This window comes from Pyrgilauda ruficollis, unplaced genomic scaffold (assembly GCF_017590135.1).
Source record: "Pyrgilauda ruficollis isolate IOZ18807 unplaced genomic scaffold, ASM1759013v1 scaffold17, whole genome shotgun sequence".
Lineage (NCBI taxonomy): Eukaryota > Metazoa > Chordata > Aves > Passeriformes > Passeridae > Pyrgilauda > Pyrgilauda ruficollis.
Window position 1 is genome coordinate 1,982,845 of NW_024515875.1, and position 121,896 is coordinate 2,104,740.

Here is a 121,896-nt window from a genome sequence, read left to right on the forward strand (position 1 = left end):
AAACACTATTCTCTACTATTCTTGCTAGAAATTGGCTTCCAAAGTGTTTTATGTACCTGTTGTAAAAGGGAAATGATGTTTCAGCTTAACAACTCTTTGTTATTATGCACAACCATTATTAATGGATTACACTTTCAATCCACTTTGTCACATAAATAGAAAATCTATGGTTTGATAGGATTAAACATTTAACAATGTATTATTATTGTTATTGCTATTCAAAACCAGTTATTTTCTACAGATTTTTTTGTACTAGTAAGTGTTTTAACTTCTTCAAAATAAATGTTTATTTTGGACTTTAAAGCCAGGCAGTTGCCGCTTTTCCAACAGATCAGTGCCTCACTCATGCTCCCATTAACTTCAATAGGAAGAGGAGTGTGGCCCAAGAAAATAATCTGTAGAAAAAAAAATCTAAGTTCTGTCAACCTAATAGACATTAAAAGAATTAATTATAAGTCTCAGAACTGAGGATAGCTGAAATGACATAGCATATAAAGATATCTTTAATAATTATCTTAACAATTTCTAATCACATTTAAAATCCTGTAAAGTTATCAAAACACTTAAGCAATCTGAGCTTGAGATGTTTTCTATTTACTCACAATTCAAAGAGCTCCTTTCATGTGAAAGGTAGAAACAGCTTTGAAGATAAATGACAAAGGAGTGACGGAAGCCCTAAACAAATCATACTTCTGATTAAAGTATTATGTCCTTAATGTAATCTCTCACATTTCTCATATTCCTTACAGACTTTAGGCAACCCATTCAGAGCAAAATAGTCCACAAATAATTTTTCACAATACTATCTTGAGCATAAATTGTAAAATTACCCTGTATGTTTTGCCTGCCTGAAATGTATAGTTCTATAGCTTTCCTTTTAGTCTCTGCACCATGCCATTGGAAATTATTTACAATATTCAGAAAGACTTCCTTATCCCTTCTCCCAGTGAGAGAGAACATATACTATTCATTATGTTGATGCAAATGAGGCAGCAGTTAATCATCTGCTTTGAAAACAAGGTACTTGGGCATTATTTAATTCTCTAAACCAGCAAACCATGTGTTTGCATTTATACAAATTGATCTCACTATTGCCATGTTGGAGGGAAAAAAAAAAAAGCAAACAGGTACTAAATGCAGCGTGAATTCTGACCTATAAGCCTTTTCTTATGTTTATTTGCACTCAGAGCATTTTTAGAGTTGGCCTTTTCTGCCTTTTTTTGCCAGCCACAATTTTACTCACTTCAACAAGCTTGCCCATATCAATGCAGGAGACAGGATTAGGCCCTTAATTTGTAACGGAGCCCAGGTTGTTGCAAAATCAGCACATACATACTATTAAAAGCTCCAGAAATTTTTAAAAAACCAAAGTAGGAATAAAAGTTTGAACTCTGTTAGATGGTCATCTCAGTGCAATTCTATTGAAAGTCTCTCTCAAGATTTTAAGGAGGTATCCAGGTTCAACAGCAAGAAAAATATTAAATTTCTCTACTAATGATTACCCTACAACTTCTAAACATGCAAGAAAAAAACAAAAAAAAAACAAAAAAAACACACAAACAAACCAACAAAACACCAAAACACTGAATGGGAAACACTAATTTGCTTCAACAGGAAAACAAAAAGATTATTGATCTTAAAATTAGCATTTTATAAAATCTGCTTAGTAATATGCCCATAAAAAGAAATCTGCTGAGAAAACAAAGGATGACAGAGCTCTACTGAGCAGTAAGCCTAGCAAGTAAAGTATTTTTAAAACTGATTGCATGGTGTGCCTTACACAACATGAAAGATAATAATAATAATGTGGAAGAACAGAAGGACTTTTTGAAGTGAAGACAATACTTTAGACTTAAAGTTCTAAAAGCCAAATGTTCCTTACCCCTCTTTACAAAAAGCAAGCATGATACACAAAAAAGTACACAGGCTGTGTTTTCCAAAATGTACTCTATCACTGTAATGTTTAAGTATTTTTAGTTGTTAGACATCAAGAACGTTGTTTTGAGAATAGCACAACAGACTGGTTAAGTTTGTCTTTCATTTTCCGGAGTTTTGGGGAAGTTCCCGTCCAAGAATTCAAATCATCACATGGTGAAGTGAGATAGAGCACTTGACACTTCGGATTCACGACTAGAAAGTCCCTCTGGAAAGACCAAACTATGTGCATTATTCATATTTCAGATTTTGGACATCAGGTTTACTTCACATGACTGCGTGGGCTACATGTTGATCATGCAGAACTGTTAGCTGAGAAACTTGCTATGCGGCTTCAGTGTGCTTATTCCCCTCCCAGTGAAACAGCACTGCTTACTCAGACCAAAACAGGAGGAGAATAGAGCACTGTGCATGAAAGCGCTGCTTCTGGATTACATTACTTTGATGAGGAATCTTTTTGACCTTTAGGGCAGCCGACTTCCACAAGTGACGAAAGATCCCTCTTCACCCTGCAGTGCATTTCTTCATGCAACCAGAGTGTTGTGAGCTCCCCTCCTTTTATCCAATCCTCTGCTATATCAATTAAATCAGATTAAGCTGATCGTTATTATCTTTGCTTTGTTCCCCCCCCACCCCCCTTTTTAAAAATTTTGGCTCAGAGGAGGCCATCACGTTTCTATACGCTCAACAGAACGGGCATTATCATTATTCTTTCATTATTTTTTTAGCTTTGGATTCGCAGTACACGTAACCAACACGCATCCTGAACACAGCGCCAGAAAACAGCCCATGCACCGAGCAGAGGTAAAGCAGGAGCAGGTGAAGGGGGGATCGGCTTGTCCCGCACGCCCGCCAGCCCCGGCCCCTTCGCCTTCACAGCGCCGGCCCGGAGGCAGCGGCACATCCCGGGGCTGGAGGGCCGGCACATCCCGGGCGGCGGGGGGGCTGCAGCGGGCGGGGCTGCCCGCGGGGCTCCCCCCGCCTGCGCGCCGCGCTCCGGAGGGGCGGGGGCTCGGGGGCCGGGCCAGCTCCGCCGCCGCCGCCCGGCTCCACCTCTCCCGCCGCAGCGCTCAGTCCTGGAGCGCCGCTCGGCTGCCAGAAGGGAGCCGCCACCTGCTCCGGTGCGGAGTCGTTCCTCTCTGCGCGCCGAGAGGGAGAGCAGCCGCCCCGCCGCCCGCGCCCGGGAAGTTACCGCTGCTCCCGCCGCCGGGGGAGAGCCGCTGCTGCTTCTTCCCGGCCTCGACGAGGGAGAAAGTCGCTGCCGCGCTCCGGTGCGAGAGGGAAGAGCCCCCGCGGGCGCGCCGCCCCGCTCCGCCGCCGCCTCCCGGTCCCGCCGCGGGCAGGCGGGATGATGGAGCCCCCCGCCGCCACCGCCTGCGCCTCCTGCCGCCGCCGCCCGCTGCCGCCCCTGCTCTGCCTCCTGCTCGCAGCTCTCTGCCTGCCCCCAGGTGAGCGCCCACCCGCGGGAAGCGGTGGCCGCGGCCGCGCCGTCCGGGCCGCGCGTAACTTGGCGGAGGGGAGGCCGGGGCGCAGGTGGCGGTGCCCGCCCGCCGCTCCCCGGAGCGCCCCAGCACCTACCGCGGGCTCCCTGCTCGCCGGGGGTCGCTCCCGACCGGTGGTGCCCGCCGCATCCCGCTGCGCTTCCGGAGGAGAGCGGTCCTCTCCTACCCTCCGAGGGTGCGCCGGATGATGCCGTCTCTCCTGCGGGAAAGGCAGGAGCTGCCCCAGCGGGATCGAGACGCGCTGGTCTCATCTTTCCCCGTGGGAAGCGGCGTTGGGGTGCCTCCAGGGCGTTGTCAGCGGCCGCCGAGCAGCGCTGCCCCCGCGGGAGCGACAGCTGAGTCCCGATGCGGTGCCGCTTTCACTTCCAGGCTGAGCGGCACGTCTGTGCAGCGAGCCGCCTGCAACTTCGGCGCTCCAGCCGCTTCTGCCCTCCGCGCTTCAGTCCCGCCCCTGGCCGTGCCGGCAGCCCGCGGGACCGCGGCCTCCCGCCGCTTTCTGCTGCCGGTGGGAGCCCGGGGAGCGCGGCGGGACAGCCCCGCTGTCGGTGCCCCCTGCTCGGGCAGCCCGCTGGGGCAGCGCTGCGTGCCCGAGGCTGCTCCGGCGGATCGGGATCGCGTGGGTGACTTCGCTTCTCCTCTCTGCCCCTAAGAGCACTCCTGAGAGAGGCTCTAGGGAAGTAGAAAGGCGCATAGAGTGCTAAATATCCTAATTGTTCTGGGAATATTTTGGCTATGAGGTGTTTGTAGGCTTTGTTTTGTAAATATTGAGCGTGAAAGTGAAGTCTGAGGGAAAAACTGTGAAGTGAGGAGTTCTGCATTCAGCGCGGGGACCGTCTCATTATTCTTGTAGAAAGAGCGTCAGCCTGTGGTAAAATTTTGTATTGCTTTAAGAAATGCCTTTGCCTCTATGTGCCTTTGCCTCTATGTGCCTTTGCAACAACGGAGGGTTTGCAGAAGTGTTGGAGCTGCTGGTGGTTTTTCATTCCTGGCCTCTGCCTGGTTGTTACGTGCTCTCCAGTTAACCATTTATGGCCAGTATGGCTTTGACGAAATGAAAGAGAAGAGCAGACCTTTTTCAAGAGGTGTATTTATACTTGTGTTTTACAAGCTACAAGTAGAAAACTGAAAACTAGCTACAACAGTAAAGCAAGCCTGCTGAATCTGTAATTTCAAATAGAATAGTAAAAAAGCTCCTGACAGAATCAACAGCAATATTGGAACCGTAAGCTGTGTGTCAGGCTGTGCTGCTTGGCTTTTGCTTTGGCAAATACAGGGTATAACCACTGTCGGACATTATAAAGACCAGTCCCGGTGGCAGAGCTTACAAAGAATACTGGTTGCTGTGATGCAGAGAAAGTCTTCAGGAAAGATTGTTCATTTTAGGAAATCTTGAAGGCATGTGGATTATCAGAGGGATAAGCACCTCAGCTTCTAAGAAGCAGGACTTTGCCTCTGTGGAGAGATTTAGCTGAGTAAATACAAAATGATCTTGGTGATTGTGTGTCTGTCTACATTTTCCATTTGAAGAAAATGTGAAACCATAAAATATTTTATCTCAAAGATTGTGTTGATGGAGCTCTATAAAAAAATGTCACTTGACTACCTATGATCTTAATAGGCTGTCAGCAAAACCATTTAACTTGTTCTTTCTGCTCTTCAGAATTCCTTCCTTGTCCCAACAAGGAGAAGTTCAGGCTAACTGTAAGGAAATTTGTGTGGGGAGAAACCAGCCCCATCTCAGTTTACAAACTTTCCTTGCAGTACTGAAAATGCCTGGAAAGCCCAGTAGTAGATTTAAGCCTCTAGTTCTATGTTTATTCTGAGGAATATAAAAGATACTTACATACAAAAATACCTATAAAAAGGTCTTGATATTGCTGTAGTTTTGCTGGTTCTTCCCCCTTGCTATCTCAGCTGTTTTAGATGATAGCTAGTTTGCTATCATCTAAACAAATTATTGATGTATTTACTCTATCATGGTGCTTGGCTTCTGGGAGTTCCATTTGAGCTTTGGGTATGGAAAGCAATAGATGAGATATTAAAAGTTTATGTGCCTCAATTGTAAATATGTCTGGCAATATTTAAGATGGCCTGAGATGATTGAGATCTTTATGAGAAAACTTGGTTTTGTTTCTTCTGAGAATAAACTGCCTAGGAGGATACCCATCTTAAAAAGAGAGAGGGGGTCCAAGTACACATTTGGCACTAAGAGACTGATTCTAGGTCAGACTAAGTGAGAAAATAGATTATAATTTCATACATTTCTGGAGGAATGGATGTATGTGAAAAGAAAGTAAACTCTTAATCAGGAGCTAATTATGACCTTTCCCCCTCCCCCTGCTTTCTGATGGATTGCAACATCAAAGCTCTTAGTCTCTCCTTTTATTACTAGCTTTGTTACATATTGCCTAAGCCTAGTGAGACTGAAACATGTAATCTTATTCACGACACTCACTGTGTTCTCACTTCTGATTGCGTTTTTTCCCTGGTATATCTGGTGTGACTTTGAGCAAGGGAAACTGGATTTCAATATTAAGATCTGGAGTTCACATGGGTTTTCTGAAACTGAAGTCAGAAAGTATCTGCACCGCGTGTATATTCTTCAGTGTGCCATGTATTTGTGGCCTAACATACAGGTAACTAGACTCATTCCTAAGTGAATTTTAATACTTAGGTGGATTGCTTTGGGAAGCATTGGGATATATTTAGGTGGGTTTTTTTTCTTTTTTGATGTGAAAGTCTTCCAGCATAAGCTATTTTTATTGTGCTTTTCCCTCTACTGTTGGGTTTGTAGCACTGAGAAAGCAGATGGCAACAACAGAAAACATCCAGGTCTGTAAATCCTTGAAATTTCAGCCAGGTGACTTTTATTGAAGAAAATATATGTTGTTATGTTCATGAAATAAATATATCTGTCACAAGTCATATTTAATTTCAGAATATTTTATTTTCACTCTCCAACTTGTGTAAGAGTACCCCCCTTTCTTGCAGTACCATCCATTCTGCTTCCTGAAAGTAACCTGGGTTGTTAAAATTATTTACCCTGGGTTCATATATTATCTTCTTTGTAGTAGAATTAATTTGTTTACTTACTTCCAGCAGAAATTTTTTGGGAGCAGAATCTCTAAATATTTACGCAAGACGATGTATAAAAGGGAAAATAAAAGAGGAGAAGTGTTTTACATATTGCAAATTACACCTGTATGACCAGGCTAAAACTGTGTTCTCTATTTTCTTGCAAGTATCTTACTTAAGCAGTGGTGTTTATAGTCTTAAGAGGTAAGAGTACTCACTGCAGATTTCCATGGTATAATACCTGATTCCATATGAGATCCCTCTAAGCCATATGAAAACAAGCATATCTGTAGCAGCAATAGCTTTAATATATTGGCTGCTCCTACGTAACACACCATCGTGGGCATTTTTAGGTTTCTACCAGAGGATTTTCGGGAGAGTATTTTTTGGCCAAATTGGTTTTGGACTTCTTGGGTGAAATGAGAGCAGGTTGCTAGTAGGAAACTGGTTACAGAGGAGCCCCACCTCTCTGTATGCACTTTGAGCCTAATAACACTAGGGAGAGTGAATGGGCTTATTTTATAGGAGCTCTAATTTGTAATTGGATCTCCTTACACTAGATTATCAATATTCAGTCTTACTAACACTAGATTGTCAATATTCAGTCTTCCCTTCTTGTAATCTGTACTCTATGACCATAGCATGATGATCACAGATAAGCTGGCTCGAGGTCTGATCTTCAGTGGTTATTCCATTGCTGTTTCACACACGGGAGTTTTGTGTCTTTTTAATACTACCATGCTGATTGTTGAAACTGTTTCTCCACATCTCTAATAGTATGGTGTCGTAGTATGGTCTTGGTTAGTTCTGGCAGCTGTGATAGGAGGCTAGACTTTATATATTGATTTTTACCACATCTAAAACCCTGTAATCTTCAGGCTTTCTCTTCAGTGCTACTCAAGGTTCTTCTGAGTTAGCTGGTGTGCAGCTTTTTCCTCTGATAATACAGTCATTTTTATTAAAAAATGTGTGTAAACTGCAAGGCACGTTTGTAAGAGAATTGAGGACCTGTTGCAATATTCTGATTTCTCTCAAGTTCCTCTGTCTTCAAGAAAAATAGTTATGCTTCCATTCACTGATGCTCAAATGAGAGACTCTTAAAGAACTGTAAATGCTGTAGGGTGATAATTAGAAATTGCTTAAGCAGAACGTGATTTTTCCAGGAAAACCTGAATATTAACAGCTCTCCTTGATACGAAATGGTTGAGTGTTATCTTCCCAGAAGACAAGGTTTTGACCTACATGTTCTTTATCTTGGTATATTTTCTTTAATGGGAACAGGATGAATATAAATGGAAGCTGTACATTTCTGCCTTTAATACACTAGAAAATGAATCTCATCCTTTAGAGGGGAGATTGCAATGCACCTTGAATTCTGACAATCCACTACTGGCAGAGATCAGATTAAGTTTCTTCCTTTTTTTTACTTCGGTTTTGTTTCCTTTGTCTTTCCCAGTGTGTTTTATTGAGGATGGCTTGAATCGCAATCATTGCTACACCAGTGGGTGTTAATCTACTGCTCCACACTGTTGGCTCTTTTGAGGAATTTCGGCATAGCTTAAGATCAAATTGCTTTTTTTATCATGAATATAGGTCTCCAGAAAGGCAAATAAATATTTGCTTATTAAAACAGTGCTGCTTCTTCTGAACTAGTATTTTTATTGTTGATAATGAATGTGCTTCTTTTGGGAGGTAAAAAATGGGAGAAAGTGACAAAAGAGTAGAGAGTATGACAGAGCACGTGCAGGGTATAATTTTTAGAGGTTATCAGGGTTAGAACAGTTCTGTAACGTTTGGGTAGAAAGCATTTGAAGTGCTTTCAACAGCAATGGAAATACTAAGCTGTTCCCTTGATAAGAAGTAAAAAGTGCAGTTGGTGATTTAATAAGTGTTTCAGCAGTCTGTATATTCATATATTTTGTTTAGGGTGTACTCTGTACAGTTAACCCCTGTTGTGAAGAAAAACTTCAAAAGCTCAAACTGCACTCATGTGTTGTGTTTTGTGCTGTGGTAGCACCATTTGTAGTATGCCCTGGCATTTTTAGTTGTGGGCATTGGGCACAGCAGTTTGGGAGCTGATGGAAAACTCTCAAACAGCAGCCAAGGATAGCAGAATTCCCCAGGGCTGGAACCCAGGCAGTAGTGACATTTTGGCATGTGTCATGGACTCTGTGTGGTGGCTGTCCCTTTCCCTTAGCTGTCTCTTGCATACAGTGTACATGATGGGTCCCAGCTGCTCAGGATGGAAGGTTTTAGGTTTTCATTAGAACATTGGTTCTGACCACGGTTGGCATCTTTAAAGCTTTGAAGAGATATTGGCAGCTAATTCAATAGAGGGAGCTCCACTACCTTACTGTTAGAAGCAGCGTGTCTCAGCTTTTCCCAGACCTCTGGCTTCAGCCAGAAAGTTATGTTAAAAGTCTTTGTTTCTTCACACTGTTTTGTCATGCTAGGCTTTGTTACTGAAAGCATATAACTTTCATTGTAGGCTTCCTGTTGCATGAAGGGGAAGGAAGGACAAATCCAAATCATGTACTAGGCAAACCCCAAAAGATGACTCAATTAGAGAGAGTTCTCTTTTGCTGCAAGGCATTGGGTGTTTCAGATGGATACACTACAGAATCAGGTTTTTAAGTGACACTTTCTTTGTCTAGGGAAGCAGCTGGTGAGACTCATGGAGAAGCCCAAAAGGAATTAGAATAAATAGAGGGTATTTCCAGGGTTCGAATGGGCCAAGAGTTGTGTGGCATGAAATAGGCTACAAACAGGATAAGAAAATGACTGTACCAGACTTACTGTTGGGGTGAGAGGAAGTTAGAACTTCCAGTAAAATGTTAGGTAGGGCATTTGTTTAAAAAAAAGTCTGCTTTTTCAGTAAGTTCTTCCAGGATTTTTTTTTTTTAAGGAAAAAAATATGTATGCCATTCTGTAAACGTGGTCATTGTGAAAGAAGCCAACTTAGGTGTATGCTTTTAACCTATTCCATGTCACTAACACAGAAAAGCATGCATACATAAAGCTGCTAACTGCTCTGTAAACTTAGGACTTTATATTTTTCTTGAATAATTTAATTTTTTAAATAGTGTTTTTGATCTGATGGTTTTGAAACTAATTATAGTTCCAATAAAGAACACGACTTCTAAAAAAATATTCTTTGAGTCACCTTCAAGTAAGCTTGTAATGAACTCAACGTTATTCTTCAATCAGATGAATCCCAGACAAATGCCCTTTATCATTTCACATGCTGCAGAAGTTGCATTTTTTAAATCCATTTTTCTCCAATTTAACTAAAGAAAATATCCATACATATTGGAGAACAAAATAGATGTAGTTTTTGTCCAGCTTCATTTAAGTGTGGCATTTTATATACAACTGACTTATTGGACGGTTTTGTTGGTTTGGCTTTTTAATGTGAATTTTTGATGGGGTAGATTCCAGGTTTGTTTGGGTTTTTTTTGTTTGCTTGTTATTTTTAGAAAATGTAACAACTTATTTTTTAAGAGCTAAGTTAATTTCTCATGCTGACCAGGGAGTATTCGTAAGGCTCCTGTTTTAGAGGGTTGGCACAGTTTATCTCTGGCATGGAACGGTAAGCGTTCACTTAATCGTCTGTAACTGGATACCTTACAGAGAATACATAGGTTGAAATACACTTAAAAATGGGCAATTGTAGGCAAATGTGAGATCTCAAAATTATTTGTGAGTTGCTGTTTCTTTTAATTGCAACTTCTGAATTATTTTTCAGTTGATGAGATAGCTAAAGTATTAATCTATGCATTTATCCCTTTTGGCATGTAATTTTATTTCATGAAACGTATAAAGTGGCATGTGTTCAGCAAAGTGGATTCTGTGACTCATCCAGATAAAATCATGGTTTGTTGGTTTATTCTAGCTGTTCTCGAAAGTAGAGATGAACTCAGTGGCCTTTACATACAACAGGGAAAGGACAAATGGAATATTCAGGCAGGATTTGGGAAACTGCAGTGTAGCCCTGTAACTTCAGAATAGAGAAGAATGCTGAATCAATTTCTTCATTCTTGATACAGCACATTAAATGCTTGCATATGAGGAGGATGATAGGGCATGTATTATTTTAAAATCCGCACAGGGACACCCCAGTATGTGATTTGCTTTCTAAAATGGGGGAAGGTGGAAATTTCTGACACTTGACAGCAAAGAAGTGCCCTGACAACTGGTGATGTAAATCCAGGAAACATTTGCATCTTACACTTGACAGCTTTAAAGGTTAGCGAGGGGATAATTTTTCCAAATAATTCATGACTGAGATTTTTGTCAAGTATTTTTAATATTACTCTTCAGTTTTCAAACTGCTGCACAACTTGCTGCTAATCTTGAACCGGCCTACACACAGAAGCAATAAGAAAATCAGTGTTATAAGTGTCCCAGCAGATTCCAGTTTGAGTTAATTATGTTTTTTACTGTTGTTATTCTGCAAGACCTTAGTAATGCAGAGCTTCACGGTTAGTAAAGTAAGTCTGGTAATTACGGTTAATAATGGAGTCCTGTGGTTTGAAACCGTCACCAATGTATGAGTAAATAATGACAGTGCTTTGTATTGCATGAATTTGTATTTTGCACTTTTTTTCTCCCTTATATTTTTTGTTTCGTTAAATATTTAAAACTTTCAGAAAATGGTCTGCTCCAGTAGTTTAGGTCTTGACATAGTTTCTGTAACAGGACTTTTGGAAGGACAACTGTTCCGTAGTTCTGTTTGACCTGGCACACCATGCTGCTGTTGAATGATGCAACATGTTCTGTTTCAGCTTTGAAGTTTAAGTCCTTTACCTTCAAGATTTAACCCCAGTTAATATGAGGTGCCCCACAGCAGCAAATTCCAAAGAGTCTATATGAATCTTGGAGTGCGCTTTCTGGAAGTTCACCTGCAGACTTGGTAAGGGTCAGGTTTCTGGTATTTTGTCCAGATTCTCTTGTGTCTGTGGGTCATTTTTTGTCACTTTAAGTACCCTGGGGTGTTAAATCCAAAACTTCTGCACAGCTTCTGGGGGCAGCAGGGGGAATAGTCTAAAACTTTTGAGATAGTAGGAAATAAATGGTATGTTGGAAAGGTGACTACTGTGGATATAGAGGCAGGTTAACCATTCCTTAGTAGATTCACAGAATATTTTGGCATCTTCTGTGCATCCTAACATAATGTATTGCCTGCTCTGTAAGAAAGTTCTTTTCTTATCTTGAAAGAGCTTTAAGCCCTGGGTTTCTGCAGCCAGAAGGAAAGCAAACTTTCTGGCCTGTGTGTAAAACTGTTGGTGTATCATGGGGCAAAAGAGATGCTTTGTGTCTGTCTGAGAGCCAAAGTGATAGGAGCAGGGAAATGAGAATTGTGGGTTTTTTGGAGGTCTTGTGGGAATGTAGCTGGGAATTGGGGCATGCTGGCAGTGTTAGGCTCTGCAGAGCCTGCTGGCTGTCATCATCCTGCAAAGGGGGCCTTGGACGGCTGCTGCAGCCACCAGGGCAGCACAGCTCAGCGTGGGGAGCTTGGGAATTCCTCTTGGACAGCATTCAGCTCGAGAGCCAGCTGGCAAGAACTCCCTGTAGTGGTGGTCACCTGTAGGTCCGGTCCATGGTGGCTGTTTCATTTCTGCTATGTAAGAGGAGAAAGATCTCTGTTCCTCCCGAGCATGAGAAATTCCCACCTTTTGCTGGGAATATGCTTACTCTCTGTCCTACTGCAGAGATGTGTCTGCTTACTTTAGAAACACTTTTCTGCTCTGAATGGTGCATGAAGCCCTCTGTGGGTCACTTTTTCATCATTATGTCTATCTGCAAGTACAGAAGTGATAAGGAAAGATGGGCTTCAGCACACCCAGTATGCTCACAATCTTTGGCTCTCTTTCCATTGCATCAGTGGCACAGGGCATAGAGGAATGAATGACACAGTGTGTTTCTGTAGTGAATGCTGAATGGCTGAGTGTGAGCTGCCAGCAGCTTTATCCAGAAAGAAGTGGGTGTTGGGAGGAGCGATGTTTGCATCCAGAGGAGGAGAGACAGGTGAAAAACTTCTAGCTGGAATGCTCAGTCCAGTTTTTTTAAATGTGGGAGTAGTTTTGAAGACTGATTGATGGCTCAGTCCAAGATGTTGTTAATTTTTCTGGGCCGAAGTAGTGCATTCAAACTGTTTCTCAAAATGATTTATTCTTATTGTTTTATTTATGGTTACTCCTGAAGGCCACATATGAGCTTCACACTGGAAGATTTCTGTGAGTATGTATAAAAACTTAGCCCTCTTGGTATAGTAGGATGCCTAGTTTTAGGTGTGGATTCTAATTCACAAAAGTAACATCCATAGCTTGCTTTTACTTGTGTTTCAACTGCTTTCTAGTCTTCCTGTGAGGCATCATCATCTGTAAACAGCAACAATTGTTCTGGAAGGCTTTTCATCTAAGTGTGAGAGAGCAGAGCACTGAGCATGTGGTGACCTTGACTCCTTTTGAGGAGCCTCTCTTCATGCAGTAGAGAATTCATGCATTTTTTTATACATACTGTACAGTACAGATTTTCATGTAAAAATTTCATGAAGATACAGAAATCTTCATGCAATTTTTTGGACGTACTGTACAGTACAGATTTTTTTTTTTTCATAAGCACAAATGATGTTGGTGGTTCACAGACTGCAAGTTCTGTGACAGTGTGATAAACTCTACATAAAACTTGAGGGACCTTGTTATTTAAAAATAGAAACTTAAAAGGGAATATTTCAATGAAAACTTTTATTTTTTTGCTAAAACTTTTCATGATGTTTGAAAGGGATTTTTTTAGCTGGCTTTTAAGTCACTTCTAGTTATGTTTTTTGCATTTTCTTTTCCTTCTTTAGAGCTGAACTGTTACTCTGTCTTTAGGAAGGGATAGCTACTACAAAGGCGAAAGTTTTATTGGGGCTTAATTCCAGGTATGAGGTGATGACCTAAATCTTCCGTCTGCTAATAAAATGCTAAGATCTGCAGTTTTCCATTATCTTCCTCAACAGCAACTTGAAAGTTAAAAAAAAAAAAAAAAAAAGAGTCCAGAGTTTCTTTAATTCACTGTGGTCAGGGAACACTGAGGACTGGATGTGGATTCAGGGTTGGATGGGGGTTTTTGGGGATTTTTTTTTTTTTTGGTGGGTTGTTTTGTTGTTTTGGTTGTTGGTTTTTTTTTTTTTTGTTTTTTTTTTTTTTGGTTGGTTGGTTGGTTGGTTTTTTTTTGTTTGGTTTTTTTATTAGTTTGTTTTTGTTTTTTAAATATAATTTAATGGAAGAGGAAATTGATGGGTGTTCTGTGAAAAAAGTGGCACCATGTCCCAGGCTTTTCAAACAGTGATAGCTATAGAAGCTGTTGTGAACTGGGACTGACAGTGGCTTAGGAGAACCACTTTCCCCTTGGATTTGTCAGCACTCTTGGATTGTTAAGTGAGGGTGGAAGTAGTACAGCATGCATTTCATCTGAAAGGATTTGAATGATCTCTGGTACTTTAGTGGTGAAAAAATTATTTATGTTTCTTATGGCATTTATTTGAGCTATACTTCAAACAAAATGGACACTTCACGGCCTTTGGCTGGTTGGTAATGCTTTAGTTGCAACTTCAAGGCTGGATAATTTTGTATGGTCCATTTCTGCAATGGATGCATTGGTAATTTCTATTGCCAACAAACTGTTGGTGAGTCTGGAATGCTTAATCTTGTGCAAATGATATTTGCAGATACAGAAGGTGAATTGCATGTTGAAGAGCTCTCCCAGTGTCAGGATGGCCGAACTCTGCCATGCAAGGCTTGGAACTGGGAGATTGTCTTGTGATCAGGTCTGGAATAGCACATGTCCAGGTCAGAAAGCTCAGGGAGGTCTCCATTTGCGTCAGGAGTAGCAATTCCTGTGAGACACTGTTTCTTCCCTCTGTTGCAGGAGGGGACTAGGCTGAGTGTTTTGTGACTCTGGAGGGAGCCTGACCGTGTCAGCCTGTACCACCACCTCCTGCTGCAGCTGAGGAGCATCTGTGTCTGTGAATTAGCCTTGGATTGAACCCTTGTGTGGCTTCAACTATGCCTTCTAGGTGCTGTATTTTGTATATTGACACATGTGATCTCTTCTACTGATGACACACAAGTGGAGGTTTAAAATTTTGTGTAGTGAGTTGGAAGCTAAAGATATTGTTTACTGCCATTTTATTTTCAAGGGAGTCTGAACCTGACTTCTCAAAATCATAGGAAAGGGAAAAAGATGCAAAGATTACTTAAATTCTTACCCACCAATTTTTATTCTTTTGGCAGCTGAAATTTAAGAGAAAAGGTCTGGATTTCTTGTTTAAAGAAAGCAAAAAAAAAAAAAAAAAAAAATGAGAGGTGTTTTGGATTTATAAATACCACTTGAACATCAAAAGATGTTTGAGAACATTTCATGCTGAGAAATAGAAAATACTTTTTTTGCTAACCTTTGTTTTCTTAACTTCGCTGTGTCATTGACATAGTATGCCTCTATGTTTTGTAGGCTTTGGAGAGTGAAGGCTTTAGAGGTGAGAACAATTAAAGCTGGAGTATCTAGGATTGCAACAGCAGCAACTTTGGATCTTTGACAGGATGTATTAATGTGCATACTTAAAAGTTCACTTTTCTGCTACTCTTCTGTAAGCAAATGTTTATGACTGGAGCCTTTACAGACTGGAGAGAGAAGTTTGCTGTCAGTGATAGGGCCAAAGACACAGATCAGCATTTCTGCAGTGTGGCAGACCCAAATTAAAGGCAAAGAACTTACTTCCAGCATGTTCAACCAGGTACATCCCTAAAGTCTGTGAAAAGAAATATTATGGCAAAATCACGGAAAGAGATCTGCAAGAGAGACTGGGCAGGATACAGTGTCATTTGGGAAGCTGGGAGAGAAGGGACAGACAGCGTGGGGACAGGAGGAGCTGTAGCTGGTGTGTGTGGGGCTAGCGTGTCGTGTGGGTGGGTTTTTGGAGGATAGTCATCTGAGTCTGAGGGGAGCCCAGCTTTTGGTTTTGGCTTGGCACATTCCCAGCTGCTGCAGAGACAGTGGGAAGGGGTGTTAGTGGTGGACAGCCTGGGGTGGGAGAGCAGGCCGGCCATGTCAGGAGGAAGGAAGCGGAGGGCCCTGGCACAGCCGGCGTGTGCTGCCTCCTGCCCTGGCGTGGGTGGGGGAGGAAGGCCTCTGCACAGAAAGGGCAGCTGGGTTTGGGCTTGCGAATGAAATGAGTTGTGATAGGAGAGCAGAAAGCATTCTGGAAAGTGGTGGGGCTGAGGAGAGCCCCTGAGCAGAGTGTTTTGAGGGAGAAGAGCAGGGGAGGAGCCAATTTCAACACAGGCAGTGTCTGGCCTCCCCTGTCTGTATCTCCATGTGCTCCCCTGGGTTTGACAGTCACACGCTTTCCTTTCACCTGTGGTAATTCAGCAGGATTCAGTCCCTCTTGGTAAAGACCCTGTTACTGCCATGTCACGCTGTTGTTCCTCTTTTGTCAGCCACACAGTTCAGTGTTATTTCCTGTCTCAGGAAGCCATCTCTGCTTCCCATGGGGGCTTGGCAAAGCTGCCGCATTCTTGCACTGGACATACATGGCCTGTGCTCACAGGGCAACCACCTGCACTAGCTCACCCTTTCTAGACAGCCTCCCTTCTCCATCTAGGGGTCAGGACAGATATACTGAAAACTCTTCATGCTGACAGTGTTTTTGAGCGGAGCAAAAAGCCCTGAATGTTTTCTTCTAGGCATTGTAAGAGACTTGGTGTATGAAGTAATGTGCCAGAGAAAGGGTGTCATGTGCTGAGCCTAACCGCTGGGAGACCTGTCTGTCTGTCTGTGTCTGTCCTATTGGGCCAACAGATTTTCTGTGGAGTGACTCTCACCTTACACTGTGGGCATTCTTGATGCTCAAGAAACTTTCACTCCTGGAAGGAAGCAGCCCATGTTCTTACACTGCATTGTCACCAGTTCTGAAGAAATGTAACATTAGTTGTTTAATAAGGGTATTGTAATAAATACTGCATATAATATTTTAATATATAATATTGTAATATATACAGTAATTGTAATATATATACAGTAATATAATTGTAATATATACAGTAATAAATACATACAGTATAAATACAGTGTGACCCACTGCTGATGAAACTGCAGCAGTCAGCCGTTTTTCTGGTCTAAGCCTGTTAATGCTGTATGTGGACTGAGGTGGGGAGAAGCAGCTTGTGGTGCCGTAAACCTATAACAGCAGTTTTGCTTGGTCACCAAATACAGAAATTAAGCTAAAACAAGTTTTGGGCCGTGATCCAGCACGCGTTTGAACACACATGTTTTTTATGGCAACATCCAGCTTTGAAATTGAGTATTTAAATAGATTCTCAAGGACCTAATTTTTAGAATAGAAATATCAGGGCCCATGCAGAGGGGGCATGGGAGGATACAGTAAACCAAAAGTGATGGTGTAGAGGCTGTTAAGATGCTGGATGCTGTCTGTGAGTCGCAGTATCTTTCTGCTCCTTGCAGAGCTTGTTGAGCTATCATGACTTGCAGAAAAATAGTTCAGGTAGGGGATTGATCTAGTTCAGTCTTCCCAAGTCTGATGTAAGTTCACCTCTTTGACTTTTTAAAGCCTCCATTTTTAAATTGCACACACATGGTTTTCCCATCTATAAAACAGAATATATAAGAATGGATAAATTTTTTTTTGTGCCTGTCAGCAGGGAATAGGCAGCTTACTAAGCTTTCTTGAGCGTAATTTTAAATGGAGAAAATGCTTCTATATAAACTGAGATTATCTCATCACAATATTTTTATGATAGTTAATTAAAATGTGAGAAAATCCTTTAGAGCAGATTTGCAGTTTTGTGACTTTTATGAGACTTAACATGAGACATCTATTTTTATAGTTATGCCTTCTTATTAGTTTCGGGATTAGGATATGTTTAAATGCATGGCTATCAAATCCTGTGATGATTACTTGTTTATTTTGCAGTGTAGACTAATTCAGTTATGGTCCCATTCATGTGTTGTTTTTGTCCCACTTTTCAATGAGATATTGTAGTGCTTTATTGTTATTGCTGTTTAAAATAAACTCCCAGAGTAGTTTTAATTTCAGCTTGTATTTTTTTAAATATTAAGTTTCAGTGAAGCATATTTTATTAGATTGTTGTGAATAATGATCATTTAGGTTGTTCCAGCTCCTGGACATGCATTTTCATTATGCTGGAAGATTGTAAAATGTGAGTGAAGGAAGGATCACTGTGACTAGCTTTAAGAGACTTAAAAAGTTGTCTAGACATAAATCCTGTAAAATCTTGGCTCTCAGTGTGTACAACTGTGATAGGAAGCAAGACCTATAGAAAATTTACTGAGATAATGTGGGAGTTATTGAAGACCAGCATGTGCTCTGTTCCCTTTGCAGTGGGCAGGCACATCGGTGGAAGATTGATCTCTGGGCATGGTGCTTTCTACTTGAACTTGTGCTCAGTCTAAAGAAAGAATGGGATTAAACAAATATTTTTTTTGTCTTTCTTTTACTATGCCTACGATAGCATGACACCGTGACTCTTAATCACAGGCTCATCTGTCATCTCAAATAACACCTAGGAGTTCTATGCAGAATTTCTCAGTCTAGGAACCATTCAATCAGAAGTGAATGTGATGAGGATTTCAAGTCCTTTGCTTTGATCTTTTTGTGTGAGTGACCATGGGGAGAGACTTGTGGTCTAGGCCAGCAGATGATTATGCAGAGGAGTAAAGAACGCTGCATTTTTCTCCCTGTGGGTCATTGAACACAAGCTTTAGGGGTTTGGGGACAATCTAGAGACGAAACACATCAGTTAAGTATTAGGTAGAGTTCTCAGGGCTAACTGTCCAACAGACTTTGCTCAAAGAATATAATGCATGTTTCCCCAGCGCTTCTACACCAGCCCAGGTGTGCGCTGTGTGTATGTACACCAGCACATAGATGTGCTTATGTGAGCAGGCTGCACAGTCAAAAGCAAAGCAAAGGAGAGGAGGAAGGGAGAATTGTTATGCTGCCAGGAATACACATGCTATGTTTGTATTAGCAAACTATTCTGATACAGCTAATTAATCAGAATTTGTCTACTAAACTATGCCTTGGAGATACAGAAACACAGGATTATGAGATTTTCCAGATTTCTGTGACAGATCTTGGGAGACTTGTGGAACAATAACTGATGATTGCTTCTGACTCCTAGATTTCCTCCCAGAAAAGTAGTGACTTAAGATAACATTGAATCTCATTTTGTCTCAGGCCATTTACCCAGTAATAACACTAAATACACTGAAGTAGTCCACACCATTTTTTTATGGCAATTTGAGTTCAGTCTTTATTCATAGAGGGGAAAGTAGGCAGTGAGACAAACTGTTAAATAAAATACCAGCATTTCACAAACAGGCTTTCATACCAGTGCAATTGATTGCATACTGAAAGGGAGAATCAATTATATAGCTGCTGCTTATCAGAAGTTAGCAAATAGTAAATGCAGTTTCATTTTTATAATCAATTACCTAGCCCTGAAACTTGTTAGCAAAGGTTAGGAGCTGTAATAATTTTCATTGAATGCCTACACATCATCTCAATGTGTTTCTATATGCTGCATTTTAGGGAGATGAGGGAGAAATGTTGCTTTCCTGAAGTCTTTTAAACTGGCTTCCAAAAGGTGTGGGTCAAGCCCTTCAATTTCTAAGCTCAATTTACATTCATCCCACAACAAAGGTGATGGTGTGCACTTTCTCATTAGTGAGAAACACCTTCTTTTTTCACTTGTAAGCATAGGTTGCTTTACTTTCAGCTTTGTGAGTTTGAAGAATGCATGCATCCCTGTGTGGTTAGTTCAGCCACATCATTGTTCAGAATTAACAGATAAGTGGAAGAGTAACAAAGGATAACTTTCCTTTTTTTCATAATTTTATTTTCCTCCAATATTCTCAACAAGGATCTGAAATTGTTTGTGTGCAGAAGTTATTTGTTGCTGGTGACAGGCTGTGAGTGCATTATGCCCTAAAACTGTCAGTCTTTCAGACCAGTGTTTGCTGTTTATATGCAACCTTTCATGTTCTTATTTTTGAGGTACCTCCTTTATTTTTGAGGTCCCTCCTTTATTTTTGTTCAAATGTTCTACAATTGTTTGATTATTGACTCTCCTATGGTGGCATTTCTGGAGGCTCATGCAGACTTTGATTCTGGTTTTTTTTTTTTTTTTGCTGGATGGCAGCAGAGCTTGTCAGAGTTGCATACCTCTACATAGCTTACTTCACTGAAATCTTTTAAAAAAATCTTTTGTCCAATATAATCCTTAGGGCTTTTTGCTTTTCTTTTTTTTTTCTTAAGTTCCTAGTATCTGAAACTGCATTTATCAAAAATGGTTGGATCAAGTTGCTCCCCTAGCCAGATTATGCCCAGTAAGATATTTGATTTATTTGTATTTTTTTGTTATTTTGCTCAAGATAAAATTAATTTTGGTGAAAGTGGGTGTCTTGTACCTTTTCTTTGTTTATTTCTCCATGACCGTGGTAAAATCTCCTGAAATTGCTAAGCATTACCAGTTGAGTTTTTGCTTATTTTTAATTTAAAAAAAAAAAAAAACAAAAATTCTTGGTCTGTGTTAATTTTATAGTTATTTAACACAACAATTTGTTATTTCTTGTTCAAGGCTAGCTTACGTAGACTGGTTAGTTTCTGAATCATAATGTATCACAGGCATCCTCTTTTTTCAAAGAGCATTTAATTGCCATTTGTCAGGCTCTCATTAAATGCATTTTCTGTTTCAGTATTATCTTTTTGTTAATTATTAACGTCCTGACTGCACCTCTGGTTTTAAAAGTGGTATACATTTGAATCTCTGGCAATGTCCAGTCATTTTAAGTTTGTAGAATTTTCTTGTCTTCTTCCCAGGATCTCACTGAGAAACTTAACTGCCAGCTGAAAATTGCAGCAGCAGTGAAAATGAAAGCATTTCCTAGGTACACTTGATATCTTTATTTAGCTCAGAAATCTTTATTTAACTGGAAGCAATGCTGAGAATAGCAACCTCCTCTGGCCTGATTGGCACGATTCTCTGTCAGGCCTTTATCTGTGTTTAGTGGGACTATTTTTCTGTTCTCCAAGATCATGCATCTTCTCAAATTGCTCCAAATTCTGCACAAATTAGGGAATCCAGATCACACAGATGATTTAACCAACTCTTTCATGAGCAGGGGGTAGATTGCAGGGCAGGTGTCTTCTGGCAGTGTTTTTCTGGGGTGCTAAGTGTGCCTGGGGCTGTTCAAGGATCCTGGAATGAGCACAGCACTCTGGTGTGGAAGGATGTAGCTGTGGTGATGTGCTAGGAGCTGATTTATGGTGGTGCTGCTCACCTGCATTGTCAGCAAGGCAGTTTTCCTTCTAGTTTTGTTGCTGCCTTGTGGGACATCAGCTCAGAGGTACCTGAGCCATACAAAAGGGGTTGGAGAACTGCCAGACTCTTTCTCAAAGTCCTGTGTGGAGAGGAGAGGGATGCAAGAGTGAGCTCTGCCCTTTGCAGAGATGAGAGGTGGGTGTTTGAGTGAAACTGGTTTGTTGCCGTCACCAGCTCGTCCTGGCCGGGTGAGGTTGTCCCTCTAGCAAATGCTGCTGCTGCACCCGAGGCAGCGCTGCTGCAGGGTGTCGGGGGAGCAGTGGCTGCCTGGCTTGCTTCTGGCCAGGAATGGTCAGTGGAACTCATTTGTGTCGTAATCTAAAAGCGCAGAACAATAGCATTTAAGTAGCCTGAGAAGGACTCTTTTAATGCATGAAAGGAGAAATGGGATGGAGATGGAAAAGCTAAGTGAAAGGTAAAAGGTGGGGGAATGAGGGCTGTTGTGGAATTTTTTTTTTTTTTTTTTTTAAATTAAAAAAAACAAACCCCTCAAACAAACAAAAAAACCAAGCAAAAAAAAAAATCAAAAAAAACCCCCTCTCACTGACATGAAATAATAACGCCCAGGAATGGTTTCTTTCCTTTTTATTTTATATTTTGCACAGCTTATAAAAATGATATAACTCTACTTCATTTATATCTATCAATATTTGAGTCTGTAATTCAGGCTTTTATTACCAATAAACCCTTGTGATTCTTTGTGTAGTGAATATTATTAAAACCTGTTTTTCATTGTAAATTTCTCCTGTTGATCAGTTATTAAAGTGGTATTTTTTTAATTTTAAAATAAGGACATAAAGCATTTCATTGGCAATTCTTTTCTTTTCTTTTCTTTTCAACACAGAGTGGAAGGGAGTGAAGACAGTGCAACAGAGATAATGATCCAAACACATCTCAATTTTTTTTGTCTCACTAAGAAAGCATAGAATTATTTTCTTTTTCAACCTTTAATATGGGCCTTGGGCAGGGCTGACTAAATGTGTCTTAAATTCTCTGTTACTACATTCCAGTTCTTTGTTTTGCTTAATTCCTCAAAAGCTGTTTGAGTTCAAATGCAAGGAAAATAAACTGTAGCAGAGATTTTCATAAATTGGTGCCTGCAGATTAACATGTACTTCCACAGATGCCTTTTTTCTTTGTGCTTTGTGTCCAGTTACTGCACTGTAAAAACACCCTACAGAAGGAATTGATAGTGGTGTGAGTGGATCACTGTATTTTCATATAATGTGACTGATTTCCTTAAAATAAGGAAATAAAGATACTACTTGATTATTTGCTAGTACTGCCAGCATTTTAATATTAGAAATAGAAGTAGTTAATGTTTTGAATTGAAACTTGCTGAAGGAGAGCATACTGTGCTGTACAGCAACAGTTTCTGCACCAGCATGGGCTGTTTGTTTCTTAACATCCTGAACATTTTTCCTCCTGCCAAGTGATGTGTTTCTGAAACTGAAGCTGCTGCTTTGAAAACTCTTGTCTTTACAGCAGATCTGTACTTCAGACTTTTTGCTCTTTTCCACCGTTTGAGGAAACTGGTGCCTGTTTTTTTCATTTTCCTCTTTTCTTCCTTTTCTCCTGTCCCAGTCCCTGACAGTCTTGACTGTTTTATTCCCACTTCAGTACAGCTCTCATATTCCCTTGCCTCATCAGCCAGGGTAATGAAGAGGCACAGCAGACTACTCTCAGGATGCAGTTTCCAGCTAATTGTGTGCTCTTGAATTGTCCTCTTAAGAGAATTACTTCCAAGATAGACTATATGTCCCTTTGTAGCCGGTTTCAAAAACACCTTTGGGTGTTGAAGCACTGGGGCAGCTGTCCAGTACCTTCTCTGGCTTTAATTCATTTACATGCTGTGAAAGTGGAGCATCCTGATTACACCTCATCACTTGGAAGGTCACTTTAGCAGCTCTTCCAATCAAGTTGTCTGTATGAGTAAAACAGATTTATTTTTTTTTCCCCTCAGATTTTTATTTGACTAATGCTGAAGTCTCTCATGTCCCTTGGGCAGTTGCTGTAAAATGTCAGGAAGTAAAGAAGAACAGTGATTTCAGCATGTAATGTACTATTCTTTCAAAACGCCTTTTATGTCAAATTGCAGGGCTTGTTTAGTGTAACAGTGGTGTCCTTAGTGGAAGCTAGCTGATGTGTAGCTTCTGTCAATTGAAATCAAATCACCTATCCTGCTGAGGTTTTGCTTGCTTTGTCTTAATTTCTTTTGCTCATCTTAGAAAGCATTTAATTTTTTTCAACAGTGTGAATTGTCAAGGTGGAATAACTGATACATACGGGTTGGTTAAGTTTCACCATTGCAAATAGCCAGATTTCTTTATTTTTACTATTATTAATTGTGCTAAATAAACAGGGAAGACACTGATTATTTCTAATGCTGACAAACTAATTCTGTGCTGTTACAAGGTGGCAGCTCTGCCACTGAGATCCCTGTGGCCCAGTATCCCCTCTGTGTGTATGTAACTTCTTTATTAAAACATTAAATGTGTGAAGTTGTGTCCTTGTGTTTTAAACACAAAATTACTTTAAATTATATATTTTTGCTGTCTTCTAGTCTGGCATGAAATCTCCCCTCTAGGATTTTTAGTGCTTAGAGCAGAAACAGAATAGCCTATATGCTCTAATACATGCAAGAACATGTCTTGGTGCCTGTGAAAGCTTGGTGTATTTGTGTAAGATTGATTGCTGTACTTCACTTTTGAATTCCTGTTTTAGTTTTGCCCTTCAGAAGTTTTACTAGGATAGTTTGTAAGTGCCAATATTGTGCCTTAAGTAGGTGTGTTAGATAGTCTTAGGTGCCATGTTCTTTATTGATGTTTGCAAGTTGCACTAAATATTGTTGGGGAAAAATATAAAGCTAAGCACAAGAGACCTTTATGAGTCATTGTGTGCTTTCAGAAGTGTTATGCTTAGCTTAATGCACACTTTAATTCTCCAGAAAGCACCCAAGCGAAAGACACTGCAACAAACTACATCTCTTTCTCCTCTCCTCTTCAAATTTCATCTGTCACAGCACTGCAATGATACTGCTGCTTTTTTTAATGCCAAAAACGTGTGACCAGATCATGGAGCTATGGCAAAATTGCAAATTACTTCACAAGAAATTTTGTGATAAAAGGACAGAAGTAAGGAGGAGGATGTTGATGCAAATAAATGAAGTATGGAGAGCAAGAGCAGATGACTAAAAAGAAAGTACATTCTTGAAACTGCTACTTACATAAATAAAAATGTACAGGATAAAGTTTATCTAACTGTTCAACAGGAAATCTGGACCATATAAAACTCTTCCACCACAGTACAATCTATTAAAACTTGTGTTTAGTATGGAGTTGAGTTTATTTGTATTCAGTTTGGAGTTAATGGTGATGGGCTAAGTGGAAGGCTGTGCTTACCTGTTTAATCTTTACCCAGGTCTATAGATAGATTTTTAGATGATGTATATATAAACTTAGGCTCATGGTAGATCATCAGATATGATCCATTTAAATTCTGTAGTGAACTCTGTCTTTGCTTTTCTGTTTTAGCTATAACCTTTCACCCTGAAATTCAGCCAAACTGTAATGTTAGGCTACAGGTTAGCTGAGACCACAAAATCCTTTAAATTCAAAGGAGTAAACAGGAGTAAGATGAGTATGTGTGTGTGATGGGAAGAGGTGTATCTATTTTGTTTTTGATCTGCGTGGCCTTTCTGACACAAAATTACTTGATACCTGTATGCTTCCAGCAAAAGAGCAAAGCATCTTTTTGGGGATCATGTGAAACATACTGACCTCTGAGCACACGGCACTGATCAAGATTCACAGATTTGTATGAGGGCAAGAATGGATTACTTAAGCTACTGCATTAGCGAGTCTTGTTACTGTCAAGGCGCACAATCCAGGCTCGGCTGTCAGTCACTGGGTTTACAAACAGATCGGATCTGCAGTGCTGAGGCACACATCTGTGAGATTGGTTTGAGGAGGATGAGAAGTATTCCCTGCAGAAGGCTGGCTTTCTCTGAACCAGTATGTTTGGTTTGCAGGGCTAGCTTTTGGTATTGGTGGAGCTAAAGGGATGGCTTCTGTGAGCAGATGCCAGAAGCCTCGCCCATGTCCCGTACAGCCATGGAGCACATCGGTGATGGTGGCAGCACCTCTGGAATAACGTATTTGAGGAGGGGGAAGAATCTGCACAGTGGAGATTCAGCAGGAGAGAGGAGTGAGAATATGTGACAGAAAAAGCTCTGCAGACCCCAAGAGCAGAGAAGGGGAGAGGCAGGAGGTGCTCTAGGCACTCCAGGAGCTGAGGTTCCCCTGCAGCCCATGGTGTGACAGCTCTGCCTCTGCAGCCCAAGAAAGTCCATGGTGAAGCAGAGATCCACCTGCAGTCTGTGCAGATCCCCATAGCAGAGCCCAAAGGAGGCTGGGACCCTGTGGGGAGCCCACACCTAGAGCAGCATTGCTGGCAGGACTTGTTACCCTGTGGGGGATTCACACTGGAGCAGCCTGTTCCTGAAGGACTGCACCCCATGGAAGGGACCCACCCTGGAGGTGTTCGTGAAGAACCTGTGTGAAGGTCTCACATACAGAAGTTCATGAAGAACTGTCTCCTGTGGGGTGGAGCAGGGGAAGAGAGTGCAGAGTCCTTCCCCTAAGGAGGAAGCAGCAGCAGGAACAACATGTGATGAACTGACCATTTCGCATCCCCCTGTGCCACTGTGGGGATAGGAAGAGAATTCACGAGTCAAATTAAGGCCAAAAGAGAAAGGAAGGGAAGGGTAGGGGCAAGGTGTTTTAAGATCTGTTCTTATTATTTTCTGATTATCCTACTCTGATTTGACTTGCAATACATTAGATTAATTTTCCTCAAATCAAGTCCATTTTGCCTGTGGAGGCAACTGGTGAGTGATTTCTCCCTGCCCTCATCTCAGCCCTTGACTTTTTCTCTCTCCAGCTGGGTTGGGAAGTGACCTGGTACCCAGGGAAGGTGAGCCCACCACAACCAGCCACATAACCTGTGGGAAGGAACCGCCTGGTCTTGAGCTGTGGGCATCTGCCACAAAAACTGGGAGATGTGTGTTGCACTTCTGCATGGTTGGAGCCTTTGAGTGTGGTGTTTACCTGCCAGGGTGGGTCAGTGTGTAGAATTGCTGGAAGCTGCTGAATCCTGTGCATGGAACAAGCCTCCCAAAGTCTTTTGACTTGGGTGTCTGCAGGAGTAATTATTCAAAGAACCTCAACTCTTAATTAGTTGAAATTTGAAAGGTTTATAGAAGCTAAAGTGCTTTTAAGCCAAGCAAAAGGTGTCATAGTTTAGATGAACTATCCTTTAATCTACCCGTGGTCATGCCAGGAATACCAGTCTGAGATCATATCTCTGGGCTGATGTCTGTAGTTAGGGTTCTTTCACTCAGAAGAAAAGTCTTCACAAAAAATGATAAAAATTTTTATATCTGTCTCTTAAAGTTGAAAAAAAAAAATCCCAGAGTTCCTATTAGTCTATTTTATTTGGCTTATTTTAATTTGTCATATACCTAACCATGGAGTTTAATCTGCATATACCTCACCAGGATCATTGTTCTTTCTTCTGTCTAGATTAAAATGTAAATACAAGTACAGAAAAGCATCTATATTAAGAATTCAGTGACTGACTTGTTATAATTGAATTTGTGTCTCAGACTGGGCATTTGTGCTGTAGCTAGTTTAATTTGCATTTGAATGAGTAAGTAAAACTTTGAATTAGATGCTCAATTACAAAATGGTATGCAGGTACATTCTTCCTTACTGTAGCCTCCAGACACGTTTAAAAGTCCAAGTTCTAGATTTCTCATTAAAAATTAGGTTTGAATTTAAAAAATATTGTTGGGGTGTGTTAGTTGTTTTCTGTGCCAAAATCAAATCTAGAATTACCAGACTTTAATTAGGACTTTGTTTCAGGAGTGTTGGAGATGTCCAGTGCTCTTTGCACTGAAGAGTAACAGTTTTGATATGCTGGTGGTCTTGAAAAACAGTAGTTTCTGCTAAGACATGTGATTTAAACACAGTTGATGCACTGACAAGCCCAAATCTGCAGAATCAAATTAGTTTAAATTTACTCCAACTGAGTAAAATAAGTATTTCTGTATATATTTAGAACATGTAGGAGAAGATCTGTAATTTCAAAGTTCATTTAATACCACTTTTATGAGGAGGAACCTTAGAGCTTGGCAACATCAGCATTAGTGCTAAGAAATTGCAGGTGGGAGACACAGGCAAATAAGTACTTGCTATTAAACCAGCTTATTAAATGCTGGAAAAGCTGTGGTGTGTCACTCCTAAAACATCACTTCAGAAACACTTCTAAAAGAAATGCATTGGAGGTTGAAGAATGACGGGCAGGAGAGGGGGAGGAGAAGGCAGAGTGTGAAGTATGACCAAAGATGAATCTGCACATTCCCAGGCTGGTGGTGCATCCCTGGTGCTGAATGGAGAAGTGTGAGGGTACCAGGCACATCCTGGAACCTTCTAAGGCTTCTACCTCAAGTGCTGGGCTAACAGCATGTTGTTATAGGCAAAGTAACTTCAGCAGGGACAAATTAGTATTTAAGCAAGAAAACTGTAAAAAAACACAAGGAGAGCAGAGAGGATGCAGAGGATAAGAGGAAATCTTTGGGAGATCTGTATTAAATGTATAAGGGGTTAGGCAGCTAGAAACTCATTATAGGGGAATTTGTTTAAAAATTCAGCAGACTGGAAAATTGAAGTAGGCTCAGAGGAGTCTTGCATTTCCAGTTCAGGTGTTAACTGCTAATTTCAGGCTAAAGGGCATGGCACATTTGGGTGAAGAAAGTGGTTTATGCCCACACTGGAATTTCCTTTGGGAAGATTTATAGTGATGTTACTAAGACAGAGTTGCACATTTAAGACTGGAAGGGGCATCTTGGATCACTCAGTCTGTGCCCACATAGTTGCAGATGATGATATAAATTCCACTTATGAATTGACCGACTTCCTTTAAAAATTGTTTTCTGTCATTGCTTCTTCCATTCAGAAGGGAAGAAAACTTCAGCATGTCAGAGTGCAGTAAGAATGCATGTGGCAGTATTTGAACTGTAGCTCAAACACTTATATCTCCAGTATGTTTAGATAATAAAGTAGTCTCACTTAGTCTTCCCTCATGTGCTAGACTCTTTCTTCTTGCAAGTAAACAATCTTTTTACTTGTTCAAGGTAAATCAGATCTGGGAAATACTTTTAACAGCAGTAAGCTGTTGAGTTGAGGCTTTACTGGGGTTGTTGTACAATAACATTAACACTTGGTCCTCAGGTATAATTTAGGTTTTTTGTTTCTGTTGAGCTGTCAGACCACAGTTGCTGTGTCATTATCTGTCGTACCTGGGCTGGTGTACTTGAGTAGCACTCGTGAGATGTTCAGGAGAGCTTGAATTTTTATAACTTTCATCCCATTTCTATTATTCTAATACTAAAGCAATCCCAGATCTTCCCATGCAGTGTTCTCCTTTGTTCTGATGGCAGCATTGTAGCATCTCTCCACTCTGCTCAGCCTGCCAGTGTTCATCCTTGTCAAAATTTGCTTTGCAAATGAGCACAGTGACAGAGGGAGCAGAGCTGTTGACTTGGTTATGAGCTGTAATGTGTCATTGTCTTGACTAAAGCTGTGATAATTGACACAGTGTTTTCTCCACCTCTTAATTTTAGAAGGTTAGTTTATTCATCTGGTATCAGATTCTAAGTACCGATATGGTAGGGTTTTGGAACAAAACATTATATTAGTGGAGAAAATTACTGAACTGTCAAAATGTAGTGAATAAAGCAAGATGGATGTGGATTTGTTAAGGCACATGAAAGTGTTGGACTTTCATAAAGACTTAGTCATATCTGTTTATAAATGACTTTTCTTATAGCTGTGGAGAACTGAACTAGTTCAGATGATGCTGTTTGTATTCTATTAATCACCAGAATTTTCTTTTTCTGTTAGTCTGCATGCCTGCAAGAACATATCTGTCATCTACAGTTGATTGAAAGGAACAATCCAAACAAGGATTTCTTGGATCTGAGAATCAATACCTGACAAGTTAGGACACAGTTTATCTCACTGTCCTTGATGTTGCAGAGTCCAAGGTGACCCACACCCCTCATTGTTTATTTGTTTGGGTTTTTTCCCTGTTACCTCCTGTTCATTGAAAATTTAAGAATTCACATAGATGGAAGTACAAAGTTCGAGGATGTTCTTTGACACATAGAACATAAAGGAACTTTGAAGGTAAATGTGTAACCACTTTTTATTACATTTCAAAAGTAGGCTGTAATTTAATTGCTCTGACTGTATTATTAAAAGTAATTCTTTATGTTTTAAATTATCAGAATAATTAAGAGATGAAATTAACTATTTTATGTAGTGTAAACTCAGTAGAAAAAGTAATGTAATGGAAGAAAAAAGAGGTAGATGAGAAAGAAAGGTATGTGAGAATGGTGAAAAATACCACATGAAAAGTCAGTATAATGTGGTTTCCTATGTTCTCTTATCAGTGTCAGATCTCCTGATTTCAGGCATAGATCACAGCATTTTTGTAGGACGGGTAGACAGGATCTACATAATCTGGAAAGTTTGATTCCTTGTGAACTTACGAATTGAGTGAAGAAACCAAAACTGGTGTTTCTAGTGTGTCAGTAACTGTTCTGGGAGAAGACATGGGCTTATTTTCTCACATATCCAACTTTCCCCACCACAAACTTGAAAAATAAATAGTTGCCTTTGCTGGTGAGTAGCTAGACCCTAAGGGAGCAGAGCAGTGAAGTAATAATGAGAGAGAGGGTGGCTGCATGACTGGCAGGAAGGAGTCTGGACTGAAGGATGCCCAGTACCTGAGAGGCTGCCTACTCTCTTTTTTGTTGTTGTTGGGTTTTTATTTGGGATTTTTTCCCTCACAAATGTAAGGATACAAGTATTGCAGTATCTGCTTATCTTTTAAGGAGGGGAAATATTTGAGACAGTGAAAGACAGAAAAAGACACTGGAAGAATATAGATTCCCAACCAGCATCTTGTGGGTAGAATGATTCTGAATGGGTTTGCTCTGATATTCTGTATATTCACCAGTTACTTTGTCCTCGGTATTACTGAAAGCAAGCAGTCATTTTTCAGAGTGCCAGGAGAGCAATGCCCTGCTATTTCTCACTTAGCTGCAGAAAAGGTTGCTCATTTAATGCACATGTGAACCAAAACAAAGAGATAGTTCAAAACAGCCAGGGTCTACTCCCTTGTAATTAGGAAATCAGAATGAATGGTTTTCTGTTTCTTAACATGCATCATCTCTTGCCTCTGCCTACACAGTGTAAATGCAGTGATGAAATGAAAATGAAGGAGGGAAAATAAATGTCCTGTCCACTAATAAATTTTAATAAGGAATATGCATAATTCTCTGGAATGACGCACAGCTGGACTTAGCTTCCAAAAATGGCATTGTAATGAGACTCATGCTAGCTTCAGGTTTGCCTGCCTATAACTTAGGGCAAAATATTTGTTATCATATATTATTTCTACTAACTATTAGCTGGCTCTGGCTGTTTTAGTGACATAATAAATTACAGAGGAGGTTATTTCTTTTGGATTTACAGCAAAAAGCCCAAAACACAAGCTCACAAGAAATAAACAACCCAAACAACTAACCTAAGCCCATGTAATGCTGTAACAAGGTGTCTGTAAGGCTTCCTGCTCTGGAGTTTAATGTTTGACTTTGGAGTTACCAATCAAAACTCTTGTTTTTTCATAATCTATAGCAATGTGGAAGATAAAAAAGATAAGTAGAATGTCTTGCTTTTGTATTCATCTCACCCCAGCTGAAGAAAATTGGTGGCAAGATGATAAAATACAAAGCAGCCAAAGGTGATTGGTTCTGCTGAAATCTCATCCTCCTTGCTTATGAAAGGTAGTTTCCTGCAATGGCAGACAGTGACACCCTATGCATGTAGTATTTCTCTTAAAGCAGAGGATGTGCGGTCTGGAAGTGAAAAACTGGTTTATTGTGGCTTATGTATTCGATTTAGTGGGTTTTGCTGGCTTGGTGTGGTTTTCTGTTTTTTACATAATAAAGACAAATCCAAAGATAAATCTGAAAAAATGTAAAAATATTTTAAAAATTGATATATTAACTTTCCTAGGAAGTGGTAAATATCACTCTTCATGAGTAAAAATTATACAGCAGGGTGGATGTGTTGTTTTTTTTTTTTTCCACTAACAATTTAAGAAAACTATCAGATTAGGCTTCCAAGAAAAAAATCCTAAATCTCTATATTTTATGTTCAGACATTAGGCTATAATATGAGCTGTATGACTTTTCAGTTTGTGGAGCTAGCTGATAAATTTAGTTACAATATATTTTCTTACACTGCAGTAAATATTCAAGGGATAATGGAAAGGCAGGATATATAGTGAAATTACATCTGGCTTTAAAGCAAGTGTAATGTTAATGTGCCAAAACTATGCTAAGATCCTAAAATCATAGAATTGTTTGGGTTGGAAAGGACCTTAAAGGTGATCTAGTCCCAACCCCCTTTCCATGGGCAGCACATCTTCCACTAGACCAGGTTGCTCAGAGCCCCACCCCCCTGGCTGGTCACTTCCAGGGATGGGGCATCCATAGCTTCTCCAGGAAAGCTGTGCCAGGGTCTCCCCACCATCACAGTAAAGAACTCAACTCTCCCCTCTTTCAGTTTGGAGCCAATCCCCCTTGTCCCATCACTGCATGTCCTTGTGAAAGGTCCGTCTCCGCTCTTGTAGAGTACTGTGAGGCTGCTGTAAGGTCTCCCCACAGCCTTCTCTCCTCCAAGCTGAACAGACCCAGCTCTTTCAGCCTGTCTTGGTAGGAGAGCTGCTCCAGCCCCCTGATCACAGGGATTAAAATAATCTCTGAAATGGAGCTTAAAACATGAAGAGCTAAAACTGGACATCTTTTGTGTTTCATATGATTGTAAGAATTTTTTGAGAAGTCTTACTTGAATACTGAGATTATTAATTGTGTTGTTATGGTTGTATGGGCAGAGACTGTTACAAGAGCTGTTTTACTGCCTTTTTCCTCTACTCCCACCTTGTGTGGGAGAAACATGGAAGGAAAGGACAGATACAGTGGTCAAACTGGCAGACACCATATGTAACACTAATGGCTGAGAGATAAGCCTGCTAAAAAGAATGTATCTGTGTGGTATCTATGTGGATGAAGACTTTTGGACTTCAGCTATCTAACCCAGAAACTCAAAAAAAATCAGACTCTTCCATGAAAATGAAAGTTAATATACTACAAATGAGACATAAAATGTGAGCAAATACAAAATAAGTGACTTCGCAAAGCAGATAAAGACGCTCAGCTCAGAATTAGCGTGGTCGCTCTTTGCAACAGTGTGGGTTTTTTGGAGGAGTTGGAGATGTGTCTCTAAATCCTCTTTGCCAGTACCCAACTTGCAGGATAGGGAGGAAGATCTGTACAGCCATTCCATGTACATTCAGAATTGTTCACTGCATGAAAAGTGGAGCTTGCATGTGTCAACTCCTAGGAAGTATCTCAGTCCCCAAAAGAAATAATTTTCACATCGTAGAAGCATTGTCAACAAGAAAGATTGAGGGGGTCATGGCTTTCTGTGATTTTCTGGTCTCACAGCTGGGCTTGCTACTGTGAAGTGCTGACATTGTTGCAGTCAGCCAAAGAAGCTGAACCCAAGAGTTGAGAGAGAAATAAAGTGCATTCTTGTACCTATATTCTGGTTGGTGGTATTTATAATAAGCCTGTAAAAAAATTGTTGAGTATTCTTTTGGGTTTGTTTGTGGTTTTTGTTTTGTCATGATTTTTTTGTGGTGGTTTTTTTCTTTAGTTTGGCTTCTTTTGTGTGTGTGTTTTGGTTTTTCTTCTTTCATTTAGTAAATTTTGTTGGGGGAGTCTTTACTCCTAGAACTGGCTTCTGTGTGAAGAATCATTAAAGCGTGAAGTAGTTACTGCCCGGCCATAGCTCTTCTTTCTAACTTTCTGTTCGTGCCAACACACATCCTGTTCTTGTTGCTGAAATGTGGATTATGGCTGTGGTGTGCAACATGCTTGCATGAATATGACATGAGAAAGAGATTTCTGCTGGGACATGACCCCTTTGTTTTAATTTTTTTCTTTTTTTAAGTTTTTTTTCTCTGTGAAGAGAAAAAGGTGATCACTTACTCACTACACTGATGATAAATTGTAGAGGCTTTATTGCCCTTGGGTGAGCTCAAGGACCCTGTATGTTCCCATAAAGAAATGTGTTTTGACCTAAAAAATGAACATTTCGTTGTAGCCAGTGTTAGATTAACAGATTGCTGTGGTTTTCTGATCTATTTGTTCAGTGCCAGTGAATTTTTTTGGCTTTGCTTTATAAACAAAGAGCTTTTGGAAGTCCACCCCACAGTTGTAGCAGAAATGCCTGTTTATTTCTTCTGTTCTCTTCTCAATGGTTATGCAAAAGCTGATTTTTGGATGCTGTTACAAACCAATGAAGTAATGAGAGCATATTTCTTTCTCTGCCATCTGAAAGTTGCAAAAAAACCTTTTCACAAAATCAGAAACCCCACTGAAGTCTTTTTGCAGACTTCAAATTCAGAAATTTTTTAGATTACTTTTTGAAGGTCCAAAGAGGTAATCAGAATATAGGTTGGATTTTTTTCACACAGTTGAGTAGCAGAAGAAATACGTTGTATAAAGGTGATGTCAGGATTGAGAGCATTAGACTGTTTTTTACTGGAAGTGTGAAGTTTTAATAGCTCTTTTAAAAGCTATTGTGGAGCACTGTTCATATTCTACAAAGGTTAAGTTTTATAGCTTGCTAAAAATGGTGTATGCTGAGGTTATAAATGCATTTTGAACTCTCTAGTACCATCTTAGTGTGGTAAAATCGGAATGGATCTTTTCTGACCAATGACCAAAACAGTGAAATGTGTTTCTTTTTCTCAGTAGATAGTTTCTCATTTTTTATTACAAAAGGAGAATATATATATATATATTTTTAATAGAGGTGTGTGACCACTGGTGTGTGGACGTGTCAAGTATACTGTGTGCTATGAATGAAAGCACTTCAAGCCTTAAAAATCAGTCAGTGCAAAATCATGAGGGAGGAGAAGATTACAGGCATCCATTGGCAGCCTTCTGGCAGGCTCATGGTATGATCCCTCAGCATCTGTATCAGACTGGACAGGGATTGCAGTGGCCAGTTCTGTTTGGTGAATGACTTTAAAATTATCAAGGCATGAAAAAAATCACATAAAATCTAGCTAACAAGGAGATACTTGTGTTTCTCTGCAGCTCCTTGAGTGTTTCCAGTCTGAGGATGTCACATCTTTGTGTGCTCTTGCAGGGGAATTCACCTAGGCGTGAACTTACAACCTTGGTCAAAGAAAAGGATTTCTGAGTTGTCACCTAAGCTTCTTATTTAAGTAATGAACATAAGGGGTTGATTTGTTTTTTTGAAGTACACACCAGTGAAACATCAGTCTGATTCTAGTTACTTTTTTCATTATTTCCAGTATCTTTATTAGCACGTATATACACAAGATAAACAAGTGAAATTGAGACTGACAATATTAAAAGAGCCTGCTGGCTTTCTTGGACAGAATGTGCTGAAAGCCACAACAATTCTGTTGTATTTCTTTGGTATTTTGTGTTTTCATTGGGCCTTTTTTTTTGGTTTTGTGGATTTTTCTTTCAAAAAAGGAGAGAGAAGTAATGCAAATAGTGGTTCTGACAACCCTGAAGAACATTTGTGACCTGACACGCTTTGTCCCTATTTTTCTAGTGTATTCAAGTAACTACAAGTTGCTCCACTTCTCTAAACTTGTGCAGCAATATGGGGTTTAGAATGCAAACAGTTCCAAGTGATTAAAAATAAAATCTCATCTATGTGCACAATGCTTAATTTGATTAGGGAAATTTTTCTTGGAAATGTTCCCCTCAGAATGTCATCAGTCTTCATTTAATAGTCATTGTTGTTGCCTGCCTTGCAGCATGTACAGCTGTGTGGCTGATGGTGACTGCAGAACTCATTAGCCCTTCTGAAGGGCAGGGTAGCAGTAAATAACAGGGATTTCTTTTTTTTTTTTTTTTTGTCTCTGAACGTGAGTGTGTCTAGAATCTGGCAAATTTTGTGGTAAAGACCAGGAGAGAAACACTTTCTCTTACTTAGAAGCAGCTTTTCTGGCGCAGAAACCTGGCAGCTTTTGTGTCCTCTATTGGCTCAAATCAGGAGGGCTGGAGCAAAATATGCCTAGTGGGGGATGCCACTTGTAACACAGAAATAGGGAAGCAAACTCTCAAATACTGTTACTGGGCTTCCAATACAATAAAATGCCACTCTTTTTCCCCTCTAACTTTTCTATCCTAAGCAGTTTTTCAAATTAATTTTGTAAGCTGTAAATAAATTTAGGATCCTGCCACATGTAGAGAACCCGCCACAAAAACAAAAACAGAAGCAAAACCACCATTTAAACAGGGTCTGACTTTCTGAAAAGGAGCTCTGAATTTTTGCTGCAGCTACAAATGGCTGTGAGTAACCATCTATTTGAATTGGTTGTGTGTTTCTAACAATAGATCTTTTCTCTTTCATGGTAACCATAGTGAAATGCCATTCAACTTTACTTGACTTAACAAGAAGCCTGGCATAGAACTTTAAATGGCTAAGCCATTTTTTTAATATAATCTTAAGATTGCAGTGAAACTAAAATTCCTAGTTAGCAGTATGTTTTGTGATGCAGAACTTGCTCAGGAAATTCTTGTCAGCTTCTTAATGATTTGAGTTCGTGCAAGTTAGCACAATGAAACTTTAAATGTATATTCATATTACTACTTTGAACAGAGTCTGAGTTCTTTTCTATGTAATATCAGAAATGAGAATTATTGCACAATGGGCTATTCCAAGCACTGGGAGGGAATTTCCTCATTTGGAATTTTCACACGTCTGTGTTTAGTCACTATAATTTTGTGTGATAGCAGTTGGCTAATCACAGGTATATAAAAGTGTGTGATTTGTTGAAAAAGACAGGTATGAGGATTTGGGTTTTTTTCCCCCATATTATTCAAATTAAAGTAGTCCTGAGAATTCCTGCTGTTTGATAGGGCTGTGAATCTGTTTTTGTGAGTCCCTTGTTAAAAAGTGTACAGTATATTAGTAGAGCTACCAAGGGAAGCACTCAAGTGAGACAATGTTAAACTGGAAGCATTTAACAGGTAAAGGCAGTAATACATGAGCTGAGTGTGGGAACATGCTAGCAATTTTATATAATTCTAAAAATGTGGAGTCACGGATTAAATTTTGGGATGCTTAGCTCTTTTGATACTTAGGAGTTTTCAGTCGCAGCCCAGAGAAGGTTTTGCATTTCCTTTTTTTTTTTTTTTTTTTAATGATATAAAAACCCCATAAAACTGTCACGTACTAAAAAGTGTAGTATAGTTATTATCAAGTATCTAAAAATTGGGGGGGGGGGAAGTCTCTTAAGCCTGTAAATCTGCTCCATATTAATTTATGCCAAGTCTAGAATTTTGATAAGTCAGATTTATGGGACTACACAAAGGATAAAGTGGTCCTGCTAAGATGCTCACTGCTGCACTGACAAAGCAGCAATTTAAATTGCAAAGAAATTGTGCAGGTTTAGTTTATGGTTTATTAAAAAAAAAAAATAGTTCAATGCGTCTACAGTTCCCATTTTTTTTCTTTATTAACTCTTCCCATCCCAAGTCTGAACCAACCAGAGCTGGAACTATTTCTTGTTCACATAAAACTCAAAGACCCAGATGGATCATACTTGAATGCACAAAAATCTGTAAGATCATAATCTTTTTTTTTTCTGCAAATGGGATTAAAGCATTAATGCAAAGACATGGAGAACGGGGGAAAGGCTTTTAATGATTTTCAGTCTCAAAGACTAAATATTTGAGCTCTGTCATGCAGCATTTCCTCATCTTTTTTATTCACCTCCTTTTGCTAGGGATGTGGTGTTTCGTACTGTGTTTCTGCTTTTCCCACCTGATCCCCATCAGGGTTATTGCTGTAATCTGTAGTCTCCCTGCCTCCCTTCTGTGTCCACATCCATATAGCCAAGGACAAGGGCAGGGGGTAGAGCGTGGAGTGTACATCCGCCAGCCAAACATCCTGCTGGGAGCAAAGCCTGGCTGGTGGAGCTGAACAGTGCCTGTGCTTTGCTGGAGCACGTGTGAAGCTGCCCAAGGGTGTGTGGGGATGGGGAGCCTCTGGCCCTGTCCTGCTTTGCTCACTGGGGCAGGCATTTGAATACAAAGATATGAGCTTGTGTGTTTGCAGTGGCTACATTTGGCTTTTTTGCTGGGTTTTTTTTTGGCTAGTACAAACCCATCAGTATCAGTGAAAAGGGAAAAGGAAAAAAGACAAAGTTGAAATTTCTCAAGGTGTAAACAACACAGTTTGCTCACAAATGTACCTCTTATCTAGGGCACTTAGGAGGCTTGCAGAAGTTTCTCACTCACTAACATTTGGTTTAAAATTGAAAAATAAGTAAATGATATTGACAGCAGGAGGATTTTTGTCATTATTTCCATCCTCCATTGCAGAAGATGCCATGTTGTTTGGATTTTTCTGCACTCTTTATTTGTTTACAAGTTATTTTACAAATTGCAAATGCCTTCTAGCTTGTAGAGAAATTCTAGCACCAGCATTAGAAGAATGGGAGGGGGGCAAAAAAGCTGAAGAAGCTCAGCAATTTTCTGTTTTCCCTGACAGTAGCTCCACTGCTTGGACAGAAGACAGCTGAAATGGTGCACTTAAATGCTCTGTGTTTCTAGCATTGTGTTAAATGCTTTTGCACAAGAGTAATTGTCCTGATCACCTCTATGGAGGTCAGATGGTTACTTTCTGAGGCACACATCCTACAAACCTGTAATTAGAGCACTCAAGCACTTGCACAGGTGCGATGTAGTGGTGACACAGTAAGTATAACTCTGAAGTTAATTTTGTGTTCAAAGGGTGTTTTAACTGAATTTCATAGCAAGGTGTATAATTAGATCTTTTCTTGCAGGAGGAAGGTTATGGGGTTAGTTCTAGGTTACAGTACACTGAATTCAATAATTTTACATTTCAGGTCATTTTTGGTTAATGAAAAACAAAAATCTTTTGCTCACCGGTATCTTTTTCCTTAATAACTCTCTTGTCTTTATGATACATAATTTATCAAAAACACCCACAGATATGCTCTTTTGAAATTTCAGCGTGGAAATGTCAAAACTTAAATACTTTAGCATAAACAGCCTTCCACAAAATTCTTCCTTCTGATCCATGTAAATGTCATCATGAATGTTTCTTAGATGTAATATTTGGGCTTTGCCATTGGAGGCTGTTAAGAAGGTACAAAACTGTTGGAGAACAGCGACAACTTCATTGCTGCTTCTCGAGTGAGGATTGTGAGAAGCCTGTGTGTACTGTTAAGATTGTTGAGATTACTTATGAGGTGTGCCTTGTGTTGATTCTTAAATACCATTTCCATCATCTTAATACAAACCTCTAAGCAGGGGATTATTTTACCTACTTTTTTTCCCCTGATTATGTGCTACAGGGATAATAAACTTTTCAGATATTAAATGTAGAGCAGCTTAACACTTAGTGCACACCTCTCTCTCATGCATCATAAAATGAGCACCGAACTTGTTTCTTGTTAAGGGCTTGTCCAGGCAGGTTTGCTGAAGGAACTTGTGTAAGGTCAGGATAAACAAGTCAGTTCAAGAACTCAGGGTCATTCTCTACCCCAGAATAGTAAAAATATATGGAGATTTGCAGTTGTCTGTATCAAATGTACTCATTGAATTGTTTCATAATATTTTTTTCTAGAAGTTCAATGGCCTCTAGGAAACGAGCCCTTAAAAAAGTGCTTTGAAACTACTGAGTGTCACTAGCAATTTGAAATAGAAATGAGCCCTATTTGACACATTTTCCAGAGTTGTAATGACAGAGGAAAGAGCTCTTCTCTTAACTAAGTCTCCTGACTACAGGTGTTCCCTTCAGCAGTACCTGAGTGTAATTTGCTGAAGCTGTGAGCGTTTTGGGAGGTTATTGATTTGGCTTGTATGCTAGGAGAACTTCTATCAGCTACAGGGCATACTGATAGAGGTTTTTGAAAGACCTTTGGTTGTGTGAATAGTTGGAATCTTTGCCTCCAGTTACTTTTCGTTTTGGAAATACTCTATGACAAAGTAGGTGTAAAGCTATGTGGGAAAATTGTGTTGCAACACAGTGTCATGGAAAAGGTGGAAGAAGGTGGAAGAGAGTTTTATTAGTCACAGAAATCTGGAAGATAATTAACAATGAACTGGAATAAGAATTGCTATATGATTAAAGGAAGAAGTAAGTGTGTTTTCTTGCTATGGACTTGGCTTACCTTCCTGTGTCAAAATTAAGGAAACCAGTTAAACTTGCAATACAGTAGAGACTAAGTACCAGTATATGAGATAAAATAAGGAAAAGCCTCCATATAATCTCTGAATTTGTACTTCTAGCAAACATACAGTGAGATCTATTTTTTTTAATGGCCGAGGATTGATATATTTCTGTTTTAAGAGTGATAGCCACTCAACAGATTTCACAAGCAGCTGTTGACTGCCTGTTGGTTTATTCTGTGAATGTTAACAATTACTGAAGGTCCAGTGCCTGCTTTAACATGTTGCTTTTATTTGTAGCACATGTAGAACAGGTGCTTCAGATTCAAATTTGATCTAAAACTTCATGAGGGGACACATGCTGTCATTGAACATTTGGAAGCCCAGGGTGCTGAAGAGATCGGTGATTATGTGGGTTAAACAGTGGGTTTAGTTCCTGGCAGGTAAATATGTGAATAAAGCTCAATATTCTTAAGACTTTTCCTCTGTTCTTTTTTGCTGGGCGGAAGTTGTTTCTGAAGGAAAAAAAAAAAAACAAAAAAACAACTATTGTACATTTAAAGATTCTTATGAAAATTAGTCTTCCAAAAGTTCCAACTCTCAAATGTTATGTAATTAACCACTTTTGGAAACAAGGACAGACAGATTTTTGAATGTATAATTTACACTTATGTCGCAGAATCCATAATTCAGGAGATAAGGGATGGGTTGGTTTGTTCTTGATTGATTGTAATTGCAACCAGATTTCAAAAAAAAAAAGGTTAAAGAGAAATTCTAATGGTAATTTTAACACGGAAAAATAGATGGTACTAGTATGAAAATTGTGACTTTTAACAACGTAAATTGACTGAATCTTAATATTACAATTTCAGTGGTGGCATCAATCAGCTTTTGACCTTCTCTTTTATTTCATGCTGATCAACCCTTTTTGTGGCTATTATATTTTCATCTCCCCTGAACACCTTCAAAGAGTAGTTATCAGAGGATGGAGGAAGATGAGTGTGCCAGAGCTGTCAGATCTCATGCACACCAACTTGATGGAAAAAGGAAATTTCATTATTGGCTGTGGATCTTGTTGCAAGCAGTCAAATGTGTGTAATTAGAGGACATGGGATGAGCTGGCACAATGGGCTTGAGCCTCATGTCTTACGCCAGTCTTGTGTTAGGAAGTTTTTAAAACTAGTGTAATGTAGGTGGGAAATGGGGCTATTTAGCTATAGAAGGAAAGTTTGATCTGTCCCTCATAGCTGGGAAGTAATTTAATGGCAGATTTGATTGTGGTCATACTGGATAGGTATAAGGGGCTTATAACACAAGTTTAATACAGGACAAGAATAAACATTTTTATTTGGACTGCTGACTATATTAAGAGCAGGCTAACAAAGGGCTCTGCCCATTAAAGGGGCTAATAAAACTTTGTATGGCACAGTGAGAGTTCTGGGGGAAGTACCAGGGAAGTACTTGCTCAGTAATTGTTGCCTTTTGCGCGGCACAGTTTTTTCTTTCCTTTTTATTCTTGTTTTTCTTCTTCTTCAGAGGAGGAGAGAGGTGGACAGTGAACACAAAAGAGGCAGAGTCTTTTCATTGGCTTCTTGGTATGAATCAGGCAGAATTTGCATATCTGGGAGGAGAACTGATGACATTTCTGCAGGAGACAAGTTGTTTTCATTGACTTGTGGGGAAAAGAATCATTCCAGAGTTTCCTTCTTCGAGAACCCTTCCTGCAGCTTTTCCTTCAAATAAGCTCCCTAACAGTGAATAAACTTGTCCCAGTGCTTGCAAGGAAATGCTTTATTTTGTGTTATATATATGGATAACACAGGAACTATGGAGTGAGGTCACACTTTAGTATTCATCTCTTGATATGGAGAAAGGAGTTACATGATAGATTTAGAGGAGGCCATGAAAATAGCCTTGTGAGATGAAGTACTGCAGTCTGGGACTGGAAATTCATACATAGATGCAAAGATCTCTGAAATGAGAAATTTGCCATTAGATCTGAATGTGAATAAGAGAGCTGTTGATCATCTCTAGGTGTAAATCTTGTCCTCAAATAAGGCTGTAGTATTTAGAGTAGCTTGCTTGCTTTTTCTTAATGATGGTTAGCAGCTGTTTGCAATGCTGAATTTCAGCCCTTGGAGACATGCATAGCAACCAGTAGCACTCAGAAATAAATAATTGATTGTGGTGTGGTTGCCCATGTGATGACCATGCATGAAGGAGGATTTATAATCATATGTTTCACTTCCAGGGAAAACAGCCCTAATAGCCAGCTGGGAAAATACAGTAAGTGATCCTGATCACCCTCCCCAGTGTTTATTCAGGTTGAAGACTGCTGTATGGCAGGCAACCAGTTAAAAGTAAAACTATAAATAATTGTGTTAATCAGTGTATAATATATCTTTGTATTTGTTTATTGCCTTGGGTACTTGATTAGGCAGCTCTAACATACAATTAATCAGTAACCTTCAGTGTTAACTTCTCAGAGCTCTTTAATTAATCAGTTGTGTTGCAGAGGCTCTGCTGGCTTGGAAAGCCAGGAACTGTGCCATGTAAACACTTTTGTTAATGTCAAGTGAAGGTTGAGATAGGCTTTTTTTTTTTTTTTTTTTTTTTTTTTTTTTTTTAGCTTAATTAAACTAATCACCTTTTCAGGGTTTAGGTACAAGTTCTGTAAGCAATTGTAAACACTGGACAAGAAACATGGAAACCATGTCATGTAAATGCTGTGAAGTTTTTGTGCCTTAACCATTATCATAAGCCTTTTCAAGTATACAGATAATGACATGTTTATGTACCAAGACAGCTATGTGTAGCTAGTGTGTACAGCTAGTAGTTGTGTGTTTCATTCAGAAGGACAATGGGAAGGCTGATTTTTGCCTCTTCTAAACACAGAAAAACTACCTGCACATCAAGTAAGCATGGAGGGGTTTCATCTTGGCACTGCAGATAATAACATAAATGCAGGTACTTACACATTTTGGATACTGGATTGTATCATAGACTCAAAATAGTGTGAGTTGGTTCCAACCCAATGGTTTGGAGATCATCCAAAGATCATCTCATTGCAACCCATTGCTGTGGGCAGGGAGATCTTCCATGAGAGACATGCTGCTCAAATAATCATCCCTTGAACGCTTCCAGGGATGGAAGGAGATTTTCAAGTTCTACAGCTGTTCAAGAGAGCATGAAGAGGCAGGTTCTAGTTCCGAGATTTTTTCAAAGAAGCTGTTTGTCAAAGTTAAGCCTTGGCTCGAAATAACATAAATGTAACAAACATTGATTTTAACAGTGGCAAGTCTTGGTTATTTGTAACAGTTATGTGAATTTGAAAGGAAAATTTCAGTCTTAATACTTTGAATTTAGTTACATTTATGAAAATTGTATGAATGACATACCAGTGGAAGAACTGTTTTTACAGTTTTTGTGAAAACACCAAAAGAAAAGAGCAGGATGAGGACTGTAAGAACAGCCTGTCTTGCTAACAGCAGACACAGTTTGAGTAGTCTGAGGCACTACTACTCTCAGGACACCATTCCTGGTAGTAACATTGAAGAACATATGGTTTATGTCCAGACCAGAAGGCTCATCCTCTGCTGAGATCTCAACATAGGTGAATATTCAGAACACAGTGTCTTCTGCTGGCAACAGGACGATGACAACAAGGTTGCAGAGTATCATGTGATTTTTTTCTTCCTGTGATCTCATGAAGGAAAAACAAACATATTTCAAACAAACAAAGAGAAATGGCTAGCAAACAGCAAGCTGTCCCAAGATTTATGAAGGCTGAAGTAAGCAACACTTGGAAGCAAAGGACAGTGCCATAACAAGTGTTACCTGAATCATTTACATGAGAATGATAATACAGGATGTTTCATTGGAATCAGTGTTGCACACAAGGTATGTTGGCCAGACCACTTAGACACACAGGTTTATGCGGGATTGCAAGAGTGTGGGCCAATGAAATCTTTGAGAAAATGGATCAGGTTGAATTAATTTGGAGATATGCTAAATAAATATCACAACCCCTTTCCGTAGAGCTCTCTTACAAAAATTTTCTGATTATATTTGTCAAGGGCAGTCTCTCCCAGAAAGTACAGCTCAGGACTTGCTACTATTCATCTTGACCTTGTTGGTTAGAATGTAGTGATTAACCTGTATTGCCAAGTCAACATGTTCATCTGCAGGAAGAAGAAAGTCTCTTTTTAAACAGCATTGTATTGCCTATCTCATTCCTCCATTCTGCTTTCTCAGACTCCTGAAACCTTGAGGTCATATCTGTGATAACCCTGACCCACATCCAAGGAGAATCAGCCAGATGAATTAATTTATCCAAAGGGGAAGAAATTAAATTAGGTATGGGTTTCCTTATAGTCCTTATCTCTGTTAAATGAGAAAATTGTAAGTACTGAAGAACCTTGAGGCTGGTGGCTATGTATCAACTCCAAGGTATTTTCAGGCCAAAGTAATTAGGGCTCAGCTGATGGATGGACACGTGCACAGCACACCATGTTTACATAAGCTCTGTTTCGATAGGACACCAGGCTCCATATATGACAGTGTTTATTGTAGATGAGCAAAACCTATTGTGGCTTTCATCCAGCAGGATGATAGATGGGGATTCTTCACAGAAGGAGAATGAGAAATAACTGCCAGTACTGACAAAAATGCCAGACCGCGAACTGAAACAGTGAATAGGTGGGATTGCAAAATCAGTGCAGCTCCCCTACAGGATAATATAGAGGGTCATCTGTCTTCATCCTAGCAGACAGTCATCTACATCAGATACAGCTGAATATGTTAAATGGAAGCCTCATCCAAAAAAAAATATCAAGGATGACACTGCCAAAAAAGACTGATGTTGCTTCTTCTGCCTGACAGCTAGGTTGGGCTGCTTGGTCTCTGTCACACAGAAAACTGCTGTCTAGACATGGGGGTGGGGGAAGCCTTTTGCTAATAGTAAAAGTGGTTATAGAGTGCTTTAACTGTGAAAGAAGAAATAGTCTCCTTTAGCCTTTCTCATTCAAAAGTGCTGTTTATTAAAAAGAAGAATTGGGCAATTTTTATATTTATTCTTTGAAGTTTAGCATGACCTACAAAACTACCATATAGCCAAATTCAGGCAGAGGATTCCCTCTGCCAATATTTGTGTCCTCAAGTGTATATTTTTCTAATACTGGTTGAAATGCTGCAAAATAGACATTTTTATTCATTGCACGCATCTGGTTGCTTTAGATAAACTAAGTAAAAAGAGCTAAAATACTGATGAGAGTATTTTTCAGCTCAAGCTTTATTTTCCTGTGCTTTGCCATAAGCTTCAATACAGAACTGTTTCTTAGCCTGGAAGTTCATATTACATTATCTTTCTAATAGTTAGAATAATCTCCAGACATTGAAAGACTTATTACTGCCGTAAGTCTGGGTACAGTGACCACTGGTATCAAATGCAACTCTGTATCTGAATTCTTACTGTCCCAAGTTTATGACTGAGTAAAGTAGGCAAACCAAATCATTTGAGTACTAAGAGACTTCAAAGTCTAGAGGCAGTTTAAATGCGTTTTTTTCACAAAATCCATAATTTATACCAGACTTAATACCTTAAAATTATAGAATTGATATTGAAATGGACTTAGAATTACTTTTTTTGTTAACACACTAATGGGCCAACTAGGGGTAATATTTTCCTGATCTGTAGCTCATGAACAAGTAGAAAATGGTGGTGAAATCAATGACTGAATCAACCATGACGTGATGGATCTCAAGTTTGTGAGGGTATTTCAAGTTACCTGGCAAGTTCTTCATGCCGATATTTTCCTTCCCTACTTTGAGCATTCTACCTGTTAGTCAGCAAAAAAAGCAGGTAGATCAGAACTGAGCTTCATTTTGAATGAGCAGTACTGGGGAGGTGGGAGCATCAACAAGCTGCAAAGGAGGGATTCAGAATTGTTGCTGTGTCACACAATGATTGTGTTAGGGAAGCCAAAGCTCACCTGGAGCTGGAAGTGGAAAGGGATGTTGAGGACCGTGAGGCAATCTTCTGCCACTGGATGAGCAGTAAAAGAATTAGCAAGGAAAATGCTGGCCTGCTGCTGAACAGGACAGATTGAGTGACAGTGCACACAGACAAGAACTCCTCAGGCAGCCCAAGTCTGCAGAACCTTCTTTCCCTGAGTTTTCACTGGGATCTTGCCCTTCTCTTTCCCCGGCTAGCTGATGACAAGAGGGGGGGGGGCGGCAGGTTCCCCCTGGAGCTCCGTTGAATCCCAGTTGTCAATTGTTTTGGCGCAGTATAAAACACAGGCAGCGCACACGGGTCCCAGGGAAACTTTATTTGATGGCAAACTTCCCCTTTTCCTCTCCTGGGACCCCAATCAAGGGGCAAACAAAGACTTATATGTGGGGGAAAGTCAGGGGAAGGCACAACTTTCAACAAATCAGGAGAGTTGGGAGTAAAAAACCTAGGCGGGAATAACAGTAGTGAACCAATAAACTTCCAAGGGAGGAAAAACTGTTTCAATAAAACGGGTGAAGTTTGGAGAAATAGAAACTAGAAACTAGCTGATGAAATAACTGGGAGAAGATGGAGATAAAAGGAAAACAGCACCACGGAAAACCGCCAAATCACAAATCAAACCATAAACCTACTAATAAAACAAAAAGCACGATACAACAGGATCTCCCAGAGGTCTCAACAGATGAACTGGCCACAAGCTGGCAGGGTGTCATTGGAAGCAGACAGCAGATGCTGCCTGGGGCTGCATTAACAGGAGAAGAGCACCAGGTCAAGTGAAGCAGCTACTCCCTTGAACTGGTATTCCTGGACCGCATCAGAAATACTGCTCCTGATTTTGGGCCTGTAGATAAAAGACAGATGTGAGTAAACTAGAGCAGTTGTGGTGAGGAGCCTTCCGTAGAGGAGGGGCTTTTCTGATTCTATGATCTGCCCTCATGAAGCCTTGGGGAGTCTGAAGCAATCTTATGGCTGACTGGTTTGAGCAGAGGAACTGAGCTAGAGACCTCCTGGGATACTGTTTAACTTGAATTACTCTGTGATGATTCTGTGAAATAGGTCACTCTCTGATTATTGTCTTTCCCTTGCTTCCCTTGTTCAGTCATAATCTTGATACTGGATACGCCTGAAGATTGCTTGAAATGTATCCTAAGAGAAAAGAAAGATCTTTTGATACCCTGGTTGGAGGGCTTGTCCAACAATGAATTGTGTTTGAAAACTAGGTATTAGTAGTGAAATGTGATATGCTTGGAGTTGGTCTGAACTGTGAGGTTCTATCCCTAATGGTGCCTTGTTAGCAATATTCAATCCTAGCACAATTAATTGGTTTCCTTACTTATTTGGGAAATGTATTGTGTTCTCCTCTGACTTTTCTCTCCTCCCATACTTTACTAAAAAGGCCTTTGTCACAGCATGCATTTCTTGTTGACACAAAATAGCAGGAATTTAATACCATGTACTTGGTAGGCTGTGTATCATAAGTATTAGGTACCAGACACACTGGTGCCAAACTAACTAACAAAACAATTTATCAGATAACGTCAGTGGTTTTCCTGCCTTTGCTTGACCACTTTGAAGTGATGTAATAGACTCTGCTGACTTCTTGTCATCAGGGAATACACAATACCATGTCTGGCTTTTGTAACCAAACCTCCAAGGGTCTCTGTGCAGACATGTGATGTGACTCTTGAATTCTCACATACAGACAAGTCCACTTTTTTATAAAAAGGCAGTTTAGTATGAATGACACATGCAGAGCACTAAAACTTCCCATTCAGCATTCTCCCACCCCATTTGCTAAGAATAATTTCTCGATTGTGCATTTTTCAGAGTGACTTTGGCCAGGTCGTTTAAAGCAAAGTGAACAACTCATGCATGCTGTGTATACTTTGGTAAGACAGTTGTGTTTTGTGAGGAGCATGCTCTAAATTGTTGATCTTTGCTCAGTGTGACCTCTATTTTATATGTGAATGTGTAGTTGTGATGTTGCTCCTAGCCAGCAATGAGTTCTTTGAATCTCACTCCAACAAGATTGTATGAAAACATCAATATAAGGAAAATCATGAAGGTCTTTTGATAAATTTAGTCTGCAGGGATCTTTAAAAACCTTTACTTTCACTGAAAAATAGATCATCTCAGTATTTTTATTGAAACAAGCAATTATGTTGGCAGGTATTGTATGCTTTGGCCTTCTAAGGAGAGCAAAAAAAAGTATGCTGAAGTGCCTGTTTCCTTGCTGGTTTTGTTGTTTTTTTTTTTTTTTTTTTTTTTTTCTGTGGGTTCATGACCAGAGACTTCTGTTCTTGCACTTTATGTCTTGGGGCAACAATTATTTAGAGGGCATAGTTTAAAAGTCTGTCTGCTAGAAAGCTTTACAAATTTTATTTACAAATCTGTAGGTTTTCGGTTGATCAATTTCCACTCCTGAAACTTTTGTTATTTTACAATCTTCCTGAGAAGCTGATGACAATTACAATTAGAAATAGAATCACTAAAGACCACAGTACTCAGCATTCTCTAAATATGCCATTATTTTTTTCCTTGTTGTTCAGGGGTATTTGAGGAAATTTCGTATCTCAGTTCCTTAATCTCACTCTTATCTGAATTCAACATCAAAATATGGCACCAAGTGTCTTGCTTCATTGCTAAACATCTGCTCAAGCTGGATCATGACGATTTTGAACAACTGGAGCAAGATTTCCTGAGAACTCTGTAGTGTAAATTGGAAAACTAATTTGGCACCATAAATAGATTTATTGCCACATGGGCATGTATTGTCCAGAGTCTTCCACCAGCCTTGCTTTCAGAGATCTGTAGTTTATCATGAATATGTAAACTGTGTTCTCAAGTTCCTGGCCTTTAATCTAGGCAGTATGTGATTAGTTAACTTAGGTTAACTTAAGTATTCTGGGGTGTCATTTTCTCATTCTGAAATGAAGTTTAGCACACTCTGGGCTGACTAATTAGGCCCATGTAGAAAGCAATGAGTGACTTACTCTATTTGAAACAGTGCATGAAGTTAAAGAACCTGATAACTGACTAAACTAATGCAGAGTGGTCAGGTCCCATTCCCCTTAAAGATGTCAGTCTGTGAAGTAACTTCCTTAGCACTTAGCTTTTGCTAATTACTTAGAGTCACCATTTGCATTCCTCTTCCAGCTGCTTTGGCAGTGGGAAGAGCTGGGGGTGCCTGATCTGCCAAGAGCTGCTGTCTCCTCTTGGTGCAGAGCCTGGCACTCACCTGAAGGTCCTTCAGCTGCACCTCCCTTCCTGCTTGCTCGTCCCACTGATGTCAGGTCAGTGACCTGAGATGCCTGTCAGGCTGGGGACCCTGCACATAACCATCTTGAAATGAGGGCTGTTATGACTTTTAATTGTTCCTGTTTGGTTGCCCAGTTCATTACTCTGCTGGATATGAACTCCAGGCTCTCTGAGCTCAAATCTGCATTAAACAGTTGATTTTCCTCTTTTTATTTTGTTCAGCTTTTGTGCTTGAAAAACAGAAATGGTAATATTGCTTTTTCTAGGTAGCATATATAGATGTAGCAAAAATGCCTGTAAACTGGTTAATTTTAAAAAATTCTTTATTTCAAAATAAAATCATATTAACTATATATCAAATACATGAGGGTCCTTACATTTGCAAATTTTTATATTGACTTCAGCTTTTTTACAGTACACTGGTACATGTTTTGCAATTAATTTCAAATGGCAAAAGGTTGAAAAGGCAATTTTTTCTCCTTTGTCAGCTACTTCATTTTCTCCAGCATTGTTGAAACCAGTGTAGCACATGTTACATTTTCTGCTGGATTTATAAAGCAGGATGTAATTAATTAAGATTAATCTCTCCAGAGCCACTTTCTAGATCAGGTGAAACCTCTGGCCTTGTCCTCTGCTTTGAATGTGTGTATGTGCTTTTGGTGGGTGGAACAGAGACATCCACAGAAAACGTAGTGGCTTTCATTTTGTTCAGTGTCTAGTTTGTTGCTTGGGGAGGGCAGAGTGCAGGAGGAATAGGGCAGGTGGCCAGCTGAGCTGTTTGGTTTTTCTTGCCTTTCCCACTCTAATCTTGGAAACTTTATGATGAAGTATGGCCTGGGATCCTCTGAAGAGAAGATACAGCAGGTAAATCAGTATGCTATTGAGGGCTGGAAAACGAGACAGGAAACACAGGACTCCCACTGGAGTGCTTGATGCTTCTGTGACCTATTGCTTTTCCTTTATCTCCTCCCCAGTAGAGCTGGGAGGGTGAATACTTCCTACCAGAATCAGGCAGGATTAGTTATGCTTTTGAAGTTCACCAGCAGGAGACCTTCAGGGCTTTCTGACAGCTGCTCTTGGAGCATTGATCATTCAGGTTGTGCTGCATGAGAAAAGTAATCCCTGTTGGTGAGCCAGCAAGTATGCACTCACTCTTAATTTGTTTTTTTAGAATCTCTGAGGGTGCAACCAGTACACTTAAAAGTGCCCCCAAATTATTTTTTAAGCTGCTTAGTAAAGTTAGATGACTTTTAGTTCAGAGTTCTTATGACAGGAGAAGACAGCTGTGTTCCAAATCTCTGTAGATTACTGTCTCTTCCCTCCTCTGATTTACTTTACCATTCCCATAGTACTGGAATTGAAGGGCAGGGAGTGGCAGAGCCCCTGGTGTGCTGGCTCTCTCTCTCTTTGTATGTTCAAAAGCATGTTATCTTGAGTTTGAAATAAAATGTTTAATTTTGATGAACATAAAGAATTTACTTAAAACAGTTATCTATACAACAAAAAATAAAAGCCTATTCAAACCCACTGTGTCCCAGTCTGTCAGCCTTTGTGATTATCTTCTGTTCTGTACTCAAGAGATTTGCCCAAAAGCAAAGAAGAAAAAGCCAGCTCCCCTTTGTGCATCTAACCCTTCTGGGAGACACTGCTCTTATTGCTGCACCTCATCTCCTGAATTTAGAGTCTGAATATGGCAATGGCAGCAATCCAGGGTAAAGTCACATCACTAAACCTTTACAGTCTGTTGTCATGTACCTTACAAAGACAGCTTTCATACCGACTGCACACGGGATGTAAAACATGGCTTGTAACAAGGATTTGTTTGCTCTTGGCTTACACACAATTCTCACAAAATGACTGCAAAGATTTAGGGAAGAATGAAATAAAACTCTGGAGGTAGTACATGTCCAGAGAACTTTAATATAGTATGATGATATAATCTGCACCAACTTTGCTCTTTTTCTTGCATGGTAGTACAGATTATACTATAAAGAATCATAATCATTTTTTATCTCTTTTGCTGTAGGAAGAAAATGCAGACATAGGACAGGATGTGTTAAATCCATTTTCATGTCATCAATATTATTCTTTACTGTTAGAATTAGCAACATATGGTACCACATAAGTTATCCATGGTTGTAGAGGGGACACAACGATAATTTCTATTTGTTAGTTTTTTGATCGCACAAAGAAAAATACTGTCAGCATTTATACTTCCCTGTGAAGGGCCACTACTGGTTAATAAAGAGTGTATTTACCAATAACAGTGACAGCAGTCAGTCAGTCAGTCTGTGCAGATACATGAGAAAATGAAATCCCTGTCCATGTCCTCCAGATCAGTAGATACCAGCTAATTTCCCTGTTCAGTGGAGTGGATAGGTATCCATGCAAATATCTAATACTGATATCCTGAGGAGGCAGAAGAGCTGGATAGTCAAAATTGCAGGTCCTTTCCCCCATCATCTCTCCCCGAAGTGCAAAGGATTCAAGTAATACTGATTCACTGGCAAAACAAATGTGCTCAGGTGTGTTAGCACAGTCTGCAGCAGAGGACGTATTACAATCAGCGATGGCATGTTTAAACTTTGAAACTAGAAGTTTCTTGGCTGTGTCTCAAAGCAAGTTCCCTCAGCTCTTCATTACTGTGGGAGATAAGCTCATCCTAAGTGATTCTGACCAAAGACCTCCTTAAAGAAATGCCAGGAAACTTTAAAAATTATGGGTATCAGAAAGTGAGTTTAGATCATCAAGAGAAGATCATGATGAAGTCATAAAGAGCCAACAGCTCTGTAAAAGATAAGGAATTGTAGCTTAAAATGCTTAAGGGAGAGCATGCAGAGGATGGCTGTGCTGCTTGGGATGGTAGCTAGAAAAAAAATAAATACTTATCTATGTTGTGGCTAGTCTTGACAAAATATTCCTAGGTAAATTTTGTCTGAAAAAAAAAGAGAAAAATTTTGGATTCTTCCCTTGAAACAGAAACTCTGTGTCCTTCCTATGAATTATTGTATCTTTCTACCTCTCATTTTTTCTTGTGTTGGAGAGTACAAAGTAGAAGAAAGGGCTTTTTTTTGTTAATCCTATCTTTCTCACAGGAACAGACTTGAAAAATCAGCTCACAGTTTTTTAATTGTTGCAGTCTTAAAACTATAAATGGCTTTTTTTTCTCATATACATTTATTTACTTATTTTAAGGGTCAAAAAAGTTCACTAAGGAATCAGTTTGCTAGTTGCTAACAAGAAAACTGTTTCAAAGCCTAGTTATTATTAGTTGAAGCTATTAAATTAACTTGAAGAAGTAACATAAACCATTACATGCTTTTTTTAATCTTGGTGATTTATGGTAATGGTGATATCATTTAAAAATTCTGTAGGTTTTTAATTGAGATATCTAGGGAATTTTTATATGTAGTTTGCTCAATATCAACGTCTCTATGAAATAAAATTTTTATACATTTGTGTCATTGTTTCATCCTCTAAACATTTTGAATGGTTTATTACCAGAGGCTAGATTAAATGCCTGTGCAGTGTTCTCTCTGTATACAGTGTCTGGGAAATATCTTCCAATCTTTGGTGAAAGAAATCCATCATTTATGGTATCTGTGAAAAGTAATGCTCTCAACACTGATCTATAACATGATTTTGCAAATATTGGTTTTTTTCCTCTGGGTCTCTAACTTTATAAATATTGGTAATGCTTGGAGCAAGTTAATGTCAGCATTTTTACTAGAAAACCTTTACTTTTTGTCTGCAAAAATTGTAAAATACTGAAACTGCTTATTCAGCATTTCATCTTGCAAACCAGTAACTGCAAAATCATGAGTATTTGTACCAGTGTGATAGAAATGAGGATGCTTTTTTTTTTGCAGCCATATGAAAAAAAATCTTGTATCTGTACAGTCCTTGAAGCTCTGTTACACTATGTAGTTATTTTGTGTGTTGGGACTTCCTCAGGTATCCAGAGCCACATGAGTGACTTAATTCCCACCTAAGGGAGGAGATCTGCCTGTGTAGACCTGCAGCAGTGGCCAGCATGGATTTGCTGGGTATCCCTGCTCTCTGGGGGGGACTACTGACAGCTTTGGATTTGTAAACGTTCCTCTCCAAGGCAGAGCTGGAAGAGTTGCAGGCTTATGCACAGAATATCTGACTGTCAGCTTCTGTTGATAACTTCCTTAAAAATACTGTTGGCTGTTTGGAATTTTTTTCCCAAATATTTTGAGTACAATAATCACAGGAGTATATCTGACCACTTGGGCAGGTGTACATCTGAGTCAGCTGTCTAAACAGCATCTGCTCACGGTCAAGAGGGCATGATTCACTGTGAGGAAGACTATTCTTTGTTAGTTCCCTAGAAATGCCATTTTCCCTCATCTGAGCATAAAGGTGATGCTGAAGTGACATAAAAACCCACACTGAATGTAATTACAGTTAGGTGAAATCAATTTTATCTGAGTTTACTGCTTTATTAGTTTTTCTTTGAGTCAGAGAATGGCTGTACTTGGTTCTGGTTGGGGTAACAAAAATACAGCGAGATAAATATCCTGAGTTTACGACTTTGGGACTGTGGTTTTGTAACAAATGCTTGGTAAGCTTTACGTCAGCATACAAAAAATCAGTCAAATTTTTGAAAAGTATACTTAGCCCTGATAATACTTACATTTAAAGGGAAAGAAGTGGGAGTTGCTGAGGAGCTGAAATGGGGGTTTTGCAGCGTGAATAGATAAGCCAGGAGTAGTAGTGGTAGTGTATTCAGCTGCATTTTTTTGGTAAGTTTTCTGTACGCTTCAGATATTAGTAGAAGCAAATTTGTACTCAGCTCAAGGACTGTTCATGATTCAAAATTAATTTGTATGCTAAAAAACAAAGATGATATTGACATTACTAAGACATATGGGCAACAACTTTCAGAAAGCCCTACTTACTAAACCACAGTTTGGAGAGATATACAAAAGATAGTGGTCTTGATAATTTTCCAAGAAAACAAAGAATTTTTTTAATGGCTTGTAGTACCAAAAGTGTCTTTACAGATTAGGAAGCTTAAGATCCACAAAGTATTTTGTGATTTAACGGAGTCAGTAGAAATTAGGATTCTTAATTTTTTTCAATGCTCTTTGAAATGTTTTTGGTTTTTTTTTTTATGTAATGTAAAACAATTTTGATGGGCCATGTTAATTTTGCCAGTGTTTGATATTGAATCACTTTCAATTCAGTTAAAAAATAATCAGTTTAAGTTCTTTTCTATCTAACTTCTTGTTATTCAGTTGTTTCTGCTTCCTCACCTTTTATACTGATTTTTTTTCTCAGTGTTATGCTTCTTTCAGTGATACTTTGTGAGAGGAACCTTGACTAACAAGAACAGCAAATTTCAGAACCATCTAGAGTGACCTTACTTAAATAGTAAATCAGCAATTTTTTTCCTCATAATTCTTTTGGTGATGTGTTTCCCTTGATTTGTTACAGTTTATGCTATAAGAAATGTTACTTCTTAACATTTCCCTATACACATGTAATGGTACAGATCATGTCCTGTCTGCATATGTTTTAGAGAATTATTTCTTTGATGATCAGCTGTTAAGTTCTTGATTGCATATTTTGGCTGCAGAGTCTATTTCTTTTGCTTCCCAGCGTCAGATGCAAAATAGTTAATCACAGCCTCAAGAGATGAAGTGCCCTCTCAGCAGCTGCTGATGTCTTTTGGAGACTGGTGGTCCAGGCATATCTAACAATAGTGGTGTAATTCTTCCTCACAAGTAGGTGGTGATCCTGGTTTCCCACGAAAAATCTTTGATAAAATCCACAGAAGTGGCTACTGAAAGGGCAAATAGCACCTATTTTAGCAATCAGGTGGAGAGTTCAGGGCAGGCAGGAAGCCTTCTTTCACAACTTGAAGTCACATTTCTTTCTCTTCTTTTTTTTCTTAAAATACTCCTTTTAATAAAACTCACATTCAAAGGATCTTTCTTCCCTGTGGACTTAATCTGATATTGAGTTTCTTAATGGAACCACCCTTTGAGCCTTCCAGTTTTGATTGATTGTAATTCTTCTTCCTCCAAATGCCTCTCCTGTAGTTATCTGTTCTGCACAGAGTTAGACTTCCAGATCTCTCCTTATTCTTCAGGAGACAAATCTTCCTCCTTCTTCCACCCGTTCTTTTTTCAGTGTCCCAGGATTCAGCTGAAAACTTAATTTGCCCTTCAGTTAATCAAGGCTCTGTTCTGCTTCCTTTCTCATCAATATCCAGCACATCTTAGCTGATTAGGGCATTGTTAAAACAGATTAACCTTAGCTGTAGATCAAGGACCTAAAATGTTTGCTGTAGTCCTCAAGGGAGAATCTTACAAGTTTAGAAGAACAATCTGTCCGCTTCTGTTAATGGCAAGATACTTCTTGAACATACTTTAGGATTGACAAAACCTTAATTAAATTGGTTAAATTCTCAGGTGTGGATCTGATCCAGCACTCACTGAAGCTGATTGATATCAGCAAGATTTAGACAGCCCCAAGTCCAACACAAACAAGGTATTCTAGTACTGTTACACAATAATTACAAAACAGCTCACCAGCTTCTTTCTGTCTCTAGCTGGAATAGGCACAATATTGTGGCTTGGGTTTTACACCAGATGGCAACTGGAGTACAAGGTCTCTAGAATGCTTTGGTAAAGTCTCTGGAACTGCATTTTTATTGTTTGTTAGCTCCATGTTATTACAAAACTCTAGAGGATATTGGGTGATTTTGGAGCCACTTTTTAATCTTGCATTTGCTTTCTGTTTTGAAATTGTATTAGAAGTGATCATTCCTTGAAGGGAAAACTTAATATATAAAAATGAGTCAAAATGAAAGGTCTCCCTTAAAGTCAACACCTACCTAATTTGCAGAGGATTAGATAAAAATGTAGTATTTCACTGTAAATAGTTAAGAATTGGCTTGACAGACCTATGCATAACCTGATCTGGGCTCTCCTTTAAACAGGAGGTTGCACTGTATGATTTCCAAAGCCCCTTCAACCCAGTCTTTGTTATGAGCCTGTGATTCTGCAGGATGTTCAGGGCCACCGTGGGTACACACCTACCCAGAGCTGGCTACTCCTAAAGATGTGTCTTTGGCTGATTTTCTGCTTGTGCTGATCCGTATTCCCACCTCCTCTAAAAACCCCATATAAGGCAAAGCTATAAGTGATGAATACCAGAAAAACTGAGAGTTCTGCTTCTGTACCTGGCAAGAGCAAGCTTTAGAGCACAGTACTGTTTGCATTTTAGGCCTGCAGGTAATGAGTGGAAAACCAGAAGAGGACTGGGAGCATTAATGGAAGTCCTGGAGACATGAGAGGGTATCCCACTAAGCAGAGTAAATAAGTCATTTATTACTTTCATCCTTTGAAAAAAACTGTTTGCTGGTCCTTTAAATGTTATATGGAGGATTTCACATGTTTTTAACAGCAAAAAAACCCAAAACATATTTACACTGTTCGCCTTTATAACACTCAGTATTTAGAGTGCCATGAGATTATGTGGGAAGAACTGTTAGTAGAAAAGCACCTGGGTTGTGTCTGTGATGAGTCCCTTGTGCAGTTTTTTTCCCCCCAAAAATGTCCTGTCACGTGTTTCTTCCAGATGGAGATGAGGCCAAGTCAGGTTAGTTTCTGGCTGGGGAAATGTGGGCTGAGTTACATCCTGAACTTTTATTTTATATACACGAAGAGGGAACACTTGGTGCTCTACACTTCTCTGCAACTGGACAGGAAAGAAGAGAAGAGGAGAGGGAGGGAAATGTGGGGATTGCAGCTATCAACAACTTGTGTTGTGGACTCCCTTATAATTGGGGATTTGCCTGATGACACCTTAAATTTAAAATTCTTTATTACAAATCCTTGTTCAAAAGTTTTGATTCAAAAAATTACATTTCTAAAGGTGTAGAAGGGTTTTGGTTGCTTTCCTCTTAGGATATATTCATAGATGTCTTCAAATAATAAGAAAAAAATTGTTTCTTTGGCAACTTAGAGCTCTGAATTTGCTGAGTTTGGGTAGATTTGGGACATTAGGTGTTTGATTTGTTGGGTTTTTTTAAATCTTCAAATATATAATTGTAGTTCTGATATGATTAATAGAGCATTTTATAGATTTGTATGAGATTGCAGAATTTCACTTACTCGTAATAAAAGAATTCTGGGGGGTTCTCATGCTGTGTAGAGACGTAATAATCTTAAGAAACGGTGCAATTGGTTGTGCTTAGCCTCAGGATGCCAAGCTGGATGTCTTCTCAGGGTGTGACTAGAGGGGCAGGAAATCAGATTTCTCCATTATATGTCACCTTGATCACCCAAAAAGCAATCCACACTCTCTAAATTCATGTTAATATCTGTGCTGTCTTGCTCATACAGAAATACATTTCTGATTAACTTTTTTGAGAAGGACCCTGATTTATAAATGTTCTGTAATAATTTTTAACTGAAGTAAAATATCTGTTGCTTATTAAGGCTTATTGTTCTGTAATTTCTGCTACTTTTATTTCTTCCTCCCTATTAAAAATAATAAGATTACTGTCCAGGAGCAGCTTTATCAGCGATACACTTTTCAGATGAAAAACATGAGGTTATGTGGTAAATGGTGAGCGTTCAGACCTGTGGAGCAAACAACACATCTCTTGCTTATGGCTGATCATCCTGCACCAGCGGATGCAGGCTCTGCTTCCTTCCTCATGCTTCATTTTTCATCAGCCCTTGGTAGCAGCATCCATGGGGATTTGCTAACAGGAGAACTTACAGGGAAATGTCATTTTTGTAAGACAGACCTGGAAAAGCATGAAATAGTAATTTCTCTTAGTGTCTGTTTTGTCTGGACTCCTCCAGAGCAGAGCTTGTGGTTGCAAGCCCAGGACTTAACAGGTTTAAAGATCTCTTGAATCTGTGAAACGTGATGTCCCTAGGAAGACAGCTGTCCTTGCCTCTTAGCCCCTCTCATCTCCAGGAGGCTGCCTTTTCACCCTTTAAAACAGGCCAACCAAGGTACCACAGCAATGGCATAATTACAATTTAATTCCTGGGTTAATCTTACTGGAGAAGTTGATTTTGGTCTCTGGCCTTTTGTTAGAGATGGGTCTGCCCCTTTCTGCAGTTTGAGGCTGGGATTTGAGAAGGATCATCTCAAAGAGTGAGGTTTCCAGTTTCTGTGTGCAGCTGAGCCTGCTGGTGAGCAGCAGGTGTGACCTGTTTTGCAGTGGCATTCCCAGCTCCCTGGTCCAGCTTCTCACCTTCAAGGCACATCAGTGTCTGCTCACTGGATCCTACTTCACATGGCTTCTTTAAGGGCAGTGAAGTGGGGAGAAGGAGTGGAAGAATAAATGTTTTGCCTTTCATTTTGTGCTTCTGCGTTCCTTGTTTTGCAAGGGTTTGTGGCAGTCTGCCTCCAGAGATGTGCAGTTCCTGGTGCAGTGCAGGCTGAGTCTTCAGGTTGCTTCATGCCACTATAATAGAATCCCTAACAATGCCAGCATTTGAAATGCAGAGAGAAATTGTGGTATCTGCAAATCTGTAATAACAGATAAAAATATGCTGACAACTCTAAAATCAAGTAGATCAGATGTGTGTTTTAATACTTTCTGCACTGACTGCTTTTTGCTGTCACATAATTTTTGAACAGAAAATAGAAAGTGAAAAGGAGTAATTCTGGTATTTGCACACAGTGATTTTGGGTATAGTGGAATAGCAAGTTCTTAGAAGGACCGATCCCTGTGCTGTACTGGAAAAGTTAGAGTCTTACTTTCTCTTCTCAATTTTCTGACAGGCAGCAGAGCCAAATTAAATTGTGTTTAGTACATGAGGTTAATACCCAAGAGACCTGGAGTTGCATTTGTAATACAATGTATTATGGGTTTAATTTTCTAAGTAGCCGTGCCTCCAAGTGACACTTAAAAGCAGCAGTTTAAAGCTGCTTATTCCTACATTATGTTTCATGAAAAACAAGCTGAAAGCAAAATCTGTTTTGTTTTTCCAAAACAGAAAATGGTGGTTTTGTTTTCACAGTTGGGTGCCAAATGATAACAATTTTTTTTTATTCATGCAATTAAACCTGGAGGTTAGAATCTCAGAAGCACTTTATAAGCCTGTATTTCAACTTACAATACATATAGAAGAATGTCTTAAAGAATCATTTGAAAAATTATTACTGCGTTTGTTCAGTTTATTTATTCCCCAGATATATAAGGCTGGTGCGTCATAAAACCCCACAAAAGGCTCACAAAGGTGCCACTATCAGACTAATTTCAGATTTTTCTGTGGAAATTGGTGTATTTTTATACTAACTGTGCATTGAGAGCGGTTGTTTTGCAATGCCCATAGAAGCTGTATTAATTAGCAAGTTTTGTGATTACTTCAGAGGCAGCTACTCCTGTACTACCCATCCCTAGAGTGGAAATGCAGGTCAGCCAAGGGAGCTCATGTGCTGTAATCCAGCTACAAAGTGTTAGTAAAACTCGATGTGTCTCGGTGGGCTTCCTGAGCTGTTCTGCCTTAAACCTCATTGTGTAGGCCTGTTTGGGCAAAAGTCAGCAAAATCACTTAGATCTCTTTGAGTTTGTTGTGAAACAAAGAATTCATTAGCCTGAAAGGGACTCAACAGAGAGAGTCCTGTGAGTTGTTTGGGTGAGACTGAAGGCAGGAGAAACCTTTGGGCAAAATTATGATGTTTTCATCAAGGTTTCTTTTGCTCCCAAAGGATGTGGGCATTAACAAGTTTTTAACTGTGTAAGTTTGAAACACAGCCTGTTTTGGAGTTCTGTTTAGAGCCTGTTAGAGTTTTGATCTTCAAGGATGTTACAGGACAGGTTCAGCCTGCTTCATGATCTGTAGGTAAAGCCAACATTCATTAACAAACTACGTGCCCTGTATACATCAGAGGAAAGCATCAGATAAGAGAACTGCTGTCCAACTTCCATCTGCCTACTTGGGCACCTGGGTTAGATATGAATGTGCCTAAATCAAGAAAGGAAACAGCCGCAGGAAAGCAGTTATTGCTTTGAATTTCTATTTAGGCTTTATGGTGCCTTGGGTACTGAAACTCTAATGCTACAGAAAATACAGCAATTGTTTTGCATTAATGAAATACAAGTATTTGTCTTTAAATCAGAACAGCTTGTCGTCATTTGTTATGTATCTTCAGCATTTAACCAAGCAGAGTTTAAAATGACATATTTAATGAAAACCTGAACTGCGTATCAGTAGTCAGGTGTTGGATCATTTAACTATGCTCACAAAATCATTATTTTTTTTACACAATGTAATATTATCTCATCACAAAATACTATATAGCTGGTTAAATGTTTGAAAGCAATTTGACTGGTGCACAAATTTTAACTTGTTGGTGGCAGAACAAGAATACAAGTGTCCTTGTTCTTTATTCAGAGCTTTAGCCAAAGACCTTTCTTTCTCTAATACTCATAGGTTGGTTGTGGCTTTCTATTGATACTTTGCTTGTTACTCTAGATATAGAACATATAATTTTCCTAGCAGTAAATTATTCAGATTAAGGTATTTGGTTTACATAAAGTCTTGCACCCTGCTTTACATGAAAACTGACTGGTGTGTTTAGGAGAATAAATTTAGACGTAGCATGAAAGATAATGCTGTGCTGGTTGACTAGCTTGGGCAGGGAGGGAAGCAAGGACATGGAGATTTGAAATAATCAGCTTTCAGTGTTTTTTTCTGGTGGCCATAACAAAATTTTCTACTGTGATTTAAAAAATATACATGATGACATTAAAAATGTAGAGCCAGATGTTATTTGCTCTAGTATGAACCTGGAATAACTTTTAAATTTCAGTGATCTGTGCAGTAGCAGCTGAAATCAGAACACCAGCCACAGCGATTGTGTTTAATCTTCTCTTGATGCACTTAAAGGGAACTTGAAGGCTGAAATCTCCAGAAATTGTAATGAGTTCACTAACTTGGCTTGGTGATCCTTTTTTTTTTTCAATGGATGTTTCAGTAATATATGAGTGTGAGAATGAAAAGAAGATTTTGTGAAATCTGTCTATCTTTATAGTGTGAATGAACATAGGCATAACCAGGTGTGTAGATACATGCATACTCTACATGTAAACCACTTTCTCTTTCAGAAACCTGAAATGTAAAATCTCTATCTAATTTCTTTTTCAGTTGAGTGCATATAATAGTTTCTTAGTATTTTGAAAAGTCCTATCTTCATCTGCTAACTTGAATATTTGGTATCATTTTATTTGTCCTTCAATGATATCTTACAGGAACATGAAAGTGAAAGAATAATGCACAGATCGAATCCTAATTTAACATCTTTGTAGGCTTCTGCTTTTCTATATATAGGGTTCTGCAGAATTGTGTAAAATTCTTAGTAAATTAGAATTTTCATTTGGCAGACTGGTTGCATTGAAAGAGTTGAACTGGATTCCTTCTCGTGCTTTAGACTGGTGGCAGGGAGAGGTAAAGTCATAATCTGGTTACAGTAGCAAAATCAAGTTACAGAATACACCTAGATGCTGTTAGGTTTCCAGCCCATAAGCACTGAAATGTGCCAAAGTTTCAAGTTTGAAGTTTTTTGGGGGTTTTTTGTTGTTTGGGGGCTTTTTGTTTCTTTGTTTGTGTTTTTTAACAGGAAAGTGATCATCTAAAATTTTGTAACCATGGAAAAATGTCTCTGATGTATTTAAATTATTCAAAATCTAGGAATATATCATATATATCTGTAAAATGTTGAATTTATTATTTGCAATGTACCTTTAAAACCGGATGTGTTAGCTCCAGCTTGTGTCAGATATAAACTTTAAAACTGTCCATCAAAAAATTGATAGCTAGAATGTCAATTTCTCAAAAAGATTGTACATGCACTTATTTTTTAACTCCAAGTGTAAATCTTAAAAACAGAAATGTTTTTATTTAGCTATGAGCTATCAAAGTGTTAATATTTGTCCTGAAATACCCAGTGTAATGCTAATAATTTGTAGTTGAACTTTCTTTTGGGTTGTTGTTGGTTTTTTTTAAATAGGAATAATCAGTGTTTTAACAAAACTTCACATTTTTACAACTTATTTCATGTGATTTTTTTTTTTAACCAGAAAAACAAGTTGTTAATGGAAATAATTTTATACACTTGTTGAAAAGCAACTGCTATCACAGAAGAATGTAAACTCTGTTTAAGATAGCATGTCCTGTGTAAACAATGAAAATAAGAAATGCTGCATTCTGTTTTCAGTGGAATACAAACCACAAGTTAAGGTGATGGACCGTAATTCTAAGGAAATAATTATTCAGAAGACTGGGGTTTTTTCCTAGTATAAAATACTAATGCATAAAGTGTAGACATTTTAAAAAACCCAACAATTTTCCTAGGATCAAAAAGCCATAGGACTGAAGTTGCCTGCTTAAATGTGTTCTTCACAAAAATTACAATGTGAAGTTAGGTAGAAAAGAAAACTACCTCAGTGTTATCCTGAATGTATGGCTCCTTTGAATAGAACAGAGCCAAAAGGCTGCTTGTTAAAATATGATTCACTTCTCTCCAGTGGCTGTTTCTACAAGACAAGAATAGGATTGTTTCTTTGATAGATGAACAGAAGAAATACAGAAGAGGCAAGGAAGCAGGTGTGTCAGCACATAGCAAGTGTCCTTCTGAAAATGGCTAAGTCCGAGGTTTAACCTATTATTAGGTTTTACGCTTTGATTAATCTGCACAGTGAAATCTGGTGAAAAGTACAGAGTAAGGAGTTTTTTAGTAATTATTCCTAAGCGTGCATTTCTGTTATGATAAGTGACTAAGCATAGCAATTCTGGCTGTGATGGAAAGCAGGGAAAAGTCTGTTCTTGATTTGCATCTGGCTGCAGCAGCTGGCATAGGTGTATCCAGCTAGGTGTGCCAAAGCCAGCTGGGATAGATATTATTTTACTAAATAGATGCTCTCTGTCTTTGGCAGGGTCTGTTGGTTACCAAAAGGTTTGATTTTTTTTTCTCTTTAATGTATAAATTTAACAAGCTTAGTGATTTTTGAAAAAACAAACACATGAATTCAAAGATGCATTCATTGTCTGTAAGATAGCACAGCTTTCCACCTGAGGGGCTTATACAGGCTGAGGTTTATGAGCAGTGTAGGTGTATATTCTGATACAATTTTTGGTTTGAGTGATAAATTTATGTTTAAGATGAGATAGAGGATAAAGTACCCCATGAGGCATCTTCAGTGCCCTGAAATAGCATTTGAACAAGTTTCATTGTCCAGCTCTAATAGTATGATTTATGGAAGCTCTCTAAGCCTAGAAAGTATGGGGTTTTGTTTTACAGAATTTTGAAGGCATTGAGTATTGCTTCCTCTTAAAACCTGTCATTTTAAGAAATGCAGGTGTGAGGGCTTGAGAGGGGAAAGTTAAGTGCTGACATTGAGAGAAGTTTTCTGTCCCCTCTCTCCCTACCCTCTGCTGGAAAGGGAGGCCAAGGTTGAACAATCCACACCAAATTGCATAAACTTGGTTTATAACATTGGATGGTGAGGTGACATTAACAAATACAGCTTTCAAAAATACACGTGATCCGTGGTGTAAACTGCACTGGGTAATCCTACTGGGATGGTGGGGAGAGAAGACAGTGTGCAAAAGATGCTTAGAGACTAGTATGCTGGCACTGTTGTTAGTTAATGCAGCTGATTTTATTTCCTGGTGCCACCCCTTTCACTCTTAACTGGCATCATGTCCATGCTTTTGCAGAGTGTTTCTTTTGGCACAGTTAGGTGCTGTTATGTGAAGGGTGTAACCATTTAAGATGTTGTAACCTGCTCTGTTGCATGTATTTGTAGCAGTCAACTCTCCAAGAACGTGGTACCCAGCAAATCCACCTGCAGCTGTGTTCTGCTTTTAACTTCTTGGAGCTGCAGGTAGATAACTTCAGTTACCAGGAGTGCACAGGTTATGTAGCTTGGGTCTTGGAGTATTACCTCCAAAGCAAATGAACAAAACTAAGTAGCTGAAGTTCCTAATCATAAAACAGGAGAAATTCCAAACTGCTGTTTAAGCTCTACTTTAATTTATCTGACATTTGCACCAAAGGCCAGCAGTCTGGAGTTTTTGTTAAATCTTCATCACTTGCCCACAATAGCTTGGTTTTGTCTATTTTTCTTCTGAATGCTCCTTCTGGATTGACTGTGCTTATCACTTGTGTGCTCTCAAGTGGTGTTTAAAAAGTCCTTCTTTTCTTTGCCATGTCAAAGAAAACTAAAAGCAGGATCACTGCATCTGCCTCAGCTAGCAGATTGACACTTTGTGCTGCAGGTTCCCACAGTTTGTAAGTAAAAGTACCTTAGCGCTTCAAATTCAAATGTAAATCTTTTCTTACTCAAGAACATGGTCAGTAAGACTGGAAAAATTATCCTCAGATTTCTGAGGTAGAATATGAGCAAATCAAACATACTTAATGTTTTTGGAAGAGATTGTAAGTTTTGTTTAGGTCTGCTTTGGCTCAGAATAGTTCAAGATGGGCTCCATCCCCATCTTTCTTTCAGAGCTTTGTAGAGCTAAGGAGAGAAGGGAAAAGTGCTTAAGACATTGACAGGGAAATAGGCAGCTCTGAGTCTGCAGCTTTGAGTGCCTGCTGGGGGGAGGACTAATGAATACAGCATCACCATTTTTTCATTGCTCATTTTTACCAGAGCCCCAGCACCCTGGAGGAGATTTAAATAGTAACTCATAAAGATTAGGAGTTGATATTTTTCATCTGTAGCTTTTCCCTAACAAAAACAGTCAGAATTGTATCGACAATTAAAATGAGATACTGCTCAGCTACAAGCTCTCTGTGCTTTTGTCTTGTATTTATTAGCTGATGTAACTCTGCGTTTGGTTTGCTGGGTTTTATATGGAGAGGTATGTCTTGGTGTGCACTGGTACCAAATGAGTGTTTTCTTACAACTTTTCTCTCTGTCAAGACTCTAAAGGGATAAAAAGGAAGCAATATTGAATGAAACACCACGCTGTACACTGGTAACGTTTAGGTGTACTAGTAATAATGTGTCTCTCAGTCCACTCTCCTGAAACATCTCTTAGTTCATTTTAATGTCTCTCTTCATTTTATTAATACAGAACTCTATTATACAATTCTCTATTAATAGAGAACTTTGCTGTTCTCTATTCTGCTGCCACATTGTATTACACATACCTACACATGAAATCTGTTCCGATCTTCTGTCACCTCCGGCTCTTTTCCAGCACAAGGGTTGTCCCTACATTCCTCTTCATTTTTTTGCTGACACTGGCTTCAGAATTTTTTCCCTCATAAATTATGTAGCTTTTTTTTTTCTTTTCCTAGCATAGCATTTAATCAGGATTTCTATCTCATATTCAAAGTACTCTGACTAGTTCATCGTTGTGATCTCAGCACCATTTTCCTCATATTTTCTGTATTAACACAGTTGCAAAAGTATCTTGACAGCTTTTAATTTTTTTTTAAGAGAATGTTGCACAGTGTCAGGTTTTATACTTTTAATAGGTGTACCTAAATTACAAAATGCGTTATCTTCTATTGGGCTCTAATGTTCTTTCACAGAAAGGGATTAAAGTCTGTGGTGTCTCAAATTGCAGTTGTTTTACCCAGACAGCCTTAGAAGATACCTAAGCAGAAATCTTTACATTTATCAAGTCCTAGATTTATTGCAATCTCTAAAATAATTTACAGTGTGTTTCATGAGCTTTAAAATGTGAATGAATTTTAAAAGCTATGCTTTTTAACTGTTAAAAAAATAGTCCGTTCAAGCTTTGAAGTCACAAGTCATTAGTGTTGAGTGAGAATAAAGATTTTAAGCCATTTTAACATGAAGTGTGTTCTTTTCACAATTCCTCACATTATCTTAACAAAATGAATGAGCTCTCATTAGGAAAAAAGTAAAAAGTACAAGATTAAAGTTGATGAGCTAAATCAAGGTGTCCTGCTTGGTTGATTTAAATCCGTGATTAAAATCAGTGATTTGATTTAAATCAATCCACTGTTCTTTCAACCAGTCTGAAATGAACTGTTCTTCATTTCCTGACTAATTAGAATTGCTTCTGTGAGATTAGTTAGGACTGTGCTTTGATGCAGAAAATCTGCTGCATCCTCTGAATTGCCTGAATTTTGGTTTTGGGAGATGAAGACTTTTTTTCCTCTTGTTTTCCTGCTTTTCAAGTAATAGTTTTAATGAAGTGAGACTACTAGAACAGTATACCTCTATCCCTTAATGGCTGGAGATAGAAAACCAGGTCTACAACTACAGCTCTCCTTGTTAAGGATCATTTCAGCTGTTGGCTTGTTCAGATAGCAGGGAAGGAAGGGGTTGATGATCGCTTGCATCCTCCTGTCGTCTCTCCACTATTCTGGGACTCATGTTCCCGGGTGCCTGCTTCTGCACAGCCTTGTCTGTTCAGCCTGGTGCAGGTCACCCTCAGCCACAGAAATGACTGAATGTACAGGTGTGGAGCTGTAACTAAGGAAATGAGGTTCCTCATTAATGGCTATTTTTCCCATGGCTTCATGCCCATCAGTGTGTCCACAAACAAAGCTGGTGGAAGGTCTTGTGGAAACTTGTCTCCTCTGTGCAAACTTCTCCACAGTGTAGATGCTCTGGTCAATTTAAGCTTATTTTGCAGTCTTTTTCTCACCTGACCACAATCTTTTATTCATTTTTTAATTTATTTTCCCCTCTTCCCTGTCTTCCCAACACTTTTGATGTGAAGTATTTATTACATTCCTGTGAAACTTGAGTGGAAATTGTCAGCTTCTTAACTTGTCTTGCTGTGAGGATACCTATGAGCAACAGTTATACAAGCTTCATTTTCTTTGCTGTAAAGAAAAGTTTATAACACAGCTGTAAGGAAGGTTTATCGTACTAAAACCTGTAGTCCAGGGTTCTTTAGGCCCACAGAAGCAACCTATGATAAACTACCTTGTACTCTGAAGTGTAACTAAATAGCAATTTCTATTTGTAACTATTGCATCTGTCCTGAAAAGTAAAGTGATTTCATCCTGGTGTGAAATCCAGGACAAAACCAGACTATTATACCACATGGCCTGTAAGCAGATCTGTTCAGAAAAGCCCTTAGTTGCTGATTTAATTACTTTGGTTATTCTAGAAGACAAGTCATAGGAAGGATGGTCTTTTGTAGCACAACCTTGGAAAACCAGCTCAGACTATTCCTCCTATCAAATGCTGCCTGCCAGGCCTTTGCCAGTCATGAGAACTTTGTGCTGCACCTTCCCCTATAGAAGAAAATGGGTTTCAATAAAGCTCTCTTCCTTTGATTTTCTTTCCTAGTATACGCAGTTGTTTAAGAAAAAGATCACCATATACTCTGGATCTTTGGCATGCCCTGGTACATTGAGATATGAGGGAGGCATGGAGACAACTATGCAATATTACTTTATTAGTGATGTGCAGAGAAGATTATTTGGAAAAAAATACTACTGCCAGTTCTGAAAGCTGAAGAATTTACCTTTATGGTGAAAATGAAAAATGTGTAAAAGCTTGCTTGTACTTCAAACAAGAAAATAATGCTTTATTAACTAGAATATAATTTAAAACATGTTATGGGAATTTACATTTTTCTAAAGAAGGAGCTGCCAAATCAAATTAATTTTGAATTCAGGAAAGCTCTTTTTGAGGGATCCAGACAAGCCATATGGTACTCTCTTGCAAACATCAAGGCAAGGGAAAGTATTGTGTGGGCTTTTATCACATTTTAGTCATTTTGAGAAGAAAAAATGTTTAATATTTTTATGCGTACAATTTATATTGCAATTTAATGAGACAGAAATGACATGTACCTAAGATAAATCTAGATAATGCAAACCCACTCAGATGCATTCAGCTTGATTTAAGGTGCCTTGTTTTGATTTTAGAGCACTTTATATATTGAGGGGTGTTTTTTAAATGACTATGATGGATATTTATCTTATGTTGTACTAACTTCAATACTGTAGCAGCCAGTTTCAGGTGTTTATGTGGACTGTCTAGAGAGGAAGAATAATTCTTGCAGCAGCTGTTGGTGCACAGAAGGTGAGTTCAGGTGTGAAGCTTCTCCTAGGGACTTCCTGGTATTTCACCCTGAAAGGAGAGGCATGATGCTTATTAAACAGTACTTCAGGATAATGCTAAGGGTTTAAAATGAAACACAATTCTGCAGCCTGGAGGTCTGGCACCCAGTTTAAAGCTGCTTTGTGCCAGCTGTTTGTCACTGTTTCTCTCCATCCCAGCTCTGCCACAGCTGGCAGATCTCCACACTGCCTGTCTGGGGATGTTTTCTGTGCTGTTCTAAAACAAGGGTAAAAGCAGTTATGTCCAGGAGTAAGTGCTTTGCGATTTGCTGGTGAGTACAGGGATCTGTAAATGGAGAGTTTAGGTTTTCTTATTGACTATTTTTGACAGGTATTTTAAAGTACCTGAGTCCTGTTTCCAAAGACCCAGATTCACAGCCCTTTGGTACAAAAGCTGTGGGTTCCTGCTCAAAGGTCCCCATGCTGCTTTCCAGAAGGGGGAATGACTGGGGACCAGCTGGTGAGCAGGGGCTGCACTGCAGCCCTGCTCCATGGGATCTGGTACTCCCAACACCTATATAGGGTCTCAAAACCCAGCCTTTCACTCTTCTTTGCCCCATCCCTGGAAGTGTTCAAAGTCAGGGCTTTGAGCAATCTAATCTGGGGGAAGGTGACTCTGCCTGTGGCATGGGGGCTGGAACTAGAAGATCTTGAAGGTCCCTTCCATCCCAAACTCTTCGTGGTTCTGTGGCTTGGTTTAGGCTGTGAACATCTGTTTTTCTGTGGTGTGAATTTGCATATCAAATGCATTTATGAAAAAGAAAAACATACTAAAAAAGTTAAGCTAATCCACCTAAAAAGCTGGTTTGTACCTGTGAGAAACTAAAGGCAGCTACGCTTTTGCTGGAGGGTGACATGGGTTGATCTAGGGTTTTGTTTCTGTATGTGGTGGGGTAGGTTGGTTGTTTGTTTGTTTTTCATGACCTAATTAAGACCACCCTGTTATACCATCGATTCCCACCATGCATACACAACCCATACCACATGTGCCATGGCATCCTTCCCTTTGGTCAGACAAGCTGACACTGATACTTCTGTAAAGACCCTAATCTGTTACAATAGGGAACTTCTAAAGAATAAAACTTCACAAAGTCACTTTTATCTTCACTGTGCGACACTTGTTTCCCATTAATTTAGAGAAAAAAAGGCTTGTTGTCAGTATCAGGGCATTAAAAACATACATCATCCTGTGAGCTGTTCTGACGTGGTCAAAGCTCACATAAATAATTCTCTAGCCTTGGTATTTTAGGAAGGGCACCAGATGGTGCTCCAGAAAGAGGGAAAGAAAAAAAAAAGGGTTCCAGAACTATTAATTACTTTTCAGGTTGTCTTTAGAATTATTATGTATAGGAGCATTTTTAAAAATATTTATGCTAATTAGTGCATGTTTCTACAGAAGCTGGAGATGATTAAAGATGTTCTGCATCCTCACAGAAGACAGAGCAAGTTTTTTTCTTAGGGGGTCAGATCCTTTGACCCACTGAGCCATCCTACCACCCCTCCAGATGGTCAGAGATAGCTTGGAGGATCTGTAAGATTGTTTTTGCCTTTCACGAATGTTTTCTGCCAGGTACCCAGTGTGGTTTTATTCCTCTTGCTACAGAGTGGTGGTTTGGGAGGGCTGTAGGTAATGGGTGCTCTAGGAGTCCCCTTGGGCATGATGGCTTTATCTCCACAGCACAGCAGGACAACTTGCAACTGACTGACTCAGGGATGCTTTCAACTGAGCAGGAGCTGAAGCAGTGCCCCACAGACCCCATGTGAATGCTGTTCCTCTGCAGCAAACACAGGAGTGCTCTTAGGAGAGAAGTGAGGTACCTCTCACTTCACAGTACTGCAGCATAAAGGTGCACATGAAGGCTCTGCTCTTCAGGATGGGATCTGCTTCAGCCAAGAGCTGCAGTAGCTTGTGTGCTTTGCCCACATACGGCCTACATAGCAAGCACCTTGTCTACCATGGTTGCAAAATGGTCATTCTCTGAGTACATAATTAGTGTCAAAAAATTGATAACTGACACTGTACAGGTAAAAGCTCCTGCCACAAATCAAAATAACAACTCAGGAGACCCATCCTCTATGTTCCTGCTCAGGGGCAAGTGGTGATATGGGCAGCAGCAGCAGTACCTAGACAGGGAAATTGGTGATTATGGCCCACATGTGTAGGTCAAAATAAGATGTTCAAATGTACTTAAAAGTGCAGTTGGGCATTAAGGCAGTTTACAGGAGCATGATGCACTGTAGCAGCTGTCATGCTGACTAAAACACAGCTGCCTTCTCTGCAGAGTTTCTGGCAGGTATATAGAGGAAGCAGTGGCTTGCACACCAAGACTGGTGTTTACAAAGAGTTTCAGTGACAACATAAATGTAGCCACTCTGCACTCGAAGCGATGCATCTGAGGTAGGCAGCTCTGCAGGAATTGTTGTTTACTTGGCCATTCAGATCAAAATCTGAAATTACAATCACCAGATCCTGTGCAGTTGCTATCATTTCTGATACTGCTGTTCAGTGTACTGGACTGTGTTGACGTGAGGTGTGTGCAGAAAAGACATTCCCTAAAGCCAGCGTAGTGTATTGCCCCAGCAGTCAATGTTTCTCTCTTCCTGCAAGTCACGTAGCAGGTTTTATTGGTGGCATAGGCACAAACCTGGAGTTGGGGGGTTCCATTGAGCTGGGGTTATGTTCTGAAAGTAGTAGTGACTCCATGCGGGTCTTAAAGTGGTCTACATAAGGTTGGTCTGGGCTGGATCCCGGAGAAATCCTTTGATTGTGTCTCTGTATTATCTTACAAATGGGGTCCTCGACTTCCAGGATGCTACCGCAAGATTTATTATAGTGGGGGAGAAGCCTAGTTAACACAACAGTTTTCTAGTAGCTATGCTGACGTCTTGTGCCTTCATCCTCATGCTGTGGCACTACTTGTTCTTGAAGATAAATATGTGCATAAACATTTGAAAGATTAAACTTCTTTGTGGCTTCTGTTTTCACACATGGAAGTAACTCCCTTTTTGGGTCAACATACAGGCTTTGCAATGTATCCTGCTGCTTTTAAACTTTTCAGCAGCACTGTATTTGCAGAAGGCAAATTAGGTATTAAAATTCTAGGAAGTAACTCCTATATTAATTTAAAACATTAATAGGAATCATGCTTTTCATTTTCTAACCTTTCATGGTTTTCTTCAGAGGGCAGCTGAAACTTACAGCGAGTTGTTCAGTACTGGACAGTACCTATATCTTCAGTGTTATATTATATTGGAAATTCACTGTAAGCTGTGACTGCATCCACCAGATTTGAGCTGCTGTTTTGTGCTCCTCTCCAGCATTGTTTTCTGTATGCAGAATTATATTAAGCAATGGTTTGAGGGGTTATTTTGTAAAAAAAAATAAACAATTCATGCAAAGCAGAAAGGTGATAGCGCATCAGATGCTAGTTTGTATATGCACATAGAAATGTAAATTCATATGAGGTGGAAGCAAAACATGGTACTTGGCAGCATTTCCTCCCTCCACACATGTCAGTAATATCCACAAGTGGACATGATGGGCACTGAATTCACACCAGCCCCAGATATCTCTATATCCATGTGTCCGCATTTCTCCCTTGAATAAGACTCTGTGTAAACTTTGTGTTTATATTTGTGGTTTTATATATTTATATATTGCTTGCAGTTTTTGCCTGTGACACATCTGTGAGTTTTCAGTTAAGAATAGTAAGCAAAGACAAATTTTCAGAAATTAAGGTGGTGTTGATTTCTCCCACTGGTGAAAGTGCACATCTGCTTCAGCTCATCCTCCTAAGGCAGGAGACTGTTGCCAATACCAAGGCTGGCTACAGGCATCCATGAAATTTAAAAAACTGTCTGCGAGGAGCCCATTAAATCTAAAGAGAGCCGCAGAGGAGCTCTCAGTCACTTAGTTTAGCATAAACCATAAGGATTTATAGCATTATACTTTCAATGAGCTTTTCCCCTTCCGCACCTCTGTTGTTGTGCTATCAGTGAAATGATAGCTCTCGTTTCCAGGTAACAAAGACTTGTGGATGATTTGGTGAGGCTACTTTATCTCATCTTCCTGGCTCTGTCCTCTCCCTTATCAGTAGGAAAAGCAGCTGGAAAAAAGAGCAGCCAAAAGCCTGTTGTCAGCTGCAGGGTGTATGTCCAGCAGGTTCTCTTGAAAGCATGTACAGCTTTTTTCACCCACTCACTGTCATGGAAGGATAAATCTGTCCTTCATCTGTGCCCTCTGAAATTGTATCTTTTGTAATGCTTTGGCCTTTTTGGTTTTTGTTTGTTTGGGTTTTTTGTTTTGAGGTGATTAGTGCATGGTTTTCACCAAAAGTATACAAAGCTTATTCACTGAAAAAATTATTCTGTACACATTATACGCATTACAGTCACAGGTTATTTTCTCTGTCGTGAAGTCTAGCTGATTTCTTTGGGAAAAACTGCTAAAGCCAGCAAGCAGCAGGTCTGGTAAGTGTGACTACAGTAAGGCAAGTGTGGCAGGACATAATTTGTTAATTAGCTGCGGACCCTACAGCCTTAATGAAGGGCAGGGAGGAAAAACACTTATCTGTGATATACAGTATTGGATGTGTAATTTTGGATGCCAGTCTTGGCAGTGTGTCAGTGCCTTGTGCCCCTCTGCAAGTCCCCTGTTAAACTTACATTCACCAAATATTTTACTTCTTACTAATTGGAGCATATGGGAATACAGTTGAATCTTTTGCAAGTGTTTCAGAGCACTGATAAAGAGAAACAAGAAATTATGGCTTCTCCCCATGGGGTCTTCTCTGCCTGCCGGAAACACTGCTTATTGCAGAGGTGATTACGGACAGCAGACAGTGAGCCTGTGCCAGAGCTGGGGATACCTTGGGATGGTTTTGCAGGAGTAAAGAAAGGCCTAAGTGTGTGTGCAGATAATGGAGAAGGGTACTTTTTTAGATCTGGAGCAGTCAATAGGAGAGATCTGGCCTTTTCCTGTGTTTTAGGATTCCTTGACAGAGCAGGTCATGATTTGAAATAGAGGGGCAACAGCCATGATTAAAAAAATGTACATTGCTGGAACCTGGCAGGGACTAATTTTCAGCTTGGAAAGACCTTAGGTGGGTGGAAGGTGAGTGCCTGTTGCTTCTGGCTGTAGGCAGAAAGGACACAACTCACAGGAAGAAAGTGGTTAGAAGAGGAGGAAAATTGTTTGCTGTTGAGTTTTCTTTGCATAGGAGGACTCTGGTGGCATGAATTTAACTACATCCCTTTTTCTATTTTTTTGTGTTACTTGCCTTTTTTTTCCCCCTAATTCCTATTTTTTTCTCCACTGCATTTATTTACTTTTAACTAGAGTGTTCAGTGATATTTTTCTTCCCTCATACTTTGCAATATTATTTGCTTTGTGGTACTTTGATTTTGCTCCTGAGACTCGTTCAAGCTTAAATAAGTATGCAAAATATATACATGTTTTTGAAAGTTCATATTTGTAAAATATAAATTGTTACTAAGCTTTCACTAGCAAGAATTTCAGTATACTCTATACTGTCAATATTAAGTAATGAAGAAACAAGAGAGACAAATCTTTTTTTTTAATATGCTGTCTATTGACTTCTTTTAATAGTCAAAAAAGGGATTCATGGAGGAATATAATGGTGATTTTTAGGCAATTGTTTTTGAGCTGCAGGTTTTATTTGACTTAGCAGAAACTTTTAAGTCCCTTCAAGGTATTGGATACACACCAGCATTGCTGACTAGCATAATGAGAAAATAAAAACCAATTTGAGTAGTCTTAGCAAACGGAGAAGTGCTTTAGAAGTGCAAGTGAGAAGCATATCAGAAGTATGCTTCAGGAGCAGCTGGAGGCTAACCTCAGAAACAGTGAGAAGTTTCACCAAGCCACAAAGGCTTTGTTGATCCCATTTTGCCTAATTAGGTATACCCTTTAAAGTAAAAATTCTTTGCAGTATTGACTCAGAAACTGTTCTCTGAGTCACAGTTGCTTCTCATCTCTTGGCAGATAGCTTGTGTCATCAGACTTTAGCAAGCTATAACTCACTTCCCTGGCAGATGTGCCTGACCACTCATAAAAAAATCACACCATATGTCAGTAACTGTTTTAATAAACTATTCTCAAATTTTTAGTGTGTTATAAAAAAAACCAAAAAACAAATTGATCATAGTTCCTTTAGTCACGGCTACATCTTGTGCAGAAGTATTCGTAAGAAGATACATTAGTGATTTTATATTTTCTTCTGAATTATGAGAGCTATTCTAAGCAACGTTTTGTAAAAAATTGCCTAAAAGTAAATGATTAACCGTGGTCTTTCAGTTGCAGCATTGGCTGTGGGAAAGAGCTTTTTTCCTACTGTATGGTGCTCATAAGAGTCATAGCTGACTTTTCTGAGGCTGACCCCAATTTGCCAATGTTGGCCATGTTTTCTGATGTGGCTCCACCATGGTCTTGTGGAAATGTTGTCTTTGTTAGTGTTATGCTAATTCAAGCATTTCTTAATCAGTAGTTGTGTGATTCTTAAGTCTAATTTGTATATATTTGCTTGGAATTATGCTACATTTTTTTTTATATTTACAGCAACATTGCTATATGTGTAACTTCTTTTAAATCCGTAAGATTTACTCAAAGGACTTGAACACTTAAATCCGCAAACATGAATGATTTGGGATTAGCAGTGAATCTAGAAACAACATTAGATAATTCTGAGCCAAAAGCTAGAGCTTCCATAAAATAGTGGGATTAGAAGGCCACTGAAATCACAGGTGGTGTTTTGGAGTGGTGGTTTGGGAAAAGAAGCTTAGGTCTTCCTCTTTGGAAGGAAAATCTTGCTGTAACAAAGCCCATGTGCTACAAAGGCATTGGTGGCTTTCATGGGTTTTCCTTGCAGTTCTTTAGCAGATTTTGGAGCCTTCCTGATTTAAAAAGGAGAGGATTAAAAAGTGGAGCTTTTCTGGTCCCATTTCAGAGCTGTTGGACTTAGCAGTTTCCTTTGTCTTCATGGAGCTGGGCATTGAAGCGAGGCTGAGGTGGTGCGGTAGGAAGGTTGATGTGCTGACACAAGTAGTTCATTTTGCAGCAACATTGTGCATCAGTTACTGAGCTTTGAACTGCTCATTTAGTCTCCAGCTTGCAGAGGGTAATGCTAGGAACAGCTCTTTTATGTCATTTGAAAGCTGTGCTGACTTGAAAGCAGTATCTGTTTTACTTTAAATGACAATGATAATGCATTTTATGATGGCCATTCCAGTTTTAAAGGAGTATGACTATGTGCAAATTTCTTTTGCATACCTATCAAAAATTCTAGAAACTTTTGGTGATTATGATCTGGAAAATGTCATGGTTACTGCTTTATATGTAATATTTGAAGTTACTAAGCTGACAAAAGATTATTAGTCATCATTATTTAGATGCAATATAGGTGTTTGGGTACATTTAAAATGAAAAGCTTTTTTTTTATGTATGTTCTCCAGCATAGTGCTTCAAGCAATGATGATGACAGAAGATGGTCAGGGAAATACTCAGTGTGAACCTCACTAGGGTAAAGCTTGCAGTGATGATAATCCCTGTAAACTATGCCCCACAAAACCATCTGCTCTTGGAAGGACATAACTTTATAAAACCTCTGTGTTGCAGCAAAATTTCCCTCAATCTTCCCAAAAGCTTCTGCTAAAGTAGTTTCAAATCAGGCTGCATGAAAATCATACAGAAAAGGAGCACAGAGATGGAAAGCTGTTTTCTGGTTTGGGAAGTGGGGAAAAAAAGTGATCAAAATACTGGAACAGCTGGATATTTTGAGATCTTGGAACAGAAGTAGCTCTCAGTAAAATAAAAAGTAGTTGAGTAGTCTGGTTTGTGAATAGGCACACAGTACTCAGAGCTCTGTATGGCCACCATGTAGGATTTTTAAAATTGTGGTTAAAGTGCTCCATGAGATTTTGGACCTAAATTCATGGAGGCTCAGCCTAGAGCTCACACTTAAGGTTACATAGAAAGCCAAACTATATGCATGCGTAGGAAAACTGTCCATCCCTGCCATTCAAGACTGGCTGAACTATAGAGGAAAAAACAAGTGAGATGCATGCAATGACCTTACTCCTCTTGAAGAAGCGGGCTGAGGATTTCTTAATTGATTTAGGTGGTAGAGCCCATGTAGCCTTGGTCAGATGGGGCAAGTTATCTCAGCTAGTTTCTAATTATAGCTCATTTCTTAGTACTGGTAAGGAAAACACTTGTTTTATATGGTATTAGAAAGGCATATTTGTTAGTATTCATAAGAAAGACAATTTCTGAAGAGCTGACATGTTTCCTTAAGGATTTTTTTCCTCATTAATGGAGAAAAACTGTGTTTTGAACACACTTAATGCTTGTGTAGGGTAATGATAGCTGAATTCTGCTGGCATTTAATGCCTACTCTCTGATGCTTTCAGTATCTCTTTAGCTTTAAATACCCTGCCTGTTTCATGGTGTGTACTGTCCAGTGCCTCAATGTTGTTGGGTGCCAAGCCCCGTTTCTCTAGCCTGCTCAAATACTTGCCAAAATCAGTGTTAAGTACATAAGTGCTCCTCTATGTATGGGTTTGGCTGCTTGTGTCACTGGAGTTAAGGAAGTGTTTCTGACAAGCTTGTCAAAAGCAGCTCAACAACTTCCAGAGTCACAACCAGGTTTTCAGCTGGATCTTCTCCCTTTCCTTCCCTCTTCCCCCTCCCAAAAAAAAATCCACCCCAAAACAAACCAAAACCAGTCCCAAATGTGCAAGTTAACTTCACAGCTTCAAAGAGCTTGAGTTAGCAGTCTGTATTCTGAAGGGTAATTGCTGTCTGTTCCATCAGTGCTTGTAAGTTGAAAAAGGATTTTTTTTCCTTTGGTGTTAAAATTGCCTGGGCTCTAATATTATTCAGGGTTAAAACTAGTTGGAGGAATACTGTGATAAAGTATAGGAAACCCTTCAGCAATTTCTGTTATGTTGCTTTAAAAGTGTTTGGTGCATTAAATACTGATGTATATGTTTATGTACAATTAGTTTCCCTCTTGGATACTTTTGATGATTCTTTGTAACTAATGGTCCTTTTGACGAGCTAGTTGCTCTTGTGTGGGTTTATTTCACTATTTGAAGAGAGAGTGATAAGAAACAATATACTGTTTATATAACCTGTATCAGATAACATATCAACAAACACATGCACCTTTGTTTTTAATCATATTTGTACGGTGAAGATAATCACTGTTTGAATTTTCTTGGAAGTGTTTACCCTGCTTCCCTATTTTCATGTCCAGCATACAAATGATTATACCCGCCTAGCTGAAATAAGGGATGCCTTACGTGTGAGTTTTGATAACATGAGCCTTTTTTTTTCCTTGCTTTAACCAGTATTTTGACATCCTGAAGTGTATCTTGTGTTTTCTGTGCTATGTCAGAAAATTAATGAGCACTGTGTGAGCTGTGCATAGGACTGCCTGCTGTAGCTCATGTGAAGAGGCTTGTTCTCAGCAGAGCAGGCTGGATCACAAGGACCAGCTTGTTGAGAAAATGGCAGCTGGGTGATGTTTGGCTCCCTGGCTGTTGTGGCTCAGAAAAAAAAAAAAAAAAAAATATATATATATATATATATATTACATGTTTGCTGCATATGGTCTTCTTCTGCTATTGTGAAAGTCTTGAAAGCCTACTAAATTACTTACTGAACAAGTGACTTTGCCAGGCAATGAAAAGAGAGGGAGAAGGAGCAGCTAAAAGTTGAGCCTACCTGAGGAGTCCATGCAGCATGGAAAGCATGAGGAGTCCATGCAGCATGGAAAGCAGCTCTGGAGAGAAGACCATTTGGTAGACACAGAGCTGAATGGGAGCCAGTGATGTGCCCTTGCACAGAGATGGCTGATGAGATTCTGAGCAGCAATAGGGAAGCACTGCCAGCAGGCTGTGGGAGGTGATCCTTCCCCTCTGCTCAGTGCTGGTGAGGCCACACCTGGAGCAGTATGTCCTTTTCTGAGCACTGTAGTATGAGAGACATGGACATTCTGGAGAGAGTCCAGGGAAGGGCCACTGGATCACCTCCCCTAGAGGATAAACCTGAGAGAGATGGGACTGCTTAGGCTGGAGAGGGGAAGGCTCAGGGGAGTCTCCCCAGTGTGTACAAATACCTAATGGGGGGGCACAAAGAACATGTAGACAGGATCTTCTCAGTGATGCCCAGTGATGCAGTGGACACAATCTGAAGCGCAGGCTGTTACTCTGAACATCAGAAAACACTTCTTCCCTGTGAGAGTGACTGAGCACTGGCACAGCCTGCCCAGGGGGGCTGTGGTGTCTTCTTCTTTGGAGGTGTGCAAAAGCCATCTGGATGGGGTCCTGGGCAGCTGTAGGTCAGGGCTGTAGATTGCCCTGCTTAAGCAGGGTGGTTGGATCAGTTGCCTCCAGATGTCCCTTCCAACCTCAATCAGTCTGTGATTTTGTAAACTCTCTTTTTTTCTTTTTTTTTCTTTGAATAGTGCTTTTAATTAAATGAAAAATACTTTCCCATGTCAAAACCTGCTTTAAGGCATTATCAAGTATCAACAGTTGGGACAGTAGATATCTGCTGTCAAGTCTTGTCAAATCCAAAGCGGGAGAGATTTTCTTATACATTTTTGTATTGTACCAACACCCAGCTGTCATTCATATACTGCCTTGTCTTTAAAAAATAAAAAAAATATTTTTAATAAGAGTGTATTCAATGAGGAGTGATTAAGCTGGTGAAGGGTGTAGAGTGAGTCCTGTGATGAGTGGCTGAGGGAGCTGAGCTGTTTAGTCTGGAAACTAGGAGGCTTATCACTCTCTACAGCTACCTAAAAGTAGATTGTAGTGAGATGGGAGTCAAGAAATGGCCCTAGGTTGCAGCAGGGGACATTTAGATTGGCTGTTAGGAAAAATGTCTTTACCAAGAGGACTGTCATGCCCTGCAACAGGCTGCCCAGGAAAGTAGTAGAGTCATCATCCCTGGAGGCCTTTAAAAGACTTAGGGACATAGTAGAGTGGTGGGCCTGGCAGCATTAGGTTTCCAGATGGACTTAGTGATCTAAAGCATCTTTTCCAACATAAATGATTCTGCGATTCTAAATGGTGCCATCCCAATCTTAAGAACCTGTAATGGTTTTGTGAAACACTGATGTTTCCTAAAAAAAAAATCTTTTAGGTCAGTACCAGCCATTTATGCTGGTACCTAAGTGGGTACCCAGCAGGACCTATGTGTATGCCTATACAGCTGAAATCCCTTTAGGAAGTGGAGGGCAGAAAGAAAAATAGCAAGTAACTTTATAAAATATTTATTTCATGAGGCAAAGCTTTATAACCTCCCAGATTATATTTAGTACAGGCTAGTCTGGGCTACCTGGAGAAAAGATGGGAGGGCTAATGCCTCAATAAAAGATTTGGAGTGTTAATCCTAATGTAGAGTTTCCAAAGTAGTTAACTACAGTTTCTGAGGTAGGTGCTAAATAGACATAACAGCTCTTAAGTTTGGACACTGACATTGCAGAGGCTGCTAATTGACCTTCCCTGCTTCGTGCTGTTGATTGCTGCAAAGAACCATAGCAGCCAACATGTCCTGCTGTTCTCTAGTAATGAGACTTTGCTCCTTGGGTCCAGAAAGTGTAATAAAAAGCAGCATTGCTGAACCTGCCAGGGCAGAAGCATCAGCAGTAAAAAATTAAGTGCAAAGGAAAATACAGGGCATTTTTGTAGATGTAAAACATCATTTAAATCAGTGAATGCTCCCCAGACTTCCTCTGTTCTAGAAGTAAGCCCTGCTGTGCATGCCAGCGCAGAGGAGTCCTGGGCAGTACCTGTGCTAGTCAGTTTTCAGATACAGTCCTGTAGGCATCTAGAGGTGTCTGAACAGCTCTTGTTCTGTTTTGCATTTGTCCAAAAAACACTGCTCCTAAGCACATAGAAGATGTGTTTGTGGCAAGAAGTTGTTTTGGTATTGCAAACGGATGGTAGAGGTGGAAAACATGGGTGCTTTTGTTATTTCCTTGGAGAACCATCAACTTCCTAGTGTCTTTTTTCTTTTAACTCACCTTCTATGCATTCCTCCTATATGATCCTATTGATTTAAAAATAATAATTGGTCTAAAGTATGACCTGCCTCATACTTATGGTGAGGATCCAAAATAACAACGGTACCTTTTCTGTATTTAAGCTTCTGTTCAAGATTTTTTGTTTTGTCCCTTGAAGATGTGGGTACTGTTTGGTTCTTGCCTTGTGAAACACAGGCAGAGAGCAGGACAAAGAAGGATGCAGTTAGCACTGCCATAGGGACATGGAAAGTACTCCAATTAAAAGCATCAATAGCTATGTCATCTCAATTTACCAGTGTAAATTGAGTCTTTCTCTGAGCCATCATACCCCGTGAAGCTGTGGCTTTCTTCCCATGTTCTAACCTGTGTGGAAAGGTCTCATCTGGCTCAGAGTTTCTTCAGCACTGGATCAGAGGGAAATGAAGTAAATCTCAGCCTTCTCAAGCCTCTTATGTATGTAAAGAAATGGAAGGAAAGTGATATAGGTGTAGTTCAGACCTAGCAGGTAGAGCTGTTCTTGGTGTATGTGAGACAAGATCCTGCCTCTGAATTAGTGGTGTTATTCACAGCACTAGCTCAGTTTTAGAAACAACATCTGAAAATCACATAGGGAAGCTGGCTGAGCTCTTAATTAGCTACAGAAAGGTGCACCAGAAATAGAGCAAGGCAGGACATGATGCCCGGTGACGTCGCGTTATTCCCTGCGGTCGCCTTTGTACCCTCCGGCAGAGTTAATGAGAAATGAGAGCCCTGACATTGACCCTGCACCGTGTTAGGGCATGGAGCAATTTGTTAGGTATTTGTAGATCCTGCTTTCATTTTCTTTTTCTTAGAATGAGCTGGAAATTATGTAAAGAGGCCTGACAATATGATGGTAAGCACTGTTGTATCATTAAGCAATCATTTTTTTCTCTTTTTCATCCCACCATTTTACAAATATGTCTAGTAGCAACAGAGAGAGGAATTTCCAATTCTGTTGAAGTGGGTTTTTTTGTTGCTTTCTTAAATGTGTAGGTTGGTAGGGTCATTTTGTGGAGATTACTGCAGTTACTGTGGTGAAAGTTTGCAGTTGTTCAATTAATTTGCACTCCTTCCATGTGCTAGATCTGTTGCTACTGAAGTGGAACGAGAATATTTTGCAGGAGGACTTTTCTTACTCTTGCAAGCACTGTTTCTCTGTATTCAAAGTAAAACCTATGTCTTTCCGGTTCTGTGTTAACAAATTAATAGAAAAATGTGTGATTTTAGTATAGGCAGCATTTATGTCAAGTCATGAATTTGTCCATTTTAAGAAATGCCTTTCAGCTGAAAGAGTTCTAAAATCAGAAGTCAGTCTTTCCCTTTATCAGACCATTCACTAATTACCTACTCTGAATGCTGCAGAGTTTCTCCAGAAACATTTTCATTCTCCCTCCTGAGACTGTTGAGCCTTCAGTAGTGTAAACCTGCTATCTTAGCTATTCTGTAGGGCTAAATGGGTGTGTAGAAGAGAGCAGCATTTCAGAACTTAGGGGCTCATTTTGTTTTCCTCTAATGACAGGGAGTATTTCCCCTAATACCAAAGAGCATCTCGTATCAGAGGAGCAGTTTTTGGTTATACATGTGATGCCAAATGCTATTACAGATTTCAAATTACTAAATGACAGCTGGAATTTGAACAGGTACTAACCAGTTTACTAATTGAATATATATTTGCAAGTCTGTTGTAATTTTGCGCCCATGGGAGAGAACCAAAAAAAGGACAAAAAGGACAGCTTTTTCTAGCTCTTGCAAAAAAATGAAAATTAGGATTGCCCCCCTCCTGGTGATCAGAATGAAGATGAGTGCAAGAAAGGACCAAGGGAACAGTTTCTTCCAGCTTGGAATTTTACTTCCATTTATAGCTTGATATTGTAAAACATTGCTTCTGTTTCCATGAAATTGAAGTTATCTGATCTTTTTAAAAATTATTTTTAAAAAGATTGCTCTTACTCAGCACCACCTAGTGGAATGACCGCTATTGTCATTTAGGAAGCAGCTGGTCTCCATGAACCGTATAGAAAATTAGAGTATCCAGTCCCTAAAGTGTGAATAATGCATCTAAAGCATGTTTGTGACTAATTAATTAACAGAATCAGAAAGATTACCAGTGCTTTAGTTGAAAGGGGGGCGAGTGAAGGAAAGAAAGTTTAAGTTGAATGCGGGTAGTGGTGCCTGTTATCTCCTGTGTTCCTTTAGTCCATTAAGCTTCAACCTGCTTTTCTGCCTTAAGGATGTGGTGCCATCCAGATTGTAGCTTCTCTAAGGAAAGATTTTGCAATACTATTTCTTTGTGCAATGTCATACAGCACAAGCCCCACAGCCTCATTTGTCACTCTGACACACGTGATAAACACAAGCTGATGTTAACAGTGAGCTCTGGAGTCTTTCTAGTTTAAATTGCAGGCAAGGAATTCAGTGTTTGGCTCTTTGAAAAGGCATGATTTTCTTTAAAACAAAAAGAAGGTCCCTTGGAAAAACCTCCCTATTGAGTGCATCTATGCGCTGTATAGAATTCTCAGGTCCTCCAGGCAACAGCCTTAAGACTTGGGAAAAGCAAAGGGCAACAGCCTTAAGACTTGGGAAAAGCAAAGGGGTCTGTGGCTCGGGTCTTTGGGGGTGCATGTTTCTTTGTCTAGCTATTGAAAGGAAGGGCTGAATCTCCCGAAAAATTAATGTTTCTAGGAGGAATGGATGATTTTCCTCAGAAGCACCTGGCTACATCCACAGCATCTTACTTCACTCTCTTAAACACAGTTCCTTTGGCAGCAAGCCCTTAAGCTGTAGTTGCAAATGAAGAGACAGCAAAGGGGGAGATCCTGAATCTCTGGGGGAAGAATCTGACAGAAGCTGCAGATGTGTGGCTGAGAGCAGGCAGCCAGCACACTCTCTGGGCAAGCACTAGAAGCAAAATCTGTCTCCAGTGCAAAGAGCAGCAAACAAGAGGAGCTAAGGAAAGGAGAAGCAAAGTTGCATTGTAGCAAATGCACCAAGTTGTAGCATCTTCTCATTTAAGCTTCCTTGCATTTCAGCACTTCATCACTTTAAGGTCTGTTGTTTTTGTTCAATTCACATGTTTCGGACAATGAAAATGAGTGGGTCGGTTTTATTCTGTAAATGCATTAGCACAATAACATTATGCTGAGGTTTCCAAAAAAGCTGTTTTTAAATAACTCATTGAAGCATTTCACTTCATTTTTCCAAATTCTAAATGTGCTGACTAGTTTTTCTTGGTTTTTGGGTTTGTTTTTGTTTTTGTTGTTTATTTCCCCCAGGTTTTAGGGAACATATTTTAATATCATCATTCCCTTTTCTGTCATCATTTCCTGTCTTTTAAATGCTATTCAGCAGTCAGAGTATCATTTCTTTGCTGGCTTCCTCACAATATTGTGTTGCAATGCAACCTCTCCAGGCTATTTTATCAGATGAAGAAAATAAAGGTTTAGGGATTTTCCCTTTGTACATTTTGAGACAATCCTGATTGTAGTGTAGATATTCATCTAATTGAGCATGTGCAGTCCTGTTTAGAAATACACTTGGCTCCCATTGACTCTGGCAGGAAGCATGGGTTTAAAAAGGTCATAGCATTCACTTAACAAATTTAGGGATAGGCATTCTGTTTTGTTATAGGTTTGAGGATAAATCCTACATGCTGGAAAATCACCATTTGCAAAGGAGCTGCTGTTACAATAGGCGTGAACCAAATATTAGCTAGCATATGGTAATTCAAGAAAACACATAAAATTGTTTCCTCTCTTCTGTTTCTCCTCTAGCTCTGGGATTGTACACAGTAAATGCAATATATGGAGACACTATTACTATGCCTTGTCCTCTAGAAGTACCAGATGGTCTTATGTTTGGAAAATGGAAATATGTAAGTATATCTTGTCTTTATATTTTTTAGAGCTGTTATAAGATGATGTGTATTTTGTGTGTGTGTGTGCGAGACAGAAAGATTTTAAGATTCCAAACAACAGGATTTCTGCCTCATGTATGAAGCCATTTATTCCTGTTTGTAAGACTGCAAGATTCCAAGCTGTATAATTTCTGCCAAGTGTAGATTAGAGTTTTGAGGAATTAATCTCATTGTTCAAGAGAAATAATTATTCAGGAGTTCTCTGCCAGCCTGTATTAGAGATCTGGCATGTTATCCCATGGTGTCTCGCTCACTTGACAGAGCCATCGCTGTACATTTGAACACTTTTGAAGTCAGCTGCCTGGAGCAGAGCATGCTCCATCCCTGGGAAAAAGCACTGTCCCCGTCTTTGGTTGATCTGACAGTCACTGGGATCTGTTTCAGGCTTTGTTTTGCTCAATGCACAGCAGAGAAGAGAGCAGAGCTGACCTTGGGAGCGCTGCTGGTGGTTTCACTCTGCCATTTCTGGCAGGAAACAGGGGCAAAAACATGGGTGCTCTCTGGGTGTGCTGGTCAGCCTGCAGTAGGAGCACCACAGGATGAGCTCCTCCTGTGTATTATCACTATCCCAGGTCACAAAGAGGATCAGCATATCAAAGTAAAGGAAACCTGGAAGCATATCTGGATAAAAATGCTGGGATACCAAACCCCTTTTGCTTTTCAAACTGTATTGAGACAAATAGTTTTCCTGCCTCAGTGAAGTTCATCTAAATTTCCTCTTCTCAAATCAAATGTACCTGCAATAATAGATAATTTCTAGTGGATTTAAAATTATATAGTTCTCTCTCTTTTTGCAAATGGCATCCACCAGCTTATTTTTTTTACAGGAGAATGATCTGCCGGTGTTGGGGGGGAGTCCTATTCTCCCCTATCTCCTTCCTTTTTATCTTCAGGTTTGCAGCTTTTGTAGGCACATCCAGTCAATAATTCTTTTCCTGCAAACACTTTTCAGGAAATTAAGTTTGGGGAGAATGTTTCCCCAAAAAGGGACAGTAAAACTGTTTCACATGAGCATTCAGAAGATGGAGTGCTTACATTTTTCAGTGTCTTTTTCTGTCTGCTGACTTTTCTGAGGAAGACACTAGTCCATCTCTTTGAAAATGCAAGGATATTCTGAAAAAATGAAACACATTATTTCTTTCCATTACATTTGGGTTGTCTGTGTTGGACAAGTAACAAGTAGCAAGTGGAGATGTTGCAGCTTCTTCTGAATGGAAAGGAACACAAAACCTAACATGCTTAGAAGCCTGTCTAAGTTGCTATTGTATTGTTGACAGCCCACACAACCAAGGAAAAGTGGTACCTTTTCTCCCAGGACAGCTCACAGCATGGCAACAGAGAGGGTTGGATTGGGTTTTTTCATCAGGCGATTATTTCACTGGAAGAAGGATGAACTCTGTTTTCTTCTCTACTGCTTTATGAGGAGCAATTTGGGTTCTTGGTGGGAACCTGGATGCACTGGGAGACTTGCAGCATGGCAGTTGTTGCTCACTTCAATTTCTACCTGTGTGTGCTTGCAGCTGGGTGGGCTACAGGAGTTAGGAGCTCATTTGCGCTTGACAGCCAACTTCTTGTTCAGGTGTGTCAAGTCAAGACAGTAATTTCTGTGTGACAAACATTAGACAAAAAGAGTTAAAAGTAGGAGAGGGAGAAAGACTGTAAGGGAATTTAAACTTCTCAAGCAGCTGATGCCTCCTGCTCCCTGCCCAGCTCTGACAGCACTCATCTTGTCACAGCATCATCACTTTTTGTGAGCTTTGTGTACTGTGCAGTCCAGCTGAGGCGTTGTCCTGGGAACATTTCTAACATCAGTGCTGCAAGGTATAAGGGATAAAAGAGAATTAAAACCTTCTCCAGCACCCAGCACAATACTGAACATAAAGAGAGAATAAGTGTTTCACCTCTCTTTGAATAAAGGCAGACACTGTCTGTCTCTGCTCTGTGCATGTATTTGTGTGAGGAGGAAGGAATCAAATCCTATAGAACTGCGCCTGTAACTTCGTCATAAAAATATTTTTTTTTAATATGAGGGATTTGTGCAAGGCTGTAAAGTATGTATTCCTTCTTGGGATGGCAACTGCCTAAGGAGGATGTCTAGAAAACAATACTTTGCAATTAGCAATATTTTATTGTATGTATATTCCCATCTACAAGCTCTTGGGTCCTTTAAAGACAAAGGAAAAAAAAAAAAGCTAAGAACTAATTTAGAATAAAATAGAGAGTTATGCCTGACTACATCCTGCATTTGAAATGAAGTCTAAGTATCCCAAATAAACAATGGGAATATGTAAAACAATAATGTAAAAAAGGAAATTGGAGCTGCTGAGTCTAGCTCACACATGCTTCTATTTCAAATACTTTTTCATACAGACAAGTTTTTGCCAAGTGCTGCCAAAACCACCAGCTTTTATCAGAGAAAACCCTTTGCTATGCTGAGATTGAGCCAAAGGATTGAAATAATTTCTACTGATGATAGTCTCAATGTGTACCCTGGCAATCTTAAACTAGCTCTTATAACACTGAATTTCTTCTATCTGCAGCAGAAATTAATCAGGAAAAAAAGGCCATCTGATAGTTTGCAGATTTTTTTTTTTTTAATTATAGGTTTGTACCAATTGCAAACTTCAGGAACTTTTAAATGAGTGTTTTTGCAAAATAGAGGTGTTTATCCTTTTGTTATAGGAAATGCCAAATGGATCTCCAGTATTTATTGCCTTCAGATCATCAACAAAAAAAAATGTACAATATGATGATGTACCAGACTACAAAGACAGGTTGAGTCTCTCAGAAAACTATACATTATCCATCAAGAATGCAAGAATCAGTGATGAAAAGAGATTTGTATGCATGCTAGTTACAGAAGATGATGTTTCCGAAGAGCCGACGATAGTCAAAGTTTTCAGTAAGTAAATCTAGTTGTTACTACCATTAACATTCATCAGCATCTGAATCATAAATTACAGAAACTTTTGTTTAGGGCAGGATTAAAGCCAAGAAAGTAAGTTTGGCTCAGTAAATTACTAAGACTAGCAAATTTCTGCAGCTTTCAAAAATGTAATCTACTGGTGGCATTTATGTAACAGGACTGCCTGCACTTGCAGTTTATTCATGATAAGTGCTGGCTCAAAGAGAATTTTAGGCTTTGATAATGACTCACTTATGTGATGTCATTTGGCCTTGGAAATGAAAAATGTAAAATTAGCATTGATTATTTTCCATTTGTTCTCAGAGCAAATTTTTCTGCAGGAGGGAAACATTAACTGTGTGCGGTCTGTAGGATTATTTCAGGGGGAGGTTTGAAGTGGCTCTGAGCAGCTACTGTGCAACAGCACACACTGTGAGGGAGAGAGCAGGAGGCTGGAAAGTGATCCACCAGCCCCAAACGCTTGTTTTGTCCCCTGCTGGCTGGTAGGAAGGAGAAGTACCAGTCTGCCGTTCTCTCCTAGAGCGCAGCAAGGTCCATTAGTGTTTGCTATCACCACGGCTCCATGGCAAGGCTGGTCTGCAGTACAAACCCCAGCCCTGTGAGGCACAGCCCAGCTCAGAGCTCACACAGGAGCAGGGACAAGCCTGGTCCCTTCCTGGTGCTGATTCAGAGCAGGAGTGTAATCCATCAAACCCTGAGGCAGCCTGGGCTGGGTATCCATTGTGGCTTTTTAGAGACACAGGGCTGTGACTGCAGTGTCTTATCTTCCTTAGCTTCCTGTTTTTATATGGCTTTTGGCCTTTGTTGCCCTTCAGGCACAGATTTCTACAGAGTAAGTCTGTTGTGGGAACATGCTGACTGTGGGTATGGGCAGTTTCAAAGAGATCACACAGTGCTTGAAAAACAAAAATTCATGTTTTGGAAGGGCAGCCTTTTGCTTCTCTCAGGTAGAAGGTGCCAGAGAGTCCTCAATGATATCTATGCTGTCAGTCACATAAATGAGTTTAAAGCAAGATTAGGAGCCAATAGTAATTCCCTCATTTCACTTTCAATTTGACTGCAAGAACAATTGAATTAATGACAACAGGGAGGAGTCTGCTCAGAGCACACATAGTAAACACAGTGCTTCAAAGGAAATTATAAAGAATTATCATGTTTACTTATTGCACAGTAGTAAATATGTAGATGAGGCAGTAGTATATGGTAAAAAAAAACAACCCACTAACTGCTTGAATTACTGTGTACTCTACTAAGCATTAACACAATGCTAACTCAGCCATGAAGCACAGCTTCTCTGGTTTATTCTGTGCATTAATTCTAGTAGAGAAAGCTTCTATTTACTAAGGAAGATAAGAAGGGAGGATGCCACACATGCAACATGGCCAACTTAGCGCTGCAAGAAAAATTACCTTTGTGGTTTTTCACTTTGCATTCACAACTTTATTTACGGTTCTCTTAACTTTTCTTTGCATTTAATTTTCTTGTGTCTGGTTTTCGAGTTCTCATTTTTAGTTGCTCACCTGCTCAATTTAATTGCAGAAGAATTAAGAGTAGCTGGCAAGCTTCATTTATTTAATGAGGGGAGTTTCTAACTCATGGAGCCACAGGTACAGAGCTAGGCTGCTGCAGTGTGACCCTCATAAACCAGAATCTCATGCACCTGGAACTCAGCTGCATCCCAGAAGCCACGACTGATTCTGAGTTTTGCTGGAGCTTGTTCCGTTCTCAGCTGTGCTACCTGATTATCTGAGGACTGAGGAGCTGAAATGGCTCACTGTGCAGGTACCACCTGCTAGTCTCTCTCACTGACTACTCAAACAAGCACTACCAGCTTTCCAGATGGATCCTGTCAGCAACTTTTTTGTGGAATTAAATGGCCAGTTTCCAAAGCAGGGCAGCCCAGCAGACCGGAGCTGCTGTCCTACTGCACTGGCGCTTGGCTTTTGTAGGCAATGAACTCTTTTTCCCTCTATTATAAGGCTTATATAGAGCCGCAAAATACTCTGGCAAGCTCTTAAGCTGAGAGATAAGCAGTGTGCTGAAGTTGCAAACCCACCAAAGTGGGGTTTGCTGCCAAGTTTAAATTTTTTTCTCGCTTCAGACGCTGAGCTGGTAAATGCCGAGCGAGTGTTTTGCAGTGAATTACCTTGGTGCACGTGCAGCGGCTGCGGGGATCTGGCAGCAGGCGTTTCCTCTCAGAGGCTGCTGCTGGAGAGCAGGTGGCAGCCTCTCAACTGGAACACCTGCTCAGTCACAGGGCATTCAAAAGGGGGAGAGCCCCACTCGGCAGCTGCAGAGCAAGGGGGCCTCCCTTCCCCTCACAGGATCACTGCAGGGCAGGGGCATCCAAAACACCAAACCCAGGGTCTTCTCTAACCTGTCCTGGGGGAGATGAGATACAAAAGGAAGCAAGCAAGGTGTCGTGGCTTGATCAGATCGTGACTGGGACAGACAGACCCCTGTTTATGGGACCCAAAAATCTGACCCAGAAGGCCTGTTAATGGTTTTGTAAAACCATGTTTTCTTGAATTGACATGAAAATAATTTTTCCTTGACAGGTTCTTTTATGGAAAAGGTCCACCTTTTTCTTTTAAAGCTAACAAAAGAGAAATAAATATGCGTGTATCTCCTAAAAATAAAAATCCTTATTAGTCCTTTGAAGAAAATGTGGCGGTCTTAGTGTATAGCTTTGACTGTGTCTTTTGTTTGGTTTTGTTTTTTGCCACAAGCAAAGTTATTTGAAAGATGTTAGATGAATAGCTTCTTTTATTCACTTTCATTTCCCTTTTGAACTGATTTTGTTCCTTCCTGGGGTGGTCATTCAAGTGAAGAGTGTTTGTGCATTTGCACGTAAACAAGCACAGAAATAAAATGGATTATTGGGAAAACAGGCTTGCTACCTCTGTGACAACAGCAGCAGTGCATCTGCACATCTGCACATCAGTAACTTCATCAGTGTGTGTAGAGACTTTGGCAAGACAGTGGTCAAGTTCACTTGGGCCTGGGATTACCAACATACATGCGGTATTTCATAGGAAGCTTAATTTAGGGAAAGGGTTCTGTAAGCTGACATGGTTAAGAATGTTTCAGTCTGTAAAAGTATGGTTGTTTAAGCAGCACAGATAGGATGTAGAGCCTTTCCTTGACTGTATAGACATTGATTTATTTTTTTCCCTTCACTCTTCCCCTCTTCTTTTAAAATTGTGGGCAAAACTGTCTCTTTTGGAGATAAAAATTTGCATTCCGGGCTTCAGGCCAAACTGTTTAAACAGACAAGCTATATAGTCCCTAGAAAGTAGTCTTTTATGATAGAAACACTGATAGATCCTCCACTTTGGCAAGCTAAGAGATCCATCTACTATAATAAAAGTAAGTAAGAAGACTAACTGGCACTGGAAAAAAGTTTATTTTTTTTAAGAGAGTTATAACTAACACAGAATCAGTTAAAATAATTGCACTTTTCTCTATCATCTGAATCCTTAAATGTAATAATCCCAGTTATGAAAAATAAACATTAGAAGAATGATTAGGTTGAATTTGTTCCTTTATAATGTTGACAGCTCAGCTACAATAATATCTGCAGGAAAGCTGTTTTTTTTTGCTACAGTTTCTGTACTACTGGCTCCTTCTCCAGCATGTGTATCCTATAAATCAATAGATCAGGTTCTCTCCTCCTGGGTGGTGAACTAGTCTGTCTGGCTAAAAGATGTATTGTCAAAGTACATGGAATTCATTATGGAAGGTGTGAAACATTTAAAGTGAGAGTCTGTTCTCAGGTTTTTTTTGTTAATATTGAAATAGAAATACCTCACCCTTTCTTCTTCTAATGGGAAAATGTAGGTAAGACTGTATCAGGCTAGATTATTCTGTTTCATTTCAAAAATCCACATATTTTTAGTATTTTTCTGTTTTTCAAACAGCTGTTTGTGCTCCCTTCACCAGTACTTTTATCCTATTTATGTTTTAGAACAACCCTCTCAACCAGAAATCTTACATCAAGCAAACCTCTTAGAAACAGAGAAGCTACAAATGGTAAGAGCAGCATTCTCCCTCACAGTTATGTTCCCAACAGCTGCCTGAAGTCCCTTTACAGTCCAGACACAGGTGATGGCTCAGAGGGGTGAATGAACACCTGCCTGTGAGTCTATAGCCAGGCTGAGCACAGAGCAGTTGCCTTGCCACTACTCTATTTATTCCTACCTGACCTGCAAACAAGGGCCACCCTGATCTTAGACCCACCACCCTGTTCCAAATCGTACCTCACTGATTCAATGTGCCTTATTTAAGAAAAGCGGTTGAGGTTAAGCATTCGAACTTCCTAGAACTTTTGACCCAAAACGGCGTAAGTAAAACCAGAATTGTGTTAAAGCTTAGTGGAGAAAGCAAGTGGCTAGTTCCTGTCTGTTTTGCAGCTCGGGGAGTGCGTTTCAAGGGACAGTTATCCCGAGGGCAACGTCACGTGGTACAAAAACGGGAGAGTTCTGCAGCCCGTGGATGATGGTATGTTCTGGTAATGGCCAGTGTCCCTGGATCCACACGTGGGTGTGTGCATGAAGTGTTTATAAGCATTGCTCTGCCTTATTCTAATGTATTCTTCCTTTGAGAAAAACTGCTCTTATGGAAGATACAGCTGGAAGGAGATGTTCAGGCCTTTCAGAGTACCCAAGCTACACCACATAATCTTTCTCTTTTAGTTCCAGTTTTAAATACACATCATGGGGAGGAGAATTGCCTTTATTAATGATATCCCAAAGCTATCTATGAGCTATTTTTGTAACTAATAGAAACCTGTATTTAGTTTCCAACTTCTTATAAGGTATGAACTGTCTCAGTTTCATACCTGTCCAGTATTGTGTTTTGGACCACACAGACCATCATCCTATACAACTAATTATTTCCAGGATATGTCAGAACTATTTTTTTTTCCTTATTTTCAGCTTTGACAGACCATAATGCTACAATATTTTTCCTTCTTTATAAATTAGAGAATAATTTAAAAACTAATTTGATCCTAATTTTTTTCCATCATTTTTGAGGCTTTCTCTTCTGTCTTACAAATTAGGCTGATTTGTATTAAAACCCCACCAGTTTGCAACTAGGTTTTTTTTTTTTTTTATTTGATTTAAAATATTAGGTAGGTTAGGAGTATGTTGTTGGTAAAATGTTCTTGGTATACTTCAGTGGCAGTACTAGAGGAAAAGTGTAGAATCTCTTGGGTAACATTTCATGTATGTTTGCAGCCTGATCTCAAATGCAGAACAGGCAAAAACATACAGGAAAATGGTTTCAAATTCTGTGTGTGTGACACTGAAACATTATTTCCTTTTCAGTTGTGGTCATAAATTTGCAAAAGATTGTGGACAGAACAACTGGGCTCTTCACCATGACATCATCTCTTCAGTACATGCCCACAAAGGAAGATGTAAATGCCAAGTTCTCTTGCATTGTGGCTTACTATGGACCATCTGGCCAGAAGACAATGCAGTCTGAACCAGTTGTCTTCGATGTTCACTGTAAGTTATCAAAAAGCATCTTTTGCTGTGCAAAGTCAACCTCCAGGGCAGGGGAAAGTAAAATCAGAAACAGTTTTCAAAATTAAATAGTGCTTGGCTATTGAAATGGTTTCTTCAAAACTGACTTGCATCTAGAAGGTCTGAGTACATTGCCAAAGTAATTTTTATTATCTTCAGATTTACCTGAGATTTCATTTTTCCTAGCAATGGAATAATGAATATCAAGATTTCATTGGCAAGAGAAAAGTGATAGCCATAAAAAGCTACAGTGAAATAGGCTTTTAAAAATTTTAAGGGAAGTTATAGTGGTTGATAAAAATGATTCTGTGCCCCCTGAAAAGTGCAATAAATACACAATACAGTTTTTAGTAAACTCAAATATTTTTTCATCTTTTCAGAGTCAGCACCAAGCAGTTAATGCTGGTTGCCTACCTTTCACAAAATGCTTCTCTACAGCTGTAAGATGCTGTGTTTTACATTAAAAATGTATAATTTGAATATTGGTAGACTTTTAAGTAAAGAAATTGTGCAAATAATTGTTTCTAACTGGATTGAATTCTAAAGCAACTTTCTTACTGTGGTACTGATGGATATGGAAATCATAATGTTCCTTTGAATAAACAAAACAGGCTGTTGGCAAGGAAAGATCAGAGGAGGTGACAGCACTTAGAGACTAGGGGAAGAGACATTTCAAAGTCATATAAAATGACACTTTTGAAGGACTGTAGAAAGCAGCAGGTCACAGCAGGATGTAGAGGCACAGGAGACAGACAATACGTCCAGTCGAGTATTACCTCTCTGCACACTTCTCGTACCTCATCTTATAAAAGATGAGCCTCTGTTTTGGGAATGATGGGGTCTGAGTGTAGAGTCCAGCATCTGTGTCTTAGCAATGTGTTGTATGACATCTGTGTAATCCAGCTGCAAACAAAGAAAATAAGGCACTCAATTTCTCCAAGTAGGGTGGGTGCACCACTGCCTTGAAAACAAAAGCCATGGGCTGGAAGTGCCATGTGTGTTCTGCCTAGACAATAGTTGCTTTTCCTCCGCAGGTAAAGTTTGTTGAGCCACAGGGCCTTGACCTTGATCAAATAAAACCAAACCTTGGGGCAGCTGGTCTTTGGTTTCATCTGAAGTCACAGTTGTCTTTTTACCAGCTCTTTCTCCAGAGCGACAGCCAGCACAACTAAAGGAGAAGAAAACCTCTGGGAAACCTCTGGGACAACTGTTACCCATGGGAATACCACAGGCATTTCAAGCCTGCCCACGCCAATCCCATCAATTTAAAGCTAGAGACATTCCTTATTCTTTTGGTTTTGGTTTATAAAAGCTGGGTACCAAATTTCACTGTGTTTTTTTCTGTCATTTGTGGAGCCCCATGACCATGAATAACTCCTGCTGTGCATGGCAGATGTTCCCAGGAAAGAAATGTGAGGACCAGAAAGCATTTTTTGCTATTACTTGCCAAGAGATGCTGTGCTGTCCTCATTTCACCTCTGCTTTCATGCATTAGGGCCACTTCACCTGTTGAGGGTAAGGCTGTTCTGGATTTCTGTGGTGTGTGTACTACGTGCGCTTGCAAGTAAGAACTAGCCAGTCTGAGGGGGAAAAAAGGCTGCCTGGCTCTGGGATGGTCACTGGCCATGTGTAGTGTGCCCTCTGCATAAAGATTTAATGTTTGATAAACTAGCTTTTCTAGTCCAGGTCTAGTAACACACGATTAATTCCAGCAGTGTGTTGCTAATTAGCAAACACTGGGAGGCAAGCACATTCTTCAGTACTGAAGAGGCCTCAGGTATGAACTTTGGCTTTAGAGTGTGGAGTTTCCCAGTTTTCTTTCTGAGTATTTTCATCTGCTGTAACTTCAGTTCCTTACTCTGCATAAATGCATCTCCAAATGAATTTGTGAAATTCTTCATTAATAGATGTCCAGGCTTCAAGAGATGCAATTCATGGCTGCTGTTAGTTGATGATAATGACCTGTCTGATTTGGTTTTGCTTTTTTAGTTTCATTGTGTTCCTAATTAGTTTCTCAATAATTGTGATTTTTTTTAATGAGTCAAATATAATGCATATTTAAAAAATGGCAGACTCAATTTTTAAGAAATTGAAGTCTTTCAGCCTTTTTTTCATTTTAGATTGACTGTCAAAACTGATATTTTGCATCTCTAAAGCCATAGAACCAAATCAGAATGACCTACTGCTCATTCCTTGCAACTTATCCATTTCTCCTAAATAAATGGGGAGAGCATGAATAAAATTATGCCTTCAGAAGATTTTTTTAAAGATCTATCTATTCAGTCGGGATCTAAGAAATGTTTTATTGTTTGTTTGGTTATTTTATCTTTTGCATTGAGTTAGTGCAGTCTTTAGTACTCAAATGTTTAATAGCTAGTTCACATCCTGCAAGGAGCCAGGCACTGTAACCTAGTATGAGAAGAAGAGTGAATTAGCTCTTGCTGTGTTGGATGTTACTTGGATTAGGATAATTTAGGTCAGCTAGCAGCAGTTACATGCTTGCTTTTGCAGCTGCAAGCCAGGAAGGTAGTGAAAGCAAGGAGTACTGGGAGAGGAATCTTGGAGCTGGACACTTAGATATTATCTCAGATATTTAATTATCTAGGCTCCAGTTATGTAGGGTTCTGCTCAGCATTAATCGGTGTAAAAAGATAATGTTTGTCAGGCAGGCTTCCCAGTCATGCCTTGCTGTTAGGTATCTGTCTTGCTATGGATAAACTGCTTTACATAACAGATTAGAGTCAAGGGCACTTCACACTAAGGCTGCTTCCAGCATTGGTGTTTTCCTTGAAATGGCACAGTGGCTGGGGCAGCTCTGGGGTAGCAGCATTCATTTACTAAATGGCTGCCTTTTGGTGCTGGCTCCTGGAATTTTGCTGTTGTAGAAAGCAGAATCTCAGATTTGCAAAAGCACCAAGTAAGATGGGCCAAGTCAGGCATGTGTGCCACTGAGAGGCAAGATGTGACTTCACCAGGCTGCTCCTGTTTCTTAGAGAAAGCAGGGGAGTGCATTACTCATACCAAGCACCACTCTGCATGGCAGTGGACATCATCTTCCTGTTCTCAGGCTGCATCTTCCTCAGAAGAATGACCTCTTCATCTTAGATAACAGTTAAAGTAGGCTTTACTTCTGTATGTTAGGGTTTTTTTCTAGTTTAGCAAATTAAATTAAAATTTGCTCTGGGTTTATTACTGTAGATAGAAGGGTAGGATGTTTCTAGAGAAAAGACTGGTGGTTTTCAAGAATGTAACTTTTGTTTAACTGTGTCCATTTTTAATCCAGTTCTGTTTATCTCTGTGAGGAAAAAAAAGTGTTCTAAATTTAAGTCTTTCTCTTTATTAATTCCTTCCATTTCAGTCTCAAGATAAAGCCTAAGCCATTCCAGGATATATCTAGACATTCTTTATGATAACTTTACCTTGACATAAACTTGACAGAAGGAAAGACATATTGCAGCAGCCCCTCAAACTTGAGTTTTTTGGCCCAGCAGCTACCAAGAGGGGCATGCATGGCATTTCTGGCCAGCTATCTCATTGCATCTCTTGCATTCCACACCAGCATTGATGCTGGCCTTCCTTTTTCCAAGCAGGCAAAGTTGTGCTTCAGCTCTGGAGGTGCAGGGGTAGAAGCCTCTTTGGTCATGTGTGGTGGCTCCATGGGAAGGGAGACGAGGCTCTGAAGGAGGGAGGCTGTGGCAGGTTGGAATCAGTGCCTGTCCTGCCCTGGGGAGGGGTGAGGGGCCGGGCTGTGTTGAGGCTCTCGATGCTGAGAGGCCGCGGTGGAACGCAGCTCCTGGTACAAGAAATCCCTGCAGGAGACAGACGTGAGGAATGCCTGGAGGGAGGCAGGGCTGTAGAGCACACGCTTCACTAAACACACAAAATCACCTGTCAGCCAGGGCTGCCTCTGCTGGGGAGACTTGTTTAGTGTCTAATAAGGTGAGCTGTGCTGTATCTTAATGCAAGACTGGCATCTTTGTGGGAATTTTATTTATCCTTTGACATTAAAATAGTGAGAGTTGTCTGCCCATATTATTTTAATTTTGTTCATTTTACTTGGTTTTTTAAAAATTATGTTTAGGTCTCTACTTAGAAAGAATAGCATCTGCTAAAGAATACACTGCTTTAAAAAAATTATACAAGTAAAATGTTAGTTATAGTTCAACTTCAGTGAACATGACAGAAGTATGTTACATTTACTGTTCTGTTGACTATGCTAAGGGTCCTATTATGTTCACCAGATTTATCTTTCTGAAAGCCTGTAATGATCAGCATATAGAATAGGCTGAACATAGTTGCTTAGTTCATATTTATTTCTTTTTAAGCCAGAAGGCTATTATCTAGTACTAATGCATGGCGTTGAGAGCTTCAGTTGTTCTTCTGATTGCTGCGGTCCTCCAAATAGGGAATTTCACAGAGGACAAGTTAATCCCTCATAATGAAATCACACCATGAAATGGTTCATACTAATCAGGATTTCTTTTGCTTTAAAGCACATGACATAGTTGTAATCATTGCTGTTTCAGTTACAGGTATTTTGGCGAATAAAAATAAATTTTATGTCATATGAGTTCTTTGCGCTTAATTGGCAAGAATATAGAAAGTGTGATTAACTTCAAGTTCTTTTATAAAAAGATCTACACATGCAAATATTTTCAGCTGCAGGATGACAAAATTGCATTTTCTTGGGCAATGAATATCATATGCATAGTGTTGCTGTATGATTACCCTGAAGCTATTAAATATGTACATTATTTTCACAGACCCAACAGAGAAGGTGACTATTCAAGTGCTGCCACAAAGCAGTACCATTAAAGAAGGCGATAACATCACTCTGAAGTGCTCAGGAAATGGCAACCCTCCTCCACAGGAGTTCCTGTTTTACATTCCAGTAAGTCCTGCCTTGCTGTCACTGCCTGGTGAAATATTCTGTATCATTCCTTCCTGCAGACATTGCTACATGTCAGTGTCTACGTGGTTTTGTAACAAATGAAGAAAGGAATTCGATGTGACAAACACTGAAGACAAACATTGACCATTATATCACACTCTGAGAACACCTCAACTCAGTTGGCAAAATATTTTTGAAAAAAACTCTCCTTCCCCCGCAGCCCACCCAAATTTTTCAGGAGTTTAGACTACTAAAAATTACAAGGCTTTATTTCCCATCATCGGGTATTTTAATAAACAGTTTTAATTACAGCAGTTTAGCATCTTGAAGAAAGCCATCTCATCTGTTGTCATAACACAGATCCAGCAGTGAAAGTGCAGCAAATTAACTCAGCTATTTTTTGGACTTTCACAGCTTAATCTTTGTGCCATTTCTTTTCTTCAGTTAATTGTTTGGTGGCATAACACAAAAAATAATGTGTGTGACAGCACAGAAGAACAAATCTGTGAAATGCTTAAGACACAGACTGAGAAAAATAAAGGATTTGTTACCATTAATCTTCTTAGTACTGGTGAAATCCACAGGCAGATGTGGCTTTATATTCTAAGACTCCTGGTCCTTGTTTTCATGTCCTGCTTCCCACTCCTGTTTTATATGCCTTATTTGTTCCTGCTGCAGCTCTGAGCAGAGCTGCTCTTGCGAGAAGCCAAAATAAGTGGTATCCTTTCAGATATTTCAATCCCAGCATGTCACCCTCTGCACATAATCGTCACTACTCTGGACTCCTGGCATGTTTGAATTGCTGGAGAGAGCAAGGGGAGCTAGGAGCTGAAGTCCTTATCTCAGAACAGCCATTAGATTCAGCGAGTCATCCTAGAAAGTCATGAAATGCCAGTGAAAAAGTGTCTGGTATCTCTCCTTATTCCACTATCACAGTGAGTGAGCTAAACACCAGAGTTTGTCTTATCTGTGGGCTCCCTGCTGTCTGATACTGCTCCTTTCTCTCAAGGAGAGCTGCAGTGGGTGATCTCTTCGAAATGCTCACAGGCATTATAAATCTCTTTCTGGATTCAGAGATAGGAATTAGGGTATCATTCTATGCTTGTTTCAAAGTTGATCTAAATCAGTAATCAGGGGAAACTGGGGAACTGGACAGCCATAAAGCAGCATTTGCTGGCTAATTCAAAACACCAGTGTGCTTGTGCTGTTCAAAAGTGTGCAATGCAGTGCAATTCAGTTTGTGATTTGTCCTAAGCTGAGTATATCAGAACCAGATTTTGTTTTGTTGTTTTGCTGTTTTGATTTCTGCAATACTTGTTAGTAGACTGGGTTTTTTCAGCTAAACTTTTAAATTTTGTATTGTAACATCCTCTTAAAATGAGTTAGTCATTCAAGTAAAAGAGTAAGCTCTCGATTGTAGTTGTTTTTTAAAATAATGTTATCATGCAGGAAGTAAATGTTACTTTAACTAACAGGTAATTACACTTCAGTGATGCCATGTCTATATGTGCTTTGAAGTATTTCACCGTCCTTATAATTAAAAAAACTCCTCAACAAAAATTAGTGTTTTAGCAGGCCCATGTACAGTAAATGTCTTGTTTTTCACCCACAGGGAGAAACAGAAGGTATAAGAAGCTCAGACACTTACATGATGACAGATGTGAGACGAAATGCAACAGGAGAATACAAGTGCTCTCTGACTGACAAAAGCATGATGGACTCAACCACCATCACTGTGCACTGTAAGTCATTGCATTTTGCCCTCCTAGGTAGGATACAAACTGATCTTGGACCTCCTAGGACGGTTTCTCTGCTTTGTGTATGCAGCTTAGGGCAGTTACCTACAGGTGAAGTGATGGTTTGAAGGCGTGTCCACTCATTTCTATTCATTTTAATGTATTTCTTTTTGAAAATCTTGACTTTCTCAATTCATTGACTAGATAGTTTCACTTCACGTAACTTTGGATTCTATATGATTCTATTACACTGTCACATATGGTGAGAATTTTGTTATTTTATCTTTTGCTCATGTGAATGTATATAGGGAAAATTACTTTCGTCCAGCTGTGCCTTAGAATGTACACAAACACGGAAGCTAATCCACAGGAATATCACTGAAGGTCATTCTTCATAGTTAAGTTCCCATTCCCTCAATGAGGTTCACGTGTAAGGAGCCTAGAAAAGAAACTTGGGAAGTCATTATGTTCACGTAGGAAAAGCTGGTTTTTTTTTATTTTTTCCAGGATTGTGAGAGCTACAGAGCTCAGTAAATTTTCTTTAGCTGGATATTATTTAGTCACACTAGCAGCAACACTTTGAAAGCAGCCATTGAACTGGTTGAACCATTGAAGCAATAGTTGCTTTTAATCTCTTTATGCAGAAGTCAAGAGCAGGAACTCTTTCAAACTCTGCTATACTATCACAGGCTGTTAAATAAAACTCATGCCAGGGCTAGAAGTTTTCCCCTAAAAACATTGATTGTCTCTAGTCTTCACAGAATCATCAGTAGTTGACAGGTTCAGAGGGATATGAAGGATAATGACGTTTAAAGGCTGCCACTGTAGTTATATTTTACATTAAAACAAACTTCATGTTTCTATACTTGGTTCTGATTTTTTTTTTTCTTGGAAGAGGTACAATACATGCATAATATATTGGTAGTTATTGATTAATTACACTACACATGATTAATTACACTATTATATTTAATGAATATTTTGCCTTTAATAAGATCATCCATTGTTATCCTGCCCACCATTGCCAAGAGCTGGGCATGTAAAACCTGAAAAGTGCTCTGTGCTGCTGCCTCTTCACTGCTGGATAGCAAAGGTACCTTTGCTCTGGTATAACCACCCTTTGATTTTTCTCCAAGTGTATTGCATATCTACTTTTATTTTCATAAATAATTACTCTAAAAAATGGCTTCCTCAGCTCCAAGTTATTTTTAGCAAGCCAGTTTTCCTGTGTCTTCTATTTTGTCTGCACATTCAAAGAGCTTTGCTATGCCAGAGAAACATGTCATTTCTAGACATGAATCTTCCCAGTGCTGGCAGCTAATGCAGCTACTCAGAGCTCAGAGCTGCACTCCAGTACCCTACTACTTCACTTTACTTAGGGTTCATTTTGTGTTTTTTTTTTCCAAAACACCTCTATCAGCAATAAAGCCTTCTTTTTCAAATGAGTTGCAGTGGCCTGGAATAGTTCTGTAATTCCTGAAATGTCCAGACCATGCACCATCCTTAAGGTACTTCATTGTCTTGTCTGATGTTGGCCTAAAGCATTTCTGCAGCATGTGGTTTGTTCTTCAGATACTACTTACTAATCAAAACCTACTTTTTCTCCCTCTTTTGCTTAATTCCTCACCTTTTATATGGATGAATATTCCTCTCTATGGTGGCACACTAAAAAACCTTGATTAGGAGTCAGGGCTTTTCATTTCTTCACATCCAATCTCAGCATTTTATTTTTTTTTAAAAACCCACCACAAGCACAACAAAAAGCAGGCAATATAATAATATTAATTAAAATAAATTAAAATTAATTAATTATTTTAATATTAAAATAAAATTTAAATTAATTTATATTTTATAAACTATTTATAGTAATTTGTTAAATTTCAATTGTAGTGCCTTTTCCCAAACCAATTTTATTAAGCATTATAATGGCACTGATTTCTTTCAGTGTCTAGATAGAGAAAGCTTCTTGCTGGTATCAAAAAACATTATTATGTCATAATCCTGAAATATTTTTTTGTAGAGAAAACCCAGCTCCATTTTTCCAAGCTGACTGTAAATTATGAGACTTACAGAAAGCTGAAAATTGACATTAAAGCATCATAGTTACCCGTAATGTTAGGGAAATTATTTATTAAGGAAATTGAGGGGGGACAAAATATTCCCTGCCTTATCCATGGAACATAAAGGACAAACTGTACAACCTGAGCTCCTGCCCTTCAGAGCAGCATCTGTGCAGCCAGGTCCCAATTTAAAGTACTGAGTGCTCATGGTTGGCATGATTTGTCCCTCTACAGAGGCAGCAACAGAACAGGATTGATATTGTGGGTTTGGGGTTTTTCACACGAGGTTGTAAATTCTCTGCCAGCTTTGTTCCTTCAGTGAGTTTGCCCAGGGTCAGATGAGCAAAACTGGCAGGCAGGGGACCAAGGCAAAATCTGTTTACAGCCACTTACAGAGGTGTAGAAGCACCCCCTGAGTGAGGCAAGGAAAGCAGTAAAGTATGTCTTCCCTCAGCTATGAAGAAACAACTCTTTCAACCCACAGTGCTCTGTTGTTATCTGTTGCTGTGGGGATTTGAGCAGCTTGGGCTAGTGTTGGTGTTCCTGGCCTTGGCAGAGGGGTTGGAAGCAGAGGATCTTTTAGGTCTCTTCCAGCCCAAGCATTATATGATTCTGTAATTGTTTCTGCACATAAAACCTAGTGTGGAGTAAGTAGGTCTGTGGAACTTCCTCTTTGTAATGCTTTCCTTTCCACTAAAATGTGTTCTGCAAACCATCCAGCAAATTGAAGGTCTTGGGAATATAGCATTTGTATTTCTCTATAGATATTTTTATGGCCTTGTCTTGACTTGTCTTGTCTTTCAGTAAAGCCATTGAAAATACAGGGGAAATCACCTTTTGAAAGTTGCATGGCAAAATCTATTCTCAAGATACTAGGAGAAGTTTCCAGTTGTCTGCTAATTTATTTATGGAGTTCAGACAACAAAGAAGTGCCTGCCTAGTTTTCCCAAATGCAACACAGTATTCCATCAGAGGCCTCCTTTAAATGCTGGGAGTCTGTCCTAGATGTGCCACAGCTTCCAAACTGAAATTTCTGCTTCAGTCTTGCCCACATTAATTCCATACCTCCCTCACATGATGTGGTGGTACGTGCAGAATACACTGTTTGTCTCTTCCCTGCCCTACTTGATATGCAAAGACAGCGCTGAAATCAATGCAAGACTTCAAATGAGACTACATTAAGAGCTAGCATATATTGAAAATGGTGCCTGATGAGGAGCTTGTTTCTGAAGAACATTTCAAAGCCAAATGTGAAATGTACAGAAAATTCTCACAGAAAAGTTTTTCTTTCAATGGAGACAAAAATTTGGTTTTGATAGTCTTCTATGTACAAGAAATGTTTTCTCCTCATACTTCTGTACCAAAGTGAGATGATTTACTAAGTAGAGAGGTAAAGGTAACTACATCACATTACTTTGTGGACCTTACAGATAAACTGGCAGAAAATTAAGCTAAATTAAATTGTTCACATAGAGATTCTAGAGGGGATCCTATGTTAAACAGTAGCTTAATTCTGTCTTGCTTTATAAGTCATACAAATACTGCTCTGACTTATGTAGCTCATCTCATACCCTCTACATTTTCCTGAACCGCTATAGCAACCAAGACCAGTGTGGGAGGGATTGTAGTCCCAGCTGCACCCCACAAAGGGGCCAGCAGGGCACAGTCAGACTACCCTGGAGGAAGACTGGGCTGAAGGATTGCTCTGGGTTCAGTGTCAGTCTTGCCTGGGATGAAGGCAAAAACTTCCATAAATTTTTGCTTCCTATGGCAAATACAAGAGAAATGCCTTCAGAATGGCCTTTGGTGAGCTCTTAGATTTGAGGTGCTATCTTGCTTCAAAGAACAAAAGGTTTAAGTACGTGTAGAAGGAAATACTTGAGGGGAAAAAAAAAAAATAACAGCTTTTACTTCAACCACCCCTCTGCACTGTTAGAATGTGTTTAAGAAGAAACACATCCCATACACTATCCAAATCTATGTACTGCTCATGTTTTGTTTTGTTTTGTTTTTTTGATTTTTTTTTTTCTTCTGTAGACCACAGGAGAATAGTTGGGTTCCATTTACTGGTTTCAGGAGGGAGGATAGGAATCCCCATAGGAATACATAAAGAAGATGCCATTTTATCTCATCAAGATTTTTGACTCATTCACAGATGAAAGTGCAGCTCTTGTGACCTCTCAGAAAAGACATTGGGCTTGTAACACAGATACTAATGCTGCAGATCCATAGTACAGGCTGAACCCTAGCTGTTCCCTCAAGTTCTGCCTTTAATTACAATGGTGTTCCCAGGGCAACCACTAAATGAAGCCAGTAGTGAAGTTCACTGTTTTGTTAAGGAAAACTCACTTTCCTCCACTGTGATTTTTGTTTCAAGCTTTTTTAAAGCTCTACTTAAAAGCCAAAAGGAGGTTTTGCAACCCTTTTCCAGCAAGTACTATATTTGAGATGAAGTTGTGTGCTTTTGACCGCATGTGTTTGTGTGTGTGTGTGTGCACACATCTGTGATAGTCATTCAATCAGGCAGCTTGGCTTACAAGCAAGGCACTGTCAGAGGGGAAGCAAAATAAAGACTGGCAAACTCTGCTTTTCTTTCACTGTAGGATTAATTTTTTTTTTTCAAATGACCAGCCCACCAAATCTTTAAACTAAGAAAAATCCAAAGCAGTGTTTCCTGATGTTTCTGTTAATGGCTCTCACCCTGCTTTGTGTCAAACACAGCTGTCACTGACTGCAATTTCCCTTGAGCTTAAATATGTCAGGCAGAGCTTGGACTCTTTTTTGAGGTACACAAAAGTGGCATTTTAAGTTACAAATAAGAACAAATAAAGGGCTTCATGTGCAGTTCCCCAACCCTGTAATTCAGACTTCTCACCCCTTCAATCAGTACCATGTCTCATGCACCCTCTTCGACCTTCTTCGTCCCCTTCATATTCTGAGGGTAGAGATCCTCTAGTTTTACCGCACAAAAGAAAGGCACCCCTTGACCCTTGCTGTTCTCTCCACAATCACTGTTTAGATAACCTGTCCCCACCTGCACTAGTCCTCCCCTGAAGATGCATTTCTGCTTGGCCCATAGTAAGCTACCCTTGCAGCATTCTGTGCATCCTTTTCCAAGATGCACGTTCTGTTATGTGAAGTACTTCTTCAGCTTCTTGTGCTTACTCTGTCATTCCTTCAGCAGAAAAGGTGAAAAAATTGTATCCATTTGTCTAGTGATTTGTGAGGTTTTGCTTTTCCTTTTAACCTATAATTACAGCAAAAATATGAATGTTCTGCAATGCCTGTTTTAAAATAATTCTCTCATCTCCCTTCCTTGTAAAATTGACTTGAATTTTATTGAAGAAATGAAATCTTGAATTTAATGAGTGCAATTAGTCACATTTTCTTTTCTTGATAAGCCTCTGAAATGGGCCAGGCTTTCTCAGATTAACTTTTACAAATGTTCTTTCTATCCCAGATCTGGATTTGCAGCTTACTCCTAGTGGAGAAGTCACAAAACAGATTGGAGAGGCCCTGCCTGTGTCATGCACTATTTCTTCTAGTAGAAATGCAACTGTGTTTTGGATAAAGGTCAGTAATTCATCTATTTCACACTCCAACTGGATGTTCACCTCTTCATGTTACTGCTGGAAGGAAGGAAGGAAGGAAGGAAGGAAGGAAGGAAGGAAGTTGTTCACTGGGCTTTTTAAAGAATATTGCTAAAATGGGTCTTACACATGTGGTTAAAATGAGATCTACTCACATTGATAACTGAAAATCAGTTACTGTAATTATCAGCTCAGCTTCCAAATGGAGAGAATTAAGGCATATTGAAACACAAATACAACTTCTGTGAAAGGATCTATACAAGGCCCTTTGAGAATAAGGTTCTTCTAAAAAGAAAAGCCCATTTGGCGGAATTTCAGTGCATTTTGTCAGAGGCATGCTTGGTCTTGGTTCTGATAAACATAACAAAAGGGCAAGGGTTGAAAGGTTAGATGGTGAAAAATGTAGCTGTTGCAGAAAGTGGCTTTCTACAAAACCCATAGTGCTGGAAACTTATAGTAGTGATACTTAATGCTTGTTTATGAGCATATGTTGATCTCATAAGCCTGGTCTAAAGGAGGGTTACTTGTGTCTCAAATGTTTTATCACTCATGGTCTTGGCCAATCTTCTAGAAAAGCTCAGAGATCATAACTGATCCCATCTGTGCTCTTGATTTAAAAGCAAAATTGTTCGAGAAGAAAGGAGATGGCTTCTATAAATCTCCAGCAGTTTCCACTTTTCATGCTGTATATGCAAATGTACTTATTAATGGGGAAACAGCTTAAAAAAGTGAGGCTCTAATTTTCCAAAGCATGTGAAAACTTCTGTTGATAGTAGTCATTAAGGGGTTAATGTATTGTGAGTCCATCTCTGTTATTTCTAACTCCTGACTTTATCAGGACAATACCAGAATGCAAACAAGTCCATCATTTTCAAGTCTTCAGTATCAAGATGCTGGGAACTATGTCTGTGAAACTACTCTGCAGGAGGTCGAAGGACTGAGGAAAAGACAGACACTTAAACTTATTGTGGAAGGTAAGCAAGCAGATAGTTACAATTATTAATGGTTACTTTAAAATAAAATGGTTAACTGTAATATTGTTCTTGTAGGAAAACCTCAAATCAAAATGACCAAGAAAACCAACACAAATAAAATGTCTAAGACAATTATCTGCCACGTCGAAGGTTTCCCCAAACCAGCAGTGCAGTGGACAGTTACGGGCAGTGGAAGCATCCTAAATAAAGCAAGTATCTTTCTTATTCACCAAAAACTAGTGTATAGGAAGTGCAAATTAAAATCAAGGAACATTTTTGAGGTAGTGAGATTGAAGAAAAGTCTTTTTCATTTATCTAAGAGAAGATTAAGTCGTAGCTGTAGCTATGTGGTACTTACATGGATGACTTTTTTATGATAAAGCCTTTTTGCATAGAACAAGTGAAGGCAAAGGAGATCCACTGGCTACAAGCTGAAGCTGCAGGGGAGAATAAAAGGTTACAAATGAAATATGCATTTTTAAATGAAGGTACTTAGTCATTTTATCTAGGTAATGTGCTGATTTTGCCATCGCATAAAGAATTTGCAAATAATGATGGAATTGTAGAACTTACATTAGAAAGCAAATGGGTACTTGATGTAGGCATTAACTGGGTGAAATGTAATGAAATTTGGCGTGTGTGAATCAGAAGTTACATTCATTATAGTTCCTTATGTGCTTTGCAGCTTTTACCCTAATATTTATAGTTGTTTTTGTATGGTTATACCTGTTGTTTCTCACTGGAAACAGAACAATTATACATTTATCCTGAGGGATAAATAAGAAGAACTCGTATATAGCAGGGAAAATAAGGGAAAATACCTGGAAAATATGCAAACTGAAGTATTTTTATATGGATTACCAAATCCCATGAAAAGTATTGCCAGATTTTGCCTTAGCAGGAAAAATAAATGAGACCGCTCTACAGTCAGTGCCTGGAAGGACAATGTGCAGTGATTCTGTAGATTCCATTACATTTCATTAGGTTTTGTTTGAGCCTACAGAAATTACGTGTAGCTGACAAAATTGGTCCATTTACTTGTAGGTATAGGACAGGAATTTTCTTGAAGCTATATAAATGATTGCAAATAATTTTCTCTAGGTGTTGCATTAATCCAAGAATGATGTGCAGCAAATTTAAGGAACAACACATTGATATTACAGTACAGATACTATAGGTCCTACTAGACACACATAGCTTGGCAAAATAATGCTTAGTATGGAAATAGCTTGGAAAGCTGGAAACTGGAAAACCTGGGGCAATTCTTCCCCTTATAGTGACATAAGAAACAGCGAGATGGAAAAAATTGTACCTTAGAAGTTTGAAATTTCAAGAATTTTTTCACTTGGAATATTTTTTAAAATACTTGAATTAAAAGCAAATATGGAATGTTGTTAATTTTTCAGAAAAAAACTTTTTTATCATTGGTCTTACAGTGCACATTGTACTATCTATAACTGGATATTGTGGCCAACATTTTCTTTCAAATATTCACATTATCATTTAATAAAACAATGTAGTATTTCTTTTGCTATTGTTTGGAAAACTGATATACTAGTTGAAAGTTATTTCTGTCTGGACATTTCACTGTGTAATACAAGTGATGTGTGTATTGTTCTTTGTGTTTTTAAATTATACTAATCTTCATTTTTCACCTTTTCAGACAGAGGAGACAAAATATGTTAATGGGAAATTTTCCAGTAAAATTGTAATTGCTCCTGAGGAAAATATAACTTTAACTTGCATTGCAGAAAATGAGCTAGAAAGGACTGTGACCTCCATGAACGTCTCTGCTAGTGAGTGTCCTCTAAAGATAATTTCCTTAAAGTTACAGTTTCTCATAAAGTACTCATACATCACACTTAAATGAAGAGTAGGTCTGCACAGTAATGTTAATACTAAGATATTTGACCTTTTTGTCTTAAGTCAAGCAATTGTAAATCCACTCTGGATCAGCAGTACATAAAATTTTATTGATAGCTTTCTACAATGTCACTTAGTCTTCATGACTTTCTTGGCTAGCTACAAAAGTAAACAATATTACAAAATAATAGTACAACATAATAATACAAAATACTGCAAAGTAATACTTCTTTTACAAGACACAAATTTATTTATTATTTATTTATTACAAAATTAACAATATCTCTTAGTCCCTAAATTACAGTTTATTAATATTGGTATGACTTGACTCACAACAGAAATCAGCCATACTGGGCTTTAATCATATATCATGATGAAAGGTATTGAGAACCTATGGAAAGGTAGGACAGAAATTCTTGGTCAGAAATATCTGTGACTTGAATATTACAGGTTTAGAGTAAGATTCTTCTAATGTATATAGTATAGTTACAAAGGAAAGGCTTCTATTTAAAGATGGGATTAAATATCTTGTTTGTAAAACACTGTTCTAGTTTTTGTCATTGCTGTAAATAGGTAATTAAAGGTGACTTTTAGGTCTGTGTTGTCCTTAATTCAATTTTTACATTTTTCATTTCAGTAAGTATTCCAGAATATGATGAGACAGAGGATAGAGGTGGTATGTATGGTTTCCTCACTCTTTTTTATTCTTTTTTTTTTTTTACTTTCAAATCCCTTTTTCTGTTTCTGGTTAAAATTCCTTAGAAATGTTGCAATGCTTTACTTTATCATAGGTCATCTCATTAACTTTTCTTCTTTGCTTCAGATGACAATAGTGAAAAGGTTAATGACCAGGCAAAGCTAATAGTGGGAATTGTGGTCGGTCTTCTGCTGGTTGCTCTGATTGCAGGTGTTGTCTACTGGCTCTATGTGAAGAAATCAAAGTAAGAATTTTTTGAAAACTTTATACTAAGCTGGAAAAAGAACAGTGATAAGAAGGGATGTATGTTTACTTGTTTTTCTTCCTCTACAGCATTCCAGTTTTCTGGAGTGGGGAAAAGCTGGTACAGTAGGTGCACTTGATAGCAAAAGGAAACTTGGTACCTCTGATTGGCTTGTCCTAATGCTTAATGGGACTCATCTCCTGGAAGTGAGGTTCTAAGATTTTCATAGATCATAGTAGTCATGAGGTCCTGTTTCCTGACAGCCAAGTCTGTGCTGACTCTTGCATTTAAAGGTAGCACTTAATTGTGGAACGTGATGTGTGGAAGCCTGTGTGGCTGTACTGGTGCTAGAAATTGCCTTCATTTAGAAATTGGCTACCATGTTTCCTTTAAAAATGGAATAACATACAGAATAAGACTCAACCATCTAAGGGAGAAGAGATATCCTTAATTGTTTTGTTCACGCGTACTTTGAGGTTGTTGCTGAAAAATCTAGGAGCTCTCATCCCAGCCCAGGTTTTAGACATCATAGGCATAGAACAGCATTTTCCATTTTCAACTTTCTTCCTTGTCACAGATGGTCACTTCAGAAAATAGATGGAAAGGTGCCAAGAAGTGGCCATGTTGCTCCATCCTTTTGAAGCTGGCTGTTGCTGTGTGCCCCATTTGTGCTACCCCCATGCCTTTGTCTCCAGGGAGAACTGAGGGCAGTCGGAAGCAGCCTTGCTTTCTGACAGCTCTCACAGCTGCTTCTGAGCAGGGGAGCTTAAGTGGCTGTGCATAACCTGCTCCAATCAGCACAGGTGTAAAAGCATTCTTAAAGTTCAATTGGTTTTAGTGTGATCTTCCATTAAAATTGAATCAAATGAAATCTAAAATATACCAGTGGGATTTTACTATGAACAAATGTGTTTTCACTGATGTGAAAGTACAACAAGAAATTCTCCATCTGCTAAGAAATGCTCCTTTTTTTGGATAATACATAAAGACTTTGGCTCAACCATAACTGATCAGGGTTTTGAAGTTTTCCAAATATAGAATTGTTATAAATTACCCATACACAGAACCACAATCAGATACTGTAGAGGTTTTTTTTGGTTCTTTCCCAAGGCTTATGCTTTTTTGGTAAAATATTGAAAGTAACAACATAGTGCTCTTCCTCCCACACTTTGCTACTGTTGCAATAATGTCTAAGATAACTTTGTCATTGCTTTTCAAATGTGTGAATGTGGAGTCATGAAACTGTGGTACAGTGCTTTGGATTTCTTTGAATGAGGTGGTTTGAGTATAACAAGGGCAGAGAAGGTAAAATATCTCTTCTTGCACCATTGAGTACTGTGGAGAGAGCTGACAGGAGTCGTAGAATATAGCATGAGATGAATTTATAAATTACAACAATTTTTTCTGCTTCAAAGATAGGATATGGCATAATCTAAATGGACACCACTTCTTTTCCTCATGCTCAGCTTCTCTTCCTAAAGCTTAGACTAAAAATTAGGGCTGGAATTGATTAGACAGGTTCACTGGAAACAAAAATGCCTTCATAGTTAAACAATAGTCTCTGTATTTGACACATGGTTGCTGGCTTCCAAACCCCTTAATTGATGTATCATCATTGACAATCTCCTGTTCTCTGTATATTTTTAAATTGATCTGTTGCTATCCTCCCTGCTTTCTGCACACCATATTTGCAGGAGCAAGCAGAATGTCAGTACCTATTCTGACAAAGTTTTCATTATGAATCATAACATAGCAATCAAAGTAAACCTTGCAAAAAGCAACTTACACCTTGGACACAACCCCCCCGTCTGCATCCAGGCCAGCAGGTAGTAGTTATTTTTTGAGCCCACCCTTGACTAGTAACTCACCTAATCTCTATCCCCAAAGTGACGCCAAAGGAAAGTCTGAGAAGGCAGCAGCACAGAACTTTCCAAGTCTGCCGAGGCAAGAAAAACATTACTTTTTTTGTTATTGGTGTTGTGGTTTGTATAATCTTCTATTGTCTTGTCATCCACACTAAGTAGGAATTACACTTGTAGCCTTGGAATATATTCACAATAAATCACTTGTACAGTTACTCACTGCCTCAGCTTCACTTGATGGAAAAGCTGATTATTGCCATATATTCTTTTCAGTGTGAATATTATCCCATAAATCAGAGAGTCATCTCTATTCTACATCCTGCATCCAGCCTCCTCTTGAATAAAGAGTTGAGGCTACCTACCCCAGCATGCCTTGTTTCTCCTTCATCTGAGCAGAAGGCCAAACAGTTGTTCGCTGCAGATTTATCCTTTTTCCAGAAATTAGTTGTAAACTAATCTGTACTGAACAGAATATAACTCAGCACTTTGGAATCTTTGTAAAATTTTTGTGTCACTTGTCATTTGAGAGATTGCAGGACACCCATGTTTGGTAAATGCTTCATATATGAAATTTTCACCTTGCCAGGAACAGCTGAAGGTACAGCAGAAATTAAAGATTCAGAAAGGAAATAGTGCACTCAGCACCCTGTCCCCTGCTCTCTAGCCATGCAAGTTGGCATGTTGTTGGATCTTAGCCCCATTTTTATCCCTGTAGTTCAGAGGTGCCCAAATCTCAAGTCACAAGAGGCTTGATCAAGGTTAAAGTGGTTCAACATCCAGTGGACATCACTTCAGCTGGCCAGCTGAATCACAGCAACAGTCTTGAAGATCACACTCAGAGCACATCAAACTCTTGACATGTTTCTAAGGTCATGATAATGACAAAGGTTACTGGCATCTCTGAAAGTGAACACTTGAAGCATAACAGTTCTGCTTTTCTGATGCTTTATAGCAAACAAGCATATGAGTCAGATTTGATGGGCCAAAGATGTAAGAAACTCACTATGTTTTCAACAAGACTCAGCATTTGTATTGGTTTTCACTCAGTTCTCTTTCAGAGAAAAGACATAGTTACCAAACATCTCTGAAAGTGTCAGCCCATAACACAAATCTAATATAAAAATGACACAAATTAAAAACGGTCACCCATTTCTTGAGACTGGAATATTTTTCTAATATCTCTCTGGTTTGTCCTACTGATGGACATTTTAAAATAATTTGAAGAAGTGGAAGGCAAGATTGGAGTAAATAAGGAGGTTGCAGCTAGTCCAGATAGGGATGTATGAAACCATTTGTTCCTAGAATATCATCTGCAACAGTGCAGTTGAGTGTAGCTTTAAGGAAATTCATGGCTCTTGCTTCAGCACCCAGAACTACACAGATGTGCATCATCTTACCTGTCATTATCGCAAGGTTAGGTAACAAGGACAAACAGCACTGTATACTTTCTTCCTTAAATAGTGTTGAGGGCAAGGCCCAGACTTGTGAGATTAAAATAAATGAGAAATTAAAACATTACAGCAATTTTTGGGTCGCCTATATGTGGTCTGTATTTGCACTGCAGCAGGCAAAACAATTATCATGGAAAATGGTCTTCATATTACAAACAATGCTATGAACAGTATCTGAACAAGATCCATGAAAATAGTGGCCTCACACCACACACACTCCAGAGAATGCTAAAAATCTCACTTTGGTACTACTTACAGAGAGATTTTGATTAGGATTCCCTGAGGATAATTATTTTCCTGAAGAGCAAGCATAGATAAATATTAAATACGAGTCATAATTTTAGCAAGAGCTCAGAATGATCCATGATTTACAAATTAAAGGGGGGGGGGGAAGAGGAGTGAGTAAACTCATATTTATACAACCAACTTCTCACTCTTCAGAACAACACTATCAAAAGTATGGGCTTTTTTTGTGGAGCTTTAGATGACAGTGTCCACAGAGTGCTCCAGGTCTGGGTAAAGTGGGATGTTTTCCCTTTTGGATAAATCCTTGGGAATATTTCTATATGTTCAGACTTCATTGCCCAGCTACTTAAATATTATGAGGAAGTCAATCTTGAGTTGCAGATGGAGCAAGCTGGCAGGAGCTAATCCACATAAAAAGTAAGGAACTGTTGTTGAATGTTAAGCTGGAATAGGACCACTTGTCCTGTGCCTGAAGTCACCTGAGGAAGTGATGGAACCCATGTTTTGAGACATTTCTGTTACAAACCCAAGCACATCTGTCGAGCCCTGGCGACTGGTGCCGTGCCAGGGGTGGCTGCTCCTCTGCTCTTGGCAGAGCACTGCCTGGGGACCACACCTCCCAGCAAAATAACTCCTGCATCTCTTAATGATACTATTTAGATAGCACTAAAAAAGGCTGCAGCATTGTTTGTGCTGAGGTGGTGATTCTGGCTCGATAATGGCATTTGGGGAACAAAAAAAACAGGTCAGCAGGATCACTGAACCATCATAAATAAAAGGCTGCATTTCAGTCTCAGGCATTGAGAATCGAAATCCATCTGATTGTCAGACATGAAAAACTGCTGCTGCTCTGATTTCAAGCAAGTGGTTTGTAACATCCTCCAAAAGAGTTCTGGAGCACCTGCCTCTTTCAAAGTTAGTGTTGCCCTTTAAGTCTCCCATTTTTGCCCAGTGTGGATTTAGGAAAATAAAGGTGCCATTTAGTTTGACTGAATATAGAACTAAAATAGATTACTTTAAAAATCAAAACCTGATCACACTGCAGAATCTCCTGATGTTAGTCATTGAATACTTTTAACCTTATCAAAGATGAGACAGTTCTCTCTGCTGTTAAGTGTCAGGTCCTATGAGATTCATGTGATTTGGGCACTGTAAAACTGGTGATAAGAGGCCAAAAAAAAGGATCCCAGTGAGCCATGCCAGTAGTCTATCCAGTCTCCAAGAGCAGACATTAGCAGTTATATGAGTACAGATGTGCATGGTACTGCTTTCTCACATCCAACTCACTTCAGCTCAGGTCTGAGTCCAGATTCTTTCAGCTTTTCATCTCTTCCACTATTGTCTCCAATTTTGTGAGACTTATTTATGGAAAAGACTCATTAGCCACATGACAAGCCAAATTATTTGCTCAACCTAAACCAAACATGTTTTTAATTATAAACTTTTTTAATTTTCAAGGAATTTTTTTTGAGGGGTTGTTTCTTTTTTTGTTAGGATTAAAGAGATTTGTGAAAGGTTATTAAGCTCACAGAAGGTCAGTCCCTACCAAAGCACTGAATTTTCTTCTTCATTACATTTCATATCCTTTCCTTTTTATTCACGTCATGTGTTTCAGGTTTTGAATACCAGAAAAAATAGATTGTTACTGCACTATAGAAATTTACCACTGTAGAACAAGTTACTTTGTAATACTGTCTCAGGACTTTTAAAATTAAATTTGGCTGTAATGAAGAGGAGCTCAGATCTTTGCAGTAAATGGGTTTTCAGCATGATACCTTCCTGTCAGTCACACAAATATAACAGACCAATAGCAAAAGATAATGCAGCTTTAAAATATTAAAACCCGTGGCCCTTCAGGAAATGACCACCTCTAAAACCGAAAAGATTTCAGAGCAGTCTCTTTCAGTGCAGCTTGTGGGATTTGAAATCCAGAATCCCATCCTCCCCAGGCACTCCACCTCAAGCTGGAGAGCAGCATTTCAGTAGCACTCCAGAGGTGAGGAGGGGTTAGGTGCATTTGCACTGCCCCAGGAGCTCTTCAAGAGACAAGAACTAAGCTTCCCTGCCTCAGCAGCACTGCTCCAGGGTCCCTAGCCCAGGGCCCTCGTGGCGTGCAGGGCTCTCCCGGCCTTTGCTCAGATGGAGGATGTGCCCAGGAGCGCCCCTCCAGCAATAATCCCAGCCGGTCCGCGCGTTCCTGCATGGTGTCAGCGTGGTGACATGTCACACTCCCCAGCCTGTGTCTTCCTTGTACTTTGCGAGTCAGCGTCACTCCGGGTGTGTACCCTGAAGCAAGGGTGAGCATGTGCATCAGTCTGTCACGGCAGACCGTACTTTTCTGTAGGGGAAACAAATTATCTGTCGAGAAAATGCAGCTACGATAATCTGCTTTGACACAAGGGATTTGCTTTGTCCCACTCAAACATCTTTGCCCATTTACATTTTAAAAATTGGGGCCTTCAAAATGTTATCACAGCACTGCAGGAATCTTTCACCTTGGCAGACAGTGAGGCTTCTCACAGATTAAATGAACGGCATAGTGGTTTTATTGTGCTAAGCTAAACTAAGCACTTAACTCATTAATTCATCACCACTACTGGCATTAAGGAAGACCTGCTATTTTAAATGAGGCATACCTCTTTCCTCCTCCCCACCCCCCAAACATTTACACAATCTCATCTCTACCCAATGCTCGTCAGTCATAGCTAACACAGACCTACAAGCCAGAGTGAGATTTTTTTTTTTCAGTGGTGCCAGAATTTTCTTTAATTTCTTCACATTTAAAGAGCTTCCGTTTGGCACAGGCTCTGAAGTCATTTACTGCAAATACCCAAAAATTGCTGTGTTGATCAAGATATTTTAGCTACACTTGTAACATTTTAGTATGCCTTAAAGCAGACTTGTGTTTATTGAAACAAGCTGCACAGTTACTTTGTCAAGAAACATGGATCTCCACAGCTGGTTTAGCGTTACTAAATGTCTGCTAGCTCAGAATAATTCTGAATTCCTCAAAAGGTAGATCAACACACAGAGCCCTGCTGCAATACTTCCTGTGCTACTCACAGCAGTGGGAGATCTGGTGTCACTGGCCTATTTACAGACATATGCAAACCTGTTGCTCTGCTCAGAACAGAACTGTCAAAAGTTTCTGTTTACTGTGAGGGGAGCAGGCAGTGTCATTAATATGAAAATGGAACAAAATGGTGTAGACATGCAAAAATGACCTTCCTTTACATTGCAGGACAGCATCAAAACATGTAGACAAAGATCTTGGAAATATAGAAGAAAACAAAAAACTAGAGGAAAACAATCATAAATCTGAAACTTAAGAGAAAATGTGTCAGTCATCATTCCAGGTAAGTGTTTCATATTACAGCATTAAAATGTCTTTGTCCACCATTTCTCTCTGGTGATCAAAGCTCATGCTTGGTCTGGTGCTCACCTTCCGGAGGTGAGGCAGTGGGGTCGCTTTGTGGTGTAGTTTTAGGACACACCGACTCAAACTTTTGGCCCGTTAAGAATTCAGAGATGCATATACAAATATAAAATGAAGTCTGACATTTAGATAGAACGTGATACTTGGCTTTATTTTAATGCATGTGCTTGAGGAAATGAAAATACAAATTTGTATACTGTACCACTGTGCATGTGTATGTATGTGTTTATATGAAGAGTATGTTTAGATAGAGTTCAGAAGCTTTCAAGTTATGACTTGAAATATTTATAGAAACCTCTTCCCTTACTGAAAGTAACAGTTTCCAAGTCCTCCGTCACTTTTTCCACCATTAATATAAAGTCATGAAACTTCCCTCCCTTAGAACAAAACAGTTCTCTTAGTCTAGATTTCACACACCTGTACTATGATCAGTTTTATCCCGGAAAGAGACACTGTATATTACATTAGTAACAGGTATGAAAGTTTCCCCCGCTGGGATCTGTATGAAGTAAACTGTTTACAAAGGGCCTGGGAGATGCCGGAGTTCTGTGGGGAATTGCAGGAGCAGTGCAGAGCACCAAGAGCACCACCCTATGCTCACACACACGTACACCACTGCTGCACCTCTTCTCCTAGTAACCAAAGGAGGGTAAGGTTAGACCATTTTTCTGGCCAGTTTAGGTCATTTAAAACTAACACTGTGTTACTATAAGAGTCTGGGAACCAGCTAACCATAGAGATTTGTTGAGTTAGTCATCAAATAGTCTTAAAAGTGAGAGTATTACAAATTCAGGGGTGCTTGCATTGTAAGCTCCTCCACAGGAAAGCTGTAGACAGCCCTGATTTTCAGTGATCTTAAGTAAATAGTACTGCCTACCTTCTTGAGGTAGCAGGGGTTTAAAGCATATGGAATTATGTGGAATTATGATATTTCATATTTATATAACAAGGTTTCTTCTTTAAATGAATGCAACTGTCAATAATTTCAATATGTCAGTATTGTCTGAAATTTTCTAATACAAACCACAAGTTTTGCATTAAACATTTAGAATGTAATGGATTATATAGAGCAATTACATAGTATATAAAGAGATGCAGCATTACTGTAGGCACTTTACCAGCAATATCACTGTTTTACTAGTTTGGAAAAGGGAATTAGCAATACCGAAATTATGTCTTAGGAAGGATTTAAAGATGGAAAACAAGTCCGTTTGGATTTTGAAAAAGTTGCAGCATAAACACCCTTTATGTGTGCCTTTGGTGCAATCTTCTACTCTGTATTCCTTCAGATCAGTAGATCTGCATAACTGAAATGAACATAAATCCATTACTTACCAGATAAACTTACTGGATTTACTGGGAACAATACTGCAACAGTGATTCTTGTCATGAAAGAAAGTGTTTACATCATTGAGCTGCAGAAGAAAGTACTTTTCATGTAGCTGTTTATTTACAGCATAGATACTGAGTAGTTATGATGGTTTATGTATTTTAAAATATTTAACTGGTTTTATCTTTCATATTTTCAGAGAATACATATAGACCAATTGAAGCATGAACGTGGATTGTATTTAAACATATACAAAGAAGTGACAGCTATTCATGGTTCAAGTATTGAGCAGATCATACTACCAGATTTTCAAAGGATTTTAGACACAATTATCTCAAGCTAAAAAAAAAACCCACAAACCCCCGAAAATTTTGGCAACAGCCATGATAATAGGTCACCATGTTGTGTTCTGTTTGAAATATTTTTTGTAAATGTCTGCACTGAAGATTTCTTTTTGTTTGCCTTTATGTAAATTTTTTACGTAGCTATTTTTATACACTGTAAGGCTTTGTTCTGGGAGTTGCTGTTAATCTGATGTATAGTGTAATGGTTTTATTTCAATTGTTTTTATGACACCCTTTGAGCAGGTACATGTCTGATTCTGGTTGTAATCAGTGAAGCCTCTGCTTTGTAGCAAGTACCTAGAGTGTAAGATTGTCTTAAAGGAAAATGTCAAACTCCTTTTTCATTCTTTGAAATCATGGTAAAGCAGAAGGGTGACAGCTGTGACAAGAATAAACTAAATTGTTAATGAAAGTGCACATTTTAAAAACCATGCAAAGCTAAACAAGCTAGAAGGGGACTAAAGAGTTTCCCTGAAGAAGTCTGGGTATTAAGAAAGGAACACTATGAAAAATTCCTAGTGTACATACAGCTGGTGGCTAAAAAAATCCTTTTCTTCTGGAGAAAGACATGCATTTTATTTATGGTTATCAGTCATCTTTCATGTTAGCATTAGGATAAGGAACTGGAATTCTGGATTAATTTTGATTCCTTTATGTTATTCGCTGCCTTAAAGTACTGTACCTTTTCTTCTTTTCAGAGAGATACCAGTCCAAATTGGAAACTTTTTTAAAAAGTGGTCATATCAAAGCTGCATTTTTTTCCCACAAAAATAGAATATATAAATATATATATATTTTTTGTGTGTTTTTGTTAACTATGCTACAGCTATTGAATGCACCTTGAGATAATTTTAGTGTTTTTAACTGGTACCTAATTTATCAAACAGTACATATAATTGTAACAATGAAATGTCTATGTATCTTTAGTTACATTCAAGTTTGTAACTTTATAAACATGTTTTTTGCTTGAGGGAATTTTTAGAATGGTACTTGATAAGAAAAGGTTTTAGGGTAAGTGGCCAATAGAAAGTTGTACTTGAGAGAGATAAGTTTCATCTTATCTGGAAAGTTAGTTTCTGGAAGAAGGGAACAGGCAGCTTTGATGGAGAGGAACAGTAGAACTAAGCAGAACATCAGGTTTCCATTTACAAATATCCAGGGAAAAAGTAAGTTTTTATAGACTGGTAGGCAAAAATAAATAAATAAATAAAAGAAAAAAGATGGACGTTAGGAAATGTATTTTGCCACTTTTGCATTATTTAGGGGGCAGAAAACACTGTTACTTGTAAATTTGTAAAATGTTAAATGTCTGGGCAGTAGTGACTGATGTCTTAATAAAAGCTTCCTGTAGTGCATTGGCATGGATTAAATACATAAGATGTCCTATAAACTCTATGCTGTATAAAATATTAGAGGGAAATCCTGTTATATGCCTCTAAACTTTAATTTGTTACTGTTTTATTTGGCAAAAAAATTATAATCTTGGTCAATATTTAAACCAAAGTAAAATGGGGGAAAAACCAAAGTAATTTGTTTTGCATGGCTAAGCCATTCTGTTATCTCTGTAAATATTGTGATTTTTTTCTTTTTAGAATTTTGTTAAAAAAATTCTAAAATTTTTAAACACCTGTTTTTCGAAAATAAAACGTGAACACACAAAAAAGTTACTTTATATATAAATATATCTTTTTCTTTTGGTGCAAGAACACTGCCAAGCGATACACATTTTTTAAAAGAAAAAACAAATTCAGTGGGCATGACTCTGAACGGGAAACCTTGTACCAGAGTCCTGTGAAGGAGTGTGCATCTACTGCCTCTCTTTGTTTATATCACTACAAATAATTCTTAAATACAGAGAGGAATCTTCCAAAGATAGGGAAAACTCCAAAGGGAAAGCATAGGGAAGGGCTGAAAATTTTCATACCACTGTCAGGGGAATATAGGGCAAATGAGAAGAAAAAAAGTCCTTCAACTTTCACAGCTACAGAAAATGAATATAAACAACTCCTTGCCTTTTGGGATTCTGCTTGATCTCCTATGCACTTTAAATTGTCAATCCGAGGAGCTGGGTTTTTCCCTGCTCTGAGTTCACTGTAGGCAAGTTTCAAGAACCAAGAGTGCAAAAGAATTAATGTTTCTATCCATGCCTAAACAACAATAAAACTGAAGTATGTCTTCACTGGCTCGTGTGAAATCTCAGTTTACAAGAACACGTGTGAGCCTGAGGGAAGGCTCATACTCAGAGCTCAAGCTGCTGCTGCTGCTGCCTGTGGTCCTGCAAATACACCCCTGTGGAGTCTGGCTCCCAGGAAAGGCCATGGGGTGATGGGTGTGGGTTTGTGGGGCTTCTCTTGGCCCACAGCACCTGGGGACCACAAGCACTTTCTCAGGACAAGCTGATGCACAAAGCCTTGCAAAAGCTCATCGCGCAGGTCTCTGCTTGGGACCTGGACAAATAATTACCCTAGCAGTGAATTTGGGTGGGGCCTGTTTAAATCTGAGCAAGGACAAAGGACACCACAGGAGTTCAACCTCAGTTTACTACACGGAGGAAGAAAAACAAATCCCTGCTCACAAATAGTTTAAAAGCATTATAGGTGGCAGTAGAGCCCATCCTCTTGCTTTACAGTCAGGAAATAATGTAATTAGTGGTGTTTGTTCGTGGCTGTGCAGGAAACTGCTACTGAGCTTGGAACAAGCCAGGGGATTTCACTGCATGCTGCAAAGGCAGTATCCTGCAAAAATACCCAGGGGCTTCCCAAGCAGCTCTGGGAGTCCTCTGAGGCAACAATATCAAAGCTATAGCTGTGCTGCAGTGGATATGAGCTACAAAAACGTGATAATGGTGTGGCCACAAGGTGAAGCCTTCTGGAAAGAAAGGGGAAAAAAAAGTAATTGGGGTCAGCACTATGAAAGGAAAAGCATCAGGGAGATTTTGTACTGGTTGTGAGTACTACAGACCAGCCTCTGCTGGAGGGCTTCACTGCGCCTGCCACTGCTGTGCTGCTGGGGCCGGCAGCTGCTCAGAGCCCAGGCAAGGGACAGCACTGACCCAGCTGCTGGCCAGGGAGCAAACCATCCACACCTCATTGTCTGGGTATTTTCCAGGATTTGCCAGCATCAACCCAGACAGTTTAGGCAATATGTTACACCTTTTTCTGGGTACAGCGTTTTCATCCTGCCATGTTTTGGAAAAAGTACGCAAATAAATGACTCTAAATTCTATGTTGGTATGGTCGATGCTTTGTGTGAGGAGACGTGAATCTTGACTCCATGTTTCAGAAGGCTGATTTATTACATTATGATGTATATGATATTAAAATGATATATTAAACTATACTAAAAGAGTAGAGAAAAAAGATCCATCGGAAGGCTAGAAAGAACAGGAATGGAATGATAACAAAGGCTTGTGACTCTCCGAGAGTCCGAGCCAGCTGTGATTGGCCATTAATTAGAAACAACCAACATGCCCCAATCACAGGTGCACCTGTTGGTAAACAATGTCCAGACCAAATTCCACAGGCATCAGATAGTTTATTGTTTACATTTCTTTTCTGAGGAGTCTCAGCTAGAATAGGAGAAAAATCTTAGCAAAGTATTTTTCATAAAATATCATGGCTACATATTGGTTATTATTTGAATGTTACAAGATACTAACGTGAGTTTTATCTATACTGGTACCAGTCCACAAAGACAAACAAAGAATGAATAAATCTAAATTTGTTGCCTTTTTTTAGTGATAAATTTTGTCAGGGAATATCCACTATTCACCTAATAGCCTCAGCTGCTGGCTGTTGCAGTGAAATCTGATTTACTTGTAGTACCACATGTAGCTGGATACCTTCCTGTTGACTTCATATTTAGACAGCCATATGTCTGTAATTATCTCAGCTAAGATTAAACAGTGACATATGAAATGAGATCATGACCTCCTGTGTCAACCACATCTGTGCAAATGTTTTCTGGGTTTCCTTTTGGCAAGAATGCATCTGTGTTCAGGTGTCTGTTTCCAAGAATCGCCCAATACAACATTTTCAGGCAGGTTTCTCCTCCAGGCAGAAGGAGCCAGAGAAGCACAGGAGGTACATAACTTCCAGTTATGTGCTTCTAACCCCTGAAAGGCTCCCAAGATCCTCTGGAAAAGGATAACATCCTCAAGCTGGCATAACTCAGTGCAGGCAGACTTCAACCCTCTTTCCCAGTGGTCTGCCAGGGGGGGAGGGCATTGTAGGAAGGGAAGCAGCCAGGCTGCAAACAAACCAAGCAGCCAACCCCCCCACATACACCCCTTGCCTCGCATTCATGTGTAATGCAGCTCACACATTCAGCAAAGATTTGCTGCATTTCAAGTTATTAGAGAATCAGAAACTAAGCCTATTACTTATTATCAAATTATGTCAAAGCCAATTTCTAAAATAAGACAAACTCCATCCTCCCAGCCACTCACAAGGCTTAAAATGTCTTGTAATTCATACATTTTTCTCATTTACATTCTAAATAGAGACATTTATTCTTTTAGTAGTGAGGCATTCACTTTGATGTAATAATGAATATCGGCTTGAAAAGGTAGAGCCTGAAAAATTATTAGGAAATTTTGTTTCTCAGTGAGAAAACAGTAATGTACCTCTGTCATCACTCACCCTCCCCCTGTTTCCCCCCAGATGTTTTGCCTCTTCTCGTGCTCCAGCTGGTGTTACATCCAAGGCCTCTCTCTGTTCCCTGTGCTGGTGCTCATTACCACATCTCCAGTACAGACTGATTCTCTGCTGCCCTCACCATCAGTTCTTCATTTGCAGGACACCCAGTAAATACCAGCAATTTAACACAACTATAGACATGAAATAGACTGTGAAACAGGAAAAAAGGTAGAAACATACCAAGCTTCCTCTGCTTGGGCTTCTATGTGGTTGCATCCACAGTTCTGGAGTCCCCTGGAGTTTCCCTATTTTGGGAAAATTGCACAAAAATCTAACCCACACTCCAAAGGCTCAACTGTAATACCATAACATATATCCATGCACACCAATGTGCCTTTTTTTCTTGTCTAACCCTTTTCCTGTCACTCATAGAATTAAAAA

The 121,896-nt window shown here is 39.3% G+C and overlaps 1 protein-coding gene across 1 annotated transcript; it reads left to right on the forward strand.

Annotated features, from left to right (window-relative positions):
- Positions 1–3,005: 3,005 nt before the first annotated feature.
- On the forward strand, positions 3,006–118,978 carry ALCAM (activated leukocyte cell adhesion molecule). The gene is made up of 16 exons (XM_041464074.1): positions 3,006–3,383; positions 83,495–83,595; positions 86,320–86,539; positions 90,531–90,595; positions 90,976–91,063; positions 91,894–92,076; positions 96,858–96,985; positions 98,598–98,727; positions 104,242–104,354; positions 105,210–105,345; positions 105,421–105,554; positions 107,009–107,141; positions 107,846–107,884; positions 108,032–108,149; positions 114,950–115,064; positions 116,674–118,978. Exons 1-15 carry the CDS (start codon positions 3,284–3,286, stop codon positions 115,035–115,037), a joined length of 1,776 nt encoding a protein of 591 aa, XP_041320008.1. The 5' UTR covers positions 3,006–3,283; the 3' UTR covers positions 115,038–115,064; positions 116,674–118,978.
- Positions 118,979–121,896: the final 2,918 nt, after the last annotated feature.

What these genes read in the sequence shown, in the direction of transcription:
- ALCAM (XM_041464074.1), top strand. Translation starts at nt 3,284, where the DNA reads ATGATGGAGCCCCCCGCCGCCACCGCCTGCGCCTCCTGCCGCCGCCGC. An exon ending in GACGATAGTCAAAGTTTTCA is followed by an intron (nt 86,540 to 90,530) that starts GTAAGTAAATCT and finishes TTTATGTTTTAG; the next exon opens with AACAACCCTCTCAACCAGAA. An exon ending in AGTTCCTGTTTTACATTCCA is followed by an intron (nt 96,986 to 98,597) that starts GTAAGTCCTGCC and finishes TTTCACCCACAG; the next exon opens with GGAGAAACAGAAGGTATAAG.